The following is a 144179-nucleotide window of genomic DNA, read 5'->3' as shown; positions in this document are numbered from 1 at the left end:
ATTGGCTACGATGTGTAGAACAAACTAAATGAAAACTATTATAACTTCAGGAAGACATTAAACATTGTCTAAATGGTGCAAACTAATATGTCATTAAGTAAAATTATAATAAGGCACAGCTATAATAATAACAGCTCACATTTATAGCACACCTTAAGGTATACAAAGTGCTGTGAGATAGGTAGTGCAAGAATTATTATCTCCACTTTATAGATGAAGAAACTAAGGCTTAGAGAGTTTAAGTGTCAGAGTCGCACAATTAATAAGTGCTTAGGGTGGGGATGTGAATCTACTTATCACCCAAAGTTCATTACTTTTATTAATAATCATCCTCAATTTAGAAAAGAACATTTGTCACTGCAGAGAAGATGTGATGTATTATGTTAGTTAATATCCACATCACGCATCATGTTTGGTCCTCTTCTGAAGGCATTAAATAGATTTCAGTAGTCTCTAAGTCTCCTCAAGGGCAAGGGACCATTTCATTTGTGTCCTGGTACTTAGTACAGTTCCCAGCCAACAGAAAAGAATTATAACCAATTATAACCAATATTGTAACCAATTAATAGTAATTATAATCAATTAGTTAATAATAATTTTAACCAATAGAACGCATTTAATAAATGCTTATTTAATGAGATATTATCTTAAAGGGCTTTGTAAACCTTATTATTTTTACTGAGGTCACCAAATACCCAGTGATGGATTGTGTGTCTGTTGTCAGATGGCCCGTCTAGCTAAGTCCTAAGAGGTCATATAATTTGTGTTCAAGGTGATTAATCTTTCCCCTGTGACAACTCATAACCAAAAGACCAATAGTAGAGAGTTATGAACTGCATTAGTAGAGGGAAAATCACACCAACCAAATCAGAGATCCTTAGAATATAAGTCGCCTTGCTATAGAAGGCAGGCAAATTAAATTTCGGTAACTAGAAGGCAGCAAGTACTCAGACAATGTAAATTCCTCAGCTGTTCAAATTAGCCTTTCAGGGGAAATGGTAGTGTTCCAGAGGCTCTTAAAACATGGAAATAATCTTGTTTCCTTTAGGTGACCTCTTACCTTCTCCACCCCTGAAGGCTTAGCCCCATCCTGGCCCTGAGACCACTCAAAGCTATTGGGTAGGTGGGGAAGAAAAACGCCCATTGATTCATAACTCAGGAGGCTCATTACCAAGTCAAACTTGCTGCCAGTTTCCTTCTGACCCGTATCTCAAATTCAGTTCAGCAACATACATTAAGCTCCTATTGCATGTATGAGTCTACATGGGCCCTTTCCTTCCTTCCTTCTTTCTTTCCTTCATTTGTTTCTTCCTTTCTCCCACACATATTGCCGTGCCCTGCACATAGGGATACTTAATAAATGTTTCTTTAATTGCGTTGTGTTTTTGTTTCCCTGTGTTGTATGTCCTGAGAGAAAAGTCTCATATCATATCATATGAAAATGTTTTAAAATTCCTGAGTTTCTGAGGCACAGAATACCTCAAAGTTGTGGGGGTGCTGAGTACCCCACAAGGTCAATGATGGTACCTTTGGAACCCTTGCCTGTTTTCTTTAATGTACCTGTATCAGATTATGGGATTCTAATAGAGGTCAGAGAGACTCTAACTGGTCTGGAAGGAACCTTAGAGATCATCTAACCTGAGCAACTTAATTCACAAATAAGAGGAAACTGAGGCTCAAAATAGAGAAGTGACTTGGCCAAGATTATACGGGACTCTGGCAGGGACAAACAAATCTAGTAGCAATGTACAAGACAGAAGAGAAAAGAGTGGCAGGCATCTGAGTGAGGAGATCCCCTTTAAACCCACATTTGGAGGTAGAATGAGGAACTATGATCTCAGGAGAAAAGAACTTTCAAATGACCCTAACAAGCCCTCATCTGCTCTGACACTAGAATTTATAAAATGCAGGCAGGAAACAGTACAATTAAGGAAACTTGGGCCATTTACAAACACATACATGCCCAGGTCCTTTTCTGAAAGCCCATCTGGAAACTGATCCCTACAAATAATCCTTCAATGAAACTAATCCTTTCCTAAAGGAAGGGAGAAGAAATTCTGCATGTTAGAAAAGTCTCCTGTCCTTCGATTCATAGTCCATCTATGGCATGAGTCCTTCTTCACGCTCATAATTATCACTCTCTCTAAACATTAACAAAGAAAAATCTATTTTCACCACAAACTGAAAACATCAACCCAAAATGTAATAATAAGAACTAATATTAATATGGCACTTCAAGATTTGCCAAAGGCCTTACAAATAATACCTCATTGGATTCTCACAACATCCCTGAGAGTTAAGTATTATCCCCATTTTGCAATTAAGGAAAGTGAGTCAAGCAGTTAGGTGACTCGTCCAGGGTTTCACAGTTTAAAAATGTCTATGGCTGGATTTGAACACAGATATTCCTGATTCCAGGTCTAGCACTCTGTCTACTGTACCACCTAGTTGCCAATGCAAATTCAAGCCAATTCGAATTTGAGGCAATGCAAAATTTCATCTTGCCCGGGCTCCATAGATTTAGGCACTGAGAGAAACAGAGAGGTACATGGGAAAGGGAACTGACTTGGGAAGAGGGGAACCTGAAGCCTGGTCCCAAGAGCACACTAACATGCCATAGGTCTTCAGGCAAGACACGGCCCCTCCAAGTGTTCAGCTTCCTCAAATTTGGAATTGAAAAGGTTCAAAACCAGATCATCTCCAATGTCCCTTCCAGCTCTAAATCATATGATTTGAGAAGAGTGTTATACTGAGATTCTGGAAAATATGGATTTTAGTCTCAACTCTGCCAATAATTAACTGTATGACCTTGGACAAGTCACCTGTTCTCTCTGGGCCTCCATTTACCCATATGTAAAATCAAGGCATTGGATTATATGGTTTTAAAAGTACCTTTTATGTCTTTTTTAAAATTCATTTAATTCTATTATGTAAAGGCTCCTTGAGATCTCACTCTTCCCTTGGAAGAAAGGAGGAAATATTAGGCTCTATCACCAAGGGTGACCCTTGGTGTGAGTTCAAAACATTAAAGTCACTGCGACAAGCCAGGAGAAGGATTAAAGATAAGTGATAGGATGCCCAGACAAAGGTGCTCCTCTGTCTCACCTGTGACAGCAAACTATGCTTAGCTTCAACTATTTTCTGGATGTTTAATAGTTAATAATCTCTCAGAAAAAAAAATGAAGGGATAAAAATTTCAAAACAACTTCCTAATCACTTCTAAATGCATCTAATTCTTCTCCCTGACCCTCCCTCCCCACCCCACCCCCCACTCCCTTCATCTTTGAGATTTTTCTGAGATAGCTATGACTGTGTGGCATGTGAGCCTTTCCCACCCCACTAAAGGTCTGGTATGCACAGGTATCTATTTCGTTCATGCCTGGCGATGATCCAGTGACTGAGAGTTGTCAAGGAGCTGGGAAGGAGACAAAAGCTCTGCCCAGTTCTGCATGAAAGCAGGACTACAGCACACACTCCTTTCAAAAATCTCAGTCTCATTTCCCCTTGCATCCAGTTCAGCATCTCTTTCCCTTCTACCACCTTTCCCCCCCTGGCATCAGTCCTGAAGCCCCTTCAAGACTCTAGTATCCTTGGGCACTAAAAAGTTCCTTACTTTCATTCCACTCCATTATATTTTTTAAAAATCTTTTCCATTTTAATTATACCAACCAAGCAAAGGAAAGTTGTGCTTAATTTCCCTGGTGCCCCCCCACCAAAAAAGTAGAGCCAATGGGAGTTCTTTTATATGATGGAAATATGCAAAGAATTCAGAAGATGTGCAGTTTGAGCTAGGAATGCTTTTTATAAAAGAAAATTATAGAGCAAAGAAGATAGAGAGAGGGGGAGAGTCAAATGAGTACACTTGGGACAGCCAAAGATCCCAAGCACGATAAGCTTATTCCATGACCCAGGTAGAACTAAGGTCAGGAGGTACCAGTAAAAACAAACAAAACTATTTTAACTCTTCTTAACATAGGGCTAAAAATATTTTTTGGGGGAAAAACATAGCTCTTTATATGGGCAATATATGGGCACTATGCAGGAGTCACCCGAGAAATGAATTTGGGATCAGAAGACTTGGATTTGGATGCAAGATCTGCCACTGACCACTTGCATGACCCAGGACAAATCACTTTATCTCTTTTTTCCTGTTTGCTCCATGGTAAAATGAGAAGGTTGGACTAGACCAGGAGCTCTTCCTTAGAGGAGTTCTTAACCCGTGTCTGTGAGCTTTTTAAAAATATTTTGGGTAACTATTTCAATGAAATTCCTTTCCTTTTAAATTCTCAATTTTTATGCACGCTTCTAAGAACTTTGTTCTAGAAAGGAGAGTCCATAGACTTCACTAGACTACCAAGGGGGCTCATGACACACAAAAAGGTGAAGATCTTTTAGTTTAAAAGGTACCGAAGGTCTCTCCCAGCTCCACATCCTATGGTATCTTTGATTTTGCACAGTCTATCCCTCATGCCTGAAATGTTCTCTCCTCACCTCTGCCTTATCTCCTTCAAGGCACAATTCATCTGCAACTTTCTGTAGGAACTTTCCTGATTCCCTTACTTTTCAGTCTTCTCCTCAAATAATTATGCATATCCTTACCTGTTTACATGTTGTATCCTCCCAACAGACTGTAAGTTCCTTGAGGGCAGGGACAGTGATTTGTTTCTGCCCTTGGATTCCCAGTGCCTTGTCCAGTACCATGCACACAGTAGATATTTAAGTTCTCATTAGGTTGCACTGGATAGGCACTTCCATGTTACCACCCTTAATACCTAAAGAGAATCAGGCCACCATAGAGCTTACATAAGCATACCAGTTATCCACCCAAATGCATTCGGACCATTCTGTGGGGTGTTGCTGAGTCACAGATTTTTTGGCTTTATTCTAGACAGGCAGGCCATAGAGACATATCCAAAAGTAATATAACTGTTGCTCTTAGAATGAAGTAGCTTTTTGAAACTACCAGTCATAGTAACCCAAGTGTCTTTGTGAAATGGATATTCTTCGTTAAGTGCAACCTATGTGAACTTTGCAAAGGTGAAAATCAGAAAAGATTGAAAAGCTGGAAGGAACCTGGAAGATCACCTAGTCTACAACAATATAGATGGGACAGCAACAAAACAAAACTAAATGTTGCAGAATTATAAATATCAAGCTTGGTCCCAAAGAAGATATAGGAGGAGATGCTTCTCCCGTTCTTTCAAAAACTTGAGGTTGCCAGGTGTGGATTATTTCATATATTAGATTTTTTGAATATACAAATCAATCTTACTAAATTACTTTTCTTCATCTTCTTAAAAAAATTTAAAGTCTCTGTTAGAAACAATGGCTCTCCGGGAAGGGGATAGGGATAGAGGGGGTCATCTAGGTAACATAAAAACAAAATACATTAACAAAAATCTTTTTGAAACAATAATGATCACCTATTCCAACCACCTTATTTTGCAAATGAGGAAATTAAGGGCCCAGGGGAAGGTAAAGTCCCAAGTCATTTAACTTTCTTGGACCTTAGTTCTCTCATCTTTAATATAAAGAGATCAGACCCAATGACTTCTAAGGTCCCTTCCAGAATCACTTAATCTCTCTTGAGCTCCAAATCCCCCACATATTAAATAGGAAAAACATTATGTCTGTAGTACCTAGCTCAGAGGATTATAGAGAAGCTCAAATAATATACCGCTTGTAAATAATTATATAAATGCCAATTATTCTCAATAAAGAGATGCTATAATTATAATCTCATTCAGCAAGTAACCTTTTCAGCTTGGCATTCAAAGGCCTTCACTGCCTGGCTTTAGCCTAAGATCCCCTTTACAAAGTCAAATTGGGTTACTGGCTATTTCTTCTGCCTCCACAACTTTGCATAGGCTGTTGCCCATGCCTGGAATAAACTTATTCTACCTGTTAGAATCTTCAAAGTTCAACTCAGGAGTCATTTCTTTTATGAAGACTTCTCTAATCCTCATCCTTTCCCTCCAGTTTTAAGGACCCTCTCTCTCCTCAAATCATCCTTCCATCTTTTGCTTACTTTGCTAAGTGTCACTTTCTCCCCATGAAACATAAGCTTCTTGAGGGCAGGGGCTATTTTGCATTTATCTTTGTGTCTCCAGTGCCTTGCACGTAGTAAATACTAAGCAAATGCTTATTGAATTAATGGACAAATAAATGGTTAGTTTAATTAATAAGCAAGCATTTATTAACTACCGACTATAAGCTAGGCATAGGGGGCAGCTAGGCGGTACAGTGGATAGAGTACCAGGCTTGGAGTCAGAAAGATCCAACTTCAAATACAGATTCAGGCACTTACTAGTTGTGTGACCCCAGACAAGTCTCTTAATGCCTATTTGCCTCAGTTCCTCATCTGCAAAATTTGGAAGCATTGAGAAGGATATAGCAAACCACTCCAGCGTCTTTGTCAAGAAAACCTCAAGGACGAGGTCCGTGGTATCACATAGAGTTGGACGTGACTGAACAACTGAATAACAGTGTGCCAGGAAATATGTTAGACAATAAGGGTTTAAAGATGAAATAATGAAACGATCTCTCCCCCCTGTATAGAAAACCTGAATAATCTCTCGTGCTACAGTTTATGCCTAGATTAAAGTTATTTCTTCCACTGTACTATAGGCCTTTAAAAGTCACTAGAACTAGAAAAAAAAATTTTATTAATTTATTTTTAGTTCTCAACATTCACTTCCACAGGATTTTGAGTTCCAAATTTTCTCCCCATCTCTCCGTTCCCTCACTCTAAGACAACATGCATCTGATTACCCCCTCCCCAAATCTGTCCTCCCCTCTATTACCCCCCCTTCTCTTATCCCCTCTCCTTTCTATTTTCCTGTAGGGCAAGATAGATTTCTATACCCCACTGTCTGTATGTCTTATTTCCCAGTTGCATGTAAAAACAAATTTAGAAAAGAGTTTTTAAAAAATGTTTTGCTAGCATCATATAAATACCCTTTGTGATGTTTATTCATCTCGTTCCAACCTTCCTTTCCACTATATTTTCCACACTGATTCCCTTTACTCTCTTCCCACTGCCACCACTGAAATAGCATCCCTTATCATCACCAGCCTGTACTATTGTGAAAGCCTCTTAAAAAGAGTTCCCGGCTCTAATCTCTCTCCTTCCAATCCATCCTTCATACTGCTATCAAACTAATTTTTATTTTATGTGGATATGACCATGACACCCACCTGCTCAAAAATGTTCAGTGGTTCCCTTTTGACAAATGAATAGAATGCAAACTCCTTAGCCTAGCACTCAAGGCCCATCCCAATCTGGTACTACCCTGACTTTCCAGGTTCATTTCAATTTACTCCTCTCTACCTCCTCTGAACTGCTAGAATACTAGAATACTCATCATCCCATGAACACACCCTATTTTTCTCTACTTCCATGCCTTTATTCGTAAGATCTCAGAGTTAGAAGAGGCTTCAGGTCATCTACTATAATTATGTCTGAACAGGGATCCCCTTGGCAACACCTCTGGCATGTGGTCATCCAGACACCACTTGACCTCCAGGGATGAGGAATTCACCACTTCCTGGGGCAGCTCATTCTGCTTTTAAACAGGAGAAATTTTTAGGAAATCTGCCTTTTCTGCATCTTCTACTCATTGATACTACTTCTTCCCTCTGGGACAAAACAAAATAAAGTCTAATCTACTTTCCACATGGCAACATTCCAAATAATTAAAGAAAATCATCATATCCTGCCCTCTCCAAATTTTCTCTTCTCTAGGCTAAGTATTATCAGTTTCTTCAACCATCACATGTCCTAATCTGTAGGGCTTCATCATCCCAGTTACCTTCCTAAGGATTCTCTCCTGCTTATCCTTCCTGAAATTTAATACACTGTTCTGGATATTATTTGGCTAGCAAAGAATATAATGGTACTGTCACTTTCCTGGGCCTGGACACTCTTCTTTATCTCTGCCTAGTCTAATATCACATTGGTTTTATTTGTTTCATTATGGTTTTTGTTTTTAGTGTGTGAGTGCATGTATGTGTGTGTGTGTGTGTGTTTAAGTGTTTACTGCATCAAATTGTTGACTCATACTGAGCATGCGATTTGCTTAAACCATGAGGTCTCTTTTTTTCTAATGAATTGCAGTCTAGCCATGCTTCCCTTAATGTACTTCTTACTATGTTGATCCTATGAAGTTTATTTCTTAGACCCAAGAAAAATGACTTTACATTTATCCCAATTAATTTGTCTTGTTTGTTTTAACTCAACTTCTAGCCTACTAAGATTACAGCTTTGCGTAATCTGCAAATATGATAAATATTCTACCTTTGACTTTGATTGCATTCCTCCTCTTTTATGATGCACTAAAGAGTGAATGGAGAGCCAGAGAAGAAAAATTATAGGAGGACCTGAGAGATGGAAATACACAATTAACAATTATAAATGAAACAATGAGTAGAATGAATTCACCTATAAAATAGAAGATAACATAATATTACAGAAAGCAGAAAACAATAATATTTGTTTAACAAAAAAAATCTTAAAATATAAAGATTTAAAATGAGGGGCTGGAGCAGAATTTATTACACTTCAGGTAAATTTGAAAAAGAAAGGGTAGTAGTCATATTCTCAGCAAAGCAGTTGCAAAAATAGGCATGGTTAAAAAAGATAAAGAGGAGGAAAATATTATTCTCAAATGAACAACAGAAAATGAAATAATGTCAATTCTTATCATATGCGGACCTAGTGGAATAGCATCTAAATATTTAAAAGAAAAATGTAATTGACATAGGAAAAATAGGCAGTGAATCTATAGTAGCTGGGACCCTAATGTATTTATCTCAGATAAATTGTAGAACTTCAGAAACATTAACTAGAATGGATCTGTGGTGATTACTGAATGGAAATATACAGAGATATATGTTATTTCTCAACTTCACAAGTCATCTTTACAAAACTGACCATGTTCTAGGCACAAAAAATTCTGAACAGCATAAATACTAAATGCATCCTTAACCAAAGACAAAACAATAAAGAGTACAGTCAATAACAATAATAACACATTACATAACTTAATCCTAAGTAACTGGTGAGTCAAAGAACAAATCATAGAAACAATAGATAATTTCATCAAAAAATAACAATGAGATGAACTACCAAAACTTGTGGGATGTAGCCAAAACAGTGCTGAAGCGAAAACGTAGATTACTAAATACATTCAGCAGCAGAAGAGAGGGCTAGGTTGAAAAATTAGGCACGTGGGCTGCTAGGTGGCGCAGTGAGTAGAGCACCGGCCCTGGAGTCAGGAGGACCTGAGTTCAAATGACACTTGACACATGTACTAGCTCTGTGACCTTGGGCAAGTCACTTAACCCCAATTGCCCTGCCCCCCCCCAAAAAAAAGAAAAGAAAAATTAGGCACACAACTAAAAGAAAACCCAAAAAATATTTATAAGTCCAACAAAAACTGACATCACAAAAGTCAAGAAGATATTAATAAAATTGAAAGATAAAAAATATTGCATTAATAAATAAAACTAGGAGTTGGTTTAAAAAACAATACTATCATCTAGTCTGATTTTTAAAGAGAGAAAGAACCAAAAGGAAACTTCATAATAAAGAGGATAAAAGGCACTTGTTAGAAACTTTTTGCCCAGATATATGCCAACAAATAGGTAATTTAAATGAAATAGATAAATATTTACAAAAATATAAAATACTCAGATGAAAAGAATAAGAAATAGGCAATATGAATAACCTAATCTCATAAAAAAAGAAATTCTACAATAGATAAATGAATTCCCACATGAGATGAAAAACCAGAAGGAAAAAACTTTATAAGTAAATTTTGTCATTCAAAGAACAATTCAAACACCCAAAGAACAATTAATTCTAATATTATATAAACTATTTACATATATAGAAAATGAAAGAATATTATGAAATTCCTTCTCAAAGTTGGAGGATGAGAATGAAAGAAAAAGGAAGAAGAAGGGACTCTTGCAACATAGATTCAAGCAAACAAAACCCCACCCTAAAATGAACAGGCATGGTAGAAAGCTCAGGTACAATTCCCCAACAACTCTCCTGTACCCTACTTACTGTACCCTACTTAAAAATCAGTACAGCTACTAAAACAGAGGTTACAGCAACATATAAAAGAGGTGGCAATTAGCTTGGAATTATACCAAAAAGGCAGAGTTAGTACCACATTAGAAACACTATTGAACATAATGACCATAGTGATAACAAGAACAACAAAAATCATATTGCGTTTATTAATAGATGCAGATCAATTGATAAAGTAGATCTTTGATCAATCTTTCTATTAATCAATAGATCTTTGACAAGATATAACACTGCTTTCCCTTCAAGCTTTCTGTTAAAAATGACTATACAAATAGATACTGAAAAAGCATTTGAGAAAACAATGCTCATTTTTCTTTTTATAAAAAATTAAAAAGCATAGGAATAAATGGACCTTACCTTAATATGATAAATAGCTTCCATCTAAAATCAGGAACTACCATTACCTGTAATGGAAATAATACCAATACCCTTTCAAATAATGTCAGGAATAAAGCAAGAGTGACTATTATCACCACTATCATTTGGTATAATCTTAGAAATGCTGACTATGTCCTATAATACAAGAAAAAGAAATTAAGGGAATACATAGAGGTCAAGTAGATACAAAAATTACTGATTTTGACAGATGATATAATGGTCTACTTGGAAAACCATGATTCCAGAAAAACCAATGATGAAGCATGCTTCGCACCTCTTGTTTGTTTTTCAGTTGTATCCAACTCTTTGTGACACCTTTTGGGGTTTTCTTGACAAAGATCCTAGAGCAGTTTGTCATTTCCTTCTCGAGCTCATTTTACAGTTAAGGAAACTGAGGAAAATAGGGCTAAGTGACTTGCCCAGGGTCAAACCTCTTGGCAAATGCTTAATGGACTAAAGGTAAAAGACATATTTTTATATAGGCAATGTGTACATTTTTTTCTGCTTGACTATCCTAACTTGTTTCAAGAAAGGGGTAATGTGGGAGAGTAGAGAATTGTGGGGAGAGGGAGGTTAGTGACAGCAATGCCAAAAAGAAGTATATCCATGAAACATTTTTTAAAATGGATGAGAGCAGAAGGAGGTTCAAAGGGCAATACAGGAAAGCTGGATAGCTTTGAAATAAATGTGCTGAAATGAGAATATACTTTTTTTAAAAGCTGTAGATAATGAGATTTACAGTTTCATAAACAATCTTTTCCTGTTCTTTGTATATGAAAATGTTCATGTTTGTTGGTATTTGTCAAGTTTAGAATAACAAAAAAAAATTAAATGCAAAAAAAATTGTTCATGGTCTTAGAGCAAGAATATGTATCCTCAAGTTTCTTGGCCAGAAATGAAAAGAGAGAAAAAAAGCAGCAGTTCTTCTATAGTGAAAGCTAGAAGCTAAGATGTTAGGGCCTTTTTTTTTAGCATTATAGCCCTCTAAAACCACTAAGTCTATTTATCTCTATAAATCCAACAATTTAAGTTCAATTCTCATAAAAAAAAAACTAGCCTAATCGGGTAGCTGCAAGGCACCAAGCAGCTGTGGACTGAAACAATTCCCATTTAGTGCATGCCGAAATAACTGTAGCATGATAGCATTTCCTCATTATTTGGGAACCAGAGAAACTTGTCAGCTAATTAAGGTCTTTCCTAAAATTAAGGATGAATGTGTTGCCAACAAGAACACAGATCAGAGGCTGTCTTAGCACCCCAAGTACAAACAGAAACACAGCCCGTTCTGTCCCTGTATGGTAGGAGTCCATTAGAAGGAGAGACTCCTCCCATCCCTTTGCAGCTAGGAAAGGGAATGAGGTCTCCTCAGATATATTTGCTCAGGGCCCAGAATGTGAATCTTGACCTCTTTCCTATCCCCCTCCACTTCCCAACTTTGAATACATCTCTCTCCCCTTGACTAATACTTGGCATTTACTTATCTGAAAGCCAACTCACACACAGGCTTGCTGCTTTGCAGGTGTCTTTTGTCTAGAGGCAGTTTTGTGTAATGGAAAGAGCACTGAACTTGGAGTCAGGAGACCTGATTTGTATTCCAGCTCCAACACTTATTACCTCTGTGACCATAGACAGGACATTTCATCCCTGGGAATCTTAACTGCTCATCTGTAGAATGGGAAGAATATCACTTATACTGTCTGCCTCTCAAAGTTGTTCTGGGAAACGTGCTATGTAAACCTTTTCCTAGAAAAAACTATATTAAATTAAAATTTTTTTACAACTTAAGCATATAATTTTAAAATGGGGGAATTTTCATAGCTTAACCTGAACATCAAGTCCCATAATTCAATACAGACAGCAAGAGTCCATGGTTTCAAATTTTCAAATATGATCCTGTCAGCAAATCCTGACAGACATTAGATGTACACACACACACACACACACACACACACACACACACACACACACACACTTTCTCTCTCTCTGGCAGTCTGATTTGTGTTCATGTGAATAACCAGAAGTGGTTAATAGTCATCAATCTAGCCTAGCAATCTTGAGAAATGCTCCATCAAGTCCTGGATGAATAGTCTATGAAGGCCTCCCTATACACACACAACCCCAAACCAAATGTACCCATCATAAAATCTAGTTGGAAGGATCACTAGAGCTTTGATATTTTACTACCCATTGCACAGGTGAAGAAACTAAGGTCCAAGGTATTAAGGTGATTTATTACATGAATAGCCAATGATGTGCACATAATAAGTGCCAGAGTCAATATCGCACCCATATCCTCTGACTCTGGATCTTTCCACTACACCAACCTGCCTCTGCTCCTGAAATTGGATTTGAATTTTGGGTCAGTCTCACAGTTGTCAATGACTGGGGTTGGGATGGAGGGACCCTCTAAACAATACTTAGAACCACAGATGCAAGATAAACTTGGTATGCACACAGTATCAAAGTATCAGAAATTAGCATTTTAAGTCCTATCCTCAGGATGATGAAAATCACTAGCAGTAGTATCATTATTAACAACAATAAGGCTTGCTATCTTCATGGGCCATTTATCTAGGATTTTTTGGAGAACTTCTCACATCAAGGCAAGATTAACGACTACTATCCACTTCTGGTGATTCCCAAGGGCACACATCACACTGCCAGAAGGAATCTAGAAAGAATTGTTAATAATTACTAAGTCTTGAGCAGTAAATATTAGATCTTGTTCCAATAAAAAGCAAGGATTTCAAAAGAGACAGATTTGGGAAGTGAAGAAATCATTTAAAAGATAGCATCTGAGAATAGGTTTTAAATTTTTGGACAGCAGCTTAAAATATAGAAATGATGGCTACTGGAGAAGAATGAAATGCACCTAACAAGGGCTGATTTTGTTTCTTTCCTTTTTTTCTTTTTTTTAAATTATTTTAGACTCAAATACCAGAAATAGAGAAAAGGAAAAAAAACACATATCATAAATTTATATATTGGAACTTAAATGCAAAGTAAGAAAAGAAAAAAGAAGCATGTCATATGCATAGCAGAACATAAGAGAGGATTCAAAATATGTAACGATAAATTTTCACTTCAAGAAAGCCTGTATGATAAATACTACATGTTGTATTGACATCTATCATTCTTTGCTTCCTTGTAAGTTTTCTTTTGTCCTCTGTTGTACAGTTTTTACTTTATTCTTTTTTTGCCCTTCCCCCCCCACCAGGCTACAATTAAGTACAGATATATTACTATATATAGATATATACATACACATATACATATATATGTATATATAGACATATACTACCTAACAAATTCTACTCCTGATCTTTGTTTTATGTTTGTGTGTTTCTCTTGTTTCCTATCCCTCCTGACTCCTCTACTCTACTTCTACCCACTACCTTGCTCTCCTATTATTTAGCCCACCCCCCTCCAAGGATCTCTCCCCTATATTCCCATTCCCACAAGTCTAAACACCCTTCTGTAGCCTCCTATTACCTATTCCCTCACCCTCACCTCTAGAGATCACTCCCTTATCCTCCCATTTCCATTGATCTAAGCACCCTTCTATAGCCCCCTGTAACCTATTTCCTTACTCTCTCCTCTAGAGATACCTCCCTTGACCTCTTCCCTCTCCCTATTCCCTTACCATTTTCTTTCTTCTGAATTTAGAAGACTTTTATACTCTTCTAAATATGTATGTATTGTTCCCTCTAAAACCCATTCCCAATGAAAGTAGGTTACCAGAACTACCAGCCCTCCTCCCCCATCTAATTCCTCTGTATCAATTCTTCCTCTTGCACTTCATTTGTATAAAGTAATCACTCTTTTTAGCTGTTCCTAAATGGTTTTACTTTTTAAACTCACGTCATAACCAGGTCTACCCCAATATTTCTTAGAAACTACCCAATTACTAATGACAATCTTAGACATATATACATTTTATATATATAAAAAAATGGTCTGTCCTTATTGAATCCCTTATAATCAGTCTTCAGTATGTACCTTAAGTTTCTCTTGGCTCCTGTATGTCAAATCTTCTATTGAGTTCTGTGGCTTGTTTTATTTTTTTAACAAGGTCTTAAAAGTCTGACAGTTGATCAAATGTACTTTTTTTTCATTCAGGATTATGCTTAACTTTGCTGGTATGGTATTTTCAGCCAGAGCCCCAGATCTTTTGCTCTTCAATATATAGTGTTCCAAGACCTGTGGTTCTTCAGTGTCTCTGCTGCTAGGTCTTGTGTGATTCTAATTGTAGCACCATCATATTTAAATTGATTTTTTCTTGTTGTTTTTAATATTTTATCCTTGATCTGGGGGTTTCAGAATTTGACTATAATATTCATATGAGTTTTCCTTATAGGATCTCTTTCAACTGATGTTCAATGGATTTTTTTCTATTTCTACTTTTCCCTCTTGTTCTAATGCTACAAGACAATTTTCTTTAGTTATTTCTTGTATTATTGTATCAAGATTCTTTTTTCAATCATAATTTTGAGGTAGTCAGATTGTTCTTATGTTTTCTCTTCTTGATCTGTTCTCCAGATCAGTTGTTTTTTTCTGATAAGGTGTTTCACTTTCTCTTCTATTTTTTCATTATTCATATTTTGTTTAAGTATTTCTTGATCTCATAACCTCACTGTCTTTGCCTTACCCAATTCTAATTTTTAAGGTGTCATTTTCTTCCTTAAGATTCTGGCTCTCCTCTTCTAATTGGTTGACTTTCTTTTCATAATCTTCTTGTTTTTCTTGGATTATTCTTACTTTTTTTCAGTTTTTCCTCCATGTCTCTCATTTGATTTTTAAAGTCTTTTTTAAGGTCTTCTATCTTTTAGGGCAGGTGACCATTTGACATTACTCTTTGGAGTAGAAGAGGGTTTCTTTGCTTCAGTATCCTCCTCTGAAGATGAACCCTGGTCTTCGCTATTCCCATAATAACTTTCTATGGTTGGATTCTTTCTCTTAAGTAATAGCTTAATTTTTTGTAATCACCTGTAGCCCTGGGAGATGGGGGATGGGGGATGGTGCCTCTTGCCCCAGATCTCGTTCTCCCCTCTTGCCTGGAATCAAAGCCAGTCTCCTATAAGTTCCCACAGCCAGGGGCATTCTGCCCTACTGTTTCTGCACTCACCAAGTGTGTGCTGGTTCCTTCTTGCCCCTGCTGCTCTCCTCAGCACAGTTGGGCCTGGTGTTCCTGGTTAGCCAAGGTTCCCTCTATCTTCCCAGCTCAGAAGCCCAACTCTTCCTCACTATCCCTGAGGTAAAAGTTCCAGTGGCTGGGGCAGAGGCAACCTCCCAACCCAGCTATCCCTTGAGCTTGCTGCTTATTGTTTAGGAGGCTTGCCACTTGTTCTTAACCCGGACTCTAGCCTGGAGGTGTTTATTTTTCACCTAGACCAAACCTCTCTTGGGATTTTTCTTCTCATCTTCTCCAATTGTTCCAGGAAGACCCCTCTTGTGCCCCTATTCTTATTTATTTTACCCACACTTTGTTTGCCCTAGGGTGCTATTTTATCCCTTTTGTGGAGGAAAATCTTGAGAGCCTGGAATTTTCTGACCTCCTCAGCCATCTTCCCAGAATCCTCTCCTGGGTTGATTTTTTTCTTGATTGCTTTGACGATTGCAAGCCAAATAAAAAGGAATGTGGAGGGGAAAAAAAAACTGTTTATGCATACCTATCATCCTAGATACCATAGAGAATAGCAACAATGTAGAAAGAACATATAGGAATAATTAGGGAAAAAGTCCAGAAAATCACACAAGACAAAAATCTGTTAAAGGAGCCAGCAATAAAAATCTATCGTCCAAAATGTGAATTTGTTTAGCACGACTATACTCATTTGTTACAAAGGAAGACTTTTATTGGCGGTGGGGGGGGGGGCGGTGTGAAGAACCCAGAGAGGAAGAAGAATGGGTGGTCAATTGTAATCATAGCATAGCACTATGTAAATACATAGTGCTTTAAGGTTTACAAAGCACTTTATAAACATTATGTCATTGGATCCTCACAACAACCCTGGGAGGTAGGTGCTACTGTTATCTGTATTTTAAATATGAGGAGACTAATGCAGAGAGAGGTTGAGTGACTTCCCTAGGGTCATGCATCTCAGGCAGCATTTGAAGTTAGGTCTTCCTGACTCCAGGTCTAGGTCCAGCACTCTACCTACTGTGCCATCCAGTTACCTCACTAGTGATAGGAAAAAGAAGAAGAGGAGGAGGCCAGCGCAACATTAACAAAAATACATACAGGAGAACAGAAGAAAATTCAGAAAGGGACACAATCAAATATTGGCACTATCATGGTAAATCTATTGTATATTTAAAGAAACAAACTGTGTTCTATATAAATATATAATTTCATGTAATCATCTTTTTTTTGTTCTTTATATATGGAAATATTTAGGTTTGTTGATGTTTCAAGGCATAGTAAAAAGGACCCACCAAAAAAACCCTTCTGACCACAGATGTCTATGCATAAATCACAAAACATGAAGAATAAGCAAGGTGAACTAGCTACCTTAATACTTGGAGTCAAATTTATGTATACCTACCATCCTAGATAGTGAGATATCCATCTCACTGATTCCTGATATGACAGGAACCATAACTTCAATGTGACTCTACAAGGGCATACCTGATTCAAAACAAACAGAATATTTAACAGGGGGCAGGGAGCAGAGCAGGAACCACATTGCACATAAAGTAAATTTACTCATATTTTGAAGTCCAAGAAACAGAGGTGAGAAAGCACAATACGCAAGCTTTGGATAAAGACTGACAGAGGAAGAAACAGAAATGTTTTACACAGGAGTAAATTATAGACCCTCTGAAGGGAAAGAGCACATAGATGAAGAATTCAGCAACCTGATTATAAATCTGACACCAAGACATGACAGAGTATTGATGGAGTACTTGTATTAACTGGACATCTGCTAGAGCTTTTTTTCCATCGAAAGCAGAAGAGTTAATAAATTTTATGAAATGCCTTAACAATCATTTCATCTTTCAAAAAAGTGGAGCAAGTAATGTGGAGATCCCATGCCTATGCAAGAAGGAGAAACTCCTTGCTAACATAGAATTAATTAATGGGTGCCTCAACTGACATGAACTCTAAGAGCATGGAAGAATGGATATCAAAGGTTTCAGAGAAAGGATAGGTAGGATTGCATGACCTATAAACTTTCCAGGGGAATTCAAACCAAGAGGGATTAGATAATTAAAGAATTAAAATCTGAAGGACATGAAGAGAAACAATTTTGCTGAGTGCGAAATTGAGGAGTCTCATATGGAGGCTCAGAAAACTCACTGACCGACTTAGGTTTATAAAAGACACACAAAAGATAGAAACAAAGGCAATCAGCAATAAGAGAGGACAAACTAAAAAAAAAACTATGACAAAATTCTGTAAGAACTAGTATCTGGAAAACTAAAGCTCAGAAGGAAATGATGCTGGTAAGAAAACCTAAAGACAATAAAAAGTGGAAAGTTTTTAGCTATATTCGAAAAAAGAAAAAGAAAATAAGGTATAGGACTACCGTTTGTTGTGGGTGGCATGAGACAGCACAATGAAGAGAAAGCAAATCTACCCACTTCTGATATGGCTTCTGTTTCCTTGAACAATGATAAAAACCTTTGGACTGGAAAAGAAAGAACAAAAAATGTTTACTAGCAAGCTGAAACCCAAGATAAGTGGGGAGATGGGAAGAGAGAACCTGCTTGCTTTTGATTTATTGATGTCACAGCCAAAATGAACAATATTTCAGTTTACTAAAAGAACTCATGAATGTGACTGGTGAGCTACTGTCAGTGATCTGAAAAATCATGAACTGCTACAAATATTTTTTGCACATAAATGATCTTTTCCTCTTTCTTTTCTTTCATTTAGCTATAGGCCTAGTAGATGCCTCATGAACTAGTTAGTTAAATCAGTTGTTCAGTTGTATCTGACTCTTCATGACCCCATTTGGGGTTTTCCTGGCAAAGATCTGGGAGTGGTTTGCTATCTCCAGCTCATTTTACAGATGAGGAAACTGAGGCAAACAGACTTAAGTGACTTGCCCAGGATCACATAACTAAGTGTCTGAGAACAGATTTGAATTCAGGAAGATGAGTCTTCCTGACTCCAAGCCTGGCATTCTATCCACTGCATCACCTAGTTATTTTTTATGTACAGTTCCAGAATGATTGCACCCATTCACAAATCTACCTGCGCATTAACTGCCTGTTTTCTTATAGCACCTCCAATATTTATCATTTTCCTTTTTTCATCTTTGCTGCTCTGATAAGTATAAAATGGAACATCGGAATTACTTTAATTTGCATGTCTCTAATCAGTAGGGATTCAGAGCAGTTTTTCAAATAGCTATAGGTATCTCAGTTTTCTTCCCTTGAAAACTGTCATCATATTCTTTAGTCCTATATCAATTGGATAATTTTTTCTTATAAATTTCACTCCTTTTTTATATCTTGGAAATGAAACCTTTATCAGAGAAACTTGTTGCAAAGACTTTCTCCAGTTAATTGGTTCCTTTTTAATCTTAGCTTTATTAGATTACTTTGTGGGAAAAAAGACCTTTTAATTTTATGTAATTAAAGTTCATTTTCTCTTCTGTGATCCTCTCTATTCCTCATTTGGTCATGATTTTTTCCTATCCAGATATATAAGTTAACTTTTTCCATGTTTGTCTAATTTGTTTGTTATATGACATTTAATATCTAAGCCATATGTCCATTTGGAATATATTTTTGTATAAAGGTGTGAGGTGTAATTTCTCCCAAACTGCTGTCCAATTTTCTTCATTTTTTTTCAAATGGGGAACGGTTATCCCAGTATATAAGCTCTTTGGTGATGGCAAAAAAGCTGGAAAATAAGGGGATGTTCATCGATTGAGAAAGATTGAATAGGTTGTGGTATATGGATGCGATGAAGTACTATTGTGCTATAAGAAATATAGCACAAAAGAGGAAAATAGATGATTTCAAAATGATATGGAAAAACTTATAGGAACTGATGCAGAGTGAAATAACAGAACCAGAAAAACAATTTTTAATATTAAAATGAGCAGCTTTGAGGACTTTTATAAACTGATGAAGAATGCAATGAGCAGAACCAATGATGAAACATGTTGTCTATGACAGAGAGGTGATGGATTTAAGGTGCAGAATTTTTTATATATATATATATATATATATATATATATATGTATGTATGTATGTATATGTATGTGTATGTATGTATGTATGTATGTATGTATATATAGCCATTGAGGGGATTTATTTTATTTAACTATGAATGTTTGTTATGAAACATTAATTTTTCTTTTTCCCTCAATGGGGTGGAAGTGAGCAAATAAGAAAAAAATGGATTAATTACTTTTAGTTGACATATGGGGAGATGCTACCAATGTGAAATGTTACAAGTACTTTCTGATGAGATCACTGTATTATTAGATTCACTTAACTATTTTACTATTTTATTTTGTTACATGAATCTCTCACAAAGTGGGAATAATCTGTGAACATTTAATGCAAAAAACAAAGAATATCAATAAAACATTTTTAAAAAGCCTAAGAAATAGAAGTAATGCCCCACAGGATTTGAGAATGGCAAATGCCCTGATTTTCATAAAAGAGAAAGGAGTAGATTTTCCACAGTATAGGCTAATCTTAATTCCAATTCCTAACAATTCCATTGTTCATTATGAAAAAAATGTGTTAATGAACATTTAGAAAAGAAAGTACGTGGTTTCATCAAAAAGAGATCACATCACACTAACTTAATTTTCTTTGGCAACATGGCTACTTGATCGATCGATTAGGAATGCTGTAGGTAGGGTTTACCTGGATTGTGGAAAAACATTTAACATACTCTCTTTTGTGGACATGATGGAGAAATGTGACTGAGAGAATAGTATTTAAGAGTATTGAGAACTGGCTGAAAGGCAGAACTAAAAGATTAGTCATTAATCGTTTGATGTCAACTTGGAATAAAGTCTCTAGCCAATTGTCCCAGGGATTTGTCCTTGGACCTGTGCTATTTAGCATTTTTAACATGTTGGATGAAAGTCAAGATCCAAAGGGATCTCAAGAGGCTAGAGCCCTGGGCTGACTCCAATAAGATGACATTTTGGGAGAGGAGCAGACCTCTGATTTTATTAGTATAGGAAACTTCCAATAAAAACATACCCTCGACCAATGAGGACCTAAAAGCATGCTTCACAACTTACAGTTCTATAGTTGCCTGAGAAGACTGAGATCAAGTGACTTGCCCCATTTTACGCAGTATTTATCAGAAGTTGAACTTGAACTCAGATCTTCCTAACTCTAGAGTCCACTTTCTATCTACTCCATCACACTGTCCATTAGCTATTCAAGAATAACATTAATAATAAATATCAAGTCTCATATTTGTGTGCAAAAAAAATCAATTTCTAAAGTAAAACTTGAATGAAGCTTGGGTAGATAGCAGTTTATGTGAAAAAGATATGAGACTTTGGATAATAAGTTTCATATAAGTTATTTGTGTGAGATAGAAGCTAATAAAGCAAACACTATAGTAGACTGTGTTGAGAGAAAAAGTTTCCAAAACTAGAGAGAATGATGGCCCCACAGTATTCTGACTTGGTCAGTCCACATCTGGAGTTTCTGTTTAGTTCTAGGCAACCCATTTTACAAGAACATTAATTAGCTGGAATACATCTAGGAAAGAAAAACTAGAATGGTGGGGAGCTTTAAGACTACGCCATGCAAAGATGGATAGAAGGAACTGGGGATGTATAAACTGGAGAAGAGAAGACATGTAGGCTGACTTCAAGTGTCCCTAGGGCAGAAGAACAAATAGTTCTGAATAAGTGGTTCTACATGGCAGAACTAGAAATGATGGGTGGAAGTTGAAGAAGAACAGATTTTTGTTTGAAGTAAGAAAATATTCCCTAAATGATTAAGGCTATCCTAAAGTAAATTCAATGAGGTACCTTTTGAAGTAGTAGGTTTCCCTTCACTGGAAATTTTAAATAAAGGCTTGGTGAATATTTGTCTTGGGTGTCATAGAGGGGATTCTCAGTCAGGTACAGTTTGACCAAGATGGCCTGTGAGGGCCCTCTCAGCCAAGAGATACTGTAATTCTAAAATAACTTATGGGGAAGTATATAGGCACAAAATAATTTTAGATGCTATCCTTTCCTAGAGATGAAGGAATGGGCTAAGTAACAGGTATACGCAAACACTGCTTGTGTAGCCAGGTATTACTTAGCAGAAATAGGACTGAATCATGGTGTCCTGCCTCCCAACAAGTTTAATTCTCTTGCTATATACACTTACTTCCTAAGTTTAAGTGGCTGGACAGACACATACAGACAGAATGTACACACAGACACACACACACACTGTCAGCAAGCATCTATAGAGCATTAAGTGCTGGGGACACAAAGAAAGGCAAAAGCAGTCCCTGACCTTGAGGAGGTGACATTCCGTTGTGCAAGATAAAATATAAACAATTATGTCTATATTAAATATCGTGTATAAATAGGATTGCACTTGGTGGGTTGGTAGGATCAAGAAAAGGCTTCCTGAAGAAGGTGGGACTTGAACTGGGAAGTAAGGGAAACTATTAAGTGAGAAGACACATTCCTCCTTCCTCTCTGTCTCAAATATGTCTTAGGTCCTCATGTTTGGCAGAACCTGCTAGAACTGGTATTCCAAAAAGACAACCTTTTAAGAATTCAGAGTCATCTCCACACAATGATGAGGCATCCAAGGAGGGTGTAGGGGAGAGAAAACAAGACTAAAAATTACACCATCCTTGCCTTTGGGGAGCTTGTAGTCTGTTCATGGAGTGGTGGTTAAGACAAGTAGACAAAGTTTAACAGAAGGGAGAGTGTGTTGGGGGCAAAGGGGAAATCCACACAAAGTCCTCTAGGACCATTTAAGGAGGGATGGGAAGGAAGCATCCTCTCTCAAACTCCAAATCAATGCAAACATGAAATCCCAGTCTGTCCTAAACTCCCTGGCAGTCCTTTCTACACCAGAGTGACAAACAGATAAATAGGGTTGATGCATTAATCACACCATGAAGATACTCACAGCTCTCTATTTTCATATGACATTTCTGGAAACATTTTAAGTTACTTGTTTAGCACCCACGTAAATAAAACTGCCCACATAATGGGTAATTTAATTATAGCTAATCTTATTTACCAAAACATAACTGGGTCTACAATCAGTGCCAGAAAGCCAGAAATGTTGCTCAAAGGAACTGAGCCAGAGGCAAGTTTTTTTCTTCTCCCATTGTAAAAATAAGCATCCCACTTCCCTTCCCTCCCCCCATTCCCCACCCCACATTAGACTGCAAGTGTGTTCCAAGATACTCTTTTCAAAGCTGTGGTAAAGGGGATATGATTTTGGGCTCCCTTTAACTTGGATTAAATATAAATTACCAAGGCCCAGTGGATTGAGGACTAGCCTTCGAGTCCAGAAGACCTGGGTTCAAATATGACACAAATTAACTATGTGATCCCCTGGACACAGTTCCCCCAGGCAACTCTCTAAGACTTTTAGGTTAGAGTTGAATTGCATAATGGTAACCAGTTCGTTGAAGCCATGAAATCATAAGGCTAAACCAAAGAGGGAAAAATAACCCAACAATGACCATGCTCCACCCTCCCCCCACCCCAGTTTTGGGGCCAGGACCTGCATTTGTTTTCCATTTCTTTGTGGGGCAGGTGATATCAACTTCAAGATCCAAGGGTAACTCCTGGCTACTTCTTTATCATTCCATGAGGCTCCTTTCTAGACAGAAGCTTCCATTGCCATGAAAAAGATGGAATTTGTTACTAAGAACGTCATTCATTTAGAGCTAGAAGGAACCTTGGAGGTCCCTGAGTCCAACTTTACCGATGAGGAAACTGAGATCCAAACAGGTTAAGCTCCCAGGATTTGAACTCAGAGTTTGACCTTCTTGGCTCTAAGTTCAGTGCCTTACCCACTACACCATGCTTCTTCTATAGAATCTCTCACTTTAGATTCATGGATTAGATTATAGGCACTCATATTGGTAATATCACCACAAACGATTACTAAGCACCTAAGTGCAAGGCATTGTATGAGGTGCTAGGGATATGAAAACATAAATGACACAATTCCTGACTTTCAACATATACATTTGTTCAACTCCTTCTGACTTACCATCTTTAGGAGAGAAATTAGGGGAAAAATAGAGCAGCTTTTAGAACAATTTCATTAACCCCAAACCATACATATCTCCCTCCCAGTGAAACAGTTCTTGACTTCTTTCAAAAATCTTTCAATTCAATAAACATTTGCAAAGCACTCCCTCCGGTAGGGCATGAGGCTAATCTGGATTCAAATCTCATTTTGATACCTTATCATTATGTGATCCACCCAGGGTTCTTGAAGCTTATGCCTGCAAAACATCGACCACATTGCATCGTAGCATCATAGTCGATAGTAGACAGAAAGCTGAAAGGGGCATTAGAAAACCATCAAGTTCAACCCCTTCATTTCATAGAGAAGGAAACGGAGGCACAAAGAGAATAAAAGACAAGGTTCGAACCCAGGCCTTTCTGACTCCAAAGTTAGTACCCCAGAGACAAACTGTATAGCTTCCTGGTACGAGGGACCAGTTGAGCTAAGTGTGAGGCTGCTCAACGCCAGTTTGCCCAAAAAGTGATAGAGTAATTTGTTTTGTTTTGTTTTTCAGCCTCAGCAACCCATGTAAATCATCTACCATAGCCAAGAGAGGAAATGATCTATGTATATAGATTCCACTAATGGCATCATAACTACTGGGAATATTAAAGAAATTATTTGTCCATGCCAAAAGGATGAGCAGCCCTACAGATTGGGGTAGGGAAGGGGAGGGCAGTAAAGAGGAGAGAAGGAGGTATCTAAGGTGATAATGAGTCTTTTATTTTTAGATGGTTGTTTTCTGCTCATATTAAATTTTCTCAGTATCAAGAACTCAAAAGCAGAACCTACCCTATCTAAGAAGCATAAATAATTATCACTTTCCTTTATTTCTTTCATACAATTGACAAGGTTAAATGGAATGATATCATGTCCTCCAGATGTCATGCATGGGTTTATTCCACAAATGCAACATAGAAACAAACTCAATTTTAGGTTTCAAATGCACCGCCATCCTTTTTTTTTAATCAGAAAACCAGGGCCCTGGGTAGTTCTTGGGGGGGGGGGGGAATTGCAAGCTTAATGCTAGAGAAAGGAAGGTTCCGTTCTCTGAAATTAGTCTAGTCAAAAGCCAGAGTGCCCTCTACTGGCCGTGAATAAAGCAAATGAATCAAGTCGTGTTTGATGACAAGCTATTTTCTAATACCAAAAATCCAGATAAACCATCGTTTCAGTAGGAATATCCTTCCAGCGAAGAAAATGATCAAGAATATATGATATTCCATATGGTCATGAATCTCCAAAATCAAGGGAGATTCAAAGAGTAATGACTCAGTGGTTGGTATCAGGAAGCTGCCACATATCAACATATGCAATAGAAGCACAAACACTGATGGCAGGGCAATCAAGAGAGGAAAAGAGGGTTTAGATCAGCACCTTATATCTTATAAATATGACAATAAATTACAAGTAAATAAATAATCTAAATATAAAAATGGCACACCATAAAAATTAGAAAATGAATGTGAGTAGTGGAAAAATTCATAATCAGACATCGGAGAGAAGGGAGAAGAGAGCAAATAGGCTATTTTGTTTACATAAAATAAAAAGGAATTTGTGTAAATAAAATGTTTTGTGACACCCACCCCCCACGCTAGGTAAAAGAAGAGAGAGTTGTAAAAATCTTTGCACTGGATATGTCTGTAAAAATTTGACATCCAATACCTATAGAGGAGTGACAAACACAAAAGACTAAGTCATTTCCAAACAGAGTCAGCTAGGTGTCACAGTGGATAGAGCTCTGGGCCCAGAGTCAGGAATTTTGTGGTTCAGTCATTTTTTACTTGTGTCCCAATCTTCGTGACTCTGTTTGGGGTTTTCTTGGCCAAGACACTGGGCTGGTCTGCCATTTCCTTCTCCAGCTCATTTACAGAAGAGAAAACTGAAGCTAACAGGGTTAAATGACTTGCACAGGGTCACACAGTTAATAAGTGCCTGAGGCTAGCTTTGAACCCAAGAAGAGGAGTTTTCTTGTTCTAGGACTGGTACTCTATGCCACCAAGATGCCCTAAGTCATGAATGCCAGAGTTTAAATCCACCTTCAGAGACTCGCTGTGTGAATCCGGGCAAGACATTTAACTTCCATCTGCCTCAGTTTCCTGAACTGTGAAATGGGGAGTAATAATAGCAACTACTTCCTAGGGTTCTTATAAGGAGCAAACGGGACTACATTTGTAAAGCACTTAGCACGGTGCCTGGAATGTAGTAGGCACTTAATAAATTCTTGTCTCCTCTTCTCAACAGACAAGTAAACAAAGGCTATGAAGCTAAAGGCTTTCAAAAGAAGAAATATAAATTATTAGTAACCCCTTAAAGTTCAAAGTCACTAGAAATCTGAGAGATGAACGTTAAAACAACCTTGTGGTATTACCTGACAACTAAGTATGCTAAGAGATGGAAAAACTCATCAATAGAGGGCCTGAGGGGAAGACAAGAATGTTTACTCACTACTTGTCCTGGAGCTGCAAATTTGTTTACCTATCCTGCAAAACAATCTGGAATTAAGCAAGGAAAGTTATTAAATTGTTTTATCCTTTGGCCCAGAGATTCCACTACTGGGACTATACCCATTGTAACTGTACTCCAGGGAGGTTATTAACAGCAATAAAATGTAAAAAATGGTCATAGCAGCATTATTTTTGATAACAAGTAACTATAAACAAAATATATGACCAGTCTTGGGAAACTGCTGAATAAATCAATTAATAAATCAAAATGTAATTAACTATTACTGTACCATAAGGAATGAAAACATAAAGATTTCAGAGAAACATAGGAAGATTTTATAAAGTTTTGCACAGTGAAGAAAACAGAACCCAAAGAATAATAGACTCACTAACCTAAAGATGGAGAAGGAATAAAATTCTGGTCAAATCCAATGATCAATGTTATAACCATATTTATAAGTTAAAGCATCTAACCCTTTTTTATATTAACCATTAGTAAGATAACTTTGGGCGACAGTATACTTTTGTAGTAGCAATTTAGATTTGAAAATCTTTCCCACCTATTAGTAGGCCATATGACCTGCTTATGTCACAGGAAGCCTAAGTTACATGTGGTGGGAGGAGCTTCCTGAGGTCGGAGAGGTTTTGCGATGGCCAGGCTCCACGTTGTGATTTCCTGTTTTAGGTTCCTTGCTGTTATGAAGTAGACTAACTGGCTGTGGGAGCTGAACATTTGGTTATGGGATATGGTTCTCTGGTGTCTGAATAAATGTTATACTTCTACCTTCTTTGTGGAGAGTCTCTCATACTTTGCAATACAGAACTACACAGGCATTTTGACAATTGTCAGCTATATTGTTATTATTGCCTTACTAATGCAACTTTGCAGGGAGATTGTGTGTACTGGGGAAATGTCTGTTCTGTTAACATAAAATGTATTAGTGATTTAAAATAAAAGTGGTAGTGCAAAAGAATTGAGTGATCATTTATTCAACCATAAATATAGGATATTGTTAGAAAAGGAGGCAGATCAGTCATATAGCTAGACTGGGACATGAAAGATGGACAACTTCAATGCTGCACTCGTCCCCACATGATTTTAAAAGATCTAGAGATGAAGGTATCCAGCAAATTGGGTGGACCACTTATGGAAAATTTATGGGATAGCATGGACAAGATTCTGGAAAGATTAAAAGGTACAAGTGGTTTGCTGCTCCATGGCTGGGAGAAGTAACCACATCGGTGAAATCAAGAATCCACTGAAGTCAAGGAAAAGTGGTAATTTAACTACAAATTCAGCAAATCTTCATTAAATAATTTCAATGTAGAGAGCAAGAAATATTCTTTCATCATCATAGGATTTAGATCTGGAAAGGACCTTTGAGATCATCTATTTCTATATCCCTCATTTTACAAATAAGGAATCTGAGGCCCACAGTGAGGGAGGAAGGGATTTGTCCATTAGATTTGAAATATAGAACTTGTGAATATTTCAAAATTTACCATAATCTTTTAAGAAAGCCCAACAAATACAGAGTGAAGTAAGTAGAACCAAGAAAACAATATATACACGATGGCATAAAAACATAAATGGCATAATTTACTGTGCTACCTAGCTATACATGCCTTATATGCACCTAATTGTTAACATTTTATCCCCCCACCCCTGAATAGAATGTCAGCTCCTTGAAGGCAGGAATCGGGGTTTTTTTTGCTCATCTCTGTAACCTAAGCACTAGCGCACTGCCAGACACATAGTAGGTGCTTAACAAATGCTTGGTGGCTTGACTTGATAAAAGATTATAAGACTTAGGTTTTTGAATCCTGAACTCTTGACTCCAAATCCAGAACTCTTTCCAGGATGTCATGCTAGTAGAAAATCATTTAAAAAAAAGTAAAGAATGAAAAGAAATTAAATTCTTATTTACCTCCATTCCATCCCATAACTGTCTGTGGTTCATTTTGATGTTTTCATATTAGAGTAATTTAAATTTATGGAATTTGATTCAATTCAATTCAATAAATGCTTATTAAGTGCAAATTTTATATGTACACATATGCATATAATTAGTTGTAACTTTAAATCGCACACGGACTTTATGGACACATTTCCATTAAAATAGAATAATTTCCCTCTACTGCTTGTGATACAAATATACTCTTCCTCTCTGATTTTTCTATTTTGATGTTCGTATACAACACATTTCATCTTAAGAAAACAGATTATGTAATTGTCCTAACAAAGAACAAATCAGTGAGGAGAAAGAGTTTTTGTTTTATAACTTTACAGCACACTTAAAATATCCTATTGCAGGGTGACATATCTCTTAAGACTGCTTATAAGAACAGTCTCAGATTCCTTTCACCTATGCCAGCAGAGGGCTCTGTTAGTAGACCTTCAGTCTCAGCTCTGGTCACTGGTTACACACACACACACACACACACACACACACACACACACACACACACACACACACCTCGTTCTGAATATGCTCACCTAAGACTTAAAATTATCAGTTCCTAAACTATCCCTTCCTTTCACTTGTTGCTTCCTGTTGGTGAGCCAAGTTTTTGCCAGTGGACACAGCAGCAGATTGTATGGAAAAATGTATATGTAAAATTAGACAAGACTGACCGTACTCTGTCCTTCCAAAATGAAGTTTATCACTCCACATGGAAAACTTAGAAAAACTTCATTAATAAACCATTATAATTCCATTGTGCCCCAGTTAACTTCTATGTCAGGAATGTCTTGAAACATCGAGGAAAGGACAGGGCATTTGGAGTGACTATGCCATTTTGAGATGACTTGGCCCCAGCTAGCTGTCATACAATCATGGATTTTTAACTAGAAGTAGCCTTAGAAATTAGTGAGTCTAACCCCCTTATTTTACAGATGAGAAAACGGAATCACAAAGAGGTTAAGTGGCAGAGGCAGGATTTGAACCCAGATTTTTCTGATTCCAAGTCCAGCTCTCTATCCACTAAACCAGGGTAGGGAACCTGCAACCTCAAGGCCACATGAGCCTTCTACATCCTCAAGTGCAGGCCATTGGATTCAAAGGGCTACACTTGAAGACCTAGAGGACTACATGTTCCCCACCCCTGCACTAGATTCTGTATGTCCCTCCTTCCTCCACTCACTTACATTTCTATGGGTTCCAAAACTATTTCTAGGTCTTTCATTAGCACCAAATCCCTATACTTGATAACTATGATTCTTCTGATGATGATGACAGTCCACATTTCTTTGACACTTACAAAAAGATTTCTGGACAATAGCCCCAATGAGGTAAGTAGTATAAGTACTGTCATCCCTACTTGAAAATGAAGAAAGTGAGCTTCATAGATTTGTCTATAATTATACATCAAGTAAATATTAGAACTCAGACCTATATCTCCTAACTGCATGTCCTGCATTATAATAAGTTGACCATTTTTTCTTTTCTTAAAAATTTTTATTTTTTGTTTTGTTACATTTTGAGATCCAAGCTTTTCCCTCCAAGCCTCCCAACAACACACTAGAGAAGGCCAACATCTGTCACAAACACACACACGTTGGGGCAGCTAGGTGGCACAGTGAGTAGAGCACCGGCCCTGAAGTCAGGGAGAACTGAGTTCATATCCAGCCTCAGACATTTGACACACTTATTAGCTGTGTGACCTTGGGCAAGTCACTTAACCCCAATTGCCCTGCCTTACCCCCTCAAAAAAAAAAAACCACACACACGTGTGTGTTCATGAAACCATATAATATGTACTTCCATATATCAATTCTTTCTCTTGAAGTGGGTAGCATCTTCCTTCATAGGTACTTTGTAGCTGATCTGAACATTCATATAACTCAGAATAGCCTAGTTGTTCAGTTATTCTTTGAACAACACTAGTGTTACTGTGTATAGTGTTCTCTTTGTTCTGCTCATTTCACCCTGTATAATTTCATGCAAGTCTCTCTACGATTTTCTAAAACCATCCTGCTTATAATTTCTTGCAGCACAGTACTCTTCCACCATAATCATATGTCACAACTTATTTAGCCTTTCTCCAATTGATGGGCATCTCCTCAATTCCCAGTTCTTTGCCACCACAAAGAAAGCTGCTATAAATAGTTTATGACATACAGGTTATTTTCATTTTTCCCTGATCACCTTGGGAAATAGACCTAATTGATAATACTGTAGCTGGGTCAAAGTTTTAAAACCCTTTGGGCATAATTCCAGATTGCTCTCCAAAGTAGTTGGATTAGTTGGATTAATTACCAGTTCCACCAATGATTTTTCCACATCCTCTCCAACATTTGTCATTTTTCCCCTTCTATCACTTAAGCCAATCTGACAAATGCGAGATGGTTCTTCAAAGTTTTTTAAATTTTCATTTCCCTATTCAATAATAATTTGGGGCATTTTTCATGTACATATATATGCATATCTTTTGGTTTCTTTTTCTAAAAACTCCCTGGTCAAATCCTTTGACCATTTATGAATTGGAGAATGACTTATATTCTTATAAATTTGACATAGTTCTTTATATTTTTGAGATATGAACCATTTCTCTGAGAAGCTGTCTATAAAATTTTTCCCCTAATTTTCCATTTTCCTTCTAGTCTTGTCTGCATTGGCTTTATTTATACAAAAATTTTTAATTGAATGTAACTAAATTATCCATTTTATATCCCACAATGTTCTCTATTATTTATTCATAAATTCTTCTCCTATCTACAAATCTAATAGGTAATATGTTCCATGTTTTTCTAACTTGCTTATTATATTTCCATCTATGCCTAGGTCATAATACATTTTGACCTTATCTTGGTAAATGGTGTAAGACACTGGTCTATACCTAGTTTCTGGCAGACTGCTTTATAGTTTTCCCAAAAGTTTTTACCAAATAGTGAATTTTTATTCCAAAAGCCTAAATCTTTACATTTATCAAACACAAGGTTACTATAATCATTTCCTACTGTGTATTGTATATTTACTCTATTCCACTGACCCACCATTCTATTTCTTAGACAGTATCAGATAATTTTAATAATTACCACCTTATAATACAGTTTAAGATTTGGTGCTACTAGATCTTCTTCCTTTACACCTTTTTAAAAAATTAATTCCTTTGATATTCTTGACCTTTTGTTTTACCAAATACGTTTTATTATTTCTTCTAGCTCAATAAAATAATTTGTTTGTAATTTAATTGGGATTGTACTGAATAAGAATATTGAGATAGAATTGTCATTTTTTTTTATATTGACTTGGTCTACCCATGAACAATTAATATTTCTCCAATTATTTATATCTGATTTTATGTGTATAAAAGTGTTTTATTTATTTTTATGTAGTTCCTGTCTGTGTCTTGGCAAGTAGACTCCCAAGTATTTTATATTGTCTGCAGTTAATTCCAATGGAATTTCTCTTTCTATTTCTTCCTGCTGGGTTTTATTGGTAATGTACAGAAATGCTATTGATTTATGTTACTTTATTTTACATCCTGCAACTTTGCTAAAGTTGTTAATTGTTTCAACTAGTTTTGGTTCTCTAGGGAGGTCAAAATATACCATTATACAAAAAAAGAGATAGTTTTGTTTCCTCATTGCCTATGCATATTCCTTTAATTTCTTTTAGGAATGATGGATATTCTTGCTTCACCTCAACTCTTAGCAGATAGGCTTCTAGTTTGTCCCTTTTATATCTAATGCTTGTTCTTGATTTTGAATAGATAGTACTTACCATTTTAAGAAAAGTTCCATTTATTTCTATGTGTTCTGGTGTTTTGAGTAAGAATTGGTGTTATATTTTGTCAAAAAAATTTTCTACATCTATTGATATAATCATATGATTTTGTTCTTTTTGTTATTGATGTGGTTGATTATGTTTATCATTTTCTTAACATTGAACTAACCCTGAATTCCTGGTATAAATCCTACTTGGTCACGGAATATGATCTTTATGATATATTGCTATAATCTCCTTGCTAGTACTTTATTTAAGAATTTTGCATCATTGTAAATCCAAGGAAATTGGTCTATACCTTTCTTTCTGTATACCTTTCTTTCCTTGGATTTACAATGATGCAAAATTTTTAAATTCTCTGTTTTTGCTCTCCCTCATTTACCAATCAAAATCATATTTTGTCATAGTAGTAATTTAATAGAACTCCTTCTTTATCTATTTTTTCAAACAGTTTATATAATGGTGGAATTAATTGTCCTTTAAATGTTTGGTAGAATTTGTTTTCAAATCCATCTAGTCCTGAATTTTTTGCCCCTTAGGGATCTGATTTTTGGCTTGTTAAATTTCTTTTTCTAAAATACGGTTGCTTAGGTATTCTATTTCCTCTTCTGTTAACCTAGGCAATTCGTATTTTTACAAACATTCATCCATTTTCATTTAGATTGTCAGTTTTATTGGCATGTGGTTGGACTCTTAATAATTGCTTAATTTCATCATCATTGATTGTGTATTCACCTTTTTCATTATTGAGATTGATAATTTGGCTTCCTTTTTTTAAAATCAAACTAGCCAATTATCTATTTTGTCTTTTTTTCATAAAACTAACTCCTAATTTTATTTATTCAATCTTTTTTAACTTTCAATATTATTAATCATTCCTTTGATTTTTTCAGGATTTCTAATTTGGTGTTTCAATTGGGGATTTCAAATTTATTCTTTTTTCTAGTTTGTTTGCTTTTTTTTTAATTTTCATGCCCATTTCTTGATTTGCTCTTTCTCTCTTTTATTGATGTTAGAGAAATAAATTTTCCTCCAATTACGACTATGACTGCATCCCACAAATTTTGGTATGTTGTCTCATTGTTGTTATTATCTTTAATGAATTATTATTTTCATGATTTGTTCTTTGATACCCCTTGCCCCATTCTTTAGGATTAGATTATTTCTTTTCCAATTAGTTTTTTAATCTATGCTTCCAAGGCTTTTACTGAATGCAATTTTATTGTACCATGGTCCAAAAATGAGTATATTTAATATTTTTGCTTTTTTGCATTTGTGTTAAATGTTAATATGTGGTGAATTTTTGTGAAGGCACATTATATGTACAGGTGAGAAAAATGTATACCATTCTTATTTCCATTCACCAGTCTCCAGAGAGGTATCATATCTATTCTTTCTGAGTTTCTAATCATCTCCTTAATTTTTTTTTTGCTTATTTTATGGTTATATTTATCTAAGTCTGAGAGGAGTAGATTGAGGTTTCCCCACCAGTATAGTTTTACTATTTCCTCCTGTAACTTCATTTACTTTTGCTTCAAGATTTTGGATGCTATGCCATTTGGTACACCTAAGTTCAGTATTGCTTTTACTTCATTGCCCGTGGTACCTTTTAGCTAAATTTCGTTTCTCTGTCCCTTTTAAATAGGTCTATTTTTGTTTTTGCTTTGTTTGAGATCATGATTGCTACCTCTACCTTTTTACTTCGGTTGCCACATAACGGATTCTGCTCTCCAGACTTTATTTTAATTCTATATGTATCTTTATATTTCAAGTGTGTCTCTTATAAACAATATATTGTTGGATTCTGGTTTCTAATCCATTCTGTTATACATTGTCCTTTTATGGGTGAGTTCATCCCACTTATAGTCACAGCTATGATTTCTAACTGTGTATTTCCCTCCATACTCTTCTTTTTCTTACCTGCTCCTTCCTCAAAAATCTCTGGAGCTTTTAATCCCTTTAATCTATCTTCCCTTTTACTACCTCATCCTATTAGCCCCTTCTCTTCCTCCTTTGTTGCTGGGTAAGATGAATTTCTACATCCAATTGTGTATGTGTGTGTGTTTATGTGTGTGTGTGTGTATGTGTGTATTGTTTGCTCTTTGAAACAATTCAGATGAGAGGGAGTTCAAGTATTGCCCATTCTCCCTCTCCCCCCATTTCCCCCTCCATTATAAAAACTCTTTCTGGTGTGACTCTTTTATGTGAGATAATTTTCCCCATTTTTCCTCTCCCTTCCCCCTTCTCCCAGTGTATCCCTCTTTCTCAGCTACTATTCTTTTTTATTTTGAGATAATCTCAAAGCAATATACTCATGCCCTCTGTTTATGCAGACTCTCTCTAACTACACTAATAATGATAAAGTTCTTAGGAGTTACATGTATCAACTTGCAATATAACAATGTAAATTGTTTAACCTTATTTAGTGTCTGATGATTTCTCTTTCATGTATAACTGTTTATACTCCTCTTGAATCTTGTATTGAAATGTTGATTTTTCTATTCAGCTCTCATCTTTTCATCATGAATGCTTGAAAGTCCTCTAGTTCATTAAATATTTTAGTTTCCTGGGTAGATGATTCTTGGTTATAATTCTAGCTCCTTTGCCTTCTGAAACATCATATCCTAAGGCTCCCACTCCTTTTTTAGTGATAGATACTAAATCTTGTGTGATCTTGACTGTAGCTCCACAGTATTTGAGATTTTTCTTTCTGCTTCCTTGTAGTATTTTCCCCTTGACTGGGAGCTCTGGAATTTGGTTATAATATTCCTGAGAGTTTTCATTTTGGGATCTTTGTCAGGAGGTGATTAGTGAATTCTTTCAATTTCTGCTTTGCCCTCTAGGTTGACGATATTGGGGCAGTTTTCCTTGATAATTTTATTGCAATGTGATGTCTAGGCTCTTTCTTTGATCATGGTTTCAGGTAATACAACAATTCTTAAACTAACTCTCCTCAATCAATTTTCCATTTCAGTTGTTTTTCTGATGATTAGCTCACATTTTCTTCCATTTTTCCCAGTCTTTTGACTTTGTTTTGTTGTTTCTTGATGTCTTGTGGCATTATTAGCTTCCATTTGTCTGGCTGTTATTATGGTTCTGTCTGTACCAAAAAAGAAATCTCTAATACTTCTTTGATGAGTTTCACGCAGAGTTGGACAAGACCTTTGGTCAACTAAGACAACTCATACCTCTCCAAGAATATATTCTAAAATAATGCCCAAAAATGATCATGAAATTTTCCATTTGATCTTGATAAGACAGTAGCATTCTATTTCCAATTTCAGATAACGTTAATTATTAGGTAGTATTTTTTCTTTCACAACCCTGTGACATATGAGCTTTATTATTCCCAATTTACAGATGAAGAAACTAAGATGGACAGAGGTTGTGTTACATAGCTAGTAAGTGCTGGGGGCAGGATTCTAACTCAGGTCTTCCTGTCTCTAAGTTCAGAACTCTACCCATTCTGCCCATATCTACCTAAAATGAAAATCACCTGTCATATCCCCATCTGCATCATCTCTTCTCTGAACTAAATTGAGCTTATGAGCATTTTCATATTACACAATCTCTAGTCTTCTATGTTCATCACCCTCTTTGGAATATGGTCCAGCTTGTCAATGTCCTTCCTAAGATATAGCATATATAACTAAATATTATACTCCAGAAGTGATCTAAGCAGGGTAGAAAAACAATGACTATATACCTCATTTTTAAAAGAATACTATGTCTTCTTTATGTTTGATAACTATAAAGATTTTGGAATAAACTATGCACTTCCACATAAACTATAATTTAGCCATACTTCCCCTATAGCTTGCTTGTCAAGTTAAGGTTTTTAACTTAAATCTCAGACTTTTAATTTTTCCCTATTTCCTGTTTCTCTATTCACAACATTCTGTCTCATCAAGACCTAATTTGGATCCTCTCATACATAATTAGCTATCTCTTCCAGGTTTGTGTCATCTATAAATGGAAGTTAGAATGTCAATAACCTTTAAAAGGGTGTGAAAATGGGAGAGAAGTCATGGAAATGGATGAGTAAATGCCCTGAATTTTTAACAAAAGACTAAAGGGTAGAGGCTGAAAAACTATAAATCTGATAGTCATATTTCCTATACCTTCAACCAACTCATTGACAAACATGCTGAAGAGTTCAGCGCTAAGGACAGTTCCCTGAGACACTCCACTAAAGACCTACTTTGAAGTTGTAACCAATCCATTAATAAATACTTTTGTTCTCTGGTCATCCAATCAGTTCTGAATTTGCCTGATTGCTCTATGTGTTAGCCCACATCACTCCTTCTCTTCTAGAAGGATAGCATAAGAAGTTCTGTCAAAGGCTTTGCTGAAATTAACTATTCCATGTCTTACCACTCTCATTATCTTGTCAAAAGAGGGAAACAAGGTTAGCCAGGCATGACCTGTTCATGATGAAGCCATTTATCCTGGCTTTTAGTGCTTTCCATTCTATAGTATCAGAGGTTTAGTGCTTCCCTTTCCACAGTATCACCTTAATGGTGGGCGAAAGGGAATTGACCTAGGAGTTCATTTGATATGAGGAACTCCCAGGTGAGAAAATTCCCTCTACCAATGCTGGTCAGCACCTATCCCTGAAACAGCTAACTAGAGAACTGAGAGGGTTAACTTGCCTAGGTTCATACAGGCAACCAGGAATTGAACCCAGGTCTTCCTGATTTCAAGGCTGGCTGTCTATGCACTATGCTATGATGCTTCTCTTTCTTAAGACCCGTTCTAGAGTGCTGCCAAAAATTCATTAGATTTAGCAAGAGTAGTCAAACCTACTAGGCTAGAAGTTGCAGCCTCTCCCCTTTTCTCTTTTGTTAAGGAATCAGGACATTTACCCTTATCCATTTTCATGGCTTCTCTCCCATTTTGCACTCCCTTTCAAAGATCACTGACAAAAACCCTGCAGTTATGTCTCCCAGTTTACCATGTTGACCAAGTGCCTCCTATGTATATACAAGGTACTGTGCTAGGCACTAGAGATATAAGGACAAAAGAAAACCCACAACAGTATCTGCTTTCAAGAAACTTACATTCTACTGTGATTAGATTACCCATACACGGACTGATAAGTGCAAAGCAATTTGAGGAGAGGGCTTTAAAAACTGGTGAGATCACTGAAGGAAATGCTATCTGCAATGAGCTCTAAAGAAAGATGAGAACTTCTCCGGAAAATTAGGCCATTGAATCCTCCCATCCTTTCTCTGAACCCTTTGAAATTCATTCTTGTAGCATATATTATGAGACTTTCCACAGACATTACTTTTTATCACAAACTCTATTTTGGAGAGATTACTCAGCTCCAAGATTCCTGTAATTTCTACTCAGCAGTCAATCCCCCATGGTTGTTCAAAATCAAGTTCAGAACAGCAATTCCCTCGTCATTTTTGTTCCACTTTAGAAGAATGAAAATATGAAGGCAAGTCAAGAATTTCTCCATTATAGCTATAGCATGCTTCATTGTCAGATGTATGATCATTTTGCTGAGTTCTTTATCCAATCCCCACTTCTGTTCAGATGAGCTATAGTATTCACACCTGACAATTTAACTTTGGGTTCTGGCCTTGTTTTCCTTCTTTCATGTGCCAATTAAGACTGGATCTATGCATATGGAAGATTAGTCTGAGAGGCCTATAAAGATTCTAAAAATTCCAAAGCCTTTAAGAGCAAATCCTGGACAATAGGGTCTTTCTCTCACACTGGAGGATACTCAAGGCCTTCCTCAACCTCGATCCAACCCATCTTCCCCATTTCTCTCAGTCTACTCTCCTTCCTACTCTAAATTTTAGCTAACTTGAACTACAAGCCTTCTTTTCTTTCCTTGCCCCCTCCTATCTCTCTGGCCCTTTGTTCCAGCCATGGCCCTGACTGGAGTCCATTCCACCTTCTGCCCCCCAGTCTTTGTTTTATGTTGCCTCTTCTTTCAATGTTCATTTCAGAGGATCCTTTGACCACCTCCCCAATCCTATCCCCAATTTGATCTCTTTCTTTCAGTTTTTTTTCCCATAGTACTTTGCCTGGTCCTCTCCTTTAAATTTTACTATTTATCCCTTTGATCCTAGTTATTTACATGCATATCTCCCCACTCCACCTCTATCAGATTATAATCACCCTGAGGGCAAGGTCCATGTTGTATATCTTTGTATCACAAGCATTTGGCATGGTCTGGTTTGGAGGTACTAGAAAGTATCTTCATAATGTGGAATTGCAGTTTTAGGAAGCAAGGTAGTCCCTACATAAACCTCTGCTCCTAACTGCAACCTGGAAAGACTGAAAAGCTGCCAGGAATACTGTAAATATGGCTGGCATTACAAATTTGCCAGTCATTTGAATCACCCTGCAATCATGACCCTGGAGAAATCAGAATTATGACTCCACTTAGGCAAGGAAAAAAACAACAGTTGCCTCCCTATAACATACTAAACGCTACACTGTACATGGAAAGAAGGGGAGTCTGAATGTTATGCTATAGGGGCTGTATTTACCATATCATGAACCAATTTATGTAAGAGAACCACATTTTACTTTTACTAATTAAAAAAAAGATTTTTTTTTTGCCACTAGGGGGCAATCTAGGGCTCAGTAAACTACATTATTTCAAGTTAAACTGAAAACAATATAAAATAGCTTTACACCAAAAACTTACATTTGGAAGCTTCTCCCTGTCCTTATATTAGCCCCTCTTGGGACAGCTCTAGCTATTAGGAACTGACAATGGTGAGAAGGTACTATTAAACAATTATTTTGTCTATTTTTTTTCCTATGTGGGAGAATGATCTTCAGGCAGGTACAAATTTCTGATACAAGACAGCCTTTCAAACACTTGAAGATAACTCTTCTACCTTCCTGAAACCTTCTCTTCTCCCTATGTAAACATATCCACTTCTTTCAATCAACTCTTATATGACCTACTTTCAAGTATCCTCCAGCAACCTTTCTTCTTCCTCTGTTAGTTATCCTTTTTATTAAAGTCCTTTCTAAAAAGTATTTCCAGAATGGAACACTATATTCTGGGTGTGTTCTGAAAAGGGAAAGATGCAGTGGAATGATTATGTCCCTAGCTGTGGCCATTAGGCTTCCATTAGTGTAGCCTGAGATCAAATCAGCTTTTTTGCTGCTATGTCACACTGTTAATTCATTTTGAACTTCCAGACCACTAAAATCCTCCTTTTCATAGGAATGGCTGTCAAGCTATACTTTTCTCCTACAATATTCTTCAATTGATTTTAAAAATTCAAACACAGGCCTTTAGGTTTATCATAATAAATTTAATTCATTAGATTTGGCCTATTTTCTAACTTAAGAACCTTATAAATCCTAATTCTGTTTTTCAATAAGTAATTTATCACTGCCATCCTCTCCTATCAATTCCAAAATTGATAAACATGGCATCTATGCCTTTACCCAAGGCACTGATAAAGATTTTGAATAGACAAGGCAGGCTGATGACACATATCTTTGGCATTCAGCTAGAGAGATAGTCCTCCAGACTGACCTTTACTATCAATCATTATACCTTGGGTCTGTTCATTCAGCTACTTCCAAAGTCAGCTAGCTCTACTACCATCTTGTACAGAGAGATGAAACTCTCAAGAGGAAAGCCCAAACCAGGTTAAAGTATAATTAAGAAATGTTTAACAAAATAAATAAAAACATAACAGAAACAAGATAATATCAGTTTGTGGTTTTCTAAATAAATTTGCAACACACAAGTTTCTATTTGAGTTTGGTACCACTGACCTAGTTCACATTTCTAGGCTTAGCCACAAGATTTTGTGACATCTTCTCTTAAGTGAGTTTCTGAAAACCAAGCGTATCGGCCTATAGCAGAGGTTCTAGATCTGGAGTTCATGAACTTGTTTTGTTAAAAATAAGTTAATACCTGTATTTCATTATAATTGGTTTCCTTTGTAATCCTATGTATTGTATGCATTTCAAAGCACTATCCTAAGAAGGGTTCAATAGTCTTCACCCAACTGCCAAAGGATTCCACGACACACGACACACGCACAAAAGTAAAGCATCCTAGAACATTCCCCTAATACAGGTATAACAAAAGTTATTAAATACCTACTGAGCTCAGAACCCTGTGCTAGGACTCAGTGGAAGATTCAAAGACCTGATCTACCAGTCTCCAAACCCTGTCGAAAAAGAAAAAAGAAACACTTTTTGTTATGCTCTGACTTCTTCTTCATAAATATAGGTCTTAATGATCATGTATTCTTTTCCTAACTGCTCAAACTGTCCTTTAATAATAATTTTGCCAGAAATCAAACTTAAGCTCACCAGCATATATTTACAGATTCAAACTTCTGTGTTTTAAAAAATACAAATATTTGCTTACTTCCAGTCCTGTTCTACCTCTCCTGTTCTCCATGATATTTTGAAGATATTCGAATCGTTGAAAGAGGCTATGCAATTCTATCCTCCACTTTTTTCAGAATCCTGCGATATAGTTCATTTGGGTTGGGTGATTTAAATCATAGAATGTAGCTGAGTAAACAATTATCTTCCCACTTCTCTTGGTTTTCAATTCCCTGCCACATCTTTTTATTTTTATTCTTTACTTTTTGGTCTGATCATCATTCTTCTTGGTAGAAAAAATCAGACAAAATAATTGCTTAATAGTTCCTCCTTCTCAGTGTCATTCATCATTATTGATCTTGTCTCCTCTTTGGTCTTTCCCCGAATACTCATGTTTTTAAAGCCCTGATATCGACTCTAGCATTCATTTATCACAAGCCTCAATCATTTTTTACAGTATTCTTAGAGGAATAAACTAAGTTAGAGGAACACACTAATATTCATTTTCATGTATCTACCCTTATTCGCTATCTACATTTTAATATCTACCTTACTTAATGAGTTTGCTGTATGTTTATACCAATCTCTTTAGAAAATTCTTCAAAGAATAATCAAAGGGTATGAATAAGCTGTTTTCAGAGGAAGAAATCCAAGCTATCAATAACCATATAAAAATTCTCTAACTCACTAATAGAGAAATACAAATTAAAACAATTCTGAGGTACAACCTCCCATCTATTAGATTGGCTTAGGTGACAAAAAAGGAAAATGACAGATGCTGGAATGTGGGAAAATAGGTGCAGTTGTGAACTGGTCCAACCATTCTGCAAAGTTATTTGGAACCATGCCCCCAAAGCTATTAAACTACACACACCTTTTGACCAGAGATACCACTTCTAGGTCTATACCCCAAAGTGATTAAAAGAGTAAAATGGCCTATTTTTTGTTGTTTAGTTGTTTTCAGTCATGTCTGACTCTTTGTGACCCCTTTTTGGGGGTTTTCTTGGAAGAGACTCTGGAGTGGTTTGCCATTTCCTTCTGTAGCTCATTTTACGGATGAGGAAGCTGAGGGAAACAGAGTTAAGTGACTTCCCCAGGGTCACACAGCTAGTAAGTATCTAAGGTTGGATTTGAACTCAGGTCTTCCTGACTCCAGGCCTAGTACTCTATCCACTGTGCTACCTAATTGCCCATAAAAGGGAGACCCATAAGTATAAAAATATTTACTGTAGCTCTTTTTGGGGGTAGTAAAGAATTAGAAATTGAGCATATGTCCACCAATTGGGGAATGCCTGACCAAGTTATCCATGAATATGATGGAATACCATTGTGCTGTATGAAATGATGAGGAATGGTTTCAGAAAAACCAGGGAAGACTTGTATGAACTGATAGGAAGTGAAGTGAACACAATCAGAACAATTTCTACAATAACAGGGATAGAAAGATTTAGTAACTCTGATTCAATGACCAGCCACAATTCCAAAGGACTCATGATAAAACATGCTTTCTCCTTCCAGAGAGAGAGCTGATGACTCACAGTGCAGATTGGAACTTATTTTCTTCCATTTCTTGCTTTGTTTTTTTTTCTTTGAAGATGACTAATGTGGACATTTGTTTTTCATGTCTATACATATGTGTGATGGTTATTTTTCTTGCTTTCTCAAAGGGCGAGAGAGGGGGAATGAAGGAAGATAATTTGGAATTGAAATAAAATCTAATAAAATTGAATTAAAGCTAAAAAAATCTTCAAAGGGCCTATGCTATTGAGGAAGTTTTTGCAACAAGTTGGCTGCCTCTGATCAAGAGTTTACTGGCTAGCTTTAATTTAGAAATCAAACAATTTTTGTTAAAGCTCGAATTCAACAAACATTTTTAAGTGACATCTATGTCTTACAGACAATAGTCTGAGTGCTGGGGATATAAAGGTGAAAACAAAATGATCCCTATACTCAAAGAACTTATATTATATGGAGGAAAGGGGAGGTGGGATACAACATTTATGAAGATAAATGCAAGATAATTTGAAGAGGGAGAGAACACTTCCAAGTCTGGGTATCAGAGAAGGCTTCATGGAGGAGGTGGTGTTTGAGATAAGTCTGGAAAGAAGAAATAATTCTGGAAGTCACAGAATAAGGAACACATTCTAGGCAGGGGGTGATGGCAGATGATAGCATGTCCAATATGGGAAACAGCTATTCAATCCAATTTGACTAACTTAAAGCATGTAAACTAGAGAAATGTGAAGTAACACAAAAAAGGTCGCTTGGAGTCACATAGGTGAGGATTGTGCATGCCAGTCTAAGAGAGGTGTACTTTTTCCCCTAGTCTAGGAAGCTACTACAGGTTTTGCAGAAGGTGAATCAGTCACATGTTCAGATCTGTGCCTTAGGAAGATTGTCTTGACATTGAATGAAGGCTAGAAAGGAAGGATTGATGAGAGAGAGACTCTGGAGTCTGGGAGACCAGTTCAGAGGCTCTTTTAATCACCCACAGGAAAGGGGAAAATAGTGGTTGGGCAAATGTTAGGAATAAGATGCTATCAAATAATGCTATGGAGGTAGAATTGACAGACCTTGGCATTTGATTGGACTTGTAGGCTAACTGAGGGGAAAGAGAAGAGTCTAAGAAATTTGATTCATGTGAATAATAAATCCTGTGAAATGGTTGCATTATTCTAATTGCCACTGCTGATTTCCACTGGGCTAGAAACAATTGTCATATTTTACATAATTATGATTTTGAATAATGCCGATTTGAATATACAGTTATCCTTTCCACATTGCAACTTTCCCTATCATTATTTCAATATATTATGGGTTGGCATAAGAAATTAAATGGAAATTTGGGGGGAATTTTGTGGAAGCTGCAGATGGCCAAAGGCCAGCAGATGACACAGAAAAAGTTTAGAAACACAGAAATGCATAAAATATAGGCATAATATTGTGTAACATCAACATATTTTATTTTTTAATGCCATAATAATTCAGACTTTTTCTCTGGCATGAAGGGAAGGTGAAAAAATCTTATGCATATTTTCCAGATTGCCGGGGGGCACCGCACCCTTCACCCCTGTGATGTGGAAGGGATAAATGTATCTGACTACTTCATAGCATTCGTTATTTGCACTAATCAAAAACTATCTGTGATATGTTGAGCCTGAAGAACCAGAATAGTGGTTCTATCAACAAAAATGGAAAATTTGAGAGGAGAGGAAGATTTAAGGGGATATACTCTGAGTTTAGTTTCAGACACATTGAGTGCCAATGGGGCATTCAGATGACATCCAGCAGGCAGCTATAGACACAAAAATTAAGTTGAGGGATCAGATTACTGCTGGATGCATAGGTATTTGTGAGTAATGTACATAGATCTCTGGCCACGTAGACATACACATACATATACATATATGCATATGTGTGTATATATATGTAGGTATATGTGTGAGTGTATGTGTATGTATATGTATATGCCATATCATGACTCAGTCTCATCACTAGTGCTTCCTAGGACATGGCATTTACTGAGGGATGAATTTAAATTCTTCATTTTTAAAAATTATTATTCATATGGGCTGGGGAGATCAGTGAGTAGTAATTTTTACATTGTAAGCATGATGACCAAAACAGAACCATCCCTACCCAGGATATCTGAGCAGCTATGGAATGCAATAACCCTGAATCCGGAAGACCTGAGTTCAAATCTAATCTCAGATACCTCCTAGCTGTGGACCCCTATGTAAAATCACTTAATTTCCTCAACTATGGGGATAATGATAGCACCTAGCTCACAGGCTGTTGTGAGGAACAAATGAGATTAATAATGTACTTAGTACAGGGCCAAGCACATAGTGGGTACTGTGCAAAAGCTTACTTCACTTCCCCTTCCTTCCCCAGCCCCACCCCAGGCATCCCACAACACAAACAGCAAAACAGAAAGAAAACAGCCAGTCTTCTGATTTGTCTGTCTGCATCGTTTATTGGAGACAGCAATGCTTTCTTTGATAGTTTATACATGAAGCAAGAGGAGCTGGTCTTTCATTTCACATGATCCAGGATGGACATGGCACATCCAAAGCGGCACATTAAATCTCTCAAAGGGGCTGTACAGTTTAGATAAATAGAACTCTGAGGAACTCAACTAAGAGGACTCTTACAACCATTACAAAAAGAATGCCAATAAAGCTACACACAGCACTGTACACACACAATGAGGCCAGAAGAGAAGGGGAGGAAGAGAGCTGACTGGAGCCACATACCTTGAACTGCTCAGCACACACAAAAAAAATCATTATTTAGTCCTCATTGAGGGCAGAATATGCACAACGGGTGTTCAAAGAATACAAGGGGACAGTGGAAAGAGAAAAAACAGAGTAGACTGATTTCTTGGTCTATGAATAGGAGATAAATAATTCCTGGTGCTTTTCTTATTTGTGTCTGTGCCAAAGTATCACAAGGAACACACAAGAATAAAATTGCATCTCCCCTTCCTGCCCTCCTTCCTCTTCCCTTCTGTGCCAGCTCTGTGCCCAGCTATCCTGTAGAAACATTATGATCTCATGCATTATTTCTGCAGAGCAAGCACATTGGATTTGGTAGCCTAAGTCCCCTTTTTGATTCCTTGCAGAATGTTTCTGCAAGGACATCTTTTCTCATCTGTGGGCATCTTTTCCTCAGAAATCAAATGGGGCTTTTCTTTTACAGAAAGAGAGAGGAAACTAGTGGTGTGTCAGTAGAGGGTATAAATGATTGCAAAAGACAGTCGGTTTTCAGAGAAGCCTTTGAATTTCCATTGTACCCTTCTCACTGACCACATCTCAAGACTATTCATTCTGATCAGAAGACTGTGCTGGTGAGGCAGTATCAGACAGCTTAGTGAGCTGGGGATTCTGGGGAGGGGGACACAGAGTGGCAAGAACACTTCTCTCTTGGTATGGAGAGCAGAGGCTTGAAAATGACCTCAAGGTGATAGACGTTATCTTCATGAGGCTGGACTGACTGCATTGAGCCACCTGGTCAATTCTCAGGGAGACATCTCCCTAAAGTGTGTAAACAGCTGCTGGCTGTGACCATGGACTGGTCTAGTTTGGCAAGCAGGAAGCACATGCCATTCACTGTGCAGGAAGATATCGTCCATCACCACGGCCAGAGCAGGGCAGCCAATGGGAACCAAAGATGCTCAGTGGGACTGGGTGACATTGACCACTGCGGCTTGTACTTGGGAGGTGCTTAAAGCAGCATTTCCAAAGCAGTGGCATTAAACTGAACTACCTGGGCCAAGAGTTGGTGAGCCAGCCAACAAGACATTCTAATGAGGCAGAGCAACCAGAATCTCCACATAATTGATAGGGAAGAAGCCTGACTGACCATGGAGCATCCCCTCATACCAGTTCTCATCAATCTGGTTGGTGAGGGTAATGACATCACCCTCCTTAAAACCTAGCTCGCCTTCATTTTCAGGTTCAAAGTCATACAGAGCTCGGCAGCAGGGCTGATCCATTGGGACACCTAAGAGACAGGAAACAGAGAAAAGCAAAGGGAAGAAACAAAACAGTTAGCACTGTGGCACCTGATGTCTACTCTTATAAATTAAGAGATTTCTGTACTTCCCATGTTAACTCCTATTCTGGTCCGTAGCTCTACCTCACAAAGGGGAAATGATACAGACCACACCCACAGCACAGCTATCATTTTTCATGCCTTCCCCCAGTTGGTAGATTTAGCCAATCCTAGGACTCAGAGTCTGGAAAGCTGTTGGTCAAGTTCTGTTCGCATTGTTCTTGAGGAGGCTGTGGTATAATGAAAAGAACACTGAATCTGATGTTGGAAGCCCTGGATTCAAATTCTGGGTCTGCAACTTGCTAGCTCTGCAATTTGTAGCTGATCCTTTCATCTCTCTGCAATAAAATTTCTTCTCATGCAAAATGGAGGGAGGTAGGAAACAATACTCAAACAACCTTCCTCAATAGGGGAATATTAGGGAGAGGGAAAGAAAATGCCTACCATGTGCCATGAATGGTGCTAAGTACATTATAAATATGATTGCATTTGAGGGCATAATGATCAATGAGACATGATGTATAAAGAACATAAACCTTAAGACATTGTAAATGTCAGTTTCAGTTATTATTGAGGATGGTCATTACTGAGTTTAACGTAGCAACTAGCAATATTTGGCTTCCTACAGTCTTTTCAAAGCAAAGGACTTGAGGGCTCAGGAGGTATGTGACCAAAGTAGAGGTCACAGCATGATCCATCTGGGGGACTTATTTTTACATAAAGACCTTCAAAACATTTTGTACAGTTGAGATAACGAGGCATCATGAAGAAGATCTAATGGCCCATACAAATTTTTGCTATCCAGAGTCCATTTCTCCCTTCTCCCACCTCACTCCCTCCTCCGGGGAATAAATGAGCTCATGCTCCTACAACCAGTTCCCCTAAGGCTAGAACTGCATGGATGTTTGGCGAAAGCCACCAAATGAATAACAACCCATCAAATGAAAATCTAAGTGCTTCATTTCTGGAAAGGGAGGGGTATAGATACAGACGCAACCTGCACTCTCACTGGTCCTGGGGGCCACCCAAAAGATTTTCTGCCCCATCATCTTGAGTCAATCAGAATACACACAGTACATAGGGCTCCAATTTCTTTTTAATATCTTCCAATTCTTTCCTCCTAGCCTCCAAAGAATATCTTTAGTCTATTTTTTCTTTATTTAGAAGAACAACAAACACTGGAGATTCAGGGAGAAGGTGGTGAGGTTTGCACACGTCCTTTAAAAACTAAATGCAAAACCACTGAAAATGAAGACTGTTTGCCAAATGTGTCACCCATAGATTTTTTTTTACCATCTGTGGGGAAAAGAGGAAAATTTAAAGAAAGCTTTTATGAGAATATATCCATTTCCCCAACAGAAGGGAAAGTTTATTTTTTATTGTACCAACCTCAGTCCCACTGCACAATGAACTGTTGAAAACCTGGCAGGTGTCATGACTCAAAATGTATTAGTATGCAAGACAGCCATGCTAGTGTCGTTCAACGAATTTGACTCAACATGTTCCTGGGAGTGGGCTGGACTATGTGGTAGGCAGCGGGGTGTAGGAGCATATGACAAAGAAAGGGGAAAATAGAATCAAAGAGTGAAACTCAATCTTCCAGTGCTGATACAATATGTCAAGGGAAGTGATTTACTACCCAGGAGAAAAAGGATGCTCAAAATCCAAGCGTGCTGGGAGAGTAGATTACAAGATTAGTATGTGTGTAGGTATTGATGAAAAAGAACAGGAAGGAAAATGTGAAGATTAGTGACTTGTAAAGACAGGAGCTAGAAAGAAGGAGAAAAAAGAGAAAGGAGGAAAGGGGGAGGAGGAAGAGAAAAGGAGAGAGGCGAAGGGAATAATAGAGAGGGAAAGAGTGGATAAAGAAAAATGGAGGGAGGGAGAGAAGGTACAGGGACAGAGAGCAAGGGATCTTTTTTCAAATAATTACAACCAGGCAAAGAATAAATTAAGAAGAGGAAAAATAAATTACTGTGACTTGAATGAAATCCAAGAGGATTAATCTCAGGATTACTTCAAAGGATTCTAATGGAAAATTTTCCACATGTGTTTCAACAAAATCTATACCCTGTTCCACCTGACCTGTTGGTTTAGGAGTGCTAGTATGGGACAGGCCTCCATTATGTTGAGTATTGTCTCCAGATGAAAACTCCAGGCTCATGCGAGGTTTAGGCTGATACTCTCTTCTAGGCTGAGATGAAGCTTCTCTTATCCTGTATAAGAGACCAACAAATCAATCAATCAATAAATAAAAAATGAGATTAAAAATGAGAACGAAAGCAAAAGAAAACCAATATCAACATTAACAAGCCAGAATCAAAAATCTGTACAACTATTCTTATGACTTGGGCATATCTATTATATTTATTCTCAAAGTATGAACCAAAAGGTTGGGGCCATGGGAACACTCCTCTAGGATTCTCTAATAGAAATGCTTGACAAAGGTGACTCATGGTAACTGTTAAGGGATTAAATGAGCATTACAGTCTATTTCAATGAAGAGTTAAAGTTTACCATCAGGAAAGGTGGGCAATTTATTCTTAACATTTTGATCAGAAGGGTGCAATACCTTTCCTCAAGCCTGACAGTAACTTGCTGCAGAATCTGGGAAGCCTGCTTGTGGTACTCCAGCTGGGCTTGTACCAGAGCAGAGAGCTGGCTCACCTGTTCAATCTGCACATCAACAGAAAAAAGCGAATCTTAGAGCAATGCTATCAAGTCACTTTTTACAGATCACTCCTTCAAACATATTTAATACTATGCAATGGGCACCATGCCAGGAGCCAGAGATACAAAAAAAACCCAGTCTGTGACCTCAAGGGACTTTCATTCCCTCAAGGGACTTTTCATGTGGAAATGAGAGAGAGAGAGAGAGAGAGAGAGAGAGAGAGGGAGAGGGAGAGAGAAACACAAAATATATATTAAGTAAATACAAAATTAAAATTATTTGTGAGGCTGCTAGTCACTAGTCACTGTAGGTTTAAGAGAAGAGGTGGTATTTGAATCTATGAATAAATTAATTCACACTATTAAAGTTGCAGATGTCACATGGTCACAAGTTAGTCAACTTTATTAGTGTCTGGGTAGTCTGATTAAGACAGCAATGAATGCAAACACTATATCTAATAATGAAAATGAAGAATAGGGTCCACCACTTTTGGCCTTGCTCTAAATAAGTCTGTTATTTAGATACAAAAAGCTCAGAGCTAACCAGGAAATTTTGGAGTGGTGTTTGGCACAACATACTAGACTCTTGGTGCTAAGGTAGGTACCAAATTCAAAGGAAAAATCCTAAATAGCAGGGACTCATTTCTTTCCCTTCCACAGGAATAAACATTTCTATATGTCCCACCTCAAAGTGATATGGTGTTAAGAATAATTCTTATACCACTGATTGCTCAGGGATGACTTATTAAATGGCGAATAACTGAACTGATCTCTCACTAATACATACACCTTCTCTAATGGTACATCTTGAAACCCATCTACACCTTTTCAAGATGTGTGAATCTTGTGCATGTTCTCTGAGAAATTATGTATAGAGATTTAACCAAAGGTGGGAAGCTCTCCTTTATGTCTTGTATCTATCCATTAATTTTCCCTTGCTCTTACTAAATGACTGACTCACTTAAAAGACTCCATTTTCTCACTGTACATTTTCTGGATGCTATCTTTCATACTGTTTCTTACACAACATGATTGCTAATATGCTAAAGTGTGTGATGGTGTGAGGGAAAGAGTATTTTACTTGTAGAGAGGACAGAATTGGGCTCAAGTCTTGGCTCTGATATTTGCTACCTACGTGACCTTGATAAAGTCACTTACCTTTTTGAGTATCATATCTTCTTTTAATAACAATAATACTTTGTTGCAGGAAAACCATTTTGTACATTTTAACATGTTAGATAAATGTGAGTGGCAGCTCTTAAAATGTACTTCAATGAAAATAGCAGAAAGAACACTTTTCCTTACTTTTCTTTGCAGTTGTTAACATTTTAAAATATATCCCTTTCTAGCTTATCCTCATCAACCATATTCTTCAATGACACCAAACAGCTACCTAAGCCCCTGTTCAAGAGAGAGTAATTTGGATGTCAAGAGTATTAATGTGTTAATGTGTTTAAATAAGCATGTAATCATATGATTCAAATGTCAAGCCCAAATAAAACAGTAATCTGCTCACATCCATTTCCAGGAGGTTGAACATGCTTGACTCAGCAATTTCTTTAGACTCATCAAATTTCTCTAGAGCTTGGCGAAGCTCCTCATCTGGAATCTTGCCTTGCCTTTTCTTCTTGTAATCAAAGTCTAGGCGTCGACCCTCCAACTTCTTTAGATGATGCTGAAAAATTGAAGTACAGAAAAGATTGAGGGAAAGCTTTTGAAGGGAAAGCCACTAAGACAGAGTAGAAGGATAAAGGAAAGGATATGTCGAAGACCTGGATGCTAATCTTAATTCATCATGTTATCTATGAAGCTTGGGGTTAATCACTTAACTTCTCCAAACTTTGGTCTGCTCCTTTATAAAAGGGGGATAACATCTTCTCTGTCTACTTCACTAGGTTACTGAAAGTCTAAAGGGAGATCACAGTTGGAAAGCCCTTTAAAAAGTGTAATTAGCATTTTGCCCAATTGTATGCCCATAAATTTGACCACTTTAGAGATATGGATGAATATCTACAAAAACAGGGTAACAGAAAAAGAAGTAAAATTTCTAAATAACCCCCATCTCAGAAAAAGAAATTGAGCATGCCATCAATGAACTCCCTAGGAAAAAATCTCCAGGGCCAGATGGTTTTACTTGTGAATTCTATCAAACATTTAAAGAACAACTAATTCCAATACTTTGTAGACTATTTGGGAAAATAGGTGAAGAAGGAGTCCTACCAAATTCTTTTTATGACACAAATATGGTACTAATACCCAAACCAGGTAGAGTCAAAACAGAGAAAGAAAATTATAGACCAATTTCCCCAATGAATATTGATGTAAAAATTCTAAATAAAATATTACCAAAAAGATTGCAGCAACTAATCACAAGAATAATACACTATGACCAGGTAGGATTTATTCCAGGAATGCAGGGGTAGTTCAATATTAGGAAAACTATTAGCATAATTGACCATATCAACAACAAAACTAGAAGAAACCATATGATCATCTCAACAGACGCAGAAAAAGCTTTTGACAAAATACAACACCCATTCCTATTAAAAACACTAGAAAGCATAGGAATAAATGGAACCTTCCTTAAAATTATAAATAGCATCTACCTAAAACCATCAACAAGCATTATTTGTAATGGGGATAAGCTAGATGCATTCCCAAAAAGATCAGGGGTGAAACAAGGATGTCCATTATCACCCCTACTATTCAATTTGGTACTAGAAATGTTAGCTGTAGCAATAAGAAAAGAAAAAGAAATTGAAGGAATTAGAATAGGAAAAGAAGAAACTAAATTATCACTTTTTGCAGATGATATGATGATTTATTTAGAGAATCTTAGAGAATCAAGTAAAAAACTACTTGAAATAATAAACAACTTTAGCAAAGTTACAGGATATAAAATGAACCCACATAAATCCTCAGCATTCCTATACATTACTGACAAAGCCCAACAGCAAGAGATAGAAAGAGAAATTCCATTCAAAGTTACTGCAGACACTATAAAATATTTGGGAGTCTATTTGCCAAGACAAACCCAGGGCCTATATAAACATAACTATGAAACACTTTTCATGTGAATAAAGTCAGATCTGAATAAATGGAAAAATATCAGTTGCTCATGGTTAGGCTGAGCTAATATAATAAAAATGTCAATTTTACCTAAATTAATCTATCTATTCAGTGCCATACCAATCGAACTACCAAAAAATTATTTTACGGAGCTGGACAAAATTATAACAAAATTCATCTGGAAAAACAAGAGGTCTAGAATATCTAGGGTATTAATGAAAAGACATGCTAGAGAAGGTGGCCTAGCCATACCAGATATTAAACTGTACTACAGAGCAGCAGTCATCAAAACTACCTGGTACTGGCTAAGAAACAGAGGTGTGGATCAGTGGAATAGGATAGGAATACAAGATGAAGAAGTCAACAACTACAGCAATCTACTCTTTGATAAACCCAAAGAGGCCAGCTTCTGGGCTAAGAATTCACTATTTCACAAAAACTGTTGGGAAAATTGGAAAATGGTAGGACAGAAACTGGGCATACCAATATCTTGCACCATATACCAAAATAAAGTCAAAATGGGTTCATGATTTGGAGTAAAGGCTGATACTATAAGTAATTTGGGAGAGCAAGGAATAGTTTACTTATCAGATTTATGGAAAAGAAAAGAATTCATGACCCAACAAGAGACAGAGAGCACTACAAAGTGCAAAATAGATAATTTTGATTATGTTAAATTGAAATGTTTTTGTACAAAAAAAGCCAATGCAACAAAAATTAGGAGGGAAGCAGAAAATTGGGAGAAAATCTTTACAACTAGTATCTCTGATAAAGGCCTCATTTCTAAAATATACAGGGAACTGAGCCAAATATATAGGAATACAAGCCATTCCCCAATTGAGAAATGGTCAAAGGATATGAACAGGCAGTTTTCGGAGGGAGAAATTAAAGATATCTATAGGCATATGAAAAAATGCTCTAAATCACTACTTATTAGAGAAATGCAAATCAAAACAACTCTTAGATACCACATCTCTCCTGTCAGATTGGCTAAAATAACAAAACAGGAAAATGATAAATGCTGGAGAGGATGTGGGAAAATTGGAACATTGTTGCATTGCTGGTGGAGTTGTGAGATGATCCAGCCATTTTGGAGAGTAATTTGGAACTATGCCCAAAGGGCCACAGGAATGTTCATACCCTTTGACCCAGCAATACCAGTCTTAGGGTTGTATCCCAAAGAAATCACACAAGCGGGAAAAGGACCCATATGTACAAGGATATTTATAGCGGCTCTTTTTTGTGGTAGCCAAGAACTGGAAATCAAAGGGATGCCCATCAATTGGGGAATGGCTGAACAAGCTGTGGTATATGAAGGTAATAGAATACTATTGTGCCATAAGAAATGGGGATGATATGGACTTCATAACAACCTGGAAAAACCTACACGACATAATGCTGAGTGAGTGGAGCAGAGCCAGGAGAACACTGTACACAACCACAGATATATGGATTCCGTGAGGACCAACCCTGACAGACTTCACTCTTCTCAGCAACACAAGGTGCAGGCACAACTCCAAAGGACTCACGATGGAGAATGCTATCTACATCCAGAGAAAGAACTATGAAGTTTGAATGCAGATTGAGGCACACTTCATGCTCGCCTTTTTCTCTTCTCTTTTGTTTTTTTTTTTGTTGTTGTTGTTTTGGTTCTGTTTCTTCTTTCTCATGACTCATACCATTGGTCATAATTCTTCTCTGCAACTTGACTAGTGTATAAATTAATTCAATGCAAAGTTATTCGTGGTAGTTATATGAGATTCCATGCCATCTTGGGGAGGGAGGGGAGAAAATTTGGAACTCAAAATTATGTAGAACCGTCTGTTGTAAACTAAAAATAAAAAAAAATAAAAAAGTGTAATTAGCTATATAAAAGAGAGGCTAGGGATAAGGATTTGACTAGGGGATTCACTAGTATATGGAATTCTCAGGTAAGGAAATTCTCTCTACCAATGTAGGTTAGTCAGCACATTCTCTGTAACCAATTTTAGAGAGTTGCCTAGAAAACTGAGCCATTAGACTTGCCTGGGGTTGAATAATATGTTTAAGAAAGTCCAACTTAATTCATGGGGTCCTGCTGGCTCCAAGGCTGCCTCTCTAGACTACTACTGCTTACCTCAAGGAAGTGTTTTGAGGAAAACACTTTGCAAATTTCAAATGTTCCAATAGTGTAAGTACCTGTGATTTCATCAGCATGATTATTACCTTTACCTTTACCATTCAGACCATAACCTCTCCAATTCTTTAGTTAATAAGTTTCTATAGCTAAAAACAAAACAAAACAAATGAACCCAAAAAACCCCACCATTACTCGGTATCCAACCCTTAGGTGAGGAGAATCTGTACACTTAGCTAGATGGGAACTTAAACAACAGATGTATTGGTCCTGTACTCTATCGATCCCAAATGATACCAACATTGTAGATCTGAGAAAGTCTCACATCAATCTTTGAGCACAGCCTTGAGAAGACAAGGTCAGCTACATTCCACAATGAGGCACTGGAAGAGAACTTCAGTGGAATGTGAATCTGAATGAACCATGTAAATGTGAACTCTCATCATGTTTTAAAATTTTATTTATTTGTATTTGGTTTTCAACATTCACTTTTATACGATTTTGAGTTCTAAATTTTCTCCCCTTCCCTCCACTCCTTCCTTCCCAAGACAGCATGCAACCTGATATAGGCTATACATATACAATCATATTAAACATATTTCCACATTAGTCATGTTGTAAAGAAGATTTAGAACCAAAGAGAAAACCATGAAAAAGAAGAAATAACAACAAAAAGAGAAAATAGTAAGCTTCGGTCTTCATTCAGAGTCCATGGTTATTTCTCTGGATGTGGAAAGCATTTTTCATCATGAGTCTTTTGGAATTGTCTTAGATCCCTGCACTGCTAAGCAGACATAAGTCTATCAAAGTTGGTGACCACACAATGTTGCCGTTACAGTGTACAATGTTCTCCTGGTTCTGCTCACTTCACCGAGCATTAGTTCATGTAAGTCTTTCCAGGTTTTTCTGAAGTTCACCTGCTCATCATTTCTCATGGAACAACAGTATTGTATTATATTCATATACCATAACTTGTTCAGCCGTTCCACAATTGATGAGCATCCCCTCAATTTCCAATTCTTGGTCACCACCAAAAGAGCTGTTATAAGTTTTTTTGTACATATTGGTTCTTTTCCCATTTTTATGATTTCTTTGGGATACAGACCTAGAAGTGGTATTGCTGGGTCAAAGGGTATGCACAGTTTTATAGCCCTTTGGGCATAGTTCCAAATTGCTCTCCAGAATGGCTGGATCAGTTCACAACTTCACCAAGAATGCATCAGTGTTCCAATTTTCTCCAACATTTATCATTTTCCTGTTTTGTCATATTATCCAACCTGATAAGTGTGATGTGGTACCTCAGAGTTGTTTTGATTTGCATTTCTCTGATCAATAGTGATTTAGAGCATTTGTAAATATGACTATAGATAGCTTTGATTTCTTCATCTGAAAACTGCCTATTCATATCCTTTGACAATTTATCAATTGGGGAATGACCTGTATTCTTATAAATTTGATTCAGCTCTCTACACTGTTGAGAAATGAGGCCTTTATCAGAGGTACTGGTTACAAAAATTGTTTCCCAGTTTTCTGCTTCCTTTCTAGTCTTGGTTGTATTGGCTTTGTGCAAAAACTTTTAATTTAAAATAAATAAAATTATTCATTTTTCATTTCATAACATTCTCTATCTCTTGTTTAGTCATAAATTCTTTTGCTTATCCATAGACCTGACAGGTAAACTACTCCTTGCTTTCCTCATTTGCTTATAGTCTCACCCTTTATGTCTAAATCATGTACTCATTTTTACCTTATCTTAGCACACTGTGTAAGATGTTGGTCTATGCCTAGTTTCTGCCCTACTATTTTCCAGTTTTCCCAGCAGTTTTTGTTAAATAGTGAGTTCTTATCCCAGAAGCTGGGGTCTTTGGGTTTATCAAACAGTAGATTACTATAGTCATTGACTATTGTGTCTTTTGTACCTAACCTATTCCACTGAACCACCACTCTTTTTCTTAGCCAGCACCAAGTAGTTTTGTTGACTGCTGCTTTATAGTACAGTTTTAGATCTGGTATGGCAAGGCCACCATCCCTTGCATTTCTTTTCATCATTTCCCTTGATATTCTGGACCTTTTGGTGAACTCTCATTATTATTATTCATTATTATTATCATATAAAGATACAGGGAAAAGACACTTTTCCAGTTACCTTTGCTTTATGCGCATGCTTTATACAGCTAAGTAGCACAGCAAAGTGAGTACTGAGTCAAGAAGACCCAAGTTCAAATCTAGCCTCAGACAATAGCTATGTGACCTTGAGCAAGTCACTGCACCTCACCCTGCCTCAGTTTCCTTATAGTGATAATGATAGTATCTATCTCATATTTTATTATTTTTTAGTTTTCAACATTGATTTCCACAAGATTTTGAGTTACAAAGTTTCTCCCCATTTCTACCCTCCCCCCACTCCAAGATGACATATATTCTGATTGTTTCATTCCCCAGTCCGCCCTCCCTTCGGTCACCCCACTACCCCGCCCCATCCCTTTTCAACTTACTTTCTTATAGGGCAGGATAGATTTCTATGCCCCATTCCCTATATATCTTATTTCTCAGTTGCATGGAAAAACAACTTTTTTTTGAGAATCTGCTTTTAAAACTTTGAGTTCCCAATTCTCTCCCCTCTTCCCTTCCCACCCACCCTCCCTAAGAAGGCAAGTAATTCAACATAGGCCACACATGTATCATTATGCAAAACACTTCCGCAATAATCATGTTGTGAAAGACTAACTATATTTCCCTCTATCCTATCCTGTCCCCTTTATTCAATTTTCCCCCTTGACCTTGTCCCTTTTCAAAAGTGTTTGCTTTTGATTACCTCTTCCCCCTATCTGCCCTCCCTTCTATCATCCCCCCTTTTTTAATCCCCTCCCCTTTACTTTCCTGTGGGGTAAGACACCCAATTGAGTGTGTATGTTATTTCCTCCTCAAGTCAAATCAGATGAGAGCAAGATTCACTCATTCCCCCTCACCTGCCCCCTCTTCCCTTCCGACAGAACTGCTTTTTCTTGCCACTTTTATGTGAGATAATTTCCCCCATTCTATTTCTCCCTTTCTCTCTCTTTCAATAAATTCCTCTCTCACCCTTTAATTTTATTTTATTGTTTTACATATCATCCCTTCATATTCAACTCATCCTGTGCCCTCTGTCTATCTATCTGTCTATTTATATATATGTGTGTATGTATATATATATATGTATGTATATATGTATGTGTGTATATATATATGTATGTATATATATATATGTATGTATGTATATATGTATATTCCCTTCAAGTACCCTAATACTGAGAAAGGTCTCATGAATTGTACACATCATCTTTCCATGTAGGAATGTACACAAAACAGTTCAACCTTAGTAAGTCCCTTATGACATCTCTTTCCTGTTTACCTTTTCATGCTTCTCTTGACTCCTGTATTTGAATGTCAAATTTTCTATTCAGCTCTGGTCTTTTCATTGAGAAAGTTTGAAAGTCCTCTATTTTACTGAAAATCCATATTTTGCCTTTTAGCATTATACTCAGTTTTGCTGGGTAGGTGAGTATTGTTTTTTTTTCCCCCAAAATTTGATATTTTATTTTTTTAATATTATTTGTTTTATTTATTTAATATTTTAGTTTTCAGCACTGATTTCCACAAGATTTTGAATTACAAATTTTCTCCCCATTTCTACCCTCCCCCCCCACTCCAAGATGGTATATATCTGATTGCCCCATTACCCAGTGTGATTCTTGGTTTAATCCTAGCTTCATTGACCTCTGGAATATCATATTCCAAGCCCTTTGATCCCTTAATGTAGAAGCTGCTAGATCTTGTGTTATCCTGATTGTGTTTCCACAATACTCAAATTGTTTCTTTCTGGCTGCTTGCAGAATTTTCTCCTTGATCTGAGAACTCTGGAATTTGGCAACAATATTCCTAGGAGTTTTCTTTTTGGGATCTTTTTCAAGAGGTGATTGGTGGATTCTCTCAATTTCTATTTTACCCTCTGATTCCAGAATATCAGGCCAGTTTTCCTTGATAATTTCTTGAAAGATGATGTCTAGGCTCTTTTTTTAATCATGGCTTTCAGGTAGTCCAATAATTTTTAAATTCTCTCTTCTGGATCTATTTTGCAGGTCAGTGGTTTTTCCAATGAGATATTTCACATTGTCTTCCATTTTTTTCATTCCTTTGGTAATGTTTTATAATATCTTGATTTCTCATAAAGTCACTAGCTTCCACTTGCTCCAATCTAATTTTTAAGGTGGTATTTTCTTCAGTGGTCTTTTGGACCTCCTTTTCCATTTGGGTAACTCTGCTTTTCAAGGCATTCTTCTCCTCATTGGTTTTTGGAGCTCTTTTGCCCCATTTGGGTTAGTCTATTTTTTAAGGTGTTATTTTCTTCAGTATTTTTTGGGCCTCCTTTAGCAAGTTGCTGACTTGTTTCTCATGGTTTTCTTGCATCACTCTCATTTCTCTTCCCAATTTTTCCTCTACTTGTCTAACTTGCTTTTCCAAATCCTTTTTGAGGTCTTCCATGGCTTGAGACCAATTCATATTTTTCTTGGAGGCTTTTGATGTAGGCTCTTTGACTTTGTTGATTTCTTCTGGCTGGATCTTCTGGCTGGATCTTTTGATTTTCTTTGTCACCAAAAAAAGATTCTAAAGTCTGAGTCCTTTGGCGCTGCCAGGTCATGTTCCCAGCCAACTACTTGACCCTTGAATGTTTTGTCAGGGTATGACTGCTTGTAGAGTAGAGAGTACTTTGTCCCAAGCTTTAGGGGCTGCTCTGCTGTTTTCAGAGCTACTTCTACTCCACCTTCACCACAAGCTCTGCCATAGGAGCACTCCCCCCCCCCCCGAAGAACCACCAACCAGGACTGTGACCCAGATCTAAGCAGGGAAAAGAAGAGAAGCTGCCTCTGTGCCAGCAAAGCACTCCTTGCACTCCCGCTCTGATCCACCACTTGATTCCTCCCACCGTGTGAGCCAGGGACTTGGGAAGCAGGTGACGCTGGAGCTCTGGAAGCAGCCATGGGAGCTTCCTGCTGCTGCCACCACCACCGCCATGCCACCTCTACCACTCCCAGTGCTGGGACCAGACTGCTCTCACCCAGATCCAGCAGTTTTTCCACTAACCTGCTCCATGGTCTTTGGTGTTTGTGGTTTGAGAAGTCTGGCAACTGCCACAGCTCAATGATTCATGGCCCTCAGCCCTGCTCCACATGACTCTCGGTCTGGTTGGGCCTGGCATGGCCCACGCAGGGCTCTGCTCCACTCCCAGCACCGTGTGATATACCCTTCCCAGCGACCATCCAGGCTGTCCTGAGCTGGAGACCTGCTTCCCTCTGCTATTTCGTGAGTTCTGCAGCTCTAGAATTTGTTCAGAGCCATTTTTTTACAGGTGTTTGCAGGGATTTGGGGGAGAGCTTAAGCAAGTCCCTGCTTTCCAGCCACCATCTTGGCTCTGCCTCGACTGTATCTATCTCACAGGGTTGTTGTGTGGACCAAATGAGACATCTATAAAGGCTTTAACACAGTGCTTGGAACAAAGTAGGTACTTAGTAAATGCTTATTCTCTGCCTTCCATTAACTTTCAAAAGAAGATAGAAGCTTAAATATTAATGCCACTGGAGGAGCTATAATTTCCAATGGCTAACTAAAAGAAAATCCCATCGAGGAATGGGATTTAAGAATGAGAGGACACAAGTGAGAACCCCCCCCCCCAATTCAGTCTCACTTTTCTAAATAGTCTCCAGTTCTAGTCTAATTGAAGAGTGTCAACTTCCTGATCGACTGAAGAATGAAACAACAAAATGGGCTATTGGAATGAACTAAAAGATTCTCAATCCCTCCCTGCTTTGGGACAATCATTTTCCCCCCTAACTAGACCTGTGACACCATCAGTATAAGCTGCCAGTTAAGAACTCTCACTACCTGACTAAATGGGTACCTTTTCTGCAACTAATAATCTTAGAGAATTGCTTAGTACACCAAGAGGTGAAGTGACTACCCACCCAGAATACGTCACAGGTAGGATTTGAAACCAGCTCTTCTTAGCTCCAAGGCTCGGTCTCTACCCATTGTGTCATCATGCCTCTTCCTTTAGAGGCTTTATCTGCACAAATAATTCATTATTTAGTAGGTAATACTCCAGTAATGAGCCCATCTGCCCTCAGCTAGGCTGAACCAGTATGAAAGTCACAGTCTGTTGCCAGGCCAATATTTTGAGCTTTTTCATCTTGACAGGATCTTGTATAGCTTCTGCTCCATTGACTTAGCTTCTGAGAACTCAAGGTCACGCATACACTGCATGGTACCAAAACAGGAATTTTTCTGAACTACTTATTGCTACAAATTTATTTTCCTAATCTTGTTTTGCCTAGATTAATACTAAAGCTTCCTATCATTTTCTGATCATAGACACACACAAATTATGAGCCCAGAAGAAACTAGTCTAGGATTAAAAGTGTCCATAGATCATCCACAGGGGGAAAAAATTCTTATTCCAGTAGTCAAGAGTTGACTTGATTTGTAATTTACCCAGTAAATTATCTTCACTGGAAGGTTGGCCACCAAATAAGAAATGATAGTTTTGGCCTCAGCAACTCATGAAGATATATCTACTAAGCTATGAAATAGCTGTGATCTGCATTAATGGAGAGTGGAGACACAAAGAAGAAATCATAGTTTTTTAGAAGGGCTCAATTAATTGAGAAATATGTGCTCTAAAGTTATTTGGGAAAGGTCTACTGCTAACAGAGAGACAGGGAAGTAAACTACAATGAAAAATTTACATTTTTGTTTACTTTCAAATTTAGCTATATCACTAAATGCAAATCAGAAGGAGATGGTGGTATGAAAAGAATGAATGAAACTGAAATCAGAGGACCTGGGTTCAAATCCTGACTTTTTTACTTATAACCTGTGTAACCTTAGACAAGTCACTTCTCCTTTTCTGTAACCTTAGACAACCCACAAAGCTAGTATGAGTTAGAGGTACAACGTGTACCCTGGTGCTCCTGGCTCCAAGCTCGACCCTCTGCCCACTATGCCATGAGGCCTCTCAGTTCTTCTTTTGAGTGTCTTTAATTTCATTCCACTCCTTCTGAGTTGGTGAAAAGCATTGCTATCCCTTCTATTCATTTTCCCTTTGCTCCCATCCATGAAGAATAAACAGGAAGGGGGTAGAAAAGCAACAGGACATAGGAGAGGAGATGAAAAAGGAAAGAGGGTATGATACCCACCCCAAACAAAATGTTCTCAGGAAGAATATTTGCATTCCCATAGAAACTTGAATTCCTTATTTCTCAAATTCTCCCTGTGGGTTACCTATAGGATTCTAAGCCAAACACAGTTCCTGCTGTGGCACAGAAAGATGATGGCATCTCTGAATTTTAGAGTTAAAAGGGTCTTTGAAGAGCATCTAACCAAATCCCTCATTTTATAGAAAAGGAGGAGGCTGAGATCCACTAAAGTGAAGTGACTCACCTGAGGAAATGCAATTCATAAAGGAGAGAGACAAGAAAGGCAGCATGATATGGCGGTAAGGACATTTGATTTTGAGTCAGAAGATGTAGGTGTGACCTTGGGTGAATCACTTCTCTACTCTGTACACCAGGTTTTCCATCTTTCAAATGAGAGGTTTGGACTAAATAATTCCTAAAATCCCTTCCTATTCTGTATTCTTTCACTTGAACCAAAACCCTTTGATTTATAATTCTGGGTTCTTTCCACTCCGCAACACATCTTCCTTCGAACAAGTTTACAGACCTAGAGTCTCATCTGAGCATACTGGAGTCCTTAGGAGATATCTTTTTGGTGGGGCATTTCTAGGAATCATGACTCATTCATTAACTCAGCTTAATGAGTTCCTACCATGCGATCTGCAGGGATCCAGGAGCTACTTCAATGTCATAACTTTGTTTACATGGAAAACATGGGCCTGAGTGGGAGAAATGGAAATTGCCTTTATAAATGATGCCCTTCTCAAGGGTTGCCTGAAATGTATGCCGCAATTGTTCTGTGTGGCTTTCAAAACATGACACTTGAGTATTTTTCCCCAGTCCTGACAGCTGTTATGAAAATGTGAAAACACACAAGCATTCAGTATTAATATAACTGCTCATTTAAGCAAACTACTAAATTGTCATCAGTAGTACAGCTGGCATTTCATAGGGTGCAATCAACACAGAGAATTATAGGTTAATTAATATATTTGTGCTTCTCTGAAAAAGAATAATAATCCTTCTGAAAAAGGAAACGTTCCCCAAAAGAACAATAAAAACAACCACAAAAATAGAAATTGAACACAGCATAATGATGATGACTAAGTCTTGCCTCAAAGAAAAGATATGAGAAGGCATCTTCTTTCCTTCTTTGCAAAGGTGAGGAACCATGGGCATAGAGCATATAGGGTTGGACTTAGTAGTTAATGTGTTGGTTAGCTGTACTAAACTAGTTTTTTCCCTCTTTCTTTTTTATTCTTTGCTATAAAAGGTTGGTTTTCTGGGTGGGAGGGAAGGAAGGGAGATATTGGGAAATATATCAACAAACTTCTTAAAATAAAATAACAGGATATTATTGCTTTGGGTTGTCATCTTTGCCATGCCAGGAGAAATAACAGAGACAATACTTCACAAATCTTTAATTTGGTCAGCATGAGAATTATCTCCACAAATACAGACAATGACACCTTACTGACTTGGTAGAAGGTCTTTAAGAGTTGTCCTAGACCAAAATTTCATCACCCGGTGCTCACACTGGGGATAAGACTCTCCAATACGAGCTAGTCAGAGGAAAGTCATATCATCATGGAGCTCGATACTAAAAGCCTTTTATAGCTTCATATGTTCTGGTAGACTTTATGGTGCCTGAGCATCTCCTTCAAGAACCCCAGGGTCACTTCTATCCCAACATGAGGTATCAGAGAGGGAGTTTAATGGATTAATAATAAGAACTGCTGACATGTATAATGCAACTCAATAGAGTTCATAAAGTACTTTCCTCACAACAACCGTGTTAAGCAGATTGTTCAAATTCTATCTACTGTTCTACATTACAGAAAAAGGAAGGGAAGCTCAGAGAGATTAAGTGACTTCCCCACACAGAATGCTACACTACTCAAATACCCAGAAGTAACCATGTAGGCAATATTATCTATCACCAGCATTATTATTCTCTCCTCTGATAATGCTACCACCTGGGGCAGGCCCTTATCACCTACACTATTGCAATGACCTACTGGTCATTCTCCCTACCTCAAACTTCTCCTCCCTCCAGTTCATCCTCCATTCAACTGTAAAATTAATCTTCCTGTTATCCACCCCCATCCAACCATTCCTTCCAGTACACATTCAATAAACTCTAAACTCTAATGACTCCTTTTTGCCTACAAGATTAAATATAAAATCTTCTGCTAGGCTTTTACAGCCCTCTATCACCTAGAACCTTCCTACATCTTACTCCTCTCCTTGCTGTTCCTTAAACAGGAAACTCCAATTCAGAACTCTGGCTATTTTTACTGGCTGTCCCCCATCACTTCCTCCTCACCTCTACCTCCTAGCTTCCCAGGTTTCCTTCAAATCTCAGCTAAAGTCCTACTACCTGCAAGAAGCCCTTCCCAATCTACCTTAATGCTAATGCCTTCACTCTGTTGATTATCTCCAATTTATGCTATAATATGTATGTGTGTATACACGTACACGCACACCTATTTGCTTGTACATAGTTGCTTGCATCTTATCTCCTGGTCCCCACACACTTTCCCATTCAATGACTGTGAGCTTTTTGAGAGCAGGGGCTGTCTTTTGGTTTTCTAGATATCTACAGAGCTTAGCACAGTACCTGGCACAAATAAATGCTTGTTTACTTACTGACTGTTATAAATGTAGACTAAGGTAAAATGTATAGTGTACTAGTTTTGAAGTCAAGAAAAATCTGGGTTCAAATATCACTTCTGACACTTAATAGCTGTGTGACCAGGAAAAAAAGGCTTAACTTCTTTTTACCCCAATTTCCTCATGTATAAAATGGTTCTGATGATACCTGCAATTCTGTTGTTTAGTCATTTCAGTCGTGTCTGACTCTTTGTGATGCCATTTGGGGTTTTGTTGGCAAAGACACTGGAGTGGCTTTGCATTTCCTCCTCAAGCTCATTTTGTAGGTGAGAAAACTGAAACAAGTAGTCAAAGTGACTTGCCCAGAGTCATCCAGCTAGTAAAAGTCTGAGGTCAGATTAGAACTCACAGAGGAATCTTCCTGACTGCCGGCCCACTGTATCCCATAGTTGCGGTAAGAGAAAATATATGTAAAGTTTCTTCGCATAAATATCAGTGTTGTTATTATTTTTGCTGTTATCATCAATCATAATGATCATTATCATATGTGGCTTAGACTGAAACTCTTTATTTCCCCATGTATAATGTGGTAGATACCTGTATTTCCCTTAGGTCCTTATCATGGAGGTTCTGGAGAGGATCGATGAAATTTTGTTTTACTTCCATGTCCAAAGAATCTTTCACCTCTGAAAGTTCCCTCATGGCCTCCCCAACATCACCAAGGGCTGGGCCTGGAACAGGAAAATATTTTACTTTTACCTTAAAATACAAATTTGAAGAGTAGACAGCTCTGTACCAGGGACTACAACAACCTCAGCTGCTGTTCCAGTGGAAATGCAGACTTTATAACCCTTGTTCAAAAGGAAACTTGAGAAGAGAAGCCCTTTAGAGTCAAGGAAATTATCAGCTAAGAGAAATGAGCTACAGCACATGATCAAAGAAACTGAATTTTCTGCTATATTCTTCCCCTAAAATGATAAAAAAAGATTTTTCTCAAATTATAATAACTCTTTGAGCTCTTCATGTGAAATCCCAAAGCGTTTGAAACTTTACTAAAGTCCATTTTCATGGTTAAACCCTGCTCAGGGAAAGAGACAAAAAATAACAAAAAAAACCCCAAAAAAACCCCAAAGCAAATATTCTGAAAAACAGTTTTATCCAAATGAAAATAAATTCCTAGTGACAAGGCATGCACTTCTGATACCTATTTTTAAAATCAACTTTTTTTATCACCATGTGTACTAAAAGCTCCATATAAGTAAGATAACTAAGAAGCCAAAAACCAACAGTTACCAAAGTTGCATTCATCTCCAAGTTCTCTTCCAAACTTCAGCATGGCTTCTGCAAGCAGGGCCTCAGCCTGGGGATAACCCGGTCCTTTCTCCTGACCTCGGATCTTGGACATTGTGTTAATCATGCTGAGTTTAGCTCTAGAAGCTGTTAGGAGAAAGATAATAAATGCTAAGTAGCTGGTAGGCCTACCCTATCTACAGTCATTCCGTGACTGTATGAAAATAAATTAGGTGACATACTGTTACAGGGGGCAGTTTGTTCTAAAAGAACAACATTGTAAATTTTAAAAATGCAGGGCATAGTGCCCAAATTTGAAATATCAAAATAAGAAAGGAGAAGAGAAAAGTTGGGAGATGAAAGAGAAAGAAAAAAGGAAAAGAAGTGAGAAAAGGGAAGAGGGGAATAAGGAGTTGAGAAAAGGAAGAGTACAATATAGTATAAATAACAGGAAACAGACTTTCTCAACTGTAAAGTGATCATATTTGTACTAGGTAAGTGATTTGCAGACTTTTAAAGTATCAAGACCCCTTCTTTAAAAAAAAAATTTTTTCATTATCAAGCACTTATTTTTTCCTTCCTAAACTGTGGCAAGTAAATACAATGAAGGTAAACTGAAGCATAGACTCCTAGCAAATACGGTTTATTTACAGTAATGCATACCTTATTGTAAAATTTGGGTTTATTCATGGTATTAAAAGATAAAATATGTTGATAGTATACAATACTACACATATACTTTATGCATTTCTGAGTTTCTAAACTTTGTTTTGTCTGCTGGCCTTGGTGTGTCATCTATGGGTCCTGCAAAACTCCCCCCAAATTCCCATTTAATTTCTTTTTTTTTAATTTTTTTTTTTTAGTTTACAACACACGGTTCTACATAATTTTGAGTTCCAGATTTTCTCCTCTCCCTTCTCCCTCCCTCCCCAAGACGGCATGGAATCTCATATAACTACCACGTATAACTTCACATTAAATATTTCTTATAGCACAATAGTATTCCATTACCTTTATACACCACAACTTGTTCATATATATATACATAAGATGATATAATCCTACATAAAGATGCATATACTTTGCTCTTATTGATTAATAAGGTTTGTGGGGGTTTTTCCCCCTGTTTACCTTTTTATGTCTCTCTTGAGTTTTGTATTTGGAGATCAAATTTTCCATTGAGTTCTGGCCTTTTCATCAGGAAGGTCTGGAATTCCCTTATTTCGTTGAATGTCCATCTCCTTCCCTGAAAAATTATGCTTAGTTTTGCTGGGTAGTTGATCCTTGGTTGTAGTCCCAGCTCCTTTGCCCTTTTAGAATATTATATTCCAATTTCTCCTGTCTTTTAATGTAGAAGCTAAGAGATCCTGCGTGATCCCGACTGTAGTTCCACGATATTTCAATTGTTTCTTTTTGGCAGCTTGCAGTATTTTCTCCTTGACTTTGTAATTCTGAAATTTGACTATAATATTTCTTGGTGTTTTCAGTTTGGGATCTCTTTCAGGGGGTGATCGATGAATTCTTTCAACGACTATTTTGCCCTCTGGTTCTAGGACCTCTGGGCAGTTATCTTTGATAACTTCTTCGAAGATACTGTCAAGGCTCTTTTTGTCATTGTGGACTTCCGGTAGACCAATAACTCTTAAATTGTCTCTCCTGGATCTATTTTCCAGGTCAGTTGTTTTCCCAATCAGATATTTCACATTTTTTTCTATTTTTTCATTCTTTACATTTTGTTTTACTACTTCTTGATGCCTCATAGAGTCATTAGCTTCCACTTGCTCAACTCTAATTTTTAATGAGTTACTGTCTTCATTCTGCTTTTGAGTCTCCTTTTCCAATTGGTTGATTTTACCTCTCAGGGTGTCATTTTCTCTATTTAGATTCTGAATCTCCGTAGCCATTTTGCCAATCTTATTCTTTAGGGACTTGATTTCATCAGTGGTTTTTTTTTCCATTTTTTCCATTTTTTCTTTTACCTCCTTAATTTGGTTTTTAAAATCCTCCTTTAGCTCTTCCAGTAATGCTTTTTGGGCTTGAGACCAGTTCACACTACCTTTTGAGGTATCAGATGTGGCTATAGTGTCATTTCTATTCTCCTCCAAATTGGCATTTTGATCATGCCTGTCTCCATAAAAAGAATCAATGGTCCTCAGTTTTTTTGTGTTCTTCATGTTGGTTAGCCTTTTCCTGGCTTTACAATAAATTTCTGCTTTTGGGGATCAGGGCTCTCTGTCCCAGCTTTTTTATTCTGGGGATTGTGAGTCTAGTTGTTGACTTTGTGAATTATAGCCTTCAGTTTCCTGAGGTGTGGGGGAGGGGTCTGGCTGCCTGAGGTCTCTTGCCCTAGGGTTGCTCTCCAGCAATGGTCTCAGCTCTTTGTTGTTTGAGCTGGTGTCTGGCACTTCCCCTGGGGGAGCAAGATTATGTCTGGGCTCCTGGTGTTGACCCCTCCTGGCTCTGCCCCTCTGGGACTCAGGAACTCCCACCATTCGGCCACTGGAGCCCCACTTCTGTCTCCTCTATTCTAGCATTTTTTTTTCCCAAGGAATTCTCCGGGTGGGGAGGGGAGGGATTATAGCCATTTACCTGGCCATTATGTTCCCCGGAGGTTCAAGAATCCGTGTTTCATACCTTTGGGCTGCAAGCATCAGGAGTTGAGGTCTCACGGCTGGTGGCTATTGCACTGCCTCTAGTCGCTTCCGCAGACTGCCGTCCTGGGAGGCCTGGGGATCTCCACCAGTTTCGGGCACCAGCCTTTCTCCCAACCTGTCTCCCACGTGGGTTTCCCGGCCAGCCGCTTCCGCTTTGGTGCTGTCTGGAGCAGCTCCACACGCTGAGTGCTCTCCAAGCCTACAGATTTGTTCTTTCAGCCTTTCAAACTCTCCTGGCTTGGAAATTTGCCCCACTCAGACTGCTCGAGGTTTCTAACTCTCTCAAATCTGCTCAAATTCACTATTTATAGGAATCTGACAGAACTTGTCAGAGAGCTCCTGTAAGACACTGTTTTCATGCAGCCATCTTCCACCAATCAATATTTTAACGCAATTTACTACTATCTTTTTCCACTTACTCTTTTATCCGTTTTCCCACTTATAAAATGAGAGGATTACACTAGATCACCTTTCAAGGTCCCCTATAGTCCTAATAACTTGGAGTCAGGAAAACCTGAGTTGGAATCCTCAAACATTAACTAGTTGCTTGACTCTGGGTGAGTTACTTAACCTCTCTTTGACTCAGTTTCCTCATCTATAAAAAGGGGGATAATAATGGCATCTATCTCCAGGGCTGTTTTGAGGAGCAAATCAATATGTGCAAAGTGCTTTGCAAACTAAAGCACTATATAGAATGCTGTTATTGTTATTATTTACAATAAACCTATGAATTCATATGAAAAATAAAAGAATTAAGACATTTTCTTTGTGAAAGTCCTTACAGTCCATCTAAGTACCCTTAATCTATTTTTTTTTTTGCTGCTTTTGAATATGTTGGCTTTGGGGGATTTAGGGCAAAAGAAATTTAACCAAGCAATAGGACATAATACCCAGGATCATCAAACAGGAATGATCTCAAAAAAGCCATTAAATCTCACTGCATATTGCTGCCAATAAACTTCTAGTACATCACACAGAATATGCACATGTCTATTTAAAGGAACAAAGTCTAGCTTCTAAGGCTTCAGGATAGCACATCTTACATACAGTCTGTGAGAATAATAACATCATTTAAGTCTACCTTCAGAGTCTTTTCTATGCATAAAACCAAATCTGAGCTTCAGCTTCTTAGCCAACAATGACATGGAAATAGAGGGTGGGGTAGGGTGGGAGAAAGAGATTTAAGAGAGTTCAGAAAAACAGAATGTGAGCAAAACCAAAAAAGGAACGGACAGTCCTATAATGAGGAAACAAAGATTGTGGCAAGGACAAAGATAAATAGTCCAGTAAAAAATCAGAATAAATATACCACACATGGATTTGGGATGAATAAAATGCCCCCTAATCTCTTCTCTGTAATTTCTCATGAGAAGTCTAAAGGCTGAATCACACTGTAAAACTTGGTTGTGTGTTCATGCCCTTACTGGATGGTTGTCCACCACTCAAACAATCAACAAGCACTGATTAAGGGCCAGACACTATGCTGAGAGCTAAGAAATACAAGCAAACAAGAGTCCTTTCCTAAAGGATTTTACATTCTTTTTTCGCATTTTCACTGTTGATCTTTTCTTTAAAAAAACAGTTCTTATCAATTTATTACATCGTTATAATTTCCCTCAAGATCCCTGCCTCAAACTGAGAGCCATCCCGTGTAACAAATAATATTTTTTTAAAGATGAAAAAGGGGGAAAAATCAATGTAACTAGTCAATACATCAAAAAAAAAGACTGAAAATACGTGCAATGTACCACAGTCATGGACCTCCTACCTCTGCAAAGCGTGTCAGGGGGAGGGAAGGAGGACAAGGGTGGGGAGGCGCGAATCTTACATTTTAATGAGGGAAGATACCACACAAAGATCTGAAATCCTATCTACTTAGTAGGGGAAGTGACTTGGAAGCCTGGATCCTGACAAGATGAGGCAAAAGTTTGTCTATTAGAGCCAAGGAATCTAAGAGTCTAGGTTACTGGTAGGAAAGAAGTGGAGGTGACATTCTAAGTAGAGAAGGTACCACAGACAACCCTATTTACTCTTTCCTTAAATGAATATCCAATTGATCCTGAACCCAGGGCTTAGATACAATGAAAAACTTCAGCTTGTTTCTTTCCCTCCTCTGATCCCAAATGTTAGAGAACCAGTATCTCTTCTGCCTCACCCCACCCCCACTAGACAGCAATAGTATTACTGTAATCTTCTAGGAACTGCTGCTCCAATTTCACAAAGTGACAAAACCATAATGTTGAATGTTGTGCAGCTAGAAAATACTTGATTATTCTGTCCCATTTATAATAAGAATGTAATTTATAAATGAAACCATCTATAAGGGAAGGAGGGTGTCTATGCCGCTATCGTCATATCCAATTCCTCTTATGGTATAAAAGTATTTTCAACTAACATCTTTGAGGTGATTGGTATTAAAATTCATAAGCCCTTTTTTAATCTACTCTAAATGAGGAGTCTTAGAACTTCTGCTTATAAAATCTTTCTAGTGTTTGAATGATTAGACCACTATACATTTGTCTAAGGTCTATTATGTTTAGCTGAATGGTTTTAAAATATTGGGGGAAATTGTTGAACCTCATGGAAGGATAGATAATAAAATGGGAGAAAAATAGATGTGGGACCAACAGAATCAAAGAGGAAGAACCAAGCTGGGCTTGAAGAACACATACAGTGTCTCCATCCCTTCACAACTGATCACTAGGGGCAGGAGGCAAAACAGATGAAGGAGCTAAGAACCCAAGCAGACTAAGGCTTAATATGACTCCTCCTCAACATGGAAACAGTAATACAAAGAATAAGACAGAGGTACTAAAAAAAATCAATGAAAGAATAAATTAAAATAGCCTGTAGTCTAGGGTTAAGCCTATGAAAAGAGCTTGGGGCAGGCTATGGGTAAAAAGATAAGTAAGAAATAAGGGCGTTAAAAGTAAATGTTTAGAGGTCTCTCAAATCTTACAAAGCTAAAAAGGTTTTGATCACAGTCCTGCCAAGCAATAGCTCTCTGTGTCTAGGGACCAGTGACCTAAGACCCCAAAGGTTCATCACCAGAGTGGCCAAAGGGTGATGAATTTTTCAGGCTTCAATAATTCTGAAAGACCATCTACTAGGACATGTAGGGGTCCTACTAGTCTTCTTAGGTAGAGAGTATAGCTACATTGATAAAATCACAGACCTATTGAGTACAGAAATATTAGCAGGAAAAAGTCCTTGGTGGAAATAGTTCTGGACTGGGAGTCAGAACCCTGGGTTCTAGTTCTGCTTCAATTCAACATTTATTTATTATGTGCCAACCACTATGTGAGGTTCATGGAATATAATGACAAAAACAAAACAATCTCTGCTCTCAGGGAGTTTATTTTTGGGTGAGGGAGAGGATGCTGGAGAAGAAAGAACAATACATATACATAAAAGTCAACACAAAATGTACAGTGTTCCAAAAATCTTAGTGCATTTTAAAGTTAGTAATAGCTATTAAGTGATTATTAAGCTACTGATAGTTTAAAGGACAGCTAGGTGGTACAGTGGATAGAGTGCTGGACATAAAGTCAGGAAGACAGCATCTTTGCAAGTTCAAATCTGGCCACAGACATTTACTAGCTGCATGACGCTGGGCAAACCACTTAACCAGCTTGCTTCAGTTTCCTCATCTGTAAAATGAGCTGGAGAAGGAAATGACAAACCACTCCAGCATCTTTGCCATGAAAACCCCTGAAGCGGTCATGAAGAGTTGGACACAACTGAAAAATGACTGAACTGAAAAATAGTTTAAAACTGCACTGGGACTTTTGGGACATTGTATGTGGATGTGTGTGTATCTGTGTATAATTCCAGAAACAGGGTACAGATCTAATATGAAGAATGGATATTAAACAATAAGACAAAGATTCCAGAGGGTATAATGAAAAAGTTGAGGAAAATGGGATTGGGCCATCTGATGAATGGTGCTGTCATGGATAGGTATGAAAGAACAATGAAGGGGTGATCAGAGAAGAGAGATCCAGCCTAGCCAGTCTAAAACTAGTTAATGGTTTTTGCCATTAATAAGTTCTGTGACCATGAGGAAATTTCCTTCCACCTCCATCTTTTACCTTCTTCATATATAAAATGAGGAAGCTGAACTAGAGCCAGAGTTCTTAACCTGGGGTCTGGAAGCTTTAAAAAAAATGACAACTACATTTCAATATAGTTTCATTTGTAATTCTAGGTATTTTACGCATTTTAAAAACATTATTCTGAGAATGAGTCCAGAGACTTCACTAGATACGCCCAAGCATAGTGACACAAAAACAGTTAAGGACCCCTTAATGTGAGGTGATCTCTGAGGTCCTTCCTCATTCTTAAAGTCTGTAATAGAAGTTAATTTAAGAGTATATGCACATTTTTACATATACTATTCTGAGTAAAGTCACTTCTACTCTCAAAAATATGGACTTGTTCCCCTACCAGGATATACTATTACCTTTTTAGAAGTAAAGATGATGTCCTTTTGTCTTTTTTATTCCCCCAAACACCAATCACATTCCTTCACATATAACAGACACTTGACAAACATTCGTTGAATTATACCAATAGATTCACCAAAAGTGTCATCCTGAAAATATCTTAGCCCCTGCTCCTACAGCTGGTCCCCTCCTCCCTTTAGGAAGTTCTTACCTAAAACATCCATTTGAGGAAGTACCCAAACAAACCATACATTACTTCTTGCTCAGCTCTGCTCCTGACTCTCTGGTCTTCTCCAACTCTGCTCCCGCTGCCTTCTCGTCCTAAAGATACCTCTCCTCTGTAGCTGGTCTCCAATGGAGAGTTCCTGCCCTCCATTTGAGAAAGGATCTGGATAAGGAGTCCCTGTTCCTGGTTCAACAGCACCTACCCTTTCCTAACCCCACCTTCCTTTCAGCTCCCTTTTACTTGTCCTTCCCACCATTAGAATTTAAGTTCCTTGAGAGTAGGGACTGCATTTACTTTTGTTGGTATTTATATTCTCAAAACTTAGCATAGTTCCTAGCACATGGTAAGCACTTGACAAATTTTCTTTCCCTTTTTTTCTCTTTCTTTCTTTCTTTCTTTCTTTCTTTCTTTCTTTCTTTCTTTCTTTCTTTCCTTTCTTCCTTCTTTTTCTTCCTTCTTTCCCTCCTATCTGTCTATTTATCTATCTATCCAAAAATAGCTTTGAATATTGGACGCAGAATCACAAGATGATCAAATCTTTACTCTACCATTTATTAACTATATGATTCTGGGCAAGTCATTTATCCTTTCTTCCCTCAGTTCCCTAACTAAACAGAGACAATAATAGGGAAAATAATATTTGCAGTCTCTTTCACATAGGTATGTTCTAAGGAAAACTACTCTGTAAATCTTAAAGCATTAGTTATTACTGTTCACATAACTTAGAGGCCAGAAGAGACCTTAGTGACCATATAGGTCAAATTCTTCATTTTACAGATGTGAGAATTGAGGCCAAAAGAACTTAAGTGACTTGCCTAAGTTTGTGAAAGAGCCAGAACTAGGAAGGTCCAGTATTCATTTTTCACTTAGGAAAACTTGATTTTAGCCAGGATCTATGACATCCAAAAGATGTGTCACCATTTATTCAGAGGCAATTACCCTAAGGAAAGATGGGAAAGAATTTAATTCCCCACCTCAACCCTGCCTTGTACTTTTTATCCTAATTGGCTTCAGCTTAATATGTCACAAAGATACACTTGCAGATATTCTTGGCCAGGAAAAGTCAATGCCAAAGTGTTATAAAGAATGATCTTAGTGATGTTACAAATGTTTACAAAAGCATGACACTTTCACCTTTTTTTAAAAAATACTTTCCATTTTTAGCAACAATGCAACTAAGAGCAAAAAAAAAAAGAATACTCAGCAATGTCAAACTTATATGTTATGGTTTTTTGGGTTTTTTTACCTAAATATTCCCCAAGAGTGACCCAAGTTAGGTTATGGGTTTCTGGCCCTGCATTCATTTACTGAAGTGAGGATAAACTGTCAAAAATGTTGTGCTGTAGCAAAAAAAAGGACTGGGATTTGGAGTCAAATGATGTGGGTCTGAGTTTCAACTTTGCCACTATCTAACTGTATAACTGAGCAATTTACTTATGTCATAGAAACTGTCACAGGATCCACTGATTAGGAACTGCTGTCAATCATACAATCAACTATAAAGAGTACAATGATAACACAGCTTATCATACTCAAAATGCATATTTCACTGAACTGAAATCGGTGAGCCACAAACATCAGTTTCCAGCTATATTACTGAGGTTTTGGTTACATAAGCAAGATGGATACAATGGAATTTCAAACAGTAAGGGAAGATAATGATTTACAGATCAAAGAACAGAAGAAGATATCAGCTAAAACGAGAAAATAACCAGTTAACACCAGACCTGTAGTTGATAAGTTTGATTTTGCAGACTGGCTAACTACCTGATGTGATCATTTTAAGTAAGTAGCAGTAAGTGAAGCCTGAAAGACTCTCATTACACATCTGTCTATGAAACCTCGCTTTTCTCATCCAGAATAAGAGGGCTGGACTATATAATCTCTCCCAATTCCAAAACCTGAAATATGAAATGTTCAATCAATATTCAAAAACAGGCCTGGGGTAGTGATAATTAGTTAAGAAAATTAAGATCTTTCCAATTTTTGGGAAGAATACTTGAAAGTGAAATGTTAGGAAGGCAATTTTCCTTACTGAAAAAGCAAAGAAATGTATTAAAATACTTTACTGATAAAAATAAATTGCTTATTCTATGCAGCTCAGTCACATAGTGCTCAAATGAAAACTACGGTTTGAATCCTGCCTCAGATACTTACCAGCTGTATGAGTATCAGCAAGTCATTTAACCTCTCTACCTCAATTTCCTGAGCTATGAAATGAGGAGAGTATTAGCACCTCCCTCACAGGGCTGTTGTGAGGACCAAATGAGATGAGCTATGTAAAGTACAGCATAAATGCTAGCTATTGTTATTATCATTATCATTGTTATTATTCTGCACTGGGGGACAAAACACAGCCCTTGTTTTCTATATAGCTCCTGGTATAGTGGGGGGTAAGATGCAAACACAAACAGCTATAGCATATCAATAATAAGGCATTATGCAATAGGATTTCTCCATAATGAAAATAGGATTGATTTAAAATTACTGCAGACATTATAAACTATTTGGGAGTCTCCCTGCCAAGGCAAACCCGGGAACTATAGGAACACAATTACAAAACGCTTTTCACACAAATAAAGTCAGATCTAAGTAATTAGAAAAACAGTAGTTGCTTGTGGGGAGGTCGAGCTAGTATAATAAAAATGACAATTCTACCTAAATTAATTTAGTTATTCAGCATCGTACCAATTAAACTACCAAAAATTATTTTATAGAGCTAGAAAAAATAATAACAAAATTCATCTGGAAGAACAAGGGTTCTAGAATATCAAGGGAATTAATGAAAAGAAAAGCAAGAGAAGGTGTCCTAGCCATACCAAATCTTAAATTGAATTATGAAGCAGCAATCATCAAAACTACTTGGTACTGACTAAGAAATAGAGTGCTGGATCAGTGGAATAGGTTAGGTACACAAGACACATTAGTCAATGACTACAGTAACCTATCATTTGATAAACTGAAAGACTCCAGCTTTGGGGATAAGGATTCACTATTTGACAAAAACTTCTGGGAAAACTGGAAAATAGTATGGCAGAAACTAGGCATAGACCAACATCTTACACCATACACTAAAATAAAGTCAACATGGGTACGTGATTTAGATATAAAGGCTGATACCATAAGCAAACTGGAAGAGCAAGGAATAGTTTACCTGTCAGGTCTATGGAGAATGGAAGAATTTATGATGAAACAAGAGATAGAGAACATTATGAAATGAAAAATGGATAATTTTGATTACAATGAAATTGAAAAGGTTTTGCACAAACAAAGCCAAGGCAACCAAGATTAGAAGGGAAGCAGAAAATTGGGAAACAATTTTTACAACCAGTGTTTCTGATAAAGGCCTAATTTCTCAAATATGCAGAGAACTGAGTTAAATTTATAAGAATACAAGGCATTCCCCAATTGATAAATGGTCAAAGGATACGAACAGGCAGTTTTCAGATGAAGAAATTAAAGCTATCTATAACCATATGAAAAAAATGCCGTAAATCACTATTGATTAGAGAAATGCAAATCAAAACAACACTGAGGTACCACATCACACTTATCAGATTGGCTAATAAGACAAAACAAGAAAATGATAAATGCTGGAGAAGATGTGGGAAAATTGGAACACTAATGCATTCTTGGTGGACTTGTGAACTGGTTGAACCATTCCGGAGAGCAATTTGGAACTATGCCCAAAGAGCTACATTTGACCCAGCAATACTACTTCTAGGTCTATATTCCAAAGAGATCACAAAAATGGGAAAGGACCTACTTGTACAAAAATAGTTATAGCAGTTCTTTCTGTGTTGGCCAAGAATTCGAAACTGAGGGGATACCCATCAATTGGAGAATGTCTGAACAAGTTATATGAATGTAATGGAATACTATTGTTCCATAAGAAAGGATGAGCAGGTGGGCTTCAGAAAAACCTGAAAAGACTTGCATGAACTGATGCTGAGTGAAGTAAGCAGAACCAGGAGACTATTGTACACAGTAACAGCAACAATGTGTGATGACTAACTTTGATAGACTTATCTCTGCTTAGCAATGCAAGGATCTAAGAATGACTCATGAAGGAAAATGCTATCCGCATCCAGAAAAAGAACTGGAGTTTGAATGCATATAGAAGCATATTAATTGCTCTCTTTTTTGCTTTGTTCCTTCTTTCTTGTGGTTTCTCCCATGGGTTCTAATTCTTATTTACAACATGACTAATGTGAAAATATGTTTAATATGAATATAGACGTAGAGGCTGTATCAGATTGCATGCCATCTTGGGGTGGGGGGAGGGGAGGAAAGGAAGGATAATTTGGAACTCAAAATCTTATGGAAGTGAACAGTGAAAACAAAAAATTAATTAATTATTTTTTTAAAAAATAGAATTGAATTTTTAGAAATTTCACCACTCTGGGCTATCTTCATTAGTCTATTCCAGGATCTCAAGCCTTTAGTTAAGGCGACACTCATTTATGAAACACCTCCTTCATGCCAGGCACTGTGCTAAATGCTGGAATACAAAGAAAGGTGTTAACAATCCCTCTCCAGAAGCTAAAATTCTAATAAGGGGAAAGAGCATGCAAACAACCATTTGTTGTTATGAACAAATGTACATTTGTATAATGTATAATTAAGACATATAGAGGAAAACGTGGAGATCATCTCAGAGGAAAGATTCTAACATTAAAGAGGACTGTGAAAAGCTTCTTGGAGAGAACGTAGGGATTGAGCTGAAACTTGAAGAAAGCTAAAGATGCCAGGAGGTAGCAGTGAGAAAGGAGAGAATTCAAGTGAAAATACAGTTGCGAGATTGAGTGTTTTGTTTGAGTGACAGCAAGGAGGGCTAAATCACCCAATCATAGATTATGTGGATGGGAGTAAGGTGTAAAAAGAGTATTAAAAATGGGAGTGAGGTGGGGGAAAAGGTTATGATGGACCTTAAAAGTCAAACAGAGGATTTTATATTTAATTTTGGATGCAATAGGGAGCCAATGGAGGTGACTAAGTAAGGAAGTGACATGATCAGACATGGTCTTTCAGGAAGATCACTTTGATAGTGATTTTTATCCACATTTCATTACCAGGAAGAAAAATTATTTGCAAGATATAAGTCAGTGGCCAAGTCAACTCGACACTCCTCCTTTCAGCTCCCTAATCAGACAAACCATTAAACTTTTACAGAAAAAAAGGTTGTTTAAACTACATAAAATATTTTCATAAAAGTAGCTCCATATAAAACCAAAGGCAACAAACAAGGGAAGGAAAAACACATTCTCACAAGGAGTAAATGTTGGATTTGATTATTATGAATGACAACTTATCTATCTAGAGTGAGTGAAAAATTTTAAATGAGGTTGGCTGCTGAAGGGAAGTGTGAAGGAGTATACTGAAGAAAAAAAAAAGGCAGGAAGGGAAAATTAAGTTAACTTCCTATCCATGAAGATGATCTTTTCTCATTCTCCTCCCCGAATGTCCCCCATTGTGGTGCTGCCTGTTGAAGCCCAAGGTTTCATTTTTAGCCTCAATCAAAGCTATGCCATCTTTTAAGGAAGTCATTTGGGACATCCACAGCTCCTTCCAATCAAACTCCTCCCTCAAAAGTGAAAAATGTGCTGCTTTCACTGAGGACCATTCTGATTCTGGTCACAGCTGAACGGAAGTCAATGCCCTTGTTGTGAGAAGAAAGAATGGAAAGAAACCATCTAACGGGGGCTGACTGAGTGGTTTTCTTCTAAAAATGAAAGTACTTTCAGTTGGAATCAGTTCAGTCTCTCACTCAAAGCCTACTTTACAGGTTTGGAAGCAAGCTGAAAATTTAATAATTTTAGGACTTGTATGGGTCTTTCCTATTTAAAAAAAATGTGAATCCTTATGAATAGAAAGGAAATAAAATCATCCACTTTACAGCCTGCCATTCACTTACCTGCTATGTGACCCTAGGCAAGTCATTAATTCTCTGAGCTTAGTTCTTGATCTATAAAATGAGGATGAGAACACTTGTCGCTATTCAATCTCTCTGGCACTATTCTTCATCCCAGAATTGTGGGGAAAGAAAACATTAGAGGGCTTTATAAATGAGTTCTAAGTACTATCATTCTTGCTGCTGTTATCCCTAGTAGGTTGTAAATTGTGCATCTGATGATTAATGATATAGGCTGGAATTCAAATCCCTGAAACTGACCAGATGCATCTGAGTCTCTAAAATCCATGTTATCCCCTTAGGGCTTAGTTTTCTGGTTTTGCAAGGTGAAAATGAGCTAATGTCATAAAATCATTTCACTCACACACTAATGAGAGAATGCTACTATGAGCACTGACTCCTTCAGACACTCTAGATCCACATTGAACAATCAATTTTAATCAATAAGCACTTATTAAGCACCTACTATATGTTGGGCACCAGGATACAAAGAATGAAATAATTCCTACTCACAAGAAGCTGCATTATAACAACAGCCTTCTAGAAACAAGTTATCTTTTGGTCTATCAAACTGTATTCACTTCTATAAATTTAAAATGAATAACTCAATAAACAATTAAATACCTACTGGGTTCAAAGCACTTGGAAGGAAGAGGAAAGTTAGTGACAACTCTATTTTCCTCTGTACTATGCCTAGAATACTTTGTTTACTTATGGGCATCACATTTTAGGAATGGATGGAGTTGGACCTGTAACATTTTTATTATTTTTAATTTGTGGAATAAAATAAGCAATTCTTTGATATAAGGGATTCTCAGGTATGGAATTCTCTCTAGCAAAGCACGCTGGCACCTTCTCTGGAACTTACAGTGTTATAGAGTTACGTAAATCAAACAATAAATAAACATTTATTAAGCACCTACTATGTGCCAGGCACTATACTAAGCGCCAGGGATACAAAAACAGGCAAAAGGCAATCATTGTCATTAAGGGGCTTAGAAAGTTATGAGGGAGGACTACAGCACTTGATTTTAAGTGAAATTATTTGATCTTGACCATATAGTCAATATGCATTAGGAGTAGGACTTGAACCCAGCTCTTCCTGGCTTTGAGGCTGGCTCTCTATCCATTATACCATCCTGCCACAATTATTTTCAAATGAATGTCTTCATAAAATAAAGAATGGGTTTTTTATGTCCAAATCAAATGTGATTTCCATTGAGACTACAAGGCACTGTGACCAAGATAATACAAGAAGTATGTGATTAAGTTGAGATAAGACATCCATAGGCAAAATGAACTAACTGTATAGTAAATGTATGTTAAATGTGAAATGACTGTAATAAGCAGTGAGTAGTGAGGAATACAAGGAACAAGGAAGGGAGGAGCTCACTGAGTGGACAGAGCAGCTGAATTGGAGAAGTCTCTTGGCATAGTCGAGAGAGCTTTGGGATTTGGACTTAGGAAAGCTGATTCGAATTTTTCTCATTCCCTGTGGCCCCATTCCCTGCCCATATCCCATCAGTTACCAAGTACTGACTTTTCTGCCTCTATTTCTCATGTACACCCCTTTCTCTTCTCTAATACTTGGACCACTTATAGTACAGGCTCTCATCACCTCACAACTGGACTATTGTAAAACCCCACTGTCCCAAATCTCTCTCCATTCCAATCCATTCTTCATCCAAAGAGACCTTCCTAAACACAAGTTTGTCCATGTCACACACATCCCTTCCCCCATCCCTGGCAAATTCCTTTCATTCAGTGAACTTCAGGGGCTCTTTACTGTCTCCATGATTAAATGTAGAATCATCCACTTAGCTTTAAAACTCTTCATAATCTGGCCCCCTCCTTCCTTTCTGGTATTTTTACACTATATTTCTCTCAACCAGTGGTGGGATTCAAATGAATTAACAACTGGTTCTCCACTGAACCGAGCCAAGGTGCTGCTGACGTGGCGGGCACAGGCCCTACCCCCACTAACAACTGGTTTCACAAACTCAACTTAAAATTAGGTGCCAGTTCTACCAGAAAGGTGTAAACTGGCTGAATCCCACCACTGCCCTCAACATATTCTGTGATCTAGTGACACTGGCCTCCATGTTGTTCTTGCCACAGGATACCACATCTCCCTACTGTGTCCATTCTCACTATACTCCGCGTCTGCAATGCTCTTGTGCTTTTCTCTGCCTCCTGGGTTTCTTGGCCACCTAGTCTAAGCTAAAATCACACTTTCTTCCAGAAGCCTTTCTCAGATCTCTTTAATGCTAGGCCCTTCCCCCTGAGATCATGTGCCAATTTATCTTGTTTTTACATAGTTGTCTGCATGTTGCCTCTCTCATCAGTGTGTGAGCTCCTTGAGGGGAGGGGATTTTTTTTTGCCTATCTTTGTATGGCCAGAGCTTAGCATTTACCTAGCACATAGTAATTGTTTAATAAATGCTTGTTGACTTCATACCAGCTGTGTGACCATGTATAAATCAAACTTTTTGACTCTGTTTCCTCATATGAAAAAAGGCACAAAAAGCCCTGTTTGGCATTCATATCCCTTCATAGCCTAGTCCCCTCTTACCTTTCCAGTCCTCCTACACCTTATTCCCCAACACGTACTCTTTGATCCAGTGACACTGGCCTCCTGGTTGCTCCATAAACAAGACACTCTATCTCTTGACTCCTGGTATTTTCTCTGGCTATTCCTCGTACCTGGAATATTCTCCATCCCCTACTCTGACTACTGACCTCCTTGGCTTCTTTTCATTCCCAATTAAAAATCCCACCTTCTACAGAAAACCGTCCCCGACTCTGTTTTATTCCAATGCATTCTCTCTTTTAATTATTTCCTACTTATCTTTGTGTATTTCATGTGTATATGTGTTTGTGTGTGTGTGTGTTTGCTGTTGTCTCCCCCATTAGATCATAAGATATTTGAAGGTAGGGACTGTCTTTTGCATCTTTTTGTATCCCCAGTGCTTAGCATAGTGCTGGACACCTAGTAGGCACTTAATCAACATTTACTGATTGATTTGGACTACCTGCCTCATAGAGTGGTCATGAAGAACTCACATCGTAAACCTTAAAGTATTGTATTATCATAGTCAGAGGAATGGCATGATCAATGGAATGGTGGCAAAAAAAATGAGCCTGTAGGAAGGACAATGAGTAGATTAGTAGTGAAAAACAGAACTGGATCAATAGGTTGGGGCCAGATGGTATATGGCTTTGAATGACAGGTTGAGAGTTTCTAAGATGAGGATAGTAATACCATACCTACTTAAAGCAAGGAGTTGGACCAGTTGACCTCAAGATATCTCACTGTGCTATCATCCAGGACTCTAATTACAAGGTTGAATTGGATGATATCTAAATCTGTTCCAGCTGCAATATATTCTAGGCATGTGTGAGTTAGGAGGTTATTTTAATAATCCTGGGTAGCAGAATTTTAGCATTACTCCCCAGGTTTAAGAAATTCCTCTTACTCATTTTCTCAACTCAACAAAAAAGACAGACCTAACCTTTTTTTAAAATCATCTCTAGGGCAAGATTTACAGAAAGTTATCTTTTCAACTCCTCTTTTGTCTTTATCCCGCTGGCCCCACACATATTCTATATATGTGAGGAAACCAGGAGTGTTTTGTATTCTGAGTAAAGAGATTCTAACTTCGATTTGTACTCAGCAGTTCTGAGCTAAAAAATATGCCACTTACTACTGGTGTCAGCTCTACAGGCAGCTCAGTTTTCCCTCTGGAAGACTGGAGGGAGTAATGAAATAGGAGACAACTTTGTGTAAAGGATAGAGTATTGACTTTGAAGTTAAAGGACCTAGAGTTGAATCTTGACCCTCCTATTCATTATCTATTTGACCCTGAGTCTGTTTCCTCTTCTGTAAAAATTGGTGTTCTTATTAGAGGATCTCCAAGATTCCTTCCAAATCTCAATCCACAATCCTATGGATGGGACTAGAATGGTGAGAAGACTTGAAACCAGGCTATAAAGGGACTGACTAACTTAAGGAATTGGGATATCTAGCACAAAGACTGGAGGGGTGGAGCCCCTAAAAGCCCTCTTCCAGTATTTTAAGGATTGTCTGGTGAAAGAAGGGTTAAAGTGTTCTGCTCAACTCGAGAGGCAAAAACTTGGGAGGTATTCAGTTCCTTATAACTGGAAACTTGGGAGAAACAGGGTGACCCTTTGTGCAGAGAGAATTCCTATTTCAATATAGGTCAGTTTAAATACTCTCTGAGATCTCTTCCAACTCTGAGATTATGTGATGTTATGAAAAGTTTAAATAAAATATGATCCTTTACTTCATGGAGTGCACAGATTAGAGCAGAAATAAAACATAGGGACAGCCATAACAGAAAAAAGTTTGATAGATAGATATATATGTATATGTATAAATATACATCTATATACAAACAAATATAGATCAAGTTGTTATAAAATCTCTGGCACCAAATTCAATATGTGCGTGTGTGTGTGTGTACCCACACAAAAACACACACATTTTTCACACATAATATATAGGCATGCCCATATTATGTATGCATATATAATATAGACATACATATATTACATGCATATATATCTATGTATATATAATACAATGTAGCTCTTCACCAAATTATGACCTAAGGATAGTATAGAAAATGTACCTTCTCCTTTAAAAGATTGCTGGTTCCTAGACAAGACTATTGACCTTTGCTCTGGCCTTTTTGCTCTCCTGATTGCATTTCTTAAAGCATAAGAGATTGACTTCTTTACTATTTTCATCCCCTAGATAACAGGGCCATAATTTGGCATCTGAGTCATTGGTTTCTTCCCTTTTGAGCATCAATTTCTTTGATAGCACTTCACCTCTAAATTACAAAATTAGCTCAGGCTAGAAAACTGCTTTATGAGAGAATGAGGCAGAATTGCTCATGTAATCTCCTAGGAGAAGAAAAAAAAGGTACTTCTTTCCCCAGCAGAATATAAATCACAAGCTAAATGATAAATGTGAGTTGTGGCTTAGGAAAAATGATGACCTGAAAATATAATAATCAGAGTAAGACTCACATTAATCCATGGCGATGTTGACAAAGAAATATAGAAGTCACCAGGGAAGGAACTTTGGAGTAGAGGAAGCAGCTCCCTATATCTGGAGTCAGACTGCCTGAGTCTGAGTCCTAACTCTGTCACTGACCTTCAACTCTCTAAATCTTAAGAGTTAGTTAACAGTTATTTCTTTACCAAAAATATTAGCTTCCTGAGCTCAAAAATGCAAAAATAACAATACCTTCCAAGACAAGTCACAAGGCTGTTGTAAAGATCAAATCAGACGACATATGTAAAGTGCTTTTGAAAACCCTACATCATTGAATCAATCCAAATTTATTAAGTGATTACTATATGCCAGGCTTTATGTTGAATGCTTAGGATAGAAAGATACAAATGAAATAGTTCACAAAAGAGATATGATGTATATGTGTAAGTACATACACTATGGTCAAGGTCAAAGAATCATCCCATCATTGACTGTCAAGGTGCTCCAAATATCTAGGAATCCAATATGAGAGGCAACAGCATGAAAGGTTCATGCATCGTTGAGACTGCTGTATGTTGCATGCCTCGGCTAAGTCTTCATTCTGAACCTTGGCTAAGAGTTCTCAATAAATCTCTGGGGTCAGTGAATATCGTAGCAAACCCTAAAACTTCAACATGGTGGTTTAGAGCAACCATAGGCAGTATGATGTATGGAGACATTTGTAGGACTGAAATAAGGCCCCAAGGGAAAGAATGATTTCCTTATAGGCCTTACAAATCTCATCACAGCTACCAAATCTCAAAGGTGTCTAAGGAAACTCAGGAAATCAATTAGCATAAATCAATAGCACTAAGTGAACTAACAACTGAATTGCCAAACACTTCTGCTTAGGCTTGTGGTAATTATGGGTCAAGATCCTGGACAATAACCAAAACATACTTCAGGTTATATACCACATATGGATTCAGCTTGATTTTATGAACTTTTCCAGTATGTTATTTTAGCAGTGAAGAAAGGACAAGCTGGATGGCAAAGTAACTGTAACCGGAATGGCCTTTGTTTTCTTTGAGTGACTCAGCTTACCTCATTGAGCCTCTGGACGCTGTGGCTTGCTCTCCCGGGGCAGGAAGTCCAGTGACCATACCAGGAATCAAAATTTCATGTGTGATGAGTCATGGGGCTGACTGAGGGGAGGTGTTAGCTCCAGAACCCAGTCTACGCTAGGGGGAGGGGCCAAGTCAAGAACCAATCGGCCCTGGTCATTCAGGTGGCGCTTGATGATGTCAAAAACTCTATAAGAGGGGAGAAGACAGCTTGAAGCCCTCTCTTTCCTCTTCCGGTTGGTGTGGGAAGCAGTGGCAAGCAAGCGTGACTCTGGGCCAGCCCTTGCTCTCGGGCCGAGCCCAGATGTTGGTAACTATGAATTGTATTGGGTCTGTCTGTTGATATTTGTAATTTGTTTGCATTTTGGTTTTGAGGTTCGGGGTGCTGGTTTGTTTTTCCCCCGAACTAAATGAATGTTTTGAACCTCAAGGTGCTGGTTTTTTCCCCTGAAGTAAGTCAATGAATCTGTATTTGGTCTGTCTCTTGATGCTTGTCTGTATGCTCCCCTGAACTAACTGAATGCTACCTGAATGCTGGCGTTTTCCCTTGAACTAAATGAATGTTGTCTGTATGCTAAGTGAATGCTGGATTAAAGTAAGCTGGTCAACCCCTTCACCGTGCTTTCCTTGTTTAAGCAGATAAAAAGAACCTGTGCTTTCCTGGCAGCCTCCTGGGTCCCGGCAGCCTCCTGGGTCCCAGCAGCCCCCTGGGTGCTGGCTGTGGGGGAGGGATCTTATGCCCCCACCGAAGCTGCTAGCTGGGTTGTTAAAACAGTAACCCAGCCTAAAGTATAAGGGAAATAACAATGGATAGGGAACAAAGGACATGGATTCAAGATGGCGGCTGGAAAGCAGGGACTCACTTAAGCTCTCCCCTAGGTGCCTCCAAACACCTGTAAAGAATGGCTCTGAACAAATTCTAGAGCTGCAGAACCCAGAAAATAGCCAAGGGAAGCAGGGCTCCAGCCCAGGACAGCCTGGATGATTGCTGGGAAGGGTCTATCACACGGTGTTGGGAGTGAAGCACAGCTCAGCGTGGGGCGCTAGGACCAACCAGACCATGAGTTGGGAGAACAGGATATAGGGCCCTGAATCATTGAGCTGTGGCAGTTACCAGAATTCTCAACCCACAAACGCCAAAGACAACAGAGCAGGTGAGCGGAAAAACTGCTGGAATGGAGTGAGAAGAGTATGTGGTTGGCCCTAGCCCCAGGGCCAGCAGAGGCAGTACAGAGTTGCAGCTGCTTCCAGAGCTCCAGCTGTGGTTGCTTCCAGCCCTGGGCCAACCCAGTGGGAGGAATTAAGTAGAGGATCAGAGTGGGAGTGCAGAGCCTGCTTTGCCCTGTTTGGATCTGGGTTGCAATCCTGGTTGGCAGTTCTTGGGGGAAGAGGAGCACTGCTGTGGCAGAGCTTGCTGTGTAGAAGTAGCTCTGAAAACAGCAGCGCAGCCCCTAAAGCTTGGGACAAAGTACTTTCTACTCTATAAGCAGTCATACCCTGACAAAAAAGCTCAAAGGTCAAGGAGTTGGCTGGGAATATGGCCAGGCAGCGAAAAGGGATGCAGACTCAGACTCAAGAATTTTTTTTTTTTTTGGTGACAAAGAAGATCAAAATATACAGTCAAAAGAAGTCAACAAAGTCAAAGAGCCTACATCAAAAGTCTCCACTACAACTATGCCCAAAGGGCTATAGAAATGTTCATACCCTTTGACCCAGCAATACCACTTCTAGGGTTGTATCCCGAAGAAATCACACAAGCGGGAAAAGGACCCATATGTACAAAAATATTTATAGCAGCTCTTTTTGTGGTAGCTAAGAATTGGAAATCAAAGGGATGCCCATCAATTGGAGAATGGCTGAACAAGCTGTGGTATATGAAGGTAATGGAATACTATTGTGCCATAATAAATGGGGATGATGCAGACTTCATAACAACCTGGAAAAACCTACACAACATAATGCTGAGTGAGCGGAGCAGAGCAAGGAGAACTTTGTGCACAGCCACAGATATATGGATTCCGTGAGGACCAACCCTGACATACTGCGCTTTTCTCAGCAACCTAAGGGGCAAGGACAACTCCAGGGGACTCACGATGGAGAATGCTATCTTCATCCAGAGAAAGAACTGCAAAGTTTGAATACAGATCGAGGCGCACTACATGCTCGCCTTTTTTGCTTCTTTTTTTGTTTTTGTTTTTGGGTTTTTTTTTTTTGGTTCTGTTTCTTCTTTCTCATGATTCATTCTATTGGTCAAAATTCTTCTCCACGACTTGACTAGTGCATAAATTAATTCAATGCGAAGTTATACATGACAGTTATATGAGATTCCATGCCGTCTTGGGGAGGGAGGGGGGAGGGGAGAAAAACTGGAACTCAAAACCATGTAGAACCGTGTGTGGTAAACTAAAAATAAATAAAGAAATTCCAAAAAAAAGTCTCCACTACAAGAAAAATACAAATTAGTCTCAGGCCATGGAAGAGCTCAAAAAGGATTTGGAAAAGCAAGTAAGGGAAGTAGAGTTAAAACTGGGAAGAGAAATAAGAGTGATGCAAGAAAATCATGAAAAATGAGTCAACAACTTGCTAAAGGAGGCAAAAAAAGAAAATAACACCTTAAAAAATAGACTAACCCAAATGGCAAAAGAGCTCCAAAAAGCCAAGGAGGAGAAGAATGCTTAAAAGGCAGAATTACCCAAATGGAAAAGGAGGTCCAAAAGACCACTGAAGAAAATACCACCTTAAAAATTAGATTGGAGCAAGTGAAAGCTAGTGACTTTATAAGAAATCAAGATATTATAAAACACAACCAAAGGATTGAAAAAACGGAAAACAATGTGAAACATCTCATTGGAAAAACCACTGACCTGAAAAGTAGGTTCAGGAGAGATAATTTAAAAACTATTAGACTACCTGATATCCATGATCAAAAAAAAGAGCCTAGACATCATCTTTCAAGAAATTATCAAGGAAAACTGCCCTGATATTCTGGAACCAGAGGGCAAAATAGAAATTGAAAGAATCCACTGATCTCCTCCTGAAAAAGATCCCAAAAAGAAAACTCCTAAGAATATTGTAGCCAAATTCCAGAGTTCCCAGGTCAAGGAGAAAATACGGCAAGCAGCCAGAAAGAAACAATTTGAGTATTGTGGAAATACAATCAGGATAACACAAGACCTAGCAGCTTCTACATTAAGGGATCGAAGGGCTTGGAATATGATATTCCAGAGGTCAAAGGAGTTAGGATTAAAACCAAGAATCACCCACCCAGCAAAACTGAGTATCATGCTAAAAGGCAAAATACGGATTTTCAATAAAATAGAGGTCTTTCAAGCTTTCTCAATGAAAAGACCAGAGCTGAATAGAAAATTTGACTTTCAAATGCAAGAATAAAGAGAAGCATGAAAAGGTAAACAAGAAAGAGAACTCATAAAGTGCTTACTGGAGTTGAACTGTTTTCTTTACATTCCTACATGGAAAGATGATGTGTATAATGCACAGGGTAAGTTGAATATGAAGGGATGATATCTAAAAAAAATCAAATTAAGGGATGAGAGCAGAATATATTGAGAGAGGGAGAAAGGGAGAGATAGAATGGGGAAAATTATCTCATATAAAAATGGCAAGAAAAAGCAGTTCTGTTGGAAGGGAAGAGGAGGCAGGTGAGGGGGAATGAATTAATCTTGCTCTCATCTGATTTGACTTGAGGAGGGAATAACAGACACACTCAATTGGGTGTCTTACCCCATAGGAAAGTAGGGGGAAGGGGATAAAAAAGTGGGGATGACAGAAGGGAGGGCAGATGGGGAAGGAAGTAAACAAAAGCAAACACTTTTGAAAAGGGACAGGGTAAAGAGAGAAAAATGAATAAAGGGGGACAGGATAGGATGGAGGAAATATAGTTAGTCTTTTACAACATGACTGCTATGGAAGTGTTTTGCATAATGATATATGTGTGGCCTATGTTGAACTGCTGGCCTTCTTAGGGAGGGTGGGTGGGAAGGGAAGAGGGGAGAGAATTTGGAACTCAAAGTTTTAAAAGCAGATGCTCAAAAAAATGTTGGTTTTGCATGCAACTGGGAAATAAGATATACAGGCAATGGGGCACAGAAATCTGTCTTGCCCTACAAGAAAGTAAGGTGAAAGGGAATGGGGGGATGGGGTGATAGAAGTGAGAGCTGACTAGGGAATGGGGCAATCAGAATATATGCCATCTTGGAGTGGGGGGGGAGGGTAGAAATGGGGAGAAAATTTGTAACTCAAAATCTTGTGGAAATCAATGCTGAAAACTAACAATATTAAATAATAAAATATGGAAAAAATATTTTAAAAATGACATGGATTCAAGTCTTGCTTCTACCACCTGTGTGACCTTGGACAAATGACTCTATACCTCACTGGGCCTCAGTTCTATGTAAAATGATAGCATTTGACTCTTTGAATTCTTCACCTCTCCATTCCCCACTCTAGATCCTATGATCTTAGAATTAACAAGATGAAAATGGCAAAAAGTCTGGAGAATAAAGTATTCTAGGGTGGTAGCTATCTTATCTATGTATGTGTTTGGAATACATATATTAAGACAAAATCCAGACCAAATTACTTAAGAAGTAATAGTCATAATGCAATCTTTCCATTGAAACTCTTCAGTTTCATTATCACCAATTATCCTACATTCACTATTTTCTCTATTTATGCATCTATGTAGAAATATGATTAAAAGGACACTAAGTGCAAAATGTTGCCTGGGGCAAAGCAATTTCTAATAGTTTTTATTTCATGTCTGTTACCAGAGGCTCCCAGGACATTTTAAAATACTCTCGGCAACAGCCTTAAACTATCAACAAAGTTTTACATATTATCTCTGAAATGATTTTTGATTATCTAAAAATTCTGATCTAAAACCTTTATTTAATAAGCAACCTTAGTCATGTCTGAGAATCAGACCAAGTTCAAATGTGAAAAACTGAAAATTATTTTCTTTAGGTAATCATGGTTCTATGTGCAATGGATTTTTCCCATTCAATGATTCTTCATGTAGAGAGTATATTTTTCAATTTATGCTGATGGGCTAATAAGAACTGGAGAGGCAGTGTAGCATACAGTGGTAAGACCACTGTATTTGGGGTCATAGAAACCAGGTTCAAATCTCAGCTTTGCTGCTTACTCCCTAAGTGATTGTGAACAAGTCACTTCATTTTTCTGGGCCTAATTTTCTTTGTCTGTCAAACAAGAAGGGTTGGATTAAATTCTTTCTGAGGTCACGTTAATCTAAATCTGTATCGTATGAAATATGTTTAAATTGCATTACCATCCTAAGGCTCACATATACAGATATATTCTTTTGTTCAGCAGGAAAGAAAAAGGACACAAATTTTTCATTCATTCAATGAATTTTATTGAGGGACTACTACACTCAAGGCTATATGATAGGCGATAGGCACTGTACAAAAAAACAAAGAATAAGATCCTAGGGATTTTTATTCTAGTCAATTAAACAATTTCATTATTCCTAAAAAGTGTGAGCTAGAAAGGGCTTGGGGATTACTTAGTGAAATCCGTTCATTTGTACATAAGAAAACAGTATCCTGGAGAGGTAAAACACCCTAGTTTTGCAGGTTTAGAGTTAGAAGAGAACTTAAAAGTCAAGTAGTTTAACCCCTCATTTACAGAAGAGAAAATTGAGGCAAAGCATTTGTTCAGGGTCAAAAAAAATACTAAGTGGCAGAGCCAGGATTTGAACCCAGGTCTCCAGATTCCAAATCTAATGCCTTTCTCCTATGCCACACTTGCCCAAGATCACACAGTTAGTTAACAGGGTAAGAGTAGGAAAACCAAAGTATGATTAACATGTTAAACTCGCACTCAAAAAGATCTGGATTCACATCCCACCTGCAACATTGATTGGCTATGTGCAACCTCCCTGATTCTGAGCAAGGAGCTATGCAATTTGTCAGTCTTTTGCCATCACTCTATCACACCACAGTATTAGTGGTTAGGATGCTTCTCCCTGTCCCAATTCCAGCAGGCTTTATGATTTAAGGTTTTGCTCTCAGTGAGGTAAAAAGCAGACAAATAATCAAGTCCCAAACATGCCAGTTGAATAAAAGTTGCTTAAATTTTGCAGAACTACTAAATGAGAGTCTTTTGTTGGTGGTGGTAGGGGTGGTAGGTAGTAATGACATTAGTTTTCATTAATGACTTGAACTCCAATCTAAAAAGCTTAATTCCTTTCCCCTTAATTGCTATAGCTAAAACTGACATTATATTGGCCCCAGGTATAGTTGTCATTTTCCTTTGTGGCAGATGTCCACATACTTCTCAAAGACCCATAAACCTTTTCTCTTCTGGCAGCTCATAAGTACATTCAACATACTATAAAAATGTATTATTTCCAAGAATAATTTATTTTTAAAAGATTCCAAACCACGTCCTCTCGCAATATTTTTGATGAGGTAAAAACAAGTCTTGATTCAGTTCATTTTGGGCTTAATTAAAATATCTTTTTAAGATTTTAACTGTAGAGACTCTGGAGGTTAAAAATCATTAGATACCTTAAAAGAATAAACCCATCTGTTCTCTCCTTTCTCTGCAGTTTGTAGCACAGCCTGGCACATAATACTTCCCCAGAGACATGCATAACACAAGAGAATACAAATCCAGACACACCAGAAAAGTCACCAAGGAAGTATACTTCTGCAGAGTCACTGCCCCATTTTGAAGAAATCTTATCTGGCTGCTTTTTCCTCCCTCTTTGAGGGATAACAAGCACTGGAATAAGGGTATAATGGTCCGGTATTGAAATAATAGCCAAGCATGTGCTAGACCAGACTACTTTAGTATGGAAGATGATTACCAGCTTTATTATAGCCACTGACATTAATTGCTGCTCCTAACTGGAATGCCTTGCCTTTCTAATTCTGGTAACCATATAGCCATCACCATCACTATTACCTACCCTCTTTCCTTTGACTTGATTGTATTTTTGAGGAATATGATTCCAGGCCTTCAAGGTCAAAAATAGCTTTATATGCTTGGTAAACTCTTGTTACATGGTTAATCCCACTGCTTAAGCTTGCTATAATTGTTAAAGGTTTATATTTGGTAACCAAGCCAGGCCATATGCATGGGGAAAGTCTCATACATCCCATTTCCATACATCCCTAAACTCTAGAACTCTTGGTTGTCTCATCATAGGATAACAGATCCAGAGCCAGAGGTACCCTCAGAGGTCATCAAATATAACTCCTTCATTTTAAAGATAAGGAAACTTGGACAAAGAAAAGTCAGGTGACTTGCCTAAAGTCATCCAGATTGAATGTGACAGAACTGAGACCCAAAATTTGTGCCCAGCTCCTCTGCTCTAAATCTAAAACTCAAGGTCATTTCTGAAGGCTCCTCTCCTTTTTTCCTCCTTCATCCCTTTCATTTTGAAAACAACATCTCAGGAACGCTTACTTATATACAATGCTGCCATTGTGACTGAGGAGGTCACAGGAAATGAAGAAATTTCAGGAGCCAATAATGCATCCTCAGTGGAAGGATCCCATAAGGAAAGAACAATAAAGTTGGTTACTCCAGCAATCATCTTCCTCTGGGATCTTTCCAATGAGAGTACATTATTGTCTCCTACAGTTTCATTACTTCTTACGAAGTGGAATAGAGATAAAAATTAAAAGTCAAGGCCACTGGTAGCTTCTTACCATGACAGTTCAATAGAACCACCATTCCAAAATAAGATGTGGGCAACCCAGGCTGCCTGGACTGTTATAGCATAATCTTCGGAGGGGTAAAGGAGCCAACTTGTGAGCCTGATTTGGGGAAAGTGGCCTGTGATCAAAATGGGGTGGAATTTGTATTCTCTTAACCACTGCATCCCAGACACTACCCATATCAAGATCATGTTGAACATTTCCCAAATTAGCTGGTCTAGCAGAATAGTTTCCTACTACCCTGGCAGCCATTCCAAGGGCCTGCTTTGGACAGCTCATTTAGGAAAAGTCTTCACTAGTCTAGATCTCACCATTAAGTTGGGAACAATATAATCAGCCGGACCTTTGAATGGATCAAGATCCATGACCTTCTGATCTGCCCTGACTCCTACTACCAAGCAGACACTCCTTTAGACATTATGAAGTAGGACATTTGCTCCACACCACCCAATACTTTCTTCCCAGGTGGTTGCTGCTTACACAATCAGGCCAGGTACCTGGGGGCCAGCACACTAGCTCACATTTCTACAGATCTTGGAAGTTTCCTAAGTGCTTTCCTTACAATAAGCCCTATAAAGTAGGTAACAAAACAATCATTATCTCTACTTCCTGGAGGAAGAAACAGAAGCTCAGTAGACTGAGCTGCTAATCAATGAGGTCTCCTGATTCTAGGTCCAGGATCCTGAGATAAAAATGGAATTGATAGAAAGTATATCAAGAAAACAGGGTAGTTACCTTGAAAGGACATTCCAGGTTAGTAATATCTTCCCTTACCTGGATTGGGTTGAAGATATTCAATTGTTTTGGTCATTATTTCCATCACAGCCCTGCTGGTGACATCCACTTTCTGAAAAAAGTCAAAAAGCATTGATGAAGAAAAAAACATGATACAACTTTCAAAGAGCTCAGAACTCTAACCAAATTATCCATGAATCATGGCATGGAAAGGCTTATATTGAAACATATATCCTGCCTCATGACAGAAAAGTGGATGGCATATAATGTGTGTGTGTATGTGTGTGTGTGTGTGTGTGTGCGTGTGTGTGTGTGTGTGTGTTCAGTAGTTTGTCAGTGGTGTCCAACTCTTTGTGGCTCCATTTGGGTTTTTCTTGGCAAAGATACTGAAGTGGTTTGCCATTTCCTTTTCCAGCTCACTTTATACATGAGGAAACTGAGGCAAACATGATTAAGTGATTTGCCCAGGGTCACACAGCCAGCAAGTGTCTGAGGCCAAATTTGAACTCGGGAAGATGAGTCTTCCTCACTCTAGACCCAGCATTCTATCCACTGAGCCACCTAGCTACCTACAGGTAAAGAATAAGATCATGAATTCTCAGACACACTTGATTTGCTTCACTACCTAATTGCTATAAAGAAGGGCTGCTACTCTGGGACTGGGGGTGCAGAACAGAGTGGGAAAGGATATTACAAAGTGATGGGAAAAGAAAAAAATAAAAAAAATTTAAATGCATATAAGAAAAATAAAGTACATAAGCATGTCATAGTTTTATAATCTAAAGCATGCCCTATGAACTAACTTGTTGTGAATGGAATCTATTATCTAGGCAATTTTTTAATCCAATAAGCAAATATAAATATAAAGCGTTCTTTAGTACTAATGCCAACAACAAATATTAACATATTACCAACATATCAATTGTTGCGCATCCATGTCCAACTCTTTGTAACAGTGTGAACCATACTGTCCATGGGTTCTTCTTGCCAAAGACAATAGAGAGGTTTGCCTTCTCCAGTGAATTAAGGCAAACAGAGGTTAAGTGACTTTCCTAGGGTCACATAGCTATTAAGTATCTGGGGTGAGATTTGAACTCAGGTCTTACTGATTCTAGGCCCAGTGCTCTATCTACCTAGACACCCAGATGCTTTCTAGACATATCAACAGCAATGTGTATACTCATCAACATGATACTTCGTGACAGAGATATATTATTAAAGCATATGGTATCCCCACTTTCGCAGACATTACTGAACCTGAACCATTCACAAACTATCACCTAATCCCTTCACAGTGGGGCTCAAAAAAGGAGATGCTCCATCTCCCTGCATCACGCATCTTAAGGCAGTTTTCAGTGTCTCACGACACCCCCACATCAGCTAGTGTTTTCCTTGCATAATACTCCTCCAGCTTTAACACAATGTCAGGTCTCAACTGTCTGCGAAGAAGAAAAACAGCTGGTCTCTATCCTTCTTACATATTGTGACATTTCTCTCTTACTTGTTAAGCTGCTAGTTTCTGTTATGGAAACCACTTGGAGTCTGTCATAGTGAAAAACATTTCTCCATCAAGCCCCAGAATTCAAAGTAAAGATTAAGAGACTTAAACTGAAAAGCTTAGAATTTGGGGTGGGAAAGATCCTTTTTACGTATGTTGTTGTTGTTAATCAGGCTTCTAAAGATCACCTTTCTTCCTAAGACTAAAGGCAAGAGAGTTATGCAGGTTTACTCTATCGATAAATAGATTAATTTAGTTCCTATATATGGTACTGCCGATAACTCTTAAGGTATGTAAAGCATAGTTATTTTTGTACCAAATGTTTACTTATATTGTCCCTAAGATTTAAAAACAAACACAGATTTAACATCCCTTGGCAGACAGAGTCTTAATGAGACCAGAAAAGGTTCAGACCAGAAAAACTGACCTTGCCAAGGTTTACCAGCTTGCAAATCTCCACAGACATTACTATGAAGGAATTCATATGAAAGAGCAGCAGCTCTCCAGAGGAGTGAACTTTTCTACCTAGAACTGGATTTTGAGTCAGGGGACCTGGATTTAAATCCCAGTCCTGCTACTGAACCGGAAATCACTTCTGCTCTCCAGGCTTCAGTTTCATGTTGCATAAGATGAGAGCAGCTTTAAATGTTATACAACACAAATTCTTATGAAGAAGTAGTTTTCCTAGAACTTGAGATAACTATGATTTTGATATTTTTTTATTCAGCATTTTCCATAAGTAAGTTATCCCTCCTTCTATTCCTTCTGTGTTTAAAAGAAGGAGTTTTCCCTGCCCATACATATTTGAGATCCCCATTTCAGGACTTGACAAAAATAAATGTATGCCCATCCCCTGCCCTGGGGCTTGTTTGCTGCTTTGGTTGTTATCTGAAATTACATTCAGCTAATGCTGCTTCTATGGAACAGCCACACTAAAGGCCAAGTCCAGAATGCAGCAGACCAAGACAGATTTAGTCCTAATTTAGAAACTGTGGCTTCATTTCTTCAGGAAAAATGACAAAGGAAACACCTTTATTTTGTTGCTCCTGGGCTCAGCAATGTAGATCAAGCCAGTCATGACACAGAGTAATGAACATTGGTTGTACAGTCAGAGGTTGCTGTTGTTCACTTGTTTCAGTCATGTCTGACTCTTTGTGACCCCATTTGAGGTTTTCGTGGCAAAGATACTGGAGTGGTTTGCCATTTCCTACTCCGGCTCATCTTACTGATAAAGAAACTGAGGCAAATAGGGTTAAGTGACAAAGCTAGTGTCTGAAACCAGATTTGAACCCAGGGAGATGTCTTCTTGACTCCAGGCCCTGCACTCTACCCACTGCACCAGAATCAGAGGACCCAGGTTCAAATCTCACTTATTACCTGTGTGATCTTGAGCGAATCATTTAATTGCCCTGTGCCTCAGTTTCCCCATCTGTAAAATGAGAAGGTTGGACTGGATCACACTGAAGTCCTTCTAGTTCTATTTTTCCTGAATTAAAGTTTATTATTGGGCACATTTAACTGCACCACAAACATTGAGACTTTTGATTGAGAAGCTCTGGTTTCTCATTCAACAAATCCATCCAGCCAATTGAGTCCCAGGAAAATATTCAGATAGTGTTTAACAAAGCTTTTAAGGAGCTCTGTGTGTGTGTCTGTGTGTGTATTTAAGCAACAAAAACAGTTTCACATATTGGCACTTAAATTACTGGGGAGAAACACTTACTGTGCAGGGAGCCTGTGGAAGTAACACATTCCCATTATTACATTCAATGGTCTCACCAAGGAGGCTGTCGGGGTTAAGAGGCAAACACCTGTGTTTTCAGTGCATCTCAGCTGGAGAGTGTCTTTGGTGGTTGATACTAGAGAAATGAGCTTTAGGAATCCCCACTTGCTTTATCCAGTGGCAATACTTGATGTCAACCTCTAATTTATTGCATTCAATTGTGTAATTGTCCCTTCAGGAATAAAGCTAAACTGAGCTAGCTCTCTCTCTCTCTCTGTCTTCCCAAAATTGCAGATCCTATGAAGGGGGTTCTCTTGGGAGTGACTGGAAGTTGAACTGCAATGGCTTTTATGGGGCTAATAAGCAAAAGAAAAGGAGAAAGAGTGTGAGATTCCAGATTTCCTCATCTCCATGGCTAACAAATTTCAATTGCCTCAGGGAACAGGTATGGAATACAAAGTTTGCTGCAGAACCCTGCCAGTAAGACACAAGGTCTGCAGGGTGAGACAAAAGTCTGTTTCCTGGGTCCCAGGAAGATGTTTTATTTAAAATGTAAAAGAAAAGCACAGCTCTGAAAGTTATATTTTGAATTTATTTTGGATTTTGAATTTATTTTATATTTAAAGGGGAAGCAAACTGTACATAATGATTTGTAATTTCATGAAAATTCTCCATTTTCTACTATGCACATGGAACTGTTCTTTTTTTTAGTGTTGAATTCAGAATACAAAAGTTAATTTAAAAACAGAGAAGCAGCAGTTAGGATGTTCCCGCTTCTCCTACCAAAAGGAGAGTGGGAGATAATGGATCCTTGGGGCATGACAAGCTTTCTTCTCCATTACCAAAGGAGCTTAGAGTACTTTGGATGTTCTCCTCATTTTGGGTTTTGATTTTCCATCCTTGTTTCTTTTCTCTCCAAGCGGTTTGGCTTAATCTAGATTACTCATTACCTTACCCGATTCCTCAGAAGCTGCCACTTTGGTTCACCCTCCTGCTTGCTCCTGCACCGTTAGTGTTTTTCAATTCCTCTTGTTCTAAGACTTCCCCAGCCTGAGACTTCTTGCTCTACCACAACTTCATCACTCCCTGTTTGAATCTCCTGGGCCTTTCTCTTTGACCTTTCCAATGTGCTTACTCATTTTTATCTTGTTAACATTATTTGTGCACACTATAAACTTATTAAACTGTAACGCCAGGGAAATGTATTGTTTTTCATGTTTGCATCCTTAATGCCTAGTCCACAGTAAGTGCTAATAAATGTTTGTCAAAATTTAGTTTGGACCAGCATCTCACACAGCACACCACAATAAACTCAAATTCTATATGTGACCTAAATGTTAATGGTCATATCATTAAATAAAACCAGAATAGAACCAAATCAGTACCTTTTACAAGTATGGTTAAAGCAACCTCAGGTACATATGCTTGCAGGGAGTACGAGAAGCTTATTCAAGGGTAAGGGAAATATTTAGTAAATAATTATGCATTACATTAAAATTGATCTATTTTACTTCTTATGTGCATACATATGCTAAATTCTTGATTTTATTTCCTTTCATATTTAATAGGGGACATGGGGAAGTTTAATGAAAGCCTAGAGATAGGGAGATTGACAAAATTTAGGAATCCCTGGGATAGGAGGAGAATTCACAATCCAACAAGGGATAGAAATGATCACAAAAAATTAAATATAAAATGTTATTATGTATGTATATATATATATATAAAACATTGAGAAGCACTGGGGTATAATATATATTATGGAATAATATAAATTATATACTACATATCATAAAATATATATTATACATATTATGTTTCATATATACTTCTCAATGTAATATGTGTATATATACAGACATATATATACATGTATACACAAACACATACACACACATACACACATAGTAAATATAAAATTATTTCAGAGGAGGGGAGTCCACAGGACCTGGAAGGAATCAGGGAAAGCTTGTGTAGGAGGTAACTCTTAAGCTGAGAACTGAAGGAGACTAGGAATGCTAAGAGGCAGAGGCAAAGATGGAATGTATTCTAGGCATGAGAAATAATAGCCTGTGCAAAACATGAAGATGGGAACTAGAATGTTGTAAATAAGAAACAGAAAAGTAGTTTCATTTGCCTGAAAAGGAATAGTTCATGTGAAGGGGAATAATATGCAATAAACCCAGAAAAGCAGGCCGAAGAAAGTTTATGATGAGCTTAGATGTCAGAGATTTTTTAAATTTTATCCTATGAGCAATGGGGAGCCACTGGAAACTTGGGGGCAGGTAAGTAACTGGGTCATATCTGTGCTTTAGGAATATCACTTTAGTAGATACATGGATTGTGGATTAGAGATGAAAGAGAACAGTTAGGAGGCTATTGTGGTAATCCAGATAAAAAAATGATGAGGGTATGAAGTAGACAGGTAGCTGTGTGAGATGAGAGCTGTTTTGGAAACAGAACTGACAAGATTTGTCAAATGGTTAAGCATTTGGGAGAGAGTGGGAGAAGGAAGGAAAGGAGCATTTGCTTAGCTTCTAAAGTATGCCAGGCACAGTGCTAAGCACTTTTACAAGCATCTCATTTGATCCTAACAACAACCCTGTGAGGTAGATGTTCTCATTCTCCATTTCACAGATGAGGGAACTGAGGCATGTGGGGGCTAACTAGGAAGTAGCTGTATCTGGATTTGAACTGAGGTCTTCCTGGCCCTAGGCTCAACACCTAGTTGCTTCAAGGTGCTGGTGGGTTTAAGAATTAAGGTCACTGAAAGAGTTGTGATACAGACGTAGCAAAGTTAGGAGAAAAAAAATGACGAGCTCAGTTTTGGATGTATGAATTAAAGATGCCTAAGGGAATAACCAGCTGAAATTTCCAATAGATACTGAAAGCAGAATTGGAGTTCAGGAAAAAATCATGCTGAATATATTTGAATACATATAGCTGAATTCATGGGAGCAGATGAGATTATTGTGAGAAAGGGAATAAAGTATAGAGAAACCCTGGACAGAGTCTTGGGATATATCCACAGTTAGGGTACAAGATATGGATGACAATCCAAGGGTGGTCGTCAATGTCAAATGCTGCACAGAGGTCAAGAAAGGTGAGGGCTGAGGACCATCATCGGACTTGGCACTGGAAACTTTGGAGAAGGCACTTTCAATCAGGCGAAGGTGAGGGAGTGGAAAACTGAGTGAAAGGACAGGAAGTAGAAGCAATGAATGCAGACTGATTTTTCTAGGAGTTTGGCTATGAACCAGAACACAGATACAGGATGGTAACTTGAGGGATAGGGAAGGCTTACTTGGTTTTTTTTGTTTGTTTTTAAAGAACAGGGAAGACCTAGGCTTGTTTATAGGCAACAGGGAATGAGCCCATTGATAGGGAGCAATAGATGAGAATTAAATAGGCATAAGACTGTTTTGACTGCATTTTGTCTTTCAAAGACCATTTTCTCTCAGTTCATAGGGAGCAGGGCTGACTGGGTTTGGAGAAAAGCCTACGGTTTTTGAGTAAGGTTTTTGTTTCCCCTGAGGCACTTTTTTGCCAGATGGTTGGCTCAGCCTCTGGTGTTGGCTGTAAGAATGCTCTCCCTTGGAGTTACAATACATGAGAAGCAGAGCTGAAGGCATATTCAGGCTTACCTATGTTAGAATTTTTTTTTTACATTTCTGATCCTGTTTTTTCCCTTTTAATTACTTTTTATTGGCTAATTTTCCCAATTTATTTGCATCATGTATTCAGGTAATGGCCCGGCTTTTTATTTTCCTCCTTTTCCCAGAGGTTTTTGTGACGGAAACTACCCTGTTCGCCAAAGGTATTAGTCTTTTTAACTTCACCCAGAAATTGGAAGACTGAATCACTCTTTCTAAGAAATGAATTATCTGGATCCCCTAGCCTTATCTGCTTATGCTGCAAAAAACAAGATCTCAATCTCTAGTTTAAAGTTACCATTTATATAGTACTTTAAGGTTCGCAAAGTACTTTAAGCATATGAGTTTATTTGATCCTCAAAACCCTGTGAGATACTATAATTATCCCCACTTTAGAGATGAAGAAACTGAGGCTGAGAGTTAAAAGGGGGATTTCTGAGACAAGTAGTGACCTGGTCAGACTTATGATTGAGGAAGATGGACTGGAGACAAGAGAGACCAATTAGGAGATATTGCAAGGGTTAAGATGAGAGGTGATGAAGTTCTGGAATAAGGTAGTAGCTAGAGTCAGCAGAGAAGAGGGTACAAATTAGAATATTTTGGAGGTGGAACTGACAGATCTGGCAACTGATTAGATATGGATAGTCAGGGAGAGTGAAGAGGAGAGAGTAATGTGGAGGTTGAGAACCTCAGTCACTGAAAGAGGATGTTCTCAACAGAAAGGGGGAGTTAGGAACTGATATCAAGGTGAAGTAAAAACAACCAGGAAAAAAAATGAATGCAACAACAGAAATGGAAAGCACTTAGGAGATTGTAATGACCAAGTTTGAACCTGAAAAAACAGAAGCCACTTTCCACTGCTCTTTGCAGAAGTGGGAGTCTATGAGAAGAGAATGGAACACTGTACATATCAGGCTTTTTCAATATGCTTCTTAGTTTTGCTGAACTTTTTTCCCCTCTTTTTTCTTTCTTCATTATAAAGGATGGTTCTCTGGGAAAGGAAGGGAAGATGGTAGGAGGAATTTGTTGGGAAATATAGTTCACATAAAAACAGATATTATCAATAAAATTTATTTTAAAAATTATAATTCAAGATTCTGATTGCTAGTTCTTTCTTCTACTGGCAATGGCCTACTTTCCATCCCTATTCTCTTGACCTATACCTACTACAAATTTAAACCACTGTATGTAGGCTTTAGCTCTGACCTATAAGGTTTCCATTCCTTAGCTAGCCTGTCCTACTTACCTCTAAGTGAAGTTATCATCATTAGTCCAACTTTTGATGTCTAAAAGAGACCAATAGAGACTTTCCTGTTTTGCTAAATGGGTACATTCCTTTGGACAATAAAATTTAAGCTCCTTGATGACAAGAATTGTCCAAATTTTTGTGTCTGTATCCCCAGTGCCTGCTATGGTTCCTGGAACATAGTAGGCACTTAATAATTACTTGTTGATCAATTTATTGCGAATCAAAATAGTACCAAATCAGTTAGTATTCAACTGTTTGATGCCTTAAGAATCCTAGAATCTCTCTATAGGTTCTGATCTTTCCATGAACATATCCTTGATATTTTGGTCTTTTCTTTTTATTTGGCCACTTCAGTTATTTTGTCCCCTAGTCTACACATTTTCCTACATCATATGTCAGTTGTTTTTGTTCTCTTCCAACCCTAAACTTTGCTATCTAGCAATATCCCATAGCTCCCCAAAGCATCTCCTAGTCCAATGATATCTAAGTTAAATAGAATTGGGGGCAACTAATCTGTACGTAGGGATCCCTACAGATCATATATTGACAATTTTAAAAGGTAAAGTTATTTAGGTTTTATCCATTTATATTTATTTTATTTATGATTTTCCAATAACATTTTAATCTGGTTCTAGCCTAAGGTTATGTGCTTGACACCTCTTACTCTTCATGCCTGAATTCCTTATAATATCCAGATCTCAGGGATCCACAGTCAACATGAACATTTGAAAGGAAACTTTGGTCTATGGCAACTTAAATTGAGTACATATTTTGTTTTGACGTAGGAACTGCAAACCCTCCAGCATGGCTGTTGTTGCAATATTCACAATTGGGTTTTAGGGTGGCTCATGATTTGTTTGTTTTCAAAAATTCTATTAACCAAACTAAGTGTATGAGTTTAAAAATAACCATTAGCAAAACTAATACTGTCATACTTTGCAGTTTTACATTTCCATCAGCATCAAGACCCTAAGATACCACTCCCTATCACTTCCCCAATTCTTTCCTAAAGATGTAGCTAAGGCAAAATTAGAGACTCTGTGAGTGGTGAGACTAGAGGCAGCCTGGTATTCTGGAGACAGGGCTTGCAGGTGGAGTCGAGTAGTCCCATCTCAGACACAAACTTGTGTCTATGAATACATTATCTAACCCCTGTCAAAACAGAGAGAGTAATAACTGTACCACTTACCTTAGAGGATTGTTGTGAGAAACAGATGAGACAATGAATATACAAATAATTTACAAACCTTAAAATGCTATATAAATACCATCACCATCATCTCACTTTTTCAAGGAGAGTTAGATAGAAATGGTCCAGGGACAAGTCTTTCTTTCTATTATCCTTTACAACAATTTTAATTAAGCAAGCTTCCTGATTTTAAAGTTCCTTCATTGATATCTGCTATTATTAACCCACAAGGGATTGTTAACTCTGCTTTTACTACATTATTCCATTTGAGGAAAGAAAACTGAAAAAGCCAAAGCCCAAAATAACTAGAACCCCCCCCATTTTATGCCTAGTTTATTGATGCTGAACCTGGTATTTCATTCAAGAATAGAGTCAAAATACCAGCAGATGCTCAGTCCATACAAAAAGCAATTTGTGGCAATGCAAACATACTTAAAGGTTATTCTGTAATAAAAGTAATTGAGGATACCTGTGGTTCTTCACACCTATGAGAAGAGTAACTTCCACTATTCCATTCCTCTCCTCTCTCTGACATTACTCAGCAAAGGGCAAAAATTATTCAAGATGATAAAGACTTACCCTTTCCATTTCTTTGAAGTCATCGTCTAATTTGGTTCCTTCTGCTCCTCCAACCTTCTCACTCACCTTCTGCAAAAGGCAAAACATAGAAGAGAGTAGTTGTAGACGTAGTTGTAAAAGAAGTATATCCAAAGACTTGCTAGGACCCCTTGCCTCCCAACCTAATTGCCTCTGAACAGTTATGAAGAACAGTGTGATCACAGAGTTCTTTTGGATGAGAAATTTTTCAAGGCTACCTATGGATACAATGTGCTTCTTTTTTCTATATAATCCTACAAAGGTAACCGAATGATTTATCATAGCTTTCTCATTTCACTGGTAAAATTATTCCCAGCTGGCATCCGTTTGATAGGTAGATAGGTAGATAGACAGACAGACAGACATTTATTAATTCTTATTATGGGCCAGGCACTGTGCTATGCACTAGGGATACAAATATAGTCAAGCAAGGCAATCCCTGCCCTCAAGGAGCTTACATTCTAAGGAGGGAAGACAGCACTGTCAGTAAGGAGGATTTTGTTAATCCTTTTAGAGTTTAGTTTCTCAGGATCCATGGCCATGGGAATGTCTAGTTTCCAGGTGTTAGATAATAACTCCGAGAATAGTCTCTAGGATCCTAGATACAATTCTTAGAATCATAGTGACAGACAGTCCTACTGAGGCTGTGCTGCGAGATTACGGGAGTGACATAACTGATATTTACCACACTTGCGCAGAATGACAATATTGCTAAAGTTAACTTGTGAGCTTAATGTTGGCAAGATGCCTTCTTTGTCCAGTGCCCTATAAAACAGGTGGGCATTGGTCAGTGAGTTGGGGGAAAGCACAGGGAATCCTTGTGTGTTTCAACCCGCCCCCATTGAGGCTTGATGGGATTTAGGGGAGGGCACAAGTATGCCTGTCTCGATTGACCCCATCAAGACATAAGGCTAGTTGTCCCCCCTTCTCGCCAGCCCCTGCAAGAAGGGTGATTAGGGAATGCTGTAGGAGGTGCTTGTTATCAGCAATACTGTATTAGAGAAACTAGACTAGAATAAAACTTATTTTTAACCCCTCTGAAGCTGTTTCCTATCTGACCAGATCAAGACTGAACTTGTTAGAGGCTGGAGTCCAGAAACCTCCAGCGCCTCCCATGTGTTATCACTGAAGCAAGCACATATAAAGAAGCTAAAATGTGTGGAGGGGAGGACAAGGGAGAAAAAGTCTGAAATGGGGAAGGGTATTCTCATCAATAAAGTAATTAGCTAGGACTCTTAGAAAATCTATGCAATAGGTATGTCAAAATGCAAATAAAATGAAACTCGTGCAGAAATGTATCTTGCATGTCTCCTCTGACATATTATTTCACATCATCATCCCTTTCTAATAAGTAGCAGCTCTAATAAGAGCCTGCTTCAGAATCAAAAAATCACTGATCCATCAGTTAAGTACCTACTATGTGTTAGGCACTGTGCTAAGTTCTGGAGATAGAAGGAAAGGCAAAAATACCCCAAACAGTCCCTGCTCCCAAGGATCTCACAGTCTAATAGAAGACAGCATACAAACTACTATATAAATACAGTGACAGACAAAAATAGAGAGACAGAGACAGAGAGACAGAGAAGCAGAGACAGGTTAAGGAGGACTTAGAAAGCCAAATGGATGATTTTATAGTTGACCCTGAAGGAAATAGGTAGCCACTGCATTTTATTGAGGCATGTAGGTGGCACAGTGGACAAAGTGCCGGGTCTGGAGTCAGGCATATTTTTGGTATTCATAGTGGACTAGAAGTTCCCTGGGTACAGTAGATAGAGTACTGGGCATGGAGTCAGGAAAATTCATTTTCCTGAGTTCAAATCTGGCTTCACACATTTACTAGCTATGTGACCTTAGGCAACTTACTTAACCCTATTTGTTTCAGTTTCCTCATCTGTAAAATTAGTTAGAAAAGGAAACGGCAAACCATTCCAATATCTTCGCCAAGAAAACCCCAAGTAGGGGTTTCACAAAGAGTTGGACACAACTGAAAACCACTGAACTACAACAAACAGTTTATTGAGTGAGGGGGTGAGATGGGGCGGGGGTGATGTGGTGAAGACAACCATAGAAGAAACAAGCTGCTTTGCTTCCCTCTCCCACACACACACACACACACCGCCCCCCTGCAAGGCTAACAATAGAGAAAACAAGTAATTTTTTTTTCTTGCCTGCAAGGACAGTTAGAGACAGCTTTCAAAATAATAAATTGCTTTTCCTAGGTAAAAAAAAAAAACTCTGTTATCTCTCCCAGTGAGAGAAATGAGGTGGACTCTTCTGTAGGCTCCCCTCACTGTACTTTTGTCCTCATGGGGACTTTTCTTCAGAGTCCTTCCTATAATGATGGGCCTCTAAATAAACTCCTTTTGATCTATTGTTCCCTTGTGTTTTGTTGGACTCAGAATTTTTACCCCCAAATGTTGAATGAATAAATCTCTTCTTCTATGCATCCAGAAGATATCCATCCAGCTGTTTCTTAAAGCCATTTCCTTGTAGAGTTCTCACTACCTAATAAGTTACCAAAGGAAACAAAGGAGACTATTGGGAATATGGTAAAAAAAAATCTGTCTTCTGAAGCTTTTATGGGAGACTAAAAGAACTGAGGTGCATACTTGTGGGCTTTTTCTTCCACTCACACAGAAACATCAAAGAATTTCTTTCGTCATTCAGTTGTTTTCAGTCATGTTCAACTCTTCATGGCCCTATTTGGGGTTTTCTTGGCAAAGATACTAGTGTGTCTTGACATTTCCTTCTCTAGCTCATTTTACAGATGAGGAAACTGAGGCAAACAGGGTGAAGTGACTTGCCCAGGGTCACACAACTAGTAAGTATCTGAGGCCAGATTTAAACTCAGGAAGATGAGTCTTCCTGACTCCAAGCCTGGAACTCTATCCACTGCACCCAAAGAACTTCTAGCCCACTATGAATACCAAAAATTACTTTTTGACCAAAATAGAAAACCAATTAAAGAACTGATCAAAATCAGGCAGAGCTTACAGGAACGCACAACATGCTCTGTTCCATTTCTGTTCTCAGTCAACAGATCAGGGCTTTTCATTATTCTTTTCTTGGCATACACCAGCAGACTGTCCTGCAAGTTTGTGGACTTATTGCTTCATGGTGTGATGTGGAATAAGTATGTGGGAAGGGAGAGATTTGCTGTTACTGTGGTTAGTAACAGCTGAAAAGTGTCACAATCATTCTATATAATGACTAAATCTTCAGCATTTGTGGGCAAATCATAATTCCAAAGAGCACCCATACACCACATACTTATTCCACATAACACCATGGCTTCTGATGCTCTAGAATTTGTTTAGAGTCATTTTTACAGGTATTTTGAGGAGTTTGGGGGGAGAGCTCAAGCAGGTCCCTGCTTCTACTTCACCACCTTGGCTCCCCAAACTCATATTTCTGTGTGAGGCCTTAAATTCACAAAGATAATCCCCCCAACCCTTTAGATAGGTAATACAAGCATTGTTTAATAGGTGAGAAAAAGCTCAGAGATACTAAGTGACTCGCCCATGATCACATAACCAATGTTAGAGCCTCAATTTGAATCCAGTTGTCTTGGGCTTGGTCTCCATATTCTGCTACTTCATTTTTCAACGATAATATAGGTTTACCCTTCTTAGCTTTTCCTCCAAATTATGCTACTAAAGATGCATTTGTTACATATAAATTACAAAGCAAATACCCTTAACATTTCTAAGACTTAATATAGTTGGAGGTAGAGCGAGGAAGCAAGTTTCAGAGTCCAATCTTCCAGCCACCAATCAAAGAGATTTTCTTGTTTATCATTAGGCATGAATTGATGGCAAAAACATTTCCCCTACTTAGCAAATATTCTACACACATACATATTATTACATCAAGGGCAGCATTTTCATATCATTGAAGCTTTTGCCACTGTTTTACAAGAACAATTTGGGTGTTAGGATTAAAATTTTATATAAAAAATTAGAATTATATCTGAGACCTGCACCATCATCTTGCTAAAGACAAGAAAATGTTCTCTGTGAACTGAAACCTGTTTGACTGGTATAACCTCAGCCCCACAGGATGCATGTATGTTAAGGTTAATAAACCCAGAGGTTAGAATTATTCTCCCCCCACCCTAGCCCTTTGCCAGATGGTAAAGTCCCTACATCCATGCTCCTTATTTTTCCTTATTAGGCTATTTAGAAAATATCCTCATTTCACTGGACCTGTCCATACTATTATTTTCCCCTATTGTGAGAGAGCACTCTCTTACTGGTGCCAGCTGGCTCTTTGTCTTAAACTTTATAAAAATCTGAGCCCCAAGAGGTCTCTGGGCCTTTGTCTAGAATATAAAAGCCATTACAGAGTTCCACATCCATATGCTACCCCACTGGGTGCTGCCCTTGGCTGAGGGCATTGGGGACCTCACACTGAGACTGTTGCCTGTTGGTATCTGTTCTCCTCCTACCCTTTCTAGTAGTAATACAGTTTTTTTAACTGCTGTCCCTGTATGGCTCCATTGTTCTTCATTGAAACTCTCCCGTACTACATTCTATGAACTAAAAGGATCATGATTAGGTTCCAAATATTTACTCTGATAAAATTTAAATATTGTTTTTACTTTGTTCAGCTGTTTTTCAGTCATGTCTGACTCTTCATGACCCCATTTGGGGTTTTCTTGGCAAAGATACTGGAGTGTTTTGCCATTTTCTTCCCCGTACTATTTTATAGATGAGGAAACTGAGGCAAACAGGGTTAAGTGACTTGCCGATGGTCGCCCAGCTAGTGAGTGTCTGAGACCAGATTTGAACTCAGGAAGATGAGTCGGCCCAGACTCCGGGCCTGGCACTCGGTCCACTGCACCACCTACCTGCACTTTTTTGTTTTCATTTAATATTAAATATAGATGGTTGAGCAAGGGGAAGATAAAAGGGCACTAAGGCAGAATATATTACTTGAAGGTTATTGATAAGAACAATTTTTTTTTCAAGGCCAGAAAATAAATGCCAATAGCATCAGCAACAATTTAGAAAGAACATTATTCCTAATTTTCAGTAAGCAAAGAATTATTCTCTAAGAGATAGGATGAAACAGTGCTTTGAGACTTATAGTCAAGTTGTAATTATACCTAATACACATGCTAGTTGTTATGACCATGGGCTGCTCATTTAATTTCTATGAGTCTCAATTTCCACATCTGTAAATGTGGGCCAATAATATTTGCAGTACTTACTTTGTGGAACTGTCCAAAGATTCAAATAAGATAATGTAAGCAAAGAACCAATCAAATTTTAAAATACTATATGAATATTGAAATAATATTTATCTGTATTATCCACATGGAGAAAAGGAAATTGAAATATTAAATAAGAAGCATATCAAAAACAAACAGGAAATAAGAGAAGGCCTAAAACAATTACTTTTCTAAACTGCTATATTGTTAAATCGTAGTAATAGCTGACATTTGTATAGAGCTTACTTAGTGCCAGGCACTGTGCTAAATGTTTTACAATTATAACCTCATTTGATCTTCACAACAACCCTGGAAGGTAAGTGCTATTATTATCCTCATTTATAGATGAGGAAACTGAGGAAAACAGAAGTTAAATTACTTGCCCTGGATTATATAGCTTGTAAGTATCTAAGGCTGAATTTGAAATCATATCTTCCTGGCTCTAGGTCCAAAATGGGTCTCAGATAACAACTCATTGACTTCCAGGATTTGTATGAAGCTCACTTTAAAATCTCTGTCTCTAGCCTTTATTATACTGCCTGCTGGTTCCCTGGATGTATTCCTCTCACTTCACATACAACATGACTAAAATAATATTCAATATCTTTCCCCAAAACTCCTCTCTCCAGCCTTCATGTTTTTTATCCAATTTTATCTCCCACAATCCCTCAACAGAAACAATTTTCCTTTACGCAGAGCTCTTCCCATTCCTCATCCTCCAAGGTCATTCCTACCTCCATGCCCTTGGTAAAGCTTTGATCTCCTCTCTACCTAGCCAAATGTTTCTATTTCTTCCAAACCCAGTCTAAGTTTCACCTTCCATGAAACCTTTGCTGGGACTACTCCTAGCTAAAAGTTATCAGTTTATTTTTTTTTCAATTCCTTCATATCATTTAAACTTTTTGCCACTATTTTACAAGAACAACTTGGGTGTTAAGATTAAAATTTTACACAAAAATGATTAGAATTATATCTGAGACCTGTACCATCCTCTTGCTAAAGAAAAGGAAATGTTCTCTGTGAACTGAAACCTGTTTGACTGGTATGACCCCAGAAGGTATTTATGTTTTGGAGACAGATTAGATTAGAAGATGTCTGAAGTCCTATCCAGCCCTCAGACTCTATTCCTCAGTGTCTGTACCATTCATTTTGTACTTAATTGTGTGTGAGAAGATGAATTATGTATAGGCATACATTCATTCAACAAATATGCATTAGACATTTATGGTGCAGAAAGCACTGGGCTAGTCTCTGTGAAGGAGATAATGATTAGATAAGATATGGTTACTCAGGCATCTTATAGTCTAGAAAGGGGAAATGAGGTACACCAAGATTTAACTGGCATAGGCAATTTGCAGTGAATAAACCCCCTTTACCAATACAGATCTATACTCACTCTACAATTGAGTTTCTTAGGGGCATTAGGATTACACAGATAGTCTATGTAAGAGAAAGAATTTGAACACAAGTCTTCCTGACCCCAAAGTCAGTTCTCCATCCACTATATCATATTCCATTTCAAGTATGTTATCTGATATCTACTCTACATTTTGTTATATAATAAGTGCAACAAAGATATACAAAATAATATAATGTGAATGTGAGATAGAAGGTATTATTGAACAAATTGATCAGGGAAACCTTCATAGAAGGGGATGCATTTGAATAAGGCAGGAAATGAGCAGGTAAAGGTGGAGAAGAAAGACATTCCAAATACAGGGAACAGAAAGGCAGAGAGCTGGGAGAAGATAAAGTATGTTTGTGAGTATATACGTCTGTGTGCATGTATGTATGTATGTGTATAAATATATATGTATATGTATATATATATATATAGTATATGTATGTGGATGGATATATATGGGGAGAGAGATCTATATATCTATATAGCTAAAACAAAATTAATAAATACATGTATATTTAATATACATATACATACACACAAAGAGAGAAAAAATGAGGGTGATAGCCAACTTGGCCATAAAAAGGACTCAAAAGTATTTTGAAATAAAGCTAGAAAGCTTGGATGGTTCCCGGTTGGTTAGGGCCTTGCCTTCTAGGCAAAGGAATCTGAAATCTCCATGGTAAACAATGAGAAACCAATGAAGATTTTGGGGCCAAACAGGCTCAAAAATGAGCCTAACCAGATCAGACTTGCACATAGGCATCATGCCGGTGATGATGTGAAGGAAGACTATACTTAGGAAGGAAAAAGAAGAGTTGTAAGCTTCTGGAGGGAAGGAGCTGTGTCTTATATGCCTGGCTACAGAATACAATACCACAGCTATGTGATAGCACACAGCTAATATCACACAATAAATTCATGACTGCTATGTAGTTGAAGGAATGGGCTGGGTAACTGCATGATCCAAAGAACAACCAAAAGGCAGAGAAAAGGAAGAAGAATTTCTTGAAACAATGCTGGAGGCAGTAATGATACTGGGTCACTCTCCTTTTCAATATTTAGAAGGATTTCATCCTGGCTTCAAAGTACAATATCTGTTTTTCCTCTCCAAGTCTCCATTTAATTCCATAGGAAAATTTGGAAATTTCCCATTAACAAACTGTGTTATAACATGATCCTTCACTTAGAACCAAGGTCAAAGAAAACCTCTTAGGTAAATGAAACTTAAATACTCTGTGGTCAGCTTAAGTATTACCTTCAGAAACATTAGATCTATATCAGGCATGTATTTTTGTCTTCAAATCTGGCAGAGATGTCAGAATAAGAAGAGGACTGTGCACTATGAGTGCAGGTGACACAGTTGATTGAGTGCCAGGCATGGAGTCAGGAAGACTCATCTTCATGAATTCGAATCTGACCTCAGACATTTGCTAGCTATATGACCCTGGGCAAATCACTTGATTCAGTTTGCCTCAGTTTCCACATTTGTAAAATGAGCTGGAGAAGGAAAATGGCACACTATTCCAGTATCTTTGCCAAGAAAACCCCAAATGGGGTCACAAAGAGTCAGACATGACTGAAAAACGACTGAATAACAATGTGAAAACATGGAATCCTTTCAAAATTATCACCAAACTCTGAAATTTCTTTATCTAATCATATTTGTCATTTCATCATTTCCTCTGCTTTAGAACCCCAAACATTTTTTCAACCTTACCATGACCTCCAGTCCCTCCACTCCTCACTTCTTTCCAAGTCATCACCCCTGCACTGGCTACGCTGTTCTCGCTCCTCTATCTTGACTCCTGGGTGAGCCAGGTCAGTACTTATTATCCTCTGTGCTTGAATCCCTTGCCTTCTTGACAACTAATCATGACTTCCCAATCCCCAACCTTGGATTACTTCTTCCATCAGCCATCTTTGCTCCTAATGACAGGTTGTTAAATGGACCTGGAAAACAATCACAAAACTGTACTCACTTTGTTCATACAAATTTAAGTTTCAAAATCTCAACTAGGCACTCACTGCAGCATGGCAATCCTTTTATACTTCTCTAATCTGCCATTCACCACAGTAGCTAGCTATTCCATACTTCCTCAAGCCTCTCAAGTTTCCCCTCCCCACAGGCAGCTAAGGACCTCATCTCACACTTCCCTGAAAAAAATTGCATTAGCCAAAAACTCTTCTTTTTCCCTTCCTCTTTCTCTTCTCTTATCACTCAGATGTCTTCTACCACTAACTCCTCTTTCTCTTCTTTCTCACATCAAGAGGTAGCCCTTCTTCTTGACAAGGCAAGGACATGTATTCTTCATCCATCCCATCTTGTCCAGTAAATTCTTTCTATCATTATTCCCATTCTTTTGCTAATCTTCAATCACTCTCTATCGACTATTCCTTGCTGCTTATAAACATGTACGTCCTTTAAAAAAACTATCACTTGATCCAATCATCCCCACCAGCTAGCATGGTATTTCTCTTCTCCTTTTCATCATTAAACTCCTTGAGAAAACTATGTACAATTGGAACTTTTACTTCCCCTCCTCTTACTCAATTCTCAACCTTCTATAATCTGGCTTTCGTTATCATCATTCAATTGAATCTATTCTATCCAGTTACTGAGGATCTCTTAATTGCCAAATCTAATGGCCTTTTCTTAATTCTCCTCCTTCTTGAACTCTGCAGTCTTTGATGCTGACAATCACCCTCTTTTCCTATCTACCATCTCTTCTGCAGGTTTTCATGACACTACTCTCTCCTGGTTTTCCTCCTCCATATCCGACCGCTCCTCAGTCTCTTTTGCTGGATCTTCATCCAGGTTATTCTGCCTAACTTCCAAGGCTCTGTCCTGGTAAAAACTTTGTCCTCCCTCTGTTTCTCTTCCCACTATAGTATCTGACCTTTTGATCTCATAAGCTTCCATGGGTTCAATCATTGTCAGTATGTAGATGATTCCTAGATCTATGTATTCAGCTCTAATCTCTCTGAAACTTCTAATGTCACAGTACCAACTAACTCTTGAATATCTCAAATTAAATTCCTATAATATTTCACAGATAACACAGGAGGCACTGGAGTTTTTGGACTCCAGCCTCTAGCAGGTTCACTCTTGATCTGGTCAGACCGGAAGGATAGGAAGACAGCTTCAGAGGGGTTAATGATCTTGCTTCATTCTAGTCTAGTCTTCTCAAGAAGGAGTTGCTAATAATGGGAGCACCAGCTCCTACAGCATTTCCTAACCACCCTTCTTGCAGGGGCAGGTGAGAAGCTGGGGCAACTACCCCTTCATCTCAATGGGGTCAACAGAAACAGGCACAGCTTGTGCACTCCCCTAAGTCCCCTCAAGGGTCAGCTGGGGCCGACTGGGACAGGTACACGCGTCTCTCTATGCATTACCCAAATCCCAAATGGGTTCCCCCATGGATTCCCCTATTTGGTTCTCCATGGTTTCCCCACTCACTGACCAGTGCCCACTTGCTTCATAGGGCAACAGACGAAGAAGGCATCTTGCCAACATTAAGCTCACAGATAAACTTTAGCAATATCATCATTCTACATAAGCCTAGTAAATATGACATTGTGTCACCCCTATATCTTACCGCACAGCCTCAGTGAAACTGTCTATCACTATGATTCTAGGAATTACTATCTAGGGTCCTTGGGGCAATTCTGGGAGTTATTATCTAGTACCTGGAAACTAGACATTGCCGTGGCCATGGATCCTGAGAAACTGAACTCTAAAAAGGATAACAAAATCCTCCTTACATACATATAAACATGTCAAGCTGAATACATCTAGAATATAACTCTTCTGAGCCTTCTAATTTCTGTCAATGACACTACCATCTTTCTAATCTCCCAAGGTCACAATCTTGATGTCATCCTTGATTCATCATTCTCACTGACCTCAGAAAAGCAATCTATTATAAAGCCAGGTCATTTCTACCATCATAACATCTTTCTCTATACTCATACAATTACTGCCCTAATGTAGGCCTCCATCACCTCATGCCTGGTCTATTACAATAGCCTTCCGGTTGTTGATCCTGCCTCAACTTTCTCCCTAGCCTAACTCATCTTTCAAATAGGTGCCCAAGTGATTTTCCTAAAGCACAGGTTTGACTATGTCACTCCCCTGTTCACTAAGATTCCAGTGGCTCCTAACTAAATAAATCAAATAAAAATTTAAAAATAAATAAATAAACAATTCCGCTGTTTGGCATCTATACATCTTGTATGTATCCAGTTATTGACATGTCATCTCCATTAGAATGTGAGCTACTTAGGGCAGAGAAAGTCTTCAACCTTCCTTTGTAACACCAGTGCTTCTTTGTACAGTGCTTAGCATAAAGTAAGTGCTTAATAAGTGGTTACTGATTGATCGACAGTGCGGGACAGTGGGAGAGAAGACCTTGGTTCTTGTCTCAGTTCTGTCACCCGTAAACTGTGTGATCCTGGGTAAAATCTCTTAAACTGTCTGGGCCTCAGTGTCATTCTCCATAGAATGAGGATACTAGTCATACAAACCTATCTCACAGGATTGTGAAGATGAAAAACAAAACTTTATTAACTCAATGCTTTATAGATATGAGGAGAAAAATGTTTCCAAGCCATATATTATGAAATAATATTGCCAATATATTCTCAATCTGACATTCACAACAACCCTGTGAGTTAGTCCCCACAGGTACAACTAAAATTTATAAAAAGTTTGAGCTGGAAGGGACTCTAGAGGCTACTTAAGATCAACCCTACACACTTTATAGATGGTGAAACGAACAGCACGATGGAGGGTGAATTTAACTAGAATTTTTATTTCAGTAAAAGCTCCAATTTAGCAACGAAAAGATTTCACAGTCTCCCTTAGTCTGCTGTAAAGACACAGTAAAAAGTAACTAACGTTACACTCACACAAGCACTCTTGAGTGACAAAAGTCCCAGAAACAATTCCTATAGGTTATTTCTTGCTTCATAAAATGTCTTGTGGACAAGTCCCCTTCTATCCACTCATATAACCATCATGTTTCATACAATATTTACAAAACATATCAGCTACCATACTAAATACATAACTTTACCTTTGCATTGGACTTACCTGATATGAAATCTCATTAACTAATAATAGTAGGTACAGCTCCAAAGGATGAAAAACAGTACAGTGTTTTGATGGCATATCCAATACAAAGACTACAACAGAGAGCTATTTACAGGAATCCTTTGTTTGACTCAATGGCATTTGGCTATCCAGTGGTAATACATACACGAAAGGCATATTTATTCATTTGATGTCAAGTTTATTCAGCTGTCATTTTAGGCTTTCTTTATCTTCCATGTTACACTGGCTATCTCTCATGCCTTGAATACTCTGTATTTTCATTTCTACCTCTTAAAATCCCTGGCTTTCTTTAAGATTCAGCACAAATGCTATCTTATGTCAGAAGCCATTTCCATTCCCTTAGCAGATAAAGTCTTCTCTTCCTACACAACCTTTCCTATACTCAGTATATGTCTTGTATATCACTTTATATTTACAGGCTGTCTCTCCCATTGGAATGTAAGCATCTTGAGAGCAGGGACTGTTTTGAGCTTTCTTTATATTTTTAGAACTTGACATGGATTAAGTGCTTAAAAATATTTGTTTATAAATTCATTAATTATAATTGTGAAAAGATTCTGAACTATATCTAATTTTCAATCTTCAAGGCCTGGTGGCCATTATAAAACAGAAAAAGCTATTTCCACAAATCCACTTTAATTCTAGAGGTTCCTGAAATGTCCTTTTTTTAGTCTTATTTGTATTACTCTTCTTCACATAATCTAAATTCCAGCCAACCGAGACTACTCTCCACCCTCCATCCTTACCCTGGATTCTCCCACCTAGGCCTTTGTTCATGCTACCCCACTATGAAAAAAAAATGAACCATCCCCCATTGCCATCTAGTGAAATCCCTCATTATTCCCTCCACCTCCTCAGTGCCCAACTTAAATGTCATCTTTTCGATGGAAGGGATCAAATGAGATGATATCTGTAATATATGCCTAGCACAGTGTCTGGCACAGAGTAGATACTATCTAAATGCTCATTCCCTTCCCTTTCCATCCTGTCTCTGCCTCCCACCTTACTGGAGGTGACCCTTTTTTCTTCATATTTTTCATTGAATGTTGCCTGGGCCTCTCCTTTCAACTTCTGACATTTTGCCTTCAAATATAGTTTTTGTATACATGTCTTTTTCTTCCCCCTCCCCTATTCTACTGTAAATTTCTTGAGGAAAGAACTAAGTTGTATTTCATATTTGTACCTGGCATGTAAGAAGACCCCCAATGAATGTTTATTAAATTGAATCTTGTTTTCAAATGTCCAAGAAAATTCAAATATTTCAAATTAAATGACAAAAACAACAGCATCCTCCCCTTGTACTGGATTGGATGAAATTTGGTTTTCCCTAACGACCTGATAGCTAAATCAACATGTGACTTTGGATAACTCAATTCACTTTTCTGGGCTCTGTTTATCTATAAAATTAGGAGAGGGAGGAAAGTCAAGCCCTAAATGATTCCCAAATGGTCTTCTAAAATTTTATATGTTTAAAAAACTTAGGGAGCTAGATGGTGTACTAGCTGGAGTGCTAGACTTGGGGTCAAGAAGATCTGAAATCAAATCTTGCCTCACATACTAGTTATGTGTTCCTGGGCAAGTCTCCTAACCACTGTCTTCTGCCTTAGTTTCTATAAAACAGGAATAATCATAGCACCTCCCTCACAAGGTTGTTGTAAGGATCAATGGGATAAAATTTGTTTTGCAAACTTAAATTCTTATGTAAATGCAAGATATTAACTTTCATGAGGGTTTCTGATGTCCTCTAGATTTATTCTCACACCATGAATGGGAATTGGGGTATTAAAGATAAGTTATTTTTATTATTAATTATTTTCATTATATCTATATTGCTACCTCATAAAGATCTATAAAGGATCCAACAGCAATATTACTGATTGACAATCTATATAATAAAGCACTTCACAAACCTTACAATGCTAAAAAAAATGCCAGTTATCCACATCACCACTTTGCATCGTCGTTGAGGAAGGTATAAGGCACTGTGGCTGACAACTTGGATTCCTTTTCCTTCTCCTAGCTTTTCCTTTCTATTAGATAATAGCTATATTAGGCTGCACATATTGCTTCTTGTGACATTTAATTGTTTCTGACTTGGTTCTCTGGGGCTAAAAGTAATAACTTTCCTGAAGTCCCATTTCCCTAATGTAAGAAATTTGTGTAAAATATGCTGCTCTAATTATTTCACCTACCTCCTAGGGATGAGGGAAGGATTAATGATAAACCACTTGCAAAGCTTTAAATTCTTTGGAAGTGAGATATTTTTTTCTAAGTACAACCAGGTACCACTATCACTTATCAGATTCACACTGTTTTCTAAAGCCATCCAAGAAAAAAATTAAAAATGAATTACGACACAAATTAAAATAAATAAATTCATTTTCCCATCTCTTTTTTCAGCCTCTATCTTTCTCTCTTTCATTCTATTCTCAACCCACATTCATTTGAGTATACTAACCTAATTCTAACTAATATCAGCCTGAGAATCAGGAATAGAGAGATTCTGAGACAGCTTTGTCCCAACAGAGGGAACCTGGCTTTTCTGTGCATTTGTCATTTTGGTTTAATAATCTATTGTAGCAACACTAAAAATAGATGTTCACATTTGGGACTGAAGCTTGTGTCACACTAGGTTGTTCATACTATTTGAAATCAGGCACCAAATTCCCTTGTGAACAAATAGAGTTCATTAACAGGAAGAAAAAAAAAGGGAAAAGAAAAACCTTGTCAGCTAGTGATTACTAGTTACTGTTGAGGTTAATGAATGATGACTTCAGATTTGATAACTGGTGATTCCGTCATCAAGGCGAGAGGAGATACCCTTCAATATTTTAATCTATATGAGAGTATCAGAAACTTGCTCCCTTCTTTTCTCTGTTTATAGGATTAGACAGAGTAGAAAAGAATAAGCCAAAGAAAGTTCTGGGACAGAAAAAAAAATCAAGGTCAGCTTTTTTCAAATAAGATCACCCACCACAGGCCAATCTTGTGTTAAAGGATGACATTAAACCCACTATTGAACAAACCCACATAAGATGAATTAGCAACTCAAATTCACAACAGCTAAATGGTTCTGTGTTATTCTAGGGATAACCCACAATTCTGCAGGGTTTATGGTCTGAATTTATTCGGTCATCATCATAAGGATCTGGGACAATAGAGATGGACTTTAAAATTTATTTTATTGTAGATGTGCTGAGCAAATTAACAGTCAGTCCCTGATGTACCTTAAGCTGACCTTAATCAGAAGGAGGCTAGGCTCTGAGCTACTTAAAGACCAATGACGGACCCAGAAAAAAAAAGATAATGAAACATACCATCCCTTTCTCTTAGTGGAGAGGTTGGTGACTACTACGACAAAGTGCTGTCTATAAGCTTTCGTTATTTAAAAATATATAAATTTATATCTGTAAATATAAGCTGTCAACTTTAAATTTTATCTTCTACTCTTCCCCAACTGCAAGAGGGAACAAAAGAGCGGGAATACGCATTTTTGTTGTGGCTCCTATGTGCCAGACAGTGTGCAGAGTGCTTTACAAAGACTGTCTCATTTGACCCTCACAAATACCCTATAAAACAGGTGCTCCTGTTATTCCCATTTTACAGACGAGGAAACTGAGACAAATAGAAGTTCAGTTTAGGGTGACAGATTTTAGGAAGGACGTAAGCTGGACAGAAGCTAGGATTTTGAAGGGCCTTAAGATCATAAGAAGATTAGCTGAAGGAACCGGGAATGTTTAATTTAGAGAAGAGGAGGCTAGTCAGGGTTTATTCGAGAGTGTTGGGGAAGAAGGGGATTGATTTCTTTGTTTTTCAAGAATCTAAAAGGATGTCATGAAGAATGCTATACTAGTAACAATGAGTGAATGTTACTGACTCATATTTGGGGTTAATGTAAAGGGAAAATATGCTAACAATCAGAGCACTTTGAAAGGAGGATGGGCTATTTAGGTTAGCGTCTTCACTGGAGACTAGACTACCATATTTTGGGAAGACCTCTGTCACACAGAGGTTGGACTAAGTGGCCTCCAAGATGGTGTCCAACTCATTCTGTGAAACTCTACTTTCTAGTTATACCTAGAACAAGGGAAGTAGTTAAGTCCATTTAAGTCCTTGGGTTTCTGCGGCTTCTCTGCACGTAAAACTAATGGAAAGAGGTGAGATGTCCAGAAAAGCTATAATTACATACTATATTACTCATCTAAAAACCTCAATTTAAAGACATTTTGAAATGAAAGCTCTTCTCTGTATCTGAGCAAGCCCCTCCAATTTTCAGATTGGACTGGTCAACTTGCAAACAAGTCTGTCTTTGTATGTGACTGTACACCAAGAATATATAAAGTATTGTAAGCCCTGGGTATAGAAATTATCTGTCTAGGTATTCCTCTTTGAGATTGTGATTGAAGAAGGATAATGATCTCCTGACTGTGATCAAGGGGACACATTTAAGGAACTCCTATTTCTTTTGCCTCTTTCCCCTCTTGCAGTCCAGAATACAGAAACAAGATATGGGGAATAGTGTTCCATATTCACCTTCCAGATACTGTGTAAAGATAAGCCAAATGGTAATGCTTGCTCACCATGAAACTAACAGTCAACTCAATTTATTTGTACTAGTGGTAGGAAAAGGAGAAGGACAATTACAATAATAAAAAATCATTGAAAAATCTAACATTCATTTGTATCAGGCTTTAGAATATGCTTCTTATGCTTGCAAAAAAAAATGTATTTGCTACTCAGGAATTAACACAACAGCCTTAGGAGCTGGGAAATATCAAATTTGCTCATTGTAAGCACTCTCCCCTGCCCCCTCATCAGTTCTTACTCCCATGTTACTCAAGTGCTAAAGTACTTAAAAATAGCTGGTTATCTTCATAGTGTGAATACATGCTGTAATTTAATGCAACTTATACTTTGAGTGCTCACTCATGCAAGGCTCTGTGCTAGTAGCGTGAGAGCCACAAAGGTGATCAAGCCTTGATCTCTGCCTCTATCAAGCTTACAAACTAGCTAGCAACCCTCTACTTCATAAGCAATGCAAAGGAAGGATTGACAAATTATCAACAATTCTGAACTAAGGAAGTCCTTTAAGGAACAGCATCAACAAAACTCTCTGCTCATATGAGGTTTTTTTGTTTGTCCAGTTACTACTTTCGTCTCAGTCCCAACACAGTATTATCTCCCAGGAAAGTTATTTTCTCTGCCTGCTTCCATTTCCCAGGATCATAGATATGGAGCCAGGTGGTACCTTAGAGGTTCATCCAGAACCAATTTCCTCTCATCTTATAGATGAGAAAATTGAAGTTCAGAGTTCTTGGGAAGTGTTTTCAGGTTCTCAGGTTCCAAAGTTCTGGTTCTTTCCACTGTCCCACACTGTCTCCCTTTGGATAAGATAGTTCCAGCATGGACCTAGCTCAAAGTCATCCTGCTAATTGAGAGCTTAATTTTGTTACAAAATATGGCTACTCTACAGAGGGCAGTCTGTGTATGTCTCATTTCATTTTGTGGGGTAGAGCTGTTCCGTCTTTCCTATGAGTCCAACAACTCACCCCCTTTGGTGGTAGAGCATTTTTTCTATGGAGAAACCACAGAATCGTGATTGACTGTGATTCCCCCCAACTACTCTGAAGAACATATATAGCTTTTCTCTGGAAAATATCAAGTCCCAGACTTGAGAATGGAAATGTCCTGGACTTTCTAAATGTGCCTTCTCCATCACTGAGTCATCAGAGACTTTTTTTCCTAAGTCATTTTCAGGCACATAAAAAATCCACAATGGGACTCACAATTTCCTGGAATCTAAGAGAAATAGTCCCTCATAAAGTCCTTTACAACTTCCTGCAAATTATATTTCTCCTGAGTGAATTACAATCCACCAACACATAATATTTCCCAGCTCCAAGCACGTGTAATGTGTCATTTTGAGCCACTCTTTTAAGACTCAGGAGACTAAACCTTATCAACACGAAGTATTAAGTATCTCATTGAAGTTGAAGGAGAAAGTTGCAAAGACCTTAAAAAGGGGCAGAGGAGAATAAAAAGGGAATGTCTCCTTAAATCCCTGATTGAGGTAAAGACCTTTGTCACTGATAGATAGTTAGATATGGGAGTCTTGATTTCTTCCTTAAGTGAATTATTTTCACTAAAGGAGGAGGAGAAAACCCACAAAGATATGATCAGCTGAACACAAGAGAAAAACAGCTTAATTCAGATAGGATCACACAGTGTCAGATCTGGCAATTTTTCTCCCAAGGTCTGACAATTCTTTTCTTGGCTGTCAGGAAAGAAAGAGGGAGAAATCTGGTACCTTTTGCTGTTAACCACCCAAGACATGACTAGGGCTGGGCTTTATCAAAATCAGGAAACATTTAACAGGGTTGTCCTTGAAGTAAGGCAGAATAGGCAGGGGTGCCTTTTGGAAATTTATTTGAAAGACCAACTGGGCCTCAAATATCTCCCCCACTGGACTGATGTAGTGCTGGAAATTCTTAGTGTTAGAATTACCCTTTGAGTTAAAGCTCAGTCAAAATGCAAACATGTTACATAAAAGAACACCAAAGGCTAAAGACTGGGTTAGGTCTTAAAAGTGGGCATCATTATTAAAGTGGAGAAATTCTGGCCGATAACTAACTAGGAGTCAAATTATAGCACACAGAGACTGGATGTGACTTGTGTAAGAGAGTCAGAAAAATGAAAACTTAGAATCACATTGCAAAAACGCTGAACCAAAAGTGACACAAAGAGAGCCCCCAAAGAGTAGTTCATTTCCAAGGTACCCCTAGTACAGGATAGTATATAATGTACCACACTCTTACCCTAAAATCTTCATTTCTGTAATGGTAAGCTATATGGCAAATCTTGTAACAAGGCCTACTATGCACCATGGCAAATCAATTAACGAGCGTTTATTAAGTGCCTATTATGTACCCACGATCTATTCTAGTTGCTAAGGTTACAAAGACAAAAATTGAGCAGTTCCTGGCCTCAAGTTACTTATGACTCAGCATACATTTAGGTAGCTACAGAGTAAATACAAAGAAAGAGACTCTTAGGCTGAGTTTTGAAGGGAAAGGAAGAATTCTAAGAGGCGGAAGAGAGGAGTAAATGAGTACATTCTGGAATAGGAGATGGAATATTCCCTTTGCTAGACTGTAGCATATGTGAAGGGGAATAATGTATAATGTGCCCATCATTAGTAGGTTATTATTATTACATATAAGTAATATAGCTATAAATTATTTATATTTATTATTACATGTATTTATATTATTATATATAATATAGATAGAAATAATTTCTTGCAGAGCATTCTTTTTTTCTTTCTTACATACTAAATTAAAAGCTATTCTCTTAATTTTGGGATTGCTGGATCAAGGATATAGTTATTTGTAGAAATGTTTAGGATCTATTGCCAGATTACCCTCCAAAAAGATTATAGCAAATTTGAGCCAGCAGCATACTAATGTTACATATTTCCTCACATCCCTGCTACTGAATTTTGCCATTTGTATTTATTTTTGTTAATCTTCACAGCTCTAACTAGCATGGGCCCAGCCCAACAACATGGGGGGAAGCATATGTTTCCTCCAGGAGAAGCGGGGTTGGCACATTTACTCCCTTTCTCCTCACCCTGTAGTCCTCTGCCAGCCCAATCTGAATGGCCACGCTACCACTTTCAAGGTCCTATGGCCCTAAACTTTTATCCCAGAGCGTGGGTTCCCCCAAACTCCATGAGGATACAGGCTGGACCATGACAGAGTCCAACTTACTTTTCTAAACAACTATAGCCACAGAGAAAATATACTCTGTACCATTCCTCCTATGCCACAATACTCCACTTTGCATCTGCTGTTCTGTCTGCTTTCAACTCAATGGAAGATACCTCCCCACCCCCCAGGTACTCCCAGTGTCCTCCCTCCCCACCTGCTTTCCTGCCTCCTTGCATATGTTGTCTCCCTCTTTGGACTGTAAACTCCTTGAGGAAAGGGACTGTCTTTTTATTAATTGCATCCTTAGCACTCAACACAGTGCCTGATACCTAATAAATTGTTTACTGGATTGGACTGAACAGTCCCAGAAACAAGAATTCCTAGGTAAATACTTTGCCAAATTAGTGGGCATGGGCAGCACACTCTGGGGTAGTTTTAATTCACATTTTATTTATATTATTCAGGCAATTATTTGTGATTCAAATATTTTCTTGTCTAAGTTGTCATCCTATTGTTTGATATTGGGATTGAGGGTTGGCCTTGGATATCTATACTACTTTATGGTACATTATAGATGCCAGGTTTTTAGCAGGATGGCACAGTAGGAAGAATGCTAGATTTGGTGAAGGTAAGGGCTTGGAAGCATGATTCTGACACTTACTATTTAATATTGACAAGTCACTAAACCTCTTTGTGATGCAATTTCTTCATCCGTAAAATATAAAATATAAGTTTTCCCAAGTAGCTTTTACATTTCTTGACTATAAGGACTATTGATTGTTTAGTCTTTACATCTATGTCCCAAGAATTTGCTGCAAAATTTTTTAACAATCTGCTATTTTCATCCCAGCGATATGCCATTCAATTTTCAAAATATCATGCAACCTAATCATCTATCTTGTCCCTGGATAATTTCTTACAGTAATTCAGTGAAAGAGAATTTTTTCATGGCTTAAATGCAATAAATTTTTCATTCTATTTTTTCTAACTTTTTTATGTTTAACTTTTTAAATCTAGATTTTCTTTTACCATGCTGAAATCCAATTTTCTCAACTGTTAAATAAAATTTTAAAAAATTAAGTAATGAATCCTTTCTTCACATTTTATTTTTTGTAGGTGGACATGGCATAAAGGGAAAATGCTGGATTTGGGGTTCATATCTAGATAAGTGACTTTATGTCTCTGAGCTTCAGTCTCTTCATTTGTAAAATGAGGATACTAGACTAGATCAGGAGTGGGGAACATGTGGCCTTGAAGCCGCATACAGGCTTCTAAGTACTTGGGTGCAGCCTTTTGATTGAGTCCAAGTTTTACAGAACAAATCCTTTTATTAAGGGGATTTGTTCTGTGAAGTTTGGATTCAAAGAGCCATATGTGGCCTCAAGGCTACAGGTACCCCACCCCTGGACTAGATGATTCCTCATAATACTTGACCTGTGAATCTATGATGAACCATATGTATATATATGCCCATGTGATATATATATATGTATATATATATACACATATGCACACACAATACATGGACTATATCATATTACATTGTATTAATATTTCTGGGTTCTCTGGATTGTTCTCCCTCCTTCCCCAAAAAATACCTTGAGAATTTTTTGTTAAACTTGCCTTTGGCCAAGCTATTAGTCTGCATCTTTCCACTTTTATGATACATGATGATGGATGTGGAGAGTTAATAAAGAACTTACTAGAAGCAAAGAGAACAGCAACAACAACAAAAATAATGAAAGCAAAGAAACCGATAATTTCATAGATAGTTGCTTCAGGCCCATATTAAACTTAAAGTTATAGGGACAGCCCTGTCTCTTATTTCTTCTCTCCTCTTAAATTTATCTAGGGAACCTTGACCCAAAGCTCCATTTTTTTCAGTCCTGGGCACATTTTCTGCCCTTTTGACATCCTCTTTAGCCTATTTCCCCTCCAGGAGCTATCCAGGATGGGATTTTTGGTCTCCATCCCTAAGCAAGGCAAGACCTATGGTAGAAAATGAGTTTTTCTGGACCAGAGAAAGAAGCTATTGTCCTGATAGAGCATGGGGCACTGGAAAGATTATTAAACTAAATATAGTTTAAAATACCCTGATATATATTTGACAGGTCCAGGAGAACCTTAATTTTTTAAAGAAAGTGTTATTTCTGAGCTGATCTATGATCTGTTGTTACAAAGCAGGTCAACATGCACATACCGCTCAGATATGGCCTTATTTTCTATTCTTTCAAAGAAGACATGTTTTCAAACTATATGAAGTTAGAAATGAATGAAAGGTGAGGTTTAAAGAAGAGAGAAAAAGTATGTGTGGTGGAACTAACTAACATGGAGTGAAGAGAGCTTTGCCCCCAAGCACCAACACTCCACTGGTTCTTCCCCCAAAGTGATGGTCTCCCCTGCAATTCTCTGCAGACCTCTATTACTGCCTGTTGTGACCCCACAGGGTCCTGTTGCTGGGACACTTCTCTTCAGATGCCTACCTGCCCCCCCCAACTACTGTGGGGGCTGCTGTATGACTGCCTTGGATGACAAATCTCTCTCTGTCTGGACACAACTGAAGTTGAGGTAAAAATGTCCTTTGCACTGCTACTCCCATCTCCCACAACTGAATTTGCTTTAAGTACAAAAACCCAGTGCTGAGGGTTAGTGTTGGAACAGAAATGGATTAATCTGGCCCAAAGGCAGACGGTCAATCTAGATATTTTCACAGGAATATCTCATAGGCAGCAACATGTCCCACAGGATTCAGTGCATCCAAAATGGAATTCATTATCTTCCATTATCTTCCCTCCAAACTACCCTACTGTTATTGAGGATACTACCATCCTCCTATCCTCTTTATCAAGCACATTTATAATCTCTAAAGCATCCCTTATTCTTCCCTCTTACTTGCTCCCTCTAACCAATCATCACTTTTTTTAATCTCCAAAAAACCCTTTGAATGTATTCCCTTCTCCCCATTCACTCTGCTACTAACCTAGTTTCAGGGCCATATCATCTCCCTTCTGTACAGTAGTTTCTTAATTAGGGTTCCTCCTTCTAGTCTCTCCCACTATTTCATCTATCCTCCAAACTATTGCTAAATTAGTATTCCTAAAACACAGGTCTGACTACATCACTCTCATGCTCAAAAATGTTCAGCGGTTCTCTACTGTCTACCTCCAAATAAAATAAAATCCTCAGTCTAGCATTTAAATCTCGCTACGATCTGGCTCCAGTGTCACTTTTCAGAGTTATTTCACATCATACCTCCTCAAGCATTCTCCACTCCAGTCATACTGCCCTACTATTATTCCCTAAAACTGACATTCCATCTCCTACCTCCGTGCTTTTGCTTCTGCTGTCCCCTCCATGCCTGAATGTATCCCCCTCTCACTTCTGCTTCTAAGCATCTCTAACTTCTTTCAAGGCTTGGCTCAGATATTAGCTCTTCAATAAAGCCTTTCCTTCCTCATTGCTTGCCTCCACTAATTACTCTGTATTTATTTTCCTGTAGAATCTTGTATTATCCCGGTAGAATTTAGTCTTCTTGATGGTAATGATTATTTGTTTCTTTTTATCCCCAGTGTATAGTGCCTTGCTTGTAAGTAGGCATTTAATAAGCACTTGGTGATCTTGGTTGAATATCTTATCATTATTTTCCTACTTAGCTTTTTCCTTATTCCTTTTGGGTAATAAAAAAATAACAGAGATAGCATAGCAAGAACAAGGTCCAAAGGCAGAATATTCATCATGAAAAGGCAAAAAAGCTGAGCAGTCACTGCTGTGGCATTTAATTTACTTTCAGGTTAATGTTGTATCTTCCTTTTATCTCTGACATTTAATGTTAATTTGCCTCCGTAGAAAATTATAGGGAGAATGATGCTGTTTATGCAAAGCCCAATTAGATCACAAGATAAACAGATTTTTAAAAATTCTTTCATACTGGGATAAATTAAATTTCCATCTGCATTAGCAACATTGGCAAGTTTTCTTCCTATTTGCTTTGTAATGGACATAAAAATATTCCTGTATGGGGGGAAGGGTGGTTGATAAACCTGATGAGTTCCCCCATCAATTTGGTGAGGATATATGGTGCAGACCTTTGTCTAAAGTGAAGGTCCCATGGGGCAGACATACCTTGGCACCTTGTAGAGAGGACATACTAAACTCCACTACCTGGTCCTCAAGAGTGGATTACCAACCAAGAGTGAGGAGGATAGCTTTTTGTCAGATGAAACATATTTACCCATGGTCTATATAAAAGCTAATATTTTTCAATCTCTGTCTTCTTTTGACTTAAGTTGTAGTAAGGAGGGGTTTGAAGACATCCTCCCCCCCCCCCCCACACACACACAAGAGCAGTTACTTGGAACTCAGAGATGGAGCACACTGGTAAATTGTATGTGTTTCTCAGACCTCAGGCTACTGCTGTCTTCTGGATTTCTGTTTCATTTTACAAACCAAGGTCAGAGATTAGAATCCCAGTGGATATATGTTCCCTGACCAGTTGGCTGAAGCATTAAGAATATGCTTTTTCAGCTTATCAGGTCATAGGATCATAGATTTAAAGGTAAAAGAGACTTTAATCTAAGCAATCATTACAGATAAGTAACTGAAGGCCCAGAAAGGTTAAGCGTGTTGCTTGATGTCATGGTGTTAGACAGGTATTAGAAATAGGTTTTAAACCTGGGTTTTCTAAGTAAATTCACTACTCTTTCCACTGAAACTAAGATGGTGGCAACCAGGGCAATGAAACAAGGAAGGAAGGACACAGTAGCCTATAACATAGGAAAGCACAATAAAAGATGAATGGAAAAAAAAGAAAATACCTGATGGGAAAGTGTTTAACTCATTTTTAGCAATCACTGAAAAGCAGGTGATATTATATCTTGGACAGTTCTAACTAAGATAAATAATTTTGTTGATCTGATGACCAACAGGCAGAAACATCCATTGTGAGATAACCTATTAATATGATAGATGGCTAATGAAACAAATGAACATTAGCCCCAATACATAAAAACATAGGGGCAGTGATATTCTCAATAGCACATAATCAATGCTTAATGTATGTTTATTTAATTGAATTGTAGTGTAACCAAATATAACCATGCTGTGCCTAATCCCCTTGTCTCTAGCTTTCTCTCCCTCTTTTGCTTTAAAAACCATCAAGAAAATGATCATGAACAAAATTAGTTGAAATTCAATTCAACAAATCTTTATTAAGCACCAATGAAATAAAAGGTGTAGCCCTCATGGAGCTCGCTAACAGTGGGAATAAGACATGTATGTAAATAATAATGAGAGGACTACAAAGGAGAGAATTATGCTATGAGAAATTTGAGGGATACGAGACATTACTTTTGATGGGTGATGATATGGAAAAATTTCAAGAAAAAGGTGGCACCTGGGCTGGACTTGGCAACAATTTTTGTGTCTGTAGATAAATTATCAATAAAGATCTGTTTCATTAATGTAGAATTCCTTCCTTGGGTTTCATATTTTACACTCTTGGTTATTCTGAGTTATAGCCATTTTGAAAATCATGATATGCATTCATGATATGCATGCATCCCCAAAGGGTCAACAAATAGATCCCATCCAACAGATTCAGGAAGCTGGGCACTTTCACTTTGCTACTGCCTCACCCTGAGCATCATGAGCTAAACAAACACCTGTCTCTTTCCATAGCTATTAAATGGTTTCTGGTTAATATTATGAAGATTAACTGAAACATGACTAAAAGCATACCTAGAATTACAGGGTGTCAGATGATAAGAACCTGGTAGCACAGTGGACAGAGGGGAGAAGAACTGAGTTGAAATTCAGCCTCTGATATTAGCTGAATGAAGCTGGGCAAGTCATTTAACCTGTTTGTCTCAGTTTCTTCAACTGTAAAATGAAGATAATAACATCCACCTCACAGGGTTGTTTTGTGGACCGAGTAAGATAATATTTGTAAAAATACCAAAACAAAACAAAACCAGAACAAAATAAAACATTTACCACAGTGCCTGGCACATAGTAGGTTCTATGTAAATGTTTATTCCTTTCTTCCTTCCCATTTCTGATTTACGGTAGTATTATTTCATTTAAGTCCCTTTAAATTTACTTTGTTGTGGGATCCAGAAATGTGATGTCATTAGTGTTAAGCAATGGCTCCCAAACGTATTTGGTCTACTGCCCCCTTTTCAAGAAAACAATTATTCAGTACTTCCCTGGAAATTTACTTTGTTTAACCCTTTAATGTTTTTTTTTCAAATTTGTAACATTTTAAAAAAATATATAATTTTTTAAATGATGCATCTTAAATTGAATAATTTATTATAAATTTGTGGGGGTTTTCTTGCATTGAAATTTTGATGACACAATATTGTGTCATGTAGCTGTATAATATCATATTGTAAACAAGTCATTACACACACATATTCCCGCCAATGCATGCTGGACTTCCTGGCAATGCACAACACCCTTGCCCACCAATACTTGCTTGTTAAGACCTGTTAGGGGACTTGACCACTGATGGGTTATAACCTGCATTTTGTGAGTTTATTTGGAAAACAATGTAATCACTACGACTTTAATTCTGTTACATGTATGAATAGTTTTTCAAAATTTTCTTCTCTTCTCTTCTTTCCTTGTGCTTCAACCCCCATCCCTTATGTTTATTCAATGCCACCCAATTGCACCTGAGAGTACTACCACTCTTCTTCCCCTGCATCACTCCAGCACCCCCCAGGGGGCAGTACTGCCCACTTTGGGAACCTGTGGGGAATTCTTTTTTTTTTAATTTATTTTAGTTTTCAATATTCATTTCCACAAAATTTTGAGTTACAAATTTTCTCCCCATCTTTAGTCCCCCCCACCTCAAGATGGCCTGAGTGCCCCTTTCCCTAGTCTGCCCTCCCTTCTATTATGCCACTCCCCTCCCCTTATCCCCTACTCCTTTACTTTCTTGTAGGGCCAGATAGATTTCTATACCCTGTTGCCTTTGTATCTTATTTCCCAGTTGCATGTACAAACAATTTTTAAACATTTGTTTTTAGAACTCTGAGTTCCAAATTTTCTCCCTTTTTCCCTACCCACCCACCCTCCTTGAGAAGGGTTATAAATGTATTATTACACAAAACACTTCCATAAAGTCATGTTGTAAAAGACTAAGTATATTTCCCTCCATCCTATCAGGTCCCCTTTATTCAATTTTCTCCTTTCACCCTGTCCCTTTTAAAAAGTGTTAGCTGCTTTTGATTGCCCTCCCCCAATCTGTCCTCCATTCTGTCATCTCGCCCCTCTTATCCCCTCCCTCCCCACTTTCCTGTAGGGTAAGATACCTAATTGAGTGTGTATATTATTCCCTCCTTAAGCCAAATCTGATGAGTATAAGGTTCACTCATTCTCTTTCACCTACCCCCTCTTCCCTTCCATTATAACAGTTTTTTCTTGCCACTGTTATGTGAGATAATTTACCCCATTCTATTTCTCCCTTTCTCCTTCTCCCAATATATTCTTCTCTCACTCCTTAATTTAAATTTTTTAGATATCATCCTTTCATATTCAACTTACCCTGTGCCCTCTGTGTGTGTGTATATGTACATATATATATGTATATATGTATATTTATATATAAAATATATATACATACACACACATACACACACACACACACACACACACACATATATATATATATATACATACATACATATATATATATATGTATAAAATTCCCTTCAATACTGCCCTAATACTGAGAAAAGTCTCATGAGTTACAAATATCACCTTTCCATGTAGGAATGTAAACAGTTCAACTTTAGTAAGTTCCTTATGATTTCTCTTTCTTATTTACCTTTCATGCTTCTCTTGAGTCTTGTATTGAAAGTCAAATTTTCTATTCAGCTCTGATCTTTTTTATCAAGAATGTTTGAAAGTCCTCTAGTTCACTGAAAACCCATTTTTTTGCCCTGAAGATTTATATACTCAGTTTTGCTGGGTAGGTGATTCTTAGTTTTAATTATAACTCCTTTGACCTCCAGAATATCATTTTCCAAGCCTTTCAGTCCCTTAGTGTAGAAGCTGCTAGACTAGATCTTGTGTTATCCTGATTGTGTTTCCACAATGCTCAAATTGTTTCTCTCTGGCTCCTTGACCTGGGAACTCTAGAATTTGGCTACAATATTCCTAGGAGTCTTCCTTTTGGGATCTTTTTCAAGAGGTGATCAGTAGATTCTTTCAATTTCTATTTTAGCCTCTGATTCTAGAATATCAGGGCAGTTTTCCTTGATAATTTCTTGAAAGATGATGTCTATGCTCTTTTTTATTGATCATGGTTTTCGGGTAGTCCAAAAATTCTTAAATTATCTCTCCCGTATCTATTCTCCAGGTCAGTGGTTTTTCCAATGAGATATTTCACATTGCCTTCCATTTTTTCATTCTTTTGGTAATGTTTTATAATTTCTTGATTTCTCATAAAGTCACTAGCTTCCACTTGCTCCATTCTCATTTTTAAGGCATTATTTTCTTCAGTGATCTTTTGGACATCTTTTTCCATTTGGCTAATTCTGCATTTTAGGCATTCTTCTCCTCATTGGCTTTTTGGAGCTCTTTTGACATTTGGGTTAGTCTATTTTTTAAGGTATTATTTTCTTCAGTATTTTTTTGGGTCTTCTTTAGCAAGTCATTGACTCATTTTTCATGATTTTCTTGCATCACTCTCATTTCTCTTCCCAATATTTCCTCTACTTCTCTTACTTGATTTTCCAAATCCTTTTTGACCTCTTCTGTGGCCTGAGACCAATTCATATTTTTCTTGTAGGGTTTTGATGTAGGATCTTTGACTTTGTTGACTTCTTATGGCTGTATGTTTTAATCTTCATCACCAAAGTAAGATTCTATATGCAGAGTCCTTTTACACTGTGCGCTTATTTCCCCAGCCAATTACTTGACTTTGAAGCTCTTTGTCAGCGTATGACTGCTTCCAGAGCGGAGAGTGCTCTGTTCCAAGCTTCAGTGGTTTTACACTGCTGTTTTCAGAGCTACTTCTAGACTAAATCTAGGTAAATTTTCAGTTTTTCTGAGATGGTATGATCCAATGAGAGGTGTTTACTCCTCTCCTGGCCTGTGCTCTGGTCTGTGAGTGATCTCAAGCACTCCTTTCTGCCGTGTAACTACCAGGAGGACTCCCTCTTCACAGCCACCACAAGCTCTGCCACACCAGCAATCCTCCTCCACCAAGGACTGCCAACAAGGACTGTGACCCAGATCCAAAGAAGGCAAAGCAAGAGAATCATGCCTCGGCACCAGCAAAGAGATCCCTGCACTCCTGCTCTGATCAGCCACTTGATTCTCCCAACCATCTGTGGGGCAGGAACTCTGGAAGCAGCTGCTGCTACAGCCACCTCCGCCACCCTGGGGCTGGGGCTGTACCACGTCCTTTTCTCACCTAGGTCTGACAGAATTTCCCCACTGACCTGCTAAGTTGTCTTTGGCGTTTGTGGGTTGAAAAGTCTAGAAATCACCACAGCTCAGTGATTCAGCATCCTGAGGCTTGCTTGGGCCTGGTCTGTCCTGGTGTGGCCCCTGCTGGGCTGTGCTCCGGTCCCAGCACAGTGCAATAGACCCTTCCCAGTGACCATCCAATCCATCTTGGACTGGAGACTTGTTTCCCTCTGTCATTTCATAGGTTCTGTAGCTCTTGAATTTGTTTAGAGTCATTTTTCCCAGGTGTTTGGAGGGATTTCGGGGAGAGCTCAAGTGTGTCCCTGTTTTCACTCAGCCATCTTCACCTATGGGGAATTGTTGATGAAGAAACTCCCAGTATTAATGCAGACCAACAACTCTTTTGTAATTCAGGCTTACAGATCTGCCTGGGATGCTGAGCAGTTAAAGAGACTGCCCAGAGTTAAACAGCCATTCTATGGGTCACAGAAAAAATGGAAACCCAGGTCTTTCTGGCTCCAGGGCCAGCTCACAAAACACTAAACCAGACTGCCTCTTTTCACTTGTTTTCTCTAAATTCATTGGACAAGTTTTCATGGTTTTTTTTTTGTTTTTAGAATCTCGATTTCCTCATCTGTAAATGAGGATAAGAGCTGCATCTGCCTGGCAGGGTTATTGGCAGGATCAAATGAGATACAAACTGTAAAGTTCTTATTACAATGCCTGACAAGTAGTGCTATATAAACATTAGCTGTCATCACTGTCATTATTATTAGTATTATTATTACAGTAACCTGACCTAGCCATTTCTCAAAAGATTATAATACCAAATAGGGTTTTGGACAAACAGTTATCAAACAGTTCTCCCATATGTACCATAGCAAACCAAAACTCATCAATTAAATGGCAAACCCCAGGGTCCAAAGAGAACATTACAACAGCTGAAGTTAGCCTTGCAACAAAAGGAGCACAGGAAACAAAAGGTGGAGTCAGCAGCCATGGTCTGATCTGCTCTGTGACAATCAACATACATTGTGCCCGCCTCTGCAGTGCTTTACAGCTTTTGAAGCATTCCCACCTAAATCATCCCATCAGCACCTCACAACGACCCTGATGTTTGAGAGGCAGGTATTCTTCAGGTGGGGGAAGTTAAAGCCCAGGGGGGTGTAAGTAACTTGCCCAAAGTCAAACAGCAGGAAGTGAACAAGTCTTTTGAATGCTAGCTCATGGTCACTTCCACCACACCAAAATGAATTTCTTTATAGATCATTCTTGCTAAAGGCTGCTAGAAATTCAAAAGGTCACCCAAAATCAATGAGAAATAGGGGAGGTTTAATTTGTGACATTTAAAGAGGATTCCCTTACTGGAACAATCACAGAAGTCTCACATGTGCATGCACACAGGAAATGATCAAGATTGATTCTGTATCATTTTCTTACTGATCCTATTTACAATTAATTGACTTTGTCCTATTACTGCTTAAGTCATGGTTCTCTGTCTCTGAACTTGATTTTCAGAACTCAGCTGGTCTGTAATGGGGTGTGTGTTTGTGTGTGTGTGTGTGTGTGTGTGTGTGTGTGTGTGTGTGTGTGTGTGTGAAATGGTGACCTCTGGTGCAGGGTGAGGAGGGAAGAAGGGAGACAGCTTGGAACTTAAAATGTAACAAAAAATAAATTTAATTAGATTTTTAAAAACCCAGCTCTCCTCCTAATTACTTATCTATTCTTGCCTCAAGGAATTAGCTGACCTTGGTGGATACATGTGAAAACAAGGGAGTCTGGCTTGATATTGTACCACCAATAACCTATTCTTAAAGGATATCTGGGTTGCTGGCCAAAAGTATTGGCTGCTATCTTGCACCTGGACTCAAACAATGAACATTTCTTAGTCACAGGAGGGAGAAGGGGTGGTCATTGCTAGCCCCTCATTACCAAACTTCCAACCAATCATATTGTTTCCCATGCCTCAGTTATGCCACAAGGTCACCTACCCTGTTCTGTCCTTTGTTCTGTACTCCCCCAAAGCTATGAAAGAAAACTATCTCCCTCATTTTGGGTCTTAGCTCACTGAGGAAGCTGAGATCCTATTTGTTGGTAGATTCACACTTTACCAATAAATTGTGCTCAAAACTTTGGGCCACAGTTTAACCCTTATTTCAACCGTTTTATACACACACACACACACACCCTTATGAGAGACAGTGAATATGAAGGGATTGTTAACCTAGGGTATATGAATATGATTTAATCTTTTTTATAATTTTATTTCAATATAATTGGTTTCTTTTGTAATCCCATATATTTTAAAACATTGTTCTCAAAAGGGATCCAAATCGGTATAGGACACAAAAAAGTAAAAAACCATTGTGGAGAGGGTTGGCTTTGCAGTATGGAAGATCCCAGTTCAATTTTTACCTCTGATAGACTCTAGCAGCTATGTGATCATGGACAAGCTATGTTCCACGGGGCTCCCTAATAGTATCTTACAGACAATTTGCTGAGCTACAACAGTGGAGGAAGTTTGCATACCACGAATTCCTTGAACCTATGAAATTAGAGGTCAGGACAAAATAATATATGGACCTAACTAAAAGATTATTAAAAAGTACAATAGAGAAAGCTACAGTGAATATAAATAGACTCCAGCATATAAACAATTATGTGCAAGATGTAGCATGAAAAATGTTATCCAGGTATAACAACACAGAACCACTCATCCTTATCTCTCTAAAGAGGCCACCCTTAGCTCTGAGATCACACAGTAACTATGTTCAGTCCAGAAGAACCTGACCCCTGAAAAGAGGATTGAGCCCTCATTCCTCATTCTCCTCCCTGTGGAGAGTAACTGGAAATTTAGGTTTGGTTCATGCTTATGAGCTTAAATTTAAACACAAAGCAGTAATTTATAAATAGTATTATGCTTTCCTTCTAGGTGTGTCACACAGATCAGCAATGTAATGGTTAACCACATTTTTCTTATAGAAACTGCCTTCAAAATCAAAGTAAACAAGCTCTTAAGAAACTAAGAGATTGGGTATAACTCTGTCCTGAGAGGGAGACTGGAGGAAGAAGAAGGCGGCTGAAGAGAAGTAAGACATCACTAGTTCTGTTCTCAGTGGCATAATTGGTTCCAGCAACTCAATATTTACTTTTGTGGCTTACGTATAGCCTGGTAGCAATCCTTGTCTCATTTTCTTAGCTTATACCTCTCTTGGTTCCTAGGCTGACACCTCTCCTCAAGGTCATGGTAGTTAACATGACCCTGCTGGATCCTCTCTTGTCTGCTCCTTGGCAGTTGACCTCACTTATTCCCAGTACTGCTTCCACTACCACACCCTTCTTCCTTTCAAGATAGCTGCCTCCTCAGTCAAATCCAACTATGACAAGCTTGTGGCAAGACCTGAGAGATGGAAGAGGGGAATGCTAGGATTTTGATCTGAACCAGCATTCTTTTATCTCCAGCATCCATATTCCCATGGCAACCCTAAAATATATGATCAGAAAAGAAGGTAGGCCAGTAGCTTAGAGAGATAACAAACAACCAGCCTGAGGGTTATGCTTGTTCCCACATAAAAAACAAAACAAAACAAAACAAAACTAAGGTCTCTAGGATTTCTCTGGAAACATATATTCTCTCTGTCTCTCTCTGTCTCTGTCTCTCTGATATAGATAGAATCACACACACACACACACACACACACACACACACGCACACATATGTATATATGTATGTACTGCTGACCTGAAAGTTTGGTTAAAGGAGGCAACAGGCTAGGTGATATATAAATTCATATAGTTTATTCCCTTGAAGCTAGCGGATATGTGATCATGGTATCTGATTGACAAGAAGATGACAAAGTTTAAGTAACAATTCTCAACTGCAGTTTATGATCTCCATATCAAAGAAAGGAAGTTCTTCCATAAACAAGACAATTGACAAGGTAGGGTCACTTAGAGATTAGGATCACAAAATGCAAATGTCTCTAGCCCACTGTTGTGGCTGCAGACATTCTGTCACCAAAAGGAAAGATACCCCTTGTCAATCTTATCTGGTCTTTGAAGTTGCTGACACAGAAAGGGGGATTTTTAGAATAGAGCAAAGCAGTTTGAATGCTTTGGATATTATTGATGTTCAAATAATCTGAAAGGATTGACAGTACATACATACATTTATCCATATATTGGGGGAAGGATGGACATCTTCTTTGTGTATATGTTATGGTTTTTTTTTTCTTTCCCCACTAGAATGTGAATACCTTGAGGGCAGGCACTATTTTCGCTTTTCTTTGTATCCCTAGCACTTAGCACAGTACCTGCACTGCTCAATAAAGGCTTTTTGACTAACTAAAGAATCACAGAGGATGAGAGGCTGTTTTAACAATCCGGCTAGCTGCTTCTGTGAGGGTGTAAGATCCACCCACAGCCAGCACCCAGAAAGCTGCCAACAGCACAGGTTCTTTTTGATCTGCTTAACTAAGGAAAGCAAGGTGAAGGGGTTGACAAGCTTACTTTAATTCAGCATACAAATATCATTCACTTAGTTGAGGGGGAAAAGCCAGCACCCTGAACTTCAGAGCAAATTACAAACAAATTACAAACATCAACAGACAGACCCAATACAATTCATAGTTACCAACATCTAGGTTCAGCCTGGGAGCTCAGAACAAGGGCTGGCCCAGAGTCACATGCGCCACCACTGCTGCGGCAAAGAGCTCCAACAGAAAAAAGGGATCTTCAAGCTGTCTTCTCTCCTCATATATAGTTTTTGACATCATCAAGCGTCATCTGAATGACCAGAGCCCAGGCTCTGGTGATTGGTTCTTGAATTGGCCCCTCCCCTTAGGACCCTGGGAGGTTCACATCCACATAGATTAGGTTAACACCCAATAGGGCATGGCTCTGGAGTTAACACCTCCCCTTAGCCAGCCCCATCTTGGGCCCCACCCCAGTCACCAATCGCACCCACATAGGTTCCACACCTAATAGGGCTCTGGGCCTGGGGCCCAGCACCTAGCAAGGCTCAATGAAATACACTGAGTTACTCAAAGAAAACAAAGACCATTTTGCTTACCAACACACTGGCCATGCTGCTTATGGCCTGAGCTCAGCTTGCAGCCAGCCAAAGTATTTCTGGTGGCCTGAGAAAAATATAGAGGTGGTAAAACAGACCAGCACAACATACTGCCCAAGGGCTGCTTTGGTGGGCCACATAGTATGTTGTGCAGGCCTGCATCAATGGATGGCAATTTGCCAGAAATTTGGAAAAAGCTACAAGGTGAGAATGGGGACCCAAAGAAGGGTATAAAAATAATCTACCCTAAACAAAAACCCTAAAGGCTGTAAATGGTATAAACTCAGGCCTTCCCTATAATCCCCATACTGAATTGTTTAGTCTGACCACTAAAACTCACCTCTTTGCTTACTATAGTGATCCACCATCTTTCACTTCTCTTCCTTCACTTTTATACCCATATAGCAACTAACTAAGCTTCTGAAGAACCAGTCTGCCTTTTTCCTCACCCATCATCCAAGTAGTTCTCATCATGTACCATGGAGGACTCTCAGCCCCAGCCCATGGCCCCTCATCCTCACTTGGAGGTCTTGGAGTCCAAAGACCTGAGCTTGAGTTCTGGCTCTGACACTTACTAGCTTTGTGATCCTGCACAAATAACATTAGTTCTCTATGTCTCAGTCTCCCTATCAGTAATTCAGAGAAAATTATACTTCTATTATTTGGCTCACAGGACTTTTTGTGAGAAAAGTACCTTTTAAACCTTGAATTGCTATATAAATAAAGAGTTACTACTATCCATTAGTCTGTTCTGAAGGACTCCAAAGTAGATGTGTGTGTGCTTGTGTATCTGTATAAAATACAATTCTGCCCCTAGCTCTGGGAACCATAATCAAATCAACACTTCCATTCCTACAGAGGAAATGCCAGTCAATTGTTTTATTACTCCCACTCACCATTCCTGTGAATTCCTTGTCCCAAACAATATTCCCTTACAAATTCTTTGAAGGTAAAAACTACTTAAAAAAAAATATATATATATACACACTCATACACACATATATACATACATACACATATATACATATATGTATACATATATAGTGCTTAGCACAGTGACTACAGAATAATAAGTATTTAATGTTTCTTCATTTATATGCACACACACACACACACACACACACAGTCTTCCATTTGTATTACGGAAAGTAACAGCAGAAGATTTCAAGTTTAGACGTGGCAACAGATTGTAGGTATGTCACTCAATGATCAGTCTAGGTAAATTCAGAAAGACTCATCACTAGGTCAGCTATCAGACAACGAATATTTCAGCCATAGTAACTCTCAATGAATACCTACAAAGTCAGAGGAAATGCAATCTATGTCCAGTGTAAGATTTTGCACATAGATGAAATCATCAATCCCATAAGTATTCCCCTACATGTCAGCATAACTGGACAGGTACCCCAGATAGATAATGATCTGGGCCTGAAATTCCAAGGAGGAACTCAGTAAATGGCATTTGGGAAATAGCATGGTACTTTGAATACTCCTAAATAGCTTGTTGCTGGAAAAAGCCCATCTCTCTAACAATATTCTGCGAGTAATGCCATATGGCTATGAATTCTAGAACACCATTATGTCAGAAGAATTATGTTGGATTTCTCGGGGGTCATTGCACGACTCCTGGAGGCTGTGCAAACAGATAGTCACAGCAGTGGGTCAGCACAGGAATTGAGGAGCGCTGCACAAAGCACGGTGTTCTTTCTTGCTTGGCACAGCAACCAAGCCGGGAGGATGTCAAGGCTGGCTCCCTGTGGCATTTCTTATTTAATCCCAAGCTTTCCTTCCTAGTCCTGGAAAGAACTCCTCAGCATTCTTTGTCAGCTCCCATCTGCTTAGAAGGGGGAAGGTCTCAGGGACTTCAAGGGTGGAATCTCATCCAGGTTCAGTGTTCCAGACCTTGAATATACGAAGAGGGAGGAGGGATACTGAGTGAATCAAAGCTCACGGTTGCTTAGCGTCCTGGGACCTGGTGGTGTCCTCTTAGAGGTTCTTTGCAATTGAAATGACAATCCAAAAGACAACGGAAAGAAGGTGGGAGGTAGGTATACACTCTCAAAGAACTTACCACCTAACAACGGCCAAGGTGTAGAAGTGACAGGAGAAGAGAAGACATGTCTCCATTATTGATGTATAGCATGGTGTAATGGAAAGAATAATAGATTTGTAGTTAGGGTCCCTGGATCCAAATCCTGGCTTTGCTGCTTCCTACCTTCACTAAACCTCTCTAGTCCTCAACTATCTCATCTATAAAACAAGGGAGCTGGACTGGATGGCCTTTTCTCTCTCTGATATTGATAGAAGGGAGACTGAGATAATTGCAAAGGAGAGATTCAGAGGGAAATGAAGGAAGAAGTCCAAGAATGAAGAGATTTTACTTCCAGTCAGGGGGAAGGGAGCTTGGGGCAGGGAGAACGTGATGTCAGAAAAGAATTCATGGAGGAATTCAAACATTATTTGGCTCTTGAAGGAATGGAAAGTTTTCAACAAAGAGAGATTGGAAGAAAGTCCTTTCCATTCTAGGCATAAGGTACATATTCATTTAAATATCCCCCTGTAACAAACTGCTATGCCCTTCCCCTACCCTGGGTACACACACCCACATGCACACCTCTAATTCATTTTATTATCCTGACTCAACCAAAAAAATCTCCTTTGAAGTAGGCAGCTATTTTGCTTTCCTCCAAGAACACCTTTTATGAACACACACATACCCTGTATCATAAAAGGATAACGCCTGGGCAACGGTGAGAAGGCTGGCTATTTGAGGCCGATTCTCTGAATCTGTCTTCTCTTATGCAACTGCTGAATCCTGCAGCTGAAATACTGGTCAGAAATTTTGCAAACACATGCACATACACACCACTACCACCACCATGACCTTCTACCTAATAATAGAATATAACTCTGTACCATCTATTTCCATTCTAATTAATAAGCCTCCTGATGCTTAAGGGATTTCAGGATGTGAAATGCAATTATAAGCAAACACATATCCTTTCTGGATTTAAATTCAAATACAGAGAATCTAGTGGTCATTAAGTGTAGAGAATTTTTGCCACTTTTTTACTGGCCCAAATGAAAAGCCAGCAATATAGCTCAAGATATAATGAGCCATGGCAGCAAAACTAGACACAACTACCAACTGAAGTAGTCTTTAAAATGTTCTTGCAGAATAGATCCAATATCAGTTAAGTAATTATTTCTAGCTAATAAGACAGTTCTTCCTAATAATGCTGATACAAAACATTGGATATAAGTAAGACTTCTACTAGCCCACTTCCATAAAATTTAATATGGTTTCACATGCTAGTCATTTACACCATCTTTTCCCCAAAGAAACAGACTTATAGTCTCTCAGCACAATATGGTACAGAGAACCTTCGACTGGGAGTTAAAAAAAAATCAGGGCTCTATGCTAGCTCTTCAAATTCCTAGAAGTAAGACCCTGAGCCCCTAATTTCAAAACTCTGAGCCTTGAATTGCCTATCTGGAAAATGGTGAGAGGATTTTCTGCCTTGCTTACCTCACAGAGTTGTTATGAATGTTTTAGAACTAACGGGACCTTAGAGATCAATTGATCAAACTCCACTATGTGAAATTACATTAAGAACTTAAAACCATTATATGAATGTACATTATTATTTTAATCTATTGTCAGTTAAAATCAAAGGAGGGTCTCTAGTACATTTTGTGGTATTGTTGCTGTTACTGTTTCTGACTTGAGTTGTGGGGGAGCAGAGCAGGACTAGACCTCTGATTTAATTGATAAAGGGAACTATCACAGTGAGGAAAATTCTTCTACTAATGCAAATCAGCATCTCCTCTGCGATTTACGATTTCAGGGACTTGCTTGGGGCACTGAATGATTAGATAACTTGCCTAGCATCACACAGCCAGTATGTGTCAGTCATGACCTTGAATTCAGAGCTTCTTGATTTTGAAATTTCTCTGATTTTGACAACTCTCTGTATCCACTGCACCACAATGTCTCTATCTACTGAATCAGTGTTATTATGATTCACAGCTGCACCAAGAATAAAAATATTCTAAGTGGGGGAGCTGGGTATAGGTCAGACTCAGAAGGATTAAAATCATCAAAATAGATACTTGGTTTTTTAATGTAGTGTGTGCAACTGTCTATTTCTCTGCCTCTCTCTCACCTTCTATTTCCAATCATGAGCCCCTCCTAGTACGTTCTAAGACTCTGCTAAGCAGCAGAAAAGAACCATTCAGAGGTAATCAAACAAATTGAAGAACCAAGATTTGATTGTGAAAATGAACAAGACAAGCCCCCAGAGTGGCAGCAGAATGCAGCTAGCACTCAGGGCTCCTACCACTGCACTCCAGGAAACTGAACTGGCATCCCATGGAGTCGACACACCTGCCAGGAAATGAAACTGTACACCTGTGCTCAGGAATTTAACTTAACTGGTTAAAGATTTTTAACAAGTTTACATTTCACATCCATACCTCGAGACTGAGAATTGTGTGCTTTTGATAGTGTAATAAGAAGATATTGCAACAGTAACTCAGCAGGCAGCTGCCGCCTGAGGAGCAACATTGTGTGATGGCTTTCCTGAAGCAAGTTTTGAGAGCAGGGGAAATGACAACTTCTGACTGCACACATGCATCATAAATGCCGGCTCTGGTCAGTCTTTTGTAATGGCAGAGACAACACGGCTTGCCAAGGGGACTTAAGAGTACTCCAAGCTGTGTCGTTGTATAAATTAACATGGTCTCTATTCACTAGAATTGGTGGTGTTAGAAGCAGCGTGTGTGTGTATGTGTGCGTGTGTGTGTGTGTGTATGTGTGCGTGTGTGTGTGTGTGTGTGTGTGTGTATGTGTGTGTACACTTTGGGCAAGCAACTTCCAATTTCCTCATCTGTCAAATCTGAGGGTTCATAGGATAATAGATTTATCGACAGAAGGGGTCTTAGAGAGAGATCACTCAGTCCATTCTCCTTATTTTGAAGATAAGGAAACTAAAGTACAGAGACATTACATCACTTGCCAAAGGACACACGGGTAGCAAGTAGCAGGGGTGGCACTTGAGCCCAGGTCCTGTGCTGCCTCATCTATAAATATCTCAAAGATTCCCTCCAATTCTGAATATTGTGATTCTGTGATCTTTTCAAGTGTTTTGTTTGTTTTTGCTTTCATGATCATATCATGGAGAGTAAATCTTACTCTTAGAACAGTGTCAGAAATACTATGGGACAACAGAAACCCAAGATAGAAATCTCACTTATTCAGAAAATCAAACAGAAATCTCCTCAAAAGAATGGTGTGTGTGCATGAATACATATATACATATGTATGTGTGTGTATATATGTATATACACATATACATACATACATATATAATCATCAGAAGACATAATAACAGATTTACTAAGCACATTCACCATTCAAAGCTTCATGTGAAGTGCCCAAGGAAATTAAAAATTTAGAAAATACATCATCCCTGCTCTCATGGAGCTCACAGTCTAACAGGGCACTCATAAGCTTGAAGATTTGGAGCTGTAAGAAGAATGGGGACTAGGACAGACAGTAAGTGCAATAGAACAGGCAGGTGATAACAAGGCCAATGTGGTAGAATCAGGAATAGTTGGGAAGGAATCAAACAGATAGGAACAGAATTAACTTGTGTACAATGAAGGAAACAATAAGCAGTTGTCAAAAATATTTAAGCTAAGCTGGAATCCTACCACTGACTCAGGAAACAATTAAAAATCTGTAGAAGACATGATATTAATTATACCTTGAGATGAAAGGCCTGATACCCAAAGTTTAAATTCTGACTAATAAATTGAGGGCACTAAATTCTTTGATTTCTGTATTACAATGAAGTGGAAGATTGAATTATAATAACATAACCTCTCAGATTCTTTCACAATTGTGTTGTTGTAAGGGAAGCCCTCTGTAGGAAGCGGTCAGGTAGTGCAGTGGGTAGAGTTCCTGGCCTAGTTGTGTGACCTGAGGCAAGTCACATAATTATTTTTGTCTCAGTCTCCTCAACAGTAAAATGGGGATAACAATAGAACCTACTTCTTAGAGTTGTCACAAGGATCAATAATTTTTAAATGGATAATATTTGTAATATATTTGTAGATAATATTTGTAAAGCACTTAGCACAGGGTCTGACATAGTAGGTACTATAAAAATGCTCACTATCTTTATTATTATTATTAAAATATAAAGTGCTAGATAAATATGAGTTAAAGCTAAAGCTTGTAACTCTACTAACAGGAACATAACTCAAGCTCATTAATGGGTTATGTAAAACAGCTTCACAGCTTACTTAGGGTCAGTTGATATCAGAGGCAGAACAGAACAGTAGGATGAGAGCTAGTGGGGTGATGGGACCTGGACCCCCAAAAGGCAAAGACCATACTTCGGAAGCAACCCAGAATCTCAGTAGGCCCCTGTGAAAAAATTCTCTCCTTGCTAGAGGCACATACAGGGTTGACCCTGTAATTCCTCAGATAAAAGCTATCAGTTCAGGGGTGCCTGGCCCAAGGACTCTATCTTTGGCACCTAGAATAGAACTATCTTGTCCCTTCAAGAAAGCTATTTCTGTTGACTCCTTGAGTTTTCCCCATATGTTCCAGCAGTCCGGCACCTGGACTAATTGTATATACTGACCATTCTAGACCAGAACCACCTAATTAGCATATTTAGCATTCCTTTTCCTGTCCTTTTTCCAAGTAAGCATTAGCATCATCCTCATTAGCCTACAAGTTCCATAAGTAATTTCACCCTCTGGACTCCTTTACACTTTTAAAAATGAATGAACCCTCCCCCAAGAGTTTTTCCTTATGTGGGTTATATCAATTGATATTTGCTCCTAACAGAAATTAAAATGTCTTAGTATCATTATGAAAATGGTTTTGACCTCATAGACCCTCTGAAAGGGTGTTGGGGTCCCCCCATGGTACCTGGACCACATTTTAGAAGCATTATTTGTGATTAAACCAGCAAGAGTGGGGAGGGGACATTATTTAAGATATTGAACAGGCCAAGATGGCGGCTGGTAAGAAGGGACTAGAGTGAGCTCCGTTACCGAGTCCCTCCAAAAACCTATAAAAAATGGCTCTGAACCAATTCTAGAATGGCAGAACCCACAAAACAGCAGAGGGAAGTAGGGCTCCAGCCCAGGACAGCCTGGATGGTCTCTGGGTGAGGTCTATTCCACACAGAGCTCGGAGCTGGGTGCTGGGAGCTGGGAATGGAGTGGAGCAGAGCCCAGCCTGAGCGGCGTGGACCATCCAGACCAGAAGCCGGGCGGAGGGGGCCCTAGCGCCCTGATTCAGTGAGCTGCGGCAGTTACCAGACCCCTCGACCCACAAACACCAAAGACTGCGGAGAAGGTTAGTGGGAAAAGCTGGGGGAGTGGAAGGAGTTCGGGGTTCGGCTTCCAGCCCCGGGGGCAGCAGAGGTGGGGCAGCTACAGCTGTTGTTACTTCCCGCTCCAGGCCCACCTGGTGGGAGGAATTAAGTGGCAGATCAGAGGAGGGGTGCACAGCCTGCCGAAGATCTAAGCCCAGTTCAGGTTGGGGATCCTTGGGGAAGGAGCAGTGCGGGTCTGACAGAGCTGGCACCTCCCCCCCAAACGTGGAACATAGAACTCGTTAGTCTACAAGCAGTCATACCCCACTGAAAAACTCAAGGGTCAAGTTAGTTGGTTGGGAATATGGCCAGGCAGCGAAAATGCACCCAGATTCAGTCTCAGACTTTGGATTCTTTCTTTGGTGACAAAGAAGACAACAAAGTCATAGGGCCTACAACAAAAGCCTCCAAGAAAAACATGAACTGGCCCCAGG

General features: G+C 38.2%; 1 protein-coding gene across 1 annotated transcript; it reads right to left on the bottom strand.

Moving 5' to 3' along the window:
- Positions 1-44129: 44129 nt before the first annotated feature.
- On the bottom strand, positions 44130-111967 carry SH3GL2 (SH3 domain containing GRB2 like 2, endophilin A1). The gene is made up of 10 exons (XM_036739596.1): positions 111785-111967; positions 106671-106739; positions 102401-102469; positions 92549-92621; positions 64707-64850; positions 64011-64144; positions 49924-50082; positions 48310-48413; positions 47823-47953; positions 44130-45686 (listed from the first exon to the last, which is right to left on the bottom strand). The coding sequence occupies exons 1-10, from the start codon at positions 111965-111967 to the stop codon at positions 45487-45489; spliced, it is 1266 nt and encodes a 421-aa protein (XP_036595491.1). The 3' UTR covers positions 44130-45486.
- Between the last annotated feature and the right edge of the window lie 32212 nt (positions 111968-144179).

Source organism: Trichosurus vulpecula, chromosome 9 (genome assembly GCF_011100635.1).
Source record: "Trichosurus vulpecula isolate mTriVul1 chromosome 9, mTriVul1.pri, whole genome shotgun sequence".
Lineage (NCBI taxonomy): Eukaryota > Metazoa > Chordata > Mammalia > Diprotodontia > Phalangeridae > Trichosurus > Trichosurus vulpecula.
The sequence above is the reverse complement of the archived record's forward strand: the minus strand, read 5'-3'. Positions and strand labels throughout refer to the sequence as shown.

Bases quoted from the DNA above. Each gene is read 5' to 3' on its own strand.
- SH3GL2 (XM_036739596.1), bottom strand. From the start codon at position 111,967: ATGATTGAACCCATGGAAGCTTATGAGATCAAAAGGTCAGATACTATA. The intron at 106,740-111,784 runs GTAGTGTCATGA...TTTATATTCTAG, and splicing joins AGGAGGAAAACCAGGAGAGA to ACAAAGGCCCAGAGACCTCT. The intron at 47,954-48,309 runs GTATTGCACCCT...TCTCTTATACAG, and splicing joins ACTGTCAGGCTTGAGGAAAG to GATAAGAGAAGCTTCATCTC.